Source organism: Varanus komodoensis, unplaced genomic scaffold (genome assembly GCF_004798865.1).
Source record: "Varanus komodoensis strain SLA01 unplaced genomic scaffold, ASM479886v1 scaffold7_3, whole genome shotgun sequence".
In the NCBI taxonomy this organism is placed as follows: domain Eukaryota; kingdom Metazoa; phylum Chordata; class Lepidosauria; order Squamata; family Varanidae; genus Varanus; species Varanus komodoensis.
This window is the reverse complement of record NW_025336480.1, coordinates 8,943,364-9,066,763: the sequence shown is the minus strand read 5'-3', so window position 1 is coordinate 9,066,763 and position 123,400 is coordinate 8,943,364. Positions and strand designations below refer to the sequence as shown.

Here is a 123,400-nt window from a genome sequence, read left to right as displayed (position 1 = left end):
CCTCGCCTCCCACCAGCCACCCTGAGTAGGATTGCCGAGACAGGCTGGACTCAAAGACCAGCCATCCTGAGCCTCCCCCTCAGCCAGTGGGTGAGCTTGTGCACAGGTCCATAAGTCTCTGTGTGTGGCCCTGGCCCCCTTGCCAAAACTGAGCGTGATCCCCAGGACCAAAAAGCTTCACACCCTCTTCGACCTGTGGGGCCACCACATCCTCACTTGCCGTTTAACAGACACGGAATCATAGACTTGTAGAAAAGTAGTGCTGGAAAGAAGCGGAGGGCCGCTGGGTCCAGGCCGCTGCTCAGTGCAGGACTGCATCCCTGTCAGATGGCTGTCCAGCTGCATCTGGACTGCCTCCAGTGTGGGAAAGCCCATGACTCCCCCAGGTACTTGGTCCCATTGTCTCACTGCTCTAACAGCGGGGAATTTTCCCTTGATATCTAGCCAAAATCTGGCTTCCTGTAATTTGAGCCCATTATTCTGTTTCCTACACTCTGGAATGATAGGAAAGAGATCCTGCCCTTCCTCTTTGTGACAGCCTCCAAGTATGATAGAGTGCTATCATATCTCCCCTCAGTTTTCTCTTCTCAAGGCCAAATATGGCTGGTTCTTTTGACCTCTCCTCATAGGACTTTGTTTCCAGCCCCTGGATCATCCTTGTTGCCCTCCTCTGAACCCTTTCCAGCTTGTCTGCATCTTCTTCAACTGGACCCAGTACTCCAGAGAGAGCTAACCAGTTCTGAATAAAGGGGAACTAGTAATTCATGCGATTTGGAGGGGATACTTCTATTTCTGCTGCGTAGAAAAGCATTTGTGCTTTTTGCAGGCACATCACATTGTTGACTCATATTCAACTTGTGATCTACAAAAATTTCCAAGTTCCTTCTCACTTGCAGTATGATACATTTGGTTTCATTTTCCTAGGTGCAGAACTTGGCATTTGCCCTTATTGAATTTCATTTTGTTGTTTTCAGCCCAGTTCTCCAGCTTATAAGGCTTACCCTGTATCTTCTTTCTGTCTTCCAGGACATTAGCTATCCCATCCAGTTTTGTGTCATCTGGAAATCTGATAATCATCCCCTGCATTTGCCCATCCATATCATTAACAAAATGTTGAAGAGCACCGGGCCCAGGACTGAACCCTGCAGTGCTTCACTCGTTGCCTCCTCCCAGTTTGAGAAGGTGCCACTGATGTATATTCTTCCAGTCCACTTCTGTTGTCAATTGTGGATCCACCACCTGAGAGCGGTTCCATCTAGCCCACTTTTAGCTAGCTTGCTAAGGATATCTTGGGACACTCTGTCAAGAGCTTTGCTGAAGACAAGATAGATGATGTTCTCAGCATTCCCATGCTCCACCAGGGAAGTTACCCAAACAAAAACAAGAACAACAAAAAGAAATCAGATTAATTTGGCAGGATTTGTTCTTGACAAGTCCATGTTGGCTTCAAAACTGACTGCTTTATTATCTTCCTCAAAATTTTCCCAGGGAAAATGGGTCAGACTGACTAGTCTGTAGTTCCCAGAGTATAGAAGGAAAGACAGAATGCAGAAGAGGAGGAAAGAGGACAAGAAGCACAGTCATCGGCTGGTTGCTACATATTTAGGTTGCATTGTCACCCAGGTGGCCTGCAGGAAACAATCCTGGGAAGAGAGGTGCCAGAAGCAAAAATAATATAGCCAGCCGATACAACTTCATTGTCTTGCCCTGTCTTCTGTAGTAGTCATGTGGAACCTCCACCTATGTTATAATATATTTAGAATATATATTTAACTTGTTTTTGCAATTTGTATTTTGGATTTTTAATGGTATTTTATTGTACTTTCTGTATATGAACTGCTGTAAAGAACTCACAATTGGGCAGGGAAAATGAAATAAATAGAATAAGACAAAGCCGTTGTCAGGCAACTTCATCAACTGTGCAATACTGCCTGCTGTATCCAGCAGCACGTGTAAATTACATTGTTCTAGCATAAACTACGCTAGTGCAACACCAATAGCATTAACTGGTGCACCATGTCCTGGAAGTGTGTGCCCTCATTAATGCTATTGCATTATAGTAGTTTACACTAGCACAATGTAAATTACCTTAGCAATCGTGTCCTGTTGTGTACTGCCCCAGATTTGTGTCAGGTCATCTGAAATATCACAATATATTATTTTTCTGACTTAATGCATTTCTTCATCACTTTTCAAGACTACCGTCTTGCCATATATCAGAGTAACCTAGGGTCTTTATTTTTATGAGATGCAGACTGAGAAGAGCTGAGAGAAGATTAAAATGCAAGAGGGCCATTGCTATAACAACATAGCTTGAAGCCTCCTGAATAGGCATTCTGTGCTTCAGTTCATGAAGGCTAAAGTCTGAGTACAAAAAACAGATATTTAAGAAACCCTGCCACAATGTATGATAAATATTCTCAGAAGTAAACTATCAAGGATTGCCTTGTTTCAAGTAGAGCTAAGGATGCCAACTGGATGGTTTTTAAAGGATTTGCAAAAGGTTTTTTTGGTAGCATGCCTTATTCTCCTGCCCCTCTTCTATTCATTGGATGATCTGAAAGGCCTATATAGGAAACTATTTTTCTAATAATAGAAATGTGGTAGTTCAAAATGGATCAAGACAACATGAAGCTAATAACCAATTTTTAGCATCTGATCAATGACCATGTTCCATATCAGATTCCACTGATTATTTCCTGCTGCATTAGCTTAATTTTTCAACTATGAAAATTACACTTTTTTAAATATACCCCATCATTCTAAATTACGCTTGTATAATAACTGCAAATCTAAATCATCGCAGTTGCAGTGCAGAAAGAAAAGTGCACACTTGTACCGATAGCCAGGGGGCTGTAAATATATCCTTCCATTGTCCATTTCCTTTGCCTTGCAAGCAGTACTTTAACTCTCCAGAGATAAAGTTAAGTGAAGTTTGGTGTTCTGGGGTTTGCCACTTTACAGCTGAGTGCAATAAGAGCTCTTTCAGAAAATGCATTCAGCCGGAAACTTTGAGTGAAGAAACTATAACAAATGTTGCTATACTTGATGGATGTCACCTTAAAGGGGATTTTTTGGAGCACATTATTTTTCTTATTAAACAGGAAAGTAGGATTGGTTGTTTTCCCACGCATGGTGGAAGTTAGTATCTTATTTATACTAATATTATGAAAGAAATAATAAAAGAAAATAATACATTATGGATCCAGCTGGAGAATTATACTCATTTCATCCATATGGAAAAAATAACACTGTTTTACAATACTCGTAATCATTTTTAATGACTTGATTATTTTTTCTGCTTCTATAGGGACACTGCTAGTTCAGTGTACTTTCATAATGGCATGTCCAGAGCTAGTAGGCCACTGCCTACCCTCTTTCTGACATAGCACTTTTGTTTGGATTAAAGTCTGTCTAATTTAGATTGGTGAGATGCCTTCAGGTTGTGTGTTCTCTCTCTCTCTCTCTCTCTCTCTCTCTCTCACACACACACACACACACACTCGCTTTGTGTGCATGCATGTGCATTTGTGAATACATAACACGCACAGAGTCATGCATAATAGAACTACATCACTTTGTCATCTTCTATGTCAATTACCCTTTAGCCTGAATCCATACTGATAACAAACCTAGAATCTTTTCCCAAAACACAATGCAATGTTTATGTGTACATTTTATTTATTTTTTTTATTTTCCAATTTATATCCTGCCTTTTTCCTACAAAGGGCTCAAGGCAGCTTATATCATTCTCCTCCATCTTAAAGCAAATGCCAGAAGACAGCTAGAAGACAGCTCCTACCCTGGTAAAATGCCAGCTTCTTGTTCTGTGACTCACTTGGGTTTAAAAAAGAAGGATCTCAAAATAATGGTTTGAAATGAGTTTCATCTGATCAAGGTTAATCTACACTGTACTGTTCACATCTTAAAGAAAATGATAGTTTTCGGTAACAGATTTTTTTAAGCAAACCTTGCTTTATTTTCTAAACGTTTTACTCATTGCCCCCTTGTAACGAAAGGTAGCAGTGGGAATACGTGGTACAGAGATAGTCTTGCTGGAGAAGTAGCAAGATTGCTTTCATTTAGAAAAATGTGAGGAGGCGCCGTCCTAGGCTTCTTGAGAGGAAATCAAAAACGAGTTTTTTAAGAACAGGAGAAGAGCAGCAATGGGTCAGTGTAATAATGATCCATCTAGTCCAGCATTTTCACAGTGGCCAACCAACTGCCGCTTGGAAATGCTGTAGCCACACATGAATGCAACTGGTATGTATAGTTGTCCTGGCTCTGATACTGCAGGTCTCACACGCCACACATCTTTTAGGGTGCAGTGTTTGAAGAGAAACATGAGCCCTCAAACTCGGAGGGTTGCAGTCACTCAGTGCATAGCAAGAGGAGCCAGGAGGCAACCTCCTGCTCTGCATTTTCGCTAAGCAGACACTGTTGGCTGTCTGGAAGGGAGATGGAAAGAAGGGCGTTGGAGCAACTTCAGGACACCTTGCATCCTGGCCACTCCAGTGTCTCCCCATCCCCAACCCCTCAAAACTCTCCCTCTAAGGCCCCTCCAAGGTTGCTTTCCAACCTCAGAGAGCAGGCAGTGCAATTCTTTCCAAACCAGTTGTGAAGAGGAGAGGAAGGGCCGGCAGAGGTCCTGTTCCCCATTCCAAGATGAGATCGCTGCCTCTGAATCTGCTGGGAATCTATGCCCCCCACCAAGACATTTTTCCGTGTGGCACTATGACAAAAACATTCAGATCACCAAAGCAGTTTCTCTGGATGGGAGTAGCGGCTGCTTTCCTTCTGGCAAAAACAAAAGCTACTGTTCCATGCCTGGCTCTGCTTTTATTGTGTCTGTTGTCCTGGGAGCCTAGGCTACAGCGTGACTCATTCACTTAATAAACAAGTAAACAAATAATTTTCGGCAACAGCTGCTCCTGCCATTGCATCCAAGCCTGCAGCCCCTCAAGACCCAGCAGCCTCTAACTCTGCCAGGCGGCAGCAGCAGTGCTGGAAGCACCAGCCATACAACCCAGGGCGGTTTGCCAGGCGGGGCAAGAAGTTCCACCTGGAAGCAAAAGCAGAGTTGCAAGATCAAGAGCAGCAACACCTGCAAGAGGTTCTTTTCTCTTCTTGCACCACCGAGCTGCATACATTTATGTGCACCAGATGATATAGCAACTATTTCCATAACATTGTGCAATCAGTATCTTGATTAATCTCTGAGCTCTGTGTGCTGTCTCAAACCTTATGGCTGACTTCCAATCTTATAACTCAAATGAAGGAACACTGTGAATTTGCCTTGGGTATGGGTAATGGGCTCTTTGTTTGAAAAAAGGTGATGGCTGTCAGTCTGGACTGCAGTGCCAAAGCATCACTACCAATCAACAGAGGAAATGGCTAAAAAGCCTTTACTTTTAGAATTTGGGTGGCAAACGGAATCAGTTTGGGTTACAAACAGAAAACAAAGCTGGGTTTGTATTAAACTCACGCCTTTCAAGAACAGGTGGAGGTAATCTGTGCTTTAAAAGGGGAGCAGACTGGCACATTGAGATAAGCCTATGGCAGGGTTTCAGAGGAAAGGAGAACGGGAAACAAATATTGATCAAAGTACTTGGGAAGCAAAAGACAGAAGACTTGGGTATGGGAAATAGGATGCCAGGCTCATGTCAACAAATACCAGTTTTTGTTGTAGTGACAAAAATAAAAATGGATGGCTAAATGTGAACCTCCAACAAAACTTTCATTAGACTATATTGACCCAGACTATAGGCAGTAAAACTACACTGCAAGCAGGCGAAGGACATTCTTTAAAGCCCCAACGCCACGAGGCTGCTGCCCTTCCCTCCCACAGAAAATCCATGAATGAGGCAGGTCGAAGCTGTGTCTGGAGGCAGCGCTGGGGTGTGTTCAAAGTCGTTGTGATGGATTGCACCAGGAAGACTGCATTAGTGGTGGCTTTTGCCCAGGCAAGATGGAATAATTACCGTATTGTCACTGTATTCGGCTTTTAGGTTCGAGCTGGTTATAAATGCAATCAGTCAGATTATATTGCCTGAAAGAAGTTTCTAATTAAGCTGTCTCTTTGCCAGATCTCCCCTATTTTGTTTCATGTCTGGAGAGTTTTCAAAGGTGCCCTGGCTCCTCTTTTCATCATCTCTGTTTTATTCTGGACATTCTCATCATATTGCTGTGCCCTGAGTCAACGAGAAAGTTGCCTTTAAAACACCAGTAATGAAGGGGAGGACGACTGCCAGTGGAAAAACTGTTGCTCAAAAAAGCTGCAGACACTGAACATTTTATACATTGCCATTCTCCACAAACCACACAAGATAATCACTTCTCAACAAGCCTGCATCTTTCTCTAAGCAGAGGGGGAATATGGGTAGAGCTGAAAAAGCAGTGTAAATTTCAAACAGCACCTTACCAGCTACCCAGCCTACCTCAAACTTGTGCCCTTCCAATTTGTTAAGCTAAAATTTCCATGCAACCCAGTTCACATCTGAATTGCATTAGACTGGAGAAGCCTTCATTTTCCCAATATACAAGGAAATGCCTCTTCTTCACTTCAGGGAAACGTAAAGGACTAAGTTGAGAATTAACTGTCTGTTAATTCAAAACACAAATGGACTGGGCCTAAACTAAGTTAGTTGAACTTTGTCAGTACTGAAATAAATTGACATGTTAGTCATGACTTAGCTTAAGTCCCGTGGATTTCAGTGGGAACTAGGTTTAACTAGATGATATTACAGTCCTATGCACTCGGGAGTAAATCCAGTGGAGTCCCATGGCACCTGTGCACGGGGTTACCACCTGAGTCTAGGTCCAACCCTATGTTTCTGAATTAATTTAAGCTCTTGATGGTGTGAGCTCAGTTTCCCGCTTTGCACCTTCCAAATAAAAGAATGTTCTTTGCACACGGTGGGCATGTCATGAGCGGGGCCGGCTGGAGCTGGGGGTCAGACTAGATGGTCCGTGAGGCCTCTTCTGACTCACTACGTTTCTAAAAGCTCTTTATTCTCCAGTGTAGATCCAGTAAAGCATAACCAACAAAGAAGGTGTATCTGAGCATGCACAGAATGATTTGCTGAACCCAGACTAGAAACTATTTCCTATAACTCTCCTTTTGAGTAACTCTGGGCCTCACCGCTCTGAGAGGGCCCTTTTGGAGGCAGGCCAGCCTCTTAGCTGTTTGCCACCCTCTGGCTGGCCAGCCGTTCTCTCTTGATACTGCACCATGAGGTCAAGGATCGTGCCAGGCTCCTGTCCACACTCCTCCAGGCAGTTGCAGACTCTCTCTGTTCCCAGGGTCTGCCTGAGCACCTGGAGAGGGTGGCCTTGAGATAAGCCCTCCCACCTCTTCCATCCCGGTACCTGGAGGCCTCGTTTCCCAGGGCTCTTCCTCATTCTCAGCGGAAGAGTGCGTGTCTCCCAGGACCTGAAACATGTGCCAAGAAACAAGTGCCTCTTTCATGCCCAGCACTTAATAGACATTTGCAAATTGTATGGAAACATCCTCAGATAAAGCACTATGAAAACAATGTAATGGACAGAAAAGAAGGTAGCTCTATATTTCATACCTGTGTTTGACCAAGTTCTTAGGATTACCTTATTTTAGAAAATGCTCACCTCCCCCACCCCCAACCCCCTATCTCTGTTTTTAAAATAAAGGATTTTTTTGTTTAGACTTCCTTGCAAGGCTGACTTTCCTGTCTCTGCCTTTACTGGAAACTGAGGGATTTTCCATTCCATAAACATAGTAATGTATTTCCTCTGCATAACTTTCAGTGCACAGTAATTCCATGATTCCTGTTAATTACAGTTACAAGTGCCAGTAAATTACGTATCTGTAGAACTTACCAGGCAATGTTCACAAGGCGGCCATCATGCCCTGTACTTTGCTGGACGAAAGAAGCCTCAGCACATGCTATTTTTTATTACCTTTCTGTTGAGAAAGTATACATGGAGAATTCACTGTTCTTCACAGGAATTCTATTCTCCTTTTCCCCTCATTGCCTTGAGCCCTGACAAGTCAAAAAACCAGCATTCGCAAGGGGCTGCTGGAGCATTTGGTCCCCTCTGTTCAAGCAGTGGAAACTGGTATCTGAGCCTGTGCTGAGATCATGTGCAAGAAGGGCCTGAGAGCAATATGGCATACAGATCACAGGTCAGGTGTCCTGCTCCAAAGAACAACTGGAAATAAACAAAGCAGGCAAGAAGGATGGATATGCTTGTTTTCTCCCTTCTGCAGATATAAGATGCATTTTGTTAGATCCCTTTGTAGATATATGAATTAGTCTGTGGTTGTGCGAGTCTCTGCTTCTGTGCCAGATGCATATTTGGGAAGAGGCAATCACCGAATTTAGTTAATATGAGCTGCTGAAAACATAGATCTAAGCAGTCCTAACCCACAGTTCTAACATCCCAACATTGACCTGATGTGCAAGAGAAAACCCTGCAAATTGAAATTCGCTGGCTGGGACTTCAGACATTCATGGACACCTGCATTCCTATCAAGGAGCATGTGAGACTCTGCTTGTTTGCACCATGCCTGGGCTGGCCCTGCCCTGAGACAACATGCTGCTCTGTCTCGGGCGTCGGAGTGAGCCTCCACGTCCGCCACTCGCCCACCACAGGTAGGCCACAGTGCCCACTGCCTGCTTGCTGGCCAGCACCTGCCAAGATGAAAACCTGGCACCGTCTGTGGCTTCTGGCAAGTGACAGCTCCTTGGACCGAGAGTCAGAGGCTGTTGGCTACCTCTTTGGCAGCTTCAGCCCCAGCATAGAGAAAGATGCTGCCAGCAACAGCGCCTGAATGAAACTTTCAAAAGCAGCAGCCTGCTGGCTAAGTCAAGGTTTTCCAGCAACAGCCATGTTGCCATGGCTTACCGGAGCTTTCCGTGCCCTTTTTCCTTGCAGCAGCGCACATGCTTTCTCCAGCAGCAAATGCGGTGATGGAGAGCAGCCTCCATCCTTCCGGCTCTCCCCGAAATACCTCTCAGGGCAAGCCAAAAGCCACGTGGGAGAAGGCGGTCCTCTCTCGGGCCAGGCAATAGGGGAGCAGTACCCAAGGGCAGTACCAGCCGGCAGGGGAGGCTGATGACAACATGGGGGTAAGTGATGGCAATACATTGGCGGCGGCAGTGGGAGGGATGGGCCTCAACTACCTGGTGAGGGAGGGAGGGAGGGAGGGAGGGGAGGAGGGCCTGTGGCGTGGCTGCACGACAAAGCCGATTGTTTCATCTCCACCCGCAGCACCAAATCAGAAGGAACGGGCAAGCAGAGGATAGTGCCTGCGCATAGTGTAAGCGCATGCACGTAGTGTAAGCGCACGCACATTCAGGCAACCTGTGAGGTGCTGCATCTGCTGCCACTTCCACGGGGAGCCAAGGCACCCCCACTTCCACGCTTGCTGATGACTCACTGCAATGGTGGCAGCTTGTCTGCTGAACAATCTGTTTGTAGCAGGCAGAGGCGTTAGGTGTGTCCACCCACCCATGATGGTCCTCACCCATTAACCAGCTAGCCAAGCCAGGATGTGCTCCTCCTGGCAGGGAAGACCAGATCTGCCAGTTTCACTTTCTCCAGCATCCTTTTTTTTTTTTTTTTAAGTCTCAAGGTCTTTCCTTCTCAGATAGGAAGAAATTTGAGCAATATGGTAAATTCTTCTAAAAATGAACTCAAATGAAATTCACAACCCTCTGCACTAGCCAAATTCAAAAAGTACAGCCATTCCCAGCAGGGAGAGGATTGTGATGTACCTGTCAAAAATTAAAATCATGTCAGAAGAAAGGAAATGGCCACCCCAGTTAGGTAATAGCACAGTTACATACACAAACCAAACCTGTAAGAGTTAAGCACCCAAAGCCTTGGGCCTCAGTCTGACACTCTTCCCCACAAACAATTTTGAAAGCTTTTTGTCCCAAATTTTGAGAATTATGCAAATTGTGGAAAATTCTTATCAAAACCAAACAGAAATGGAATCATCACCGTATCTACCATATCACCACCTACCATAATCAGCATAGTTTTAAAGTTTGCTTCCTTGACATTTTGAGGATCATCCATAGAAAAGCTGGAAGCATGTGGTGGGGCAAACCACAACAAAATTTCTAGTTCTGGATTGTTTTGAGCGTTCAGTTAATTTTATTCAGTGTGGGGGTTGGATGGTCTTCTGGATTTACAGCACAATCCTATGCATGTTTACTTGGCACTTACAACTGTGTTTAAGAGAAATACTCTTGGGTAAGTGTGCATAGAATTGCAGCCTAAACTGCCTTCCCAGGGTTTTCTAGGAGTCTGGTGGGTGATTCATTTTTGCCACTACAGGTGTCTTTTAGGGAAGTATACTTGTTCTGTGTTTAATTTGTGTATAAATGATTTGACTGTGGTCATTTCTTTTACTGATTTTCATTTACCCATACTGGCATGATCCAAAATCTCACTCCTGTTATTTGCAGATCATTGTGTTCCTCTGTCCTTATCAGTCAGTTTGAACTACATGCATTTAGAAGTTATTGTATGGTCTATTTGTTGACCATTATTTTTAGTAAAACAAACATGAGTTGTTCTTTCAGATGTGAGATGCAGAGTGAGATGTGTTTCTTTGATCAAGTAGCTTATTAGAGGGTAAGCTTATAGAGCAAGTGAGATAGTTTAGATATTTAGGCATTATTTTCCATACTTACCTTTCTGAGGGAGCTCATAGACCATCTGTCATTCTGCCTGCATCAAGCAGTGCTAAAGCTACAACTTCTACTAAACCTTATTCTGGCTGTTCCCCACCAGTTTAATGCTAACATCCTGTCTCTACACCAGTTTAGATTTAGGGTTTTGACCTTGTTATGTAACATTATTCTCAAAACTTTGTTTTCTGTTTTGGTATGCTGATTTCAGCTGCTTTATGTCTGGAGTCTAGTTCTTCTCTTAAATACAGAGCATAGTCCCCAGCATTCAGATCCTGTTTAAAGTTTGGTTTTGCTAATATATTTTCAGGCTCTTTGTTCCTTTTTCAGAACAAAGGAAAAAGTTATGGTCAATACTTTTTAACAAATTACAATTATTAGGTCTCTCTGTAAATATTTTTGTCAGATGAAACTGATTCTTAATCTTTGCCTTATATATATTCAATGCAGTATATTTGCATTGTACTGTTACCCATTAAATCTGCTCCCCAATAAAACTTGGTTTGCCCTTTAATCTAATTCAGGTTTCTGTCAGATATTTGGATAATCTTGTGTAACATCCTTTAGTCCCTGGGAGACAGTCACAAAGTCATAGGATCTGATGGATCTCCCTTGTGGTAAGGGACACCTTACTCATGTTTCATGTTCCCTCCTGAGGCTGTAGAAAGGTCTGATCTTCTGGGGGCTAAAAGTATTTCCTCTCCACTTTATTTCCCACCCATTCTTTTGTAGCTGCTCTTTGTTTTTCAAAGGTATTCCCCAGCGATGTGTTCAAGTCCTTTACTCAAGCCTTTACTTTTGAGCCCAAGTCAAGTCTCAAGTCATTGCAATAAATTTTCAACTGGAGTCTCAAATCTCTTGTCAAATCTCAAGAGCCAACCTTAACAGAAGTGATGGTGATGGGATGTGTGCATGGGGGGTGGGGGTGGGAGAGTACCCCCCCCCCCCGTTCCCATCTGCATTTCTCTACATATTGAAGTCCTTTACCTCAGCCATGATTTGTTGAAACAAAGCTGTGCTGTTATTCAAATTTCTCAAGACTGCAATTTAGAAAAATGATGTTCTTGAGATGATTGGCCCCCAGCCTGGCACTGTTATTCAAATTTATCCCCTCACAACATTATCACCCTCACAACAGTCTTGTAAGGTAGTGAGAAGGGGTCAGTATCCCAGGAGCACAAATTTGTGGGTGAGCAGAGATTTCAACTGCTGTAGCCTAATGCTAATCATACTGGCAAAAGTTGTTTTGTTTTGTTTTTTGAGGGGTGTTGAATCAGTGTGGATAAACAAATGCTGTTTTCCAGGTCAGCATTGTGTGATACCATTTATACCAGCATTTATAGGTGCTGATGCTGGAGGGATTCAAGCAGTGTTCTTTGATATTGGAGTGTTACAAGCCTAATTTTTTTGTATTTTTATATTTAATGGTAATTTATTATGTACTATTGTATTTCAATGTATTTTATCATGTTGTAAGCCGCCCCGAGGTTTCGGCAAGGGGCGGCATAGAAATGTTATAATAATAATAATAATAATAATGATGATGATGATGATGATGATGATGATGAAGGTACAGTGGTCAGAGTATTGGCCTAGGATCTGGGCGATCCAGGTTCCAGTTTCCACTTAGCAGTAAAGTTGACCAGCTGACTTTGGGCCAGTCACTGATTCTTGGCCTAACTGACCCTGTCTTCTGTTGTGAAGACAAGATGCAGAGGGTGGTGGATTTTATGTCTCCTTAGATACTTTGCAGGGAAAAGGTGGGATGGAAATATGTACATATAACATCCTTTCTTCAATTGGAAAATATTGGAAGATACAGTTTATCAAACAGATAAATGCAGGAGGAATCATGAACTGTTGAGATGGGCATACAATCAGTTATAGGTATAAATATATAGACTACCCAAAGGGGAAAATTAACATTAGCAACTATAATAATAAAAATGATCATAAATAAAACCTATTCGAGCTAATGTCAACAGACTTGACATTAAGGCTATTAATATCTTAAAGTCCTTGTAGCAAGAGAGTTGTGGCAAGAACAATTGCACTAGTTCCAAAATAAATTATAGAAATTCTTCAAACGAATCCAGGTTGAACAGAATGTGGGGTAGAGCCAGACCACAGAATAGCATCAAAACTATTGTTTTATTTTTGAAAGCAAACATGGAAATCCACACTTGCCACCATTTGAAGCATGCAACATGTTGGAGAAAAACTGCGATGTTGATCCAGTGCTTTGTTTCTGAAGGAAAGAGAGAGAAACACGCACACACCAGGGACCGAGCGAGGTCATATGCCCCAGAAAAGCGTGTGGGACCCGCTGCTGTTACTTGGGGGCAAATGAGCAGCCCTGTCTCTGCTTATTAGCACGCTGCGCTGGGTACAGGAAACAAGCTGTCAAAGCTCTTAAGTCTCAGTACAGAGGAGCTAAGAGGGAAACGCGAAAGGAATGGTGGCATGCGCCCTACGTCTCCTCTCTTCACCTCCATCCAAAGTAATAAAACAAGGGTTGAGAGGAGTCCCGTGAAATTAAGTGCAGAGAAATCCAATGATGCGCAACCCACGTGTGAATAAGCCAGTGCTGGGAATCGAGGGGGGGGGGGGGCACAGTCGGCGGGGCTCCCTGCCTTTTGTTTCAGCCCCCTTCAGAGTTCCACATTTGCCCACGACGGGGCTGGGGGGGGGGCGCTGGGGATGGAGCTTGAGGGTTTTCTTAAGTCCCTCTTCAAAGCAGCAGAGTGCTTAAAAGGGGCGCGCACGCGTAACTTTGCGCGGAGAAGAAGCCGGCCGCATCTGTGGGACGGCGAGGACGGAGCCCTCCATCCACGGAGGCTCGCCGAGCACAAGGGTCAGGAAGGAGCTGGACGCGCGCCCGCCCCGAGCGCGAAGGGGCCCGCCTCTCTCTCCGCGGCGCTGCCGCCCCCCTCCCCTCGCCAGCGCGGAGAACGGAGAGACGTCAGGCCGGACCGGAGATTAGCAGGCGCTTTAAGTGGATTAGAAAGCGGCAGTGCCGGAGAGAAGCGAGCGGAGGCGCGAGAGCAGCAGGCGCCACTGCCCGGCTCAGCCTCCCTGCCGGCTCGCCCGCTCCCCTGGCCGGACTGCGCGCCCCGCCATGCCCCAGACCGTGGTGCTGAGCGGCCCGTCGCCGTGGGGCTTCCGGCTGGTCGGAGGCAAAGACTTCAGCACGCCACTGACGATTTCCAGGGTAAGTCTGCAGAGGAACCGCGTCTCCTCCGCCGCCCCCCCCCCGCCCCGCTTGCCAGGATGGATGGATGGATGTATGGATGGATGGCGGCGTCAGCTGCGCCCCCGGCGGCGGGGCGAAAACTGGCCGCTCCAGGCGCACCGGCTCGGGCAGAGCGGGCTGGCGCTGGCGCACGGGCGCCAAGCGAAATGCGGACCCCTGCGTGCCCTTCTCTCTTAATGGGGCTTTCCGTGGAGGCAGCTCTGAAGCAGAAGACAGGGAGGGTGGTGGGGAAAACAGGCCACGCGCTTTGCGCCCCCCGCACGTGCACGCTTCGCCGTGTGTGAGGCGACCTGGAAGGCCCCCCGCGGCGGGCAGGCGAGCGAAGGGGCGAACAAAGAGGGCGCGGAGCGACTGGCGCGGCTCTGCCCGCGCAGGCACTTGTTGCGTGCGCGCGTCGCGGCGCTGCCCCTGCTGCGAACGGCCGGCGCAGATGCCGCTGCGAGTCCCGAAGCAGGAGGGCTGCTCGGTAAACCGCCACTCGAAGCGCAGCGAGCCTGTGCAAGATCCTTATTTGTCCAGCTGCTCTGGTTTCCAGTGGGTTTCAAAACTCGGGACTCTCTTTTCTTCCTCTCCGGATGCCACAGTGATGGGAGAAGGAGTGCACTGGGTGTGCTCTTAGCTGGGATCGGCATGAGCTAAACTGGGTAGCTACTTACATTTTGGAACCCAGCCTGGAAACGAGAATCTTTTAAAAACAGAGAAGCCGAGCTGCTGAGTGATTTGGAACGAAGGGTTATAGTTTAACCGCGCTCTTGTTTCTTTTTAACTAGCCTGCTGGGCCCAGTGAAGTCTGTTCAAGGGAGGCAAATGAAAAGTTTGTGCGAAGTGGGCTGGGGGTGGGGGGCTGAGCTTGCCCGCCAGTGAATGCATTCTTGTCGGTGCAGAGCGGAGACCCGCCAGTCTTTGGAGCATCCTGGATATTTTTTTTCTTACCTTCTTCATGTTCCCTCCGCTCAGCCAGTGTTTTGGAGAACTGCAGTAATAAGGCAAACTGTGGACCACATTATGATCAGCAGGAAATCTGAAATAATGGAATTATCCTAGGGAGCACTTTGATCTCGAACAGGCTGATCCGTGCATGTTTACTTGGAAGTACTTTCCCCTGAAAACAGTGGGACTTAACTGTTAAGCAAATAGGTTTAGGGTTGGGCAGTTAGTCTAAACTTTCAGAATGTTTACCAGGCTAGGGCAAGCAAACTGCTTGGCCTGTAGGCACGTTTGGCAATTGGAGGAACCAACCTGGGCAGAACTACAAAAGAGCTACCATGGGCTAGGAGACGAGGAATGATCAACCTACCCCAGAGACTCAGCACGAGGCAAAGGTGGGTTCTGAGCCCCAGCACCATAAATGACCCAGCCTAGTTTTCAGCGTCAACAGAAGCTCACTTCACAGTAATCCAGCTGCCTGAAAAACAAAGTTTTGATGGTGGTATTGCATTTAAAGTGGAACGGATGCGGCATCTTAGCGAGTGCTGAGAAGGTTGATGTCTGAACCCTACATTGTCCATTCCTGTCCTGTGCTTGGCACAGAACTCAGTCCTGCTTCTGAGAATAAGTTCAGGTTTTCGCTGGATAGAAACAGTGTCATCCTTTTTCAGGGTGGTATAAGAAACACCTATAGTTCATTGATTGATTGATTGATGTGCCTGTTGGCTACATTTTATTTCCAGAAGGACTTCAGAGAAAGTACAGCTTCGTTGTGGTGAAAACTTAAAATGGGTGGGGATTCACTCATTTTAACTAGACCAAATGCAATAAACAACATGCAAGCGAAGGTAGCTGTACTGGCCACTAAAAATAAACTACAATAAATAGTGTACTACTTTTATGAGGCCAAGCAAAAGATCTGCAAAATGTGTGAGCTTTTGAGCCCCTCCTCAGTAGGTCTCTTAATCTGGTGTCCCCACCATCCTCAAGCAAGATGTCCCCAAGAGCAGAGGGAGGCGGGGGGGGGGGGGGCGGCGGCTGACTTGTTGGTGGAGTCGTGGTATCTGCATGATCAGAGCCCCAGGATGAAATGTGGGGAGGATGGGACAGGAGGCATTCATGCTTGGTTCTAACAGGCTGTGTGAGGCTGACAGGTTGAATGTGGAATTCCCCCTAAGGTTGCTAGGAACGTGAGAGAAGAAAACGTTTGCATTTTGGAAATATAAAAGCCAGCTATTTTTGCCACCATGAAAACAGCACGGACAGCATGCTCCTGATCCTGCATGGCAGAGACATCTTCCCCTTTTGTTCTGTTTGCCTGGCACAAGGCCTCACATGAGTGACATTGGCACAAGGCACTCTTGAGCTATCAGTTGTATTTGACCAGGAATTTTTTAGTATTCCACCCCTGAAGCCTTCTTTCATACCTGATATGAAAGGCTGTTGCATTAGGTTTAGGATCTCTGGATATCCTTTGCTTTGGTAAGGGCATTCCTCGTTTCCTTTGAAAATTGTGAAAAATGGCCTGTCTTTGAGAGAAGGTATATCTTCAGATTCTCAAGATATGGATGTAGGTACACTTGTGTTTCATTAACTGAGTGAATATTCCATCGGGCCATAGTGGGTAAAGGAACTGAGCCAGCTGCTTCCAAGAGGCAGCTGGCAATATCTCCTTCTCTCTGGGAATTTTTGAAAAGCTTACTTGAAAAGATGCAGTTTCCTGTAACGAAGAGAGCACATATTTAGATAGTACAGAACATATGTGATTCCCCCTGCTCCATTAAACCATACCTTGGCTGCAGTCCTAAGCACACTTACTCGGAAAGAAAATTGCATTGAACAAAGTTAGACTTACTCCTATGTAAACATGCTTGGCATCTGGATGTAAATGTCAAATGCAAATATTTTCAGCCTTTCAAATTTGATATGTAGAAATAGAGAGTCATGTCAATTTGTGGGCTTACTTTCCCCTTTTCATTCACACCTATGCCAGTATGCACACAGAAGCTGCTTTCAATTTATTTATTTATTTATTTATGCTATTTGCATACCACCAAGCAGCTGAAGTTCTCTGAAGAACATCAGTTAATAAATGGAATACAACATATAATCAAGATTACATGAAAAATGTACAACCACATATTAACACCCTCTCATACCACTATGCCTGCTAAGCGACAGCTGGCAATACTCCCATCCCACTCCCATGTTCTGTTTGGAGTTGGTATATGCCTTGGCAAAAAGGACGGTCTTAGACATTTCCTGTCCCCAGAAGCACTCATGCTTTGAACACGGGGTTCAGAGTTATCATAGCAACTAGCCCTTGATAGTCCTTTGTACCCTGAACTGAACTGTTACGATGTTACAGAAGCAAGGTAGTCAGAGGTGTCCAAGGTATGGCTTCATTTTACTAAAAGGACCATGTGCCAATTCCTGAACATGCTGACTTGAAGAACCTGGGAAAGTTCAGAGGTGAGGGAACAACATAATACAAAAGAGAATTCTGAGTATTGGCCAGTTCAGTTAGGATTGAGGATCCAGTAAGAAGAAAATCATAGTGCATGAAGCGTTGTCCTCAAGAAGATTTGCTCCTGTTAGGCATCTCACACAATCAGAAATGTGACTGCACAGTGTTGGGATGAAGGCGTCCACATGATCGGACCAACCCAGTTGGGGCTAAGACCTCCACAAAGGTCTAGAGAACAGGTTATTGTCCAAGTCTCAGCACTTTGGAAAGGCTTGACCCATCCTGTCAATCAGTTGATCATCAGGACTGTCAGCCCTCTTAAACCACCCAAATTCTTAGGATCCTACAAGAAAAATTTCCTCTGCAATTTAGTAAGATGTCAAACCCTGTATATTGGGGCAGCTTTCTGGTTTCTCTTTGTTTCTTTCTCCAGAGTGATGAGAGGAGCCTGGACATTTCTTGACAACTTTTCATGGGTTGTGGTAACCTGCAACTTAGTAGTTCCATCTTTTTCTGGCCTTACCTTTCTAACTTTTATTTTTATCAGTTTTTGCAAACTGATAAAAATGAGTGCTTTGCCATGCAAAACAAAGCTTTTTTTTTAAATGGTGAAAAGCTTTAAAACTATATTAAGAACTACCTTTTTTCCCTCCCCTTAGCAGGAGAAAGGAAAAGAGTACAGTGATCTCACCTGATGAAAAGCAATTGTTTTAGCATTTCTTATTCACCTGGAAACACAGAGAAAGTGACCTGTGGCAACCTGGACAGCAACCTTCCAGTATGACACTAGAGTCTGCCTGCAGAAACACTTCTGAAATCTGATGTTTACTCATTGAGTTCAGGGATAGGAAACAGGCCTGAATTAGGCACTTTGCATGCCAGAGACTTGTTAATACAAAGCTCATGTTGCTGTGATTTAACCCAAGAGTTGTTAGTGGGTGCTGCATTTTTTTTCCCAAATAGGTCCTTTCAAAAACATCTTCCAAGATTATGACCATTTTAGTCTTCAACAAAAAAATCAACTCTGCATCCTCCTTTATCAAGAAAACAGTCTTCTTAAAAGCTATTATCTGACTGCAATTCCATAAACACTTACCTGGGAGTAAATCCTACTGAACACAGTGGTTCATATAGAACCAAATAATGGCCCACAGACAGTGTGGAAATGTAATTAATTTCAGTGATAAATAATCCTGCAATAAACGTTTTTACCCATGTCTTCTTTAGGTCACACTGAAGAATTGATTTGCAAAAAAGTTAAAGGAGGATCTACATTTCAAATACTGAGAGCAAAGGGATCTGGTTGATGAGTGAATTAGATAATCAAGTGATTTAAATGCTGCTATAAAACCATATCGTAAAAGTTTCTCTTTTGACTTCTCCATGTACTAGTTAAAAATATTTGTGTGTATTCTGCCATTAAAAATACCAAACATTGGTTACATAAATTAATGAGCAAACATGATGCTTTCCTGCTTTCACTAGTCCATTTTGAGTATTTTGCGATTTGGCATGTTGGAGTGCTTGACCTTTTCCCCTTTCTTTTTTTCATAGCAAACGTTTTTGAAGTTTGGCTCTCCCAGGGTGCAATCCTGTGCACATTTGGGCAGAAAGAATTCCTACAGTTCCCAGCATGCCCCAGCCAGTGTGCCCAATAGAATTGCATTTCAGTATCTTGAAGAGCTGAGGCCTTGCTTTTCTCTTTGAAGTAAAATGGATAACTTTGTTTATACCACTTGTATAGCCGTTTGTCTTTGGGATAGGTATACATAACGGTTCATAAACCTGTCACAGACATTGCAAGGAGAAACAGCTGTTAAAAGGTGTTTTCCCACACAGGGCAATGGCAGTCACAGCAAAAATTGTAGGGAAAAAAGGATAAAGAGAGCAAAACTTGCAACTTCTCAAAATAATTATATGTGTAAAATTGAGTCAAAATATATTTAGCCACAAGCCTCTATATAGTCTCCTTAATTTGGGCAGTTTCCCATTGTTTTATAGGAGGATTTTAATAAAACAGATATTGTAGTAGCAAGTAAGAAACATGTGACGAGGTACTGATGAGGAGTGCATAAAATAATGCAGACATCTGTTAAACATGCACATAATAGATATGCCCAGAGGGGAAACAGTTGGTCTCTAGGCATCTCAACACATTCTGTTTATTTTAGAAACTCTGCTAACCCGTTCTCCTTGCCACACATTGGCCTTCTCTTGAAGGCATATAGCTCATTTCAAGAAGTGTTTGGGTTTTAGTCTCTACTTAGCAATGACACTCACTGGGCGATTTTGTATCTTTCATAGACTCAGCCTAACCCACCTCACAGGGTTGCTATTGTGAGAAAGGAGAACCTTGTAATCTGCTTGGTTTCCTTGCAACAGGAAGAAAGACAGAGCATAAAGGTGGTGGTGGTGATGGTAGTGGTAGTTCACCTTGCACCATGGGAAGAAGTTCAGAAGTATTTGCTGATTCATTTAACAATGGTTTGTTGTATAGAAACCATGGTTAGTGTTAACTATGGTTTATTGAAGTAGGTGGAAAGCTGGCTTATTCCAATAAATCATAGTCAAAACAACAACCTGCCCCATTTCAGACGTGGGGGCTTCACACGCAATGAGAATGCATGCAGTGACGCATGCAGCTACTGTGAGGGTGGCTAAGCAACCCAGGGAACACTTCATTGTTTAGCATTTCATCCTTAAACAAATCTTTTTGGGTTTTGATTGGACACAACACTAAGTGTGCAATCTTATCACCCTTGCGGAAGATGCTCATATTTTTCCAATGTAAGGTATGAGGTATAGCAGTGGCAATTTCTACTCTCACCATGCTTTTCACTCTATATTATATCTAGACAGATGTTTTGGGCCATATTGATTTAGAGCTGCAGTGAAGAGGGGTAAAGAAGGCCAGGGTACTGTTTTGAAATGGTACAACTATGAGCCCCCAGCTTCCTCATCTCCCCACCTCTGATGTACTCTTTTTTCCACCTGTAAGACCTAATCCTGCACTGGTTGCAAGGAGTCAAGGCAGGGGCTTGGCCTTCACTCCAATCCTATGTTCTCCCAGGCATCCTTAGGAGACTCTACCATAGTTCCTTAAACAGCAAGTATCTCTGGTTTGTTTAGCTGCTCCTGATTGCAGTTGGAATGACTGAGTAACATGTACCAGCAAACCCTCAATTGCCATTGCATGCCAAGTGAGGCACCACCAAACCCATCTTTTCCTCCTGGCCATGATGCATGGAGAAGAGGTGGGGAAACACCCAGCCCTAAGTTCATGCAGCTACAACAAAACTGGGGTTTAGGATTCTAAACACAGCCTGAACAACTGAGCTGAAGAAGTGAGCCATCTTCAATGGTCTACTTAATGCTGTCATAAGCTGCATGTGCTTAATGGGATACAGTTTTTGACCAAAGGGGCACGGCCATATTAGTGTTATTTCCTCCACTCCACACAGTTGGCTCGTGATGAATTCATGAATTGGCTGGAATGGCTCAGTTTTGAGTTTTTACTGGATAGTTTTATAAACTATCCTTAGCTTCTACACTTAATGGTACTTTTTACTACTGGAAACTAGAATAGTGTTGAGTTTGTGCCTAATTTGAATTATTCTAATTAATCGGCCCTACTGACCATCCCGGATAGGAAAGGAGGTGAAAGGGATGATTCCAGTTGTTGTATTCATTCGAGGCATGACCTTGGTAGAAACTTGACAAAATACACCTCACATAAACAAACCACTTTCAGTCTTTGTTAGGCTGGACAAAACAAAATGAAACAAAAAGTTCAACTTAATGAAGGGGATTTACAGCACTTCTGCAATGTTAATGTATGACATCAATATTTTTCAATCTAATTTTGAACAATGACAAAGTTACTTTGGAAGTACATGCAAACATCAAAGAGCATACTTTAAACCTATATCTTAAGGCATCTGATCTATTTATCAAGTTCACAATATCTTTTTGACATTTTAAATAGCAAAACAATTTAAAGCAGAAAGCCCCAAATCTGATATCTGGAACAAAATAGGAACTGGACGAAGTTCCCAATTCACAACAGGCATAATTTGTAAGACATAATGTCCTTATCATTAGTCGATTTATGAGCTTTTACAGCAATCAGTTGAGCTACAGTGTTTATAGTTACTTAATTAAGGATCTTTGTCACACTAGCCTTTTTGTTGTGCAAAAGAACTAAGAAGAGTTCAAGGGTAATTATGGAAATTGTGCTAAGAGGTAAAAGACTAATATGATAACTTGGTTCACATGTTAACCCAGGTCTGTAGTACTAATCCATGGTCAACCCTTGGTTTGTTGTCCAGCCAAAGACTGTCTGGCAAAGTATCAAATGCACCATAGGGAAATTCCTACCATGGTGATGTCATTTTGCTTGTATTGTATTCCCAGATGTTGTTCAGACAGGAAGGACAAGGAAATGCAGGGCAGCTGCATTTGATGGAAGCCGCGCAGGTCCTGTAACGGTTCTAGGTCCGGAGAGCCCCCAGCTCAGTCTCCGTTCATGCAGTCTCCTTGATTTCCATGCCAAGCGGGGCAAGGAGGCTTCTCCTTCTCCTCACTGAATGCAGAAGCCGACTGAGCTGCTGTTGCAAGAACAGATCTTTCTCTCAGCTTTGTTTCCATGCTTTTACTCACCAAGCACAGGAGCCCACGTTTGTTCCCAGTGGTGGAAAAATTCTTTCATTAAACAGTGACACAAAAGGATAAGCTAAACGTTGTGGCCCTTTACCTTTTCTCAGCTCATGAGATAATCTTGCTCTCCTTGGCTGGCAACAGGCTGGCATTCATACTTAGGAAGATACAATTTTGCTCCAGGCTCTTGCACTCTCTGGACAGAATAGTATATTGTGAATGTGCAGGAAATTTATCCATCACCAGGGAACAGAACTGATCATTCCATACACCAGCAGCTGGAAGCAAGCTTTCACAAAGCCAGTAAGTGATTTCTGGTTTCATAGATTCTTGGGTAGAAGAAAAGTTGCGGGTGGTACTTTCAGAAGGCTGGAGAGGTGGTGCACTAAAATATCACACCCCTCACTTTTCCTTAACTGAGCTAGCACAATTTATTGGAAAGGTTTGTGCACTTAATAGGCAATATAACTTTACTACAATATAACTTTGCTACACTAGCAGAAGCTGTCATACCGTCCAATAGAAATATCATCCTTACAGATACTAAGAAAGTATTATTTATTCAAAACTCTATATTCTGTGGGAAGAGAGAAGGAGGTTTTTTTTTAAAGTACACGAATGAATGAATGCCTAAAACTATCATATAGGTCATATCACCATTGAAGTCCAGCTGATTTAAGCAGGTGTGACATGAATAGATGTTACGGAAGACAGAGAGTGGAATCAGAGATAGACCTGGAAGACTGAAGATGTGTACGAGAGAAAGGGATGATTAGAACTGAACAGAAAAGGAATAGAGGACATACTGGATGTTGCAGTCCAGGACTAATTAGCATACCTGCATGAACTCATCCTTGCTGCTCCCTGCCCTGCCAGCCGCTCTTGCTGTAATAACCGGATTTGTTGAGTCTACGACAGAAGCGTTTGCCATAAATGAGCACAGGGCAGTTCTTGGATTTCCCTTTCTTCTCCACAGTTAACTGCATTAATTTTAGACTACTCTTTGTCCATTCACATCCCATCTATTGGACCCATTTGAAATGAAGATGGCTGTTTTTAGTTTTTGAAATTACACTAATTCTTGCTTCAGCATTGGCTCTGTGACTTTTAGAAAGAGAGTCTTAACTCTTCTTAATTGCTTTAATAGGGTTCCCCAAGATGAAGATAAGGCACATAAGATGCACATTATGCTTAATAAGGATATATCTATCAGTAAATTCTTCTGAAACAGTTTCATTACAGAAAAATGTGCATTAATAGTATAATACTTTTTAAAATTTGCACTGGGTTTTTTATTGCTGAGACTAAGCAATAACAATTAGTATTCCAATTCAGATTTGAACTGTTTTACTGAATTTCTGTTTTAGCCTTATAACGTAACTAGTGCTTGGCATGGGGAAATGGGTCTACTACACCATTTAATGCTGCCTACACTTTCTCTGAGAAAAGTACAGTGTTACTCTTTGAACACTGCTGTGACAGGAGTGAAATCCGTTATTTCCCACTAATACTGAGTACCTAAAGGCCCTGATTTACAAGGACACTAACTGCAATCCATTGTATATCTGTGAACTTTATATTGTACCCTGCAGAGCTCTTTGAGTAGTCTGAGCTGTGCCCCACCAGTATGTTTAATTGCTAACATAAACCAAAGCTTGCGCAATGTAAATAGTGCTTGCTACAGCACAAGAAAAAGATGGCAATTTGCCCCTGACATTTGGCATCATTGCTGAAACTTTGCTGCAAAACCCGGCTCTGTCAAGCACTAGTTCAGCTGTGCAAGAGTTGGTTTACCCAAGTGTGACATCATTAGCACTAGAGAGGGGCACAGCTGGACACTGTACAGATCCACCTTCTGCCACTGTATCCATCTGTGTGTGTAAATATCCCTGAGGACTCACAAAGCAAGGTGCTGTCAGGTATTGAATTGCATCCCTTACATGTAACTGAGTTTTGCAGTGCTGTTGTCCACAGGAAGTCCTAGATCCTTCTTCACTTCTGCTGGCATGTTTAGATTTCTTTAGCAAAAGTCCATGCCTTTTCCATGCAAGAGTTCAAGGAATCTCTATTAGGGAAAGCCATTTGGTCAGCACAGGAAATGGGTTGCTGCTTCAGGTCTTTCAAGCTCATATTTGCATAATCATATCTAACATTTCTGCAGTGGTTTCTGGAATGGCTGGTAATGATGGGAATTGCAATCTACCACATTTAGAGGACAAGGGGGGGAGTTGCTCTATGCTACATGATATAAAATGTAAATCTCTATTTTGATATCACTACCTTATTCCCTTGTGCAGCAGTCTAGCTGTAGTCATTACACAAACCCATAAAAATACGGAGTTAGACTAGATAATGCATGACATCCCTTTCTGAACTGCAGTGCTGTGATAAAAGCAGAAATGAGGGTGCCATTGTCTCTGAAACGCTGCTGCTTTACTCGGCTCTCTGTAAAACACAATAGAAAGCTTCCAAGTTTGGAAAATTTTCTAGTCTAGACAAAACAAATAACAAAGCAGAGCACTCAAGGTCCCTGTACTGAGTCATTCTATTCAATATTAGAAGCCCTCCTTTGCAGGACCGCAGTAGTTTTCCTTCCCACAACTCTCCATCCCAATTATATTCCCATAATTGTCAAAGCAGCATATTTGTTTCTTTCCAACACAACTTATGGTGATGTTAGGTGATTGTGGTTCATAAGTCAGTGGTATTTACAATCTATTAAAAAGTGACTCTTCTGTTTTCTTTTAATATAATCCTGTTGTTGAATCTTGTTAACATAGAATGCTTACTTTAATCATTTCTGTCTTAAGGGAATGTAACTTACTAGTTAGGACCATTCATAGCTTAATAAAACTTTCTAATAATGGAACAGTTCTGTCTTTCTGATCTTCTAAACAAAAACATGTTCCTACATGGATTTTCCTATATATATTTTAACAAATCAGTCCTCTGGAAGTCAGCAGTATGCATTTCTTCAGCTTCCCCCTGAGCCTTGAAAGGAACAAGCATATAAAAGATTTAATGCAAAACAATGTAATGAACTGCAAGACAACTACAAGATTGTGTCAGCTGGCACAGTTATTTAACTTCTGGATGAAAAAGTGATTCAGTACACACTTCTGGACTTCTTATGCCTTTAACATTAAAAAAAAGAAATATTCTATAAACAATACAGAGATGCCTGTTAAGTGCATGTGGCCGCTCGCTCTTGCTGCACATGGGAAAATCTAAAACACCCTCATAGACTCCATCTGTAATGCGTTAGAGTTGGAACTGTGATTTGCCTCTCCCCTAACAGTCCAGAGAAGTTGTTTCTGGGTTATCATTAGAAAATGGGCCTGTAACTTGTACAATGGGGACCACAGAGGAGCAGCATTAATGAATGAAAATTTCCTATTTCCTCTACCAAGCTTCACCTCCTACTAGCTCACCAGGCCTGTCTCCTGCCCCACTGCGGCAATTCCAAAGCTGCATGGCTTGCTCCACTGGCAGCGTTCTCTACTTTAGAACCAATCTGCCAAAGAGATCTTAAGCCCTTTGCCTTGTATTTAAGGAACCTGAATAATAATAAAAAAAGTTTGCCTTATATTTGGTTTTGGAAGGAATGTGCAACTTTGAGTGGTCCAGGGGGTAATTTGCCCTTCATCAGGTCCCTAGTTTTGAGCTTTGCACATTTGTATTTAGTACAAATGCTACATGTGCCCATAGTTGGCTCCCATAGAAGTTATGGTGGCTTAGTGAAGACAAATTGAGCTTGAGAACAAATCAAACTTGTCCTTTGTACCTCTGCAGCAGTTTGCCACCAAAATACAAACTGCTGAGATACACACAATAACTGACCTTTGAGGAAGCATGGAAGCCCTCTTGGGAGGGGACACCACCTGTATTTTGTGGGCCATGTATTGGCCCCACCTGGCTTGACCACAGGTGGGAATTGCTAGATGGGATTATAGCTGTGTAGAGCAGATCTACAGTGATAATGTACACTAAACTTTAGCAGCTAAAGCAAACTCACATGCTGAGTGAATGCTGGCTTTGTAACCAAAACAAGTCTGTGGGGAGCAGGGGAGAATATGCTTAGAAAACCCTAGAATGCAAGAGAAGGTCTACCAGAATCAACATAATAATTCCTTGGGAAATAAACCAAAAGGAGCAACTTCTCTAGCAAAAATGCTCAGTGAATACAGAATTCTGACTGTCTGTTGTGAGTGGGTGGTTGGGAAACTGGGAGCAGGGGCAAGGAATGCAGTCTCCTGGAAGAAGGCACAGCTGTTCGGAAAACTGAACAGGAGCACCCTGCTTTGTTGAGAGTCCCACTTGTTCAATATTTGCCATTTATTTCATGCTTATAACCTCAGGACTAGCCTCACAGAGTGGTCCAGGGTTGTCTCCTGAAAACATCCAGTGCTCCATATATTTTTAGGACAGAATTTTTATTCTCTGCCCAGCTAAATTCCATTGAGTCTTAATTTCTAGGCTGCTATTATTACACTTCACATGTATAATCTCAGTAAAATATATCTTTATAAGACAACATATATTAAGCTATAACTGGTGGCACCTGTAGGTTAGCATTCATGAGTGGGTATTCTGTCAGGGATATTAACAATTCTTCCCATAGTGTATAACAGATTCAGAAAGGTACAGAGAGAAAGACAGACATCTGTTGGAGGACAGATAGAAGGGGTTGCTTATCTAAGGCTTTTTTTTGTAATTTCATTATGGATTTGAACCATGAACTTCCTTGCACACTCTCAGCAAGATCAACTCTATCAGCTAATACTATTATGATATAGTATTACAGTGTATTAGGCCAGGAGAAAAAAAAAGCCAGTTCCAGAGGAGATATCCCATCAGATTCTGAGAGCTCATCAACAGCTTCATAAAATTCCACTGACCCACACTTTTGTTTGTTTAGTCAGCTGTTTTAAATGGCAAACTTCTTTCTATTCATTGGCAGAAAGTAGTGTATAGATAGATATGACTGAGAAAGATGACAGATCCTATTCAGTAAGCATGTTCTTGTATGAATATAAGTATTGTTTATTTAAAGAGGCGATTCATCTCAAGAAATGAGATCATAGTCAATGCAATAAACATTATCTTCTAATGTAGCAGCTGTGATTAACTAACATATCAGAAAGTGCTCTCATTAGATAATGCCTTACTGGTTTTACCTTTTTACAGCATCTGTGGAAGCAGCAATGAATACTAGATTGAGTGCTGAGGAAATTTGAAGGTAACTATTGGGTAAAAGTTGTATGCCTTTATAGGCCATTGATCTACTTATATTACATCACTATAGATTAATCTTGTAGAGGAAGTGTATTTGTTCTGATACACGTGTAACAACACCCTGTGATTGCAAGGAAAATGTTTTTGTTTTATTTTGCAGTATAGAGGGTTTTTTGTTTTTTAAGTCAAACTACAGATGTTACCAGGATGTGTCATTAGCCTCCCTCAAAGGGAGTTACAAGCTTTGCAAGTTTTTGGCATTAATACAAAAACAGCAGGGGAGAAAGCTATGGAGATTTAATAAACAGCATTATATTTCATGCATGATTAGAAAGTGACAGGTAATTTGAACAGCATTCAGGGAAAGCTGTTATGGAAGATAACACCTCTCCAGGAAGCTATTAGAATAGTTGCTGTAGTGTTGACTGCTTTTTAAATAGTAAAAATAATTTCTCTTTTGTACCTTGATCTCAAGGAACTGATCCCAAGCATGTTACAAAACAGTGAAACTTGGAAATTAAGTTGGGGATTTTCAAAGGTCAAAGATATTTACAGCCTGACCAGCAGTGAACTTTGAGCTAAAGGGCTTGAATTTGTTTGGTTTCTGAGTGAGTTGCCATTTTAACAGTTCTCTAGGATATCATTGTTAAGTTAGCAGAGTGCAAGTTATATTCCCAGAGTGCTCACCAGCAACTAGAATGCCACAAATGCTGAACATCTACATAATCAAGTTGGATCTGCATGCTGAGCAGATGGGATGAGGGCACTTCATCATATCTCTGCCAACGTGTGAGTCTCCTATGGTGAAGCGCTGGCTTCCCCCTCTTCTGTGCCCCTTGTTCAATAAGACTGGGAATGGTGTGTGGGTGGTGGTACAAGATCCTGGTCTGGTGGAAGTTTGTCTGTCAGGTACCAGAAGCTCTGATCACTGAGCAAGCAAAAGGGTTCTCTCAATGCTACTGCCATGGTCTCCCCTGTACCTGAAGAAAGACAGAAGTTCCCTTCCTAAACCATTTGAAGGTTTTCCTATACCAGGTGTGAGCAACCTGTTGCCACTGGATATTTTGGTCTACAGTTCTCATCATCCTTCACCACTGCCTTGAATTAATAGGAGATGGAGGCCAAAATATCTGGAGAACCAGAAGGTAGTTGCCCAGCCTGTTCTGTTCAGTTGAGATGAAAAGAAGCACAGAGATGTAGCAGTTTGGACATTTGATGAGCTACCTTGAAAAAGAGTTGGTGTATCATTTCTGTCCACCTGCTTTTCTCTCTGTGCAGAATACGACCTCTATGAAACCAGTTTTAGAATTCTCTGGAAGCTTTTGAACAGACTTCTCCAAGATTACTGTATTATGACACTGTCGTGCATGCGCGTGCACTCGGATGAGATTCCCAGGCACACACGAGAGATGGATGGCTGTGGTGGGAATGATGGCTCAGACTCAGAGGAGGGGAGTGGGTAGCTGAACCAACTGTGGCTCAGAGTTCTCACTCTGATATTGGAGTTGCTGAGACTAGCGAGGCCCCGGCTGCCCAAACTCTCCCACTGAGCCAGCCCGAGCCAGCCCTAGATCAAACATTTCAAGGACAACCACTGAGCCCCGCTCCCTCCTGTTTGTAGGAAAGAAGCCGGCGGGGAACAGGCTGGGGAGGGGTTCTCGGGAGGAGGACTTGACACCTCAGGAGACATGGAGGCAAGGGCCTGTCAACACACCCACCGGCAAGACCAATTAGGGGTTCAATGGGAAGAGCGTTAGTGCGCCTGCTTCCATAGCACACCTTCCTCCAGAGACCAGCCCCTGAAGGGTTCATAAGCAGAGCTTTGGGTGAAGGGGGGCAGAGCAAGGGGTCAACACTGCACCTGGTGTGTGAATTTCCAGGCTTGTGAATATGTTGACTTCCGTATGGAATAACGACCCTTCCAGTAATTGCTGAATTGCCTGTCTTATTTGGGATGGGGACACCTATCTCATAACACGCTTGCTCTATCCAGAAACCAGCTCTGCAGATAAATATGCCAGTTCCAGAATCTACCTTCTGAGCCCCAAAAATCATAATTTCATTTGAAAATATTGAATTTATAGGTTGCAGTCTTTCTTACATCCTGCTCATAAATTAAGGATGAGAAAGAAATACACAAATTTTCAGAAACCCCATGGCCAGTTTTTAAATAAAAAGGAGGAAGAAAAGGATGTAAGAACCTTAGCTGAAGCAGGGTCTATAAGTATTCTTGCTGTTAACTGTATTAACATGGAAATAAATAATCAGTATCAGTAAATGTGACTTCTAAATCATCACAGGTTGTATCACAGCCTGGATTTCAAGATCGCTGCTCACTTCTAGCCTAAACAATTGTAAATGGTGACCTAATCTGAGGCGTCTGAATATGATACTCTTGTATCAATCTAATATGATGGCATTCTTCACACAGAGAGGTGGGGAGGTTAATGTAGCTGAACTTTACAACCTGTATAAGCTGGCAGTGTTTGGGAGCAACTTCGACCATTCTAGTTGAGTCAGCAATTTTCTTGGTGAAAATATATGCAGTCTGTCTCTGTTCAAAGTACACAGTTCACTCAGAAAAGCTGTAAAGCAGTGTGTTTCTTATAGCTTATTGGGCAGCCCTCCCAGCATTTCCAGTATCTACTTTTTTCCTCATTTCCCACAAACCAAAAAAAGAATAATAGACAAACAGTCATGCAGCTAGGTAACTTTGGACCATGGATTTATTGAACATATGGGGGCCCATTTAGATAGCCGTGCATATTACTTCAATACACACAACTAACATTTTTCTCTTCCCACTGTCCCTAAACCACCATTACATGCCTTGCGTGTGCTTCTACATTCCTGATATATTAGAACACCACCAACAAGCTCTTTGGTCTAAAGCCACCTAATGGTTTGATGCAGGCACCATGTCTGGTGTTTTTACCAGGCCTGGTCTGTATTACATCCTGTTTTAGTTGCTGACTTTAAAAAAATCAAACTCTTTTAAAATGTTGTATTTTGGAAAAAAAAGTTATGATGTTTTTCTTGTCGTGGTCCTCTTCAGGACCTGTTGTGAACCACCCAGAACGTTTCAGCTCTTGGGCATTATTAAAGTTAAATAAATACACAAACCTTTGCGGGGGGAAAGCTTCTGCACACATGCAATTGTGCATTTTAAATGAAATCATCGTGGCTACAAGAATGAAATGGAGCTTCTTTCTGCTGCCCTCCCCACCTGTCCCTCCCTGGGAGGTGGGGGTGGGGGTTGTAGTGCCCTGATCCTTGGTCCCCAAGGCCAGCCCTACCTGCACCTGTAGGCGACTTTGGTCTGCAATGTACATCTCTCTTCCCACAAGATTCTTGAGAAACAAATCAGAGTCCCTCATTATCAAAACACTATAGTTGGTAATGTTCCCCTTCTTTTTCTCATGCAGATTAATCCTGGAAGTAAAGCTGCTCATGCCAGCCTTTGCCCGGGTGATGTCATCCTGTCAATTAATGGTGAGAGCACAGAAAACATGACACACCTGGAAGCACAAAACAAGATCAAAGCTTGTCTGGATCAACTGACACTGTCTGTGAACAGGTAATGCTCTGCGTTTGCCTTTTTGTGCTGACTCACAAGATCTGTGCTTGAGACCTCGCCAGTTGGGCAGAGCACATGCCACGATTGACAGGTGCTCATGACCTGATCCAGGCACAGGCCTTCTCTTTTATTATTCACTGGGACTTAAGCCTAGTTCTTATGGTCTCTTCTGGTGCATAGAAATGACCATTAATAGAAGGGGGCCTTAGCTCTCTTTTCAATTGTTGTTTTCTTTGAAAATATTCCCATGTAGTAAATTCATAAATTATCGTCTATTATCCATGTGTGATACTATGTGAATGCTACCACACAGTAAATTATACCATTCCATTCTTTAACTGGAAATTTAAGAGTGAGAGATCCCAGCATTCTTCTGAGCACGTTTGGAATCTGTCCTCTCCCTGGCCATCCCCAAATCTTAATGCTGAGGAGATGGGGAAATGAACGACAGCTCTCTGCTGTCCCCAGACTTCTGTGCCACCTTCTTCCCTCCTCATGTCAAAGTAAATTTGGCAAAGTGGGAACACAACTACAGGGGAGTCAGAGGACATTAGAAAGCAGACTAGTACAGAGTTCTGGAAAATCAGCCGTTTTGAGATTTTACAGAACTGTGAGAAGTCCCTGAAAAGCTCAGACAAACTCGTCCCTTTCTTAATTTAGAAAAGGTTTTGCTCATCTCTGTAGGGAAGCCATCTCATGGACCACATCAAGAATTATCATGTGAACAGGCCTCCATTATACATCTTCATAACTTTAACCACAGAAAGAGTGACAGAGCAGTTTTTACTACTGCTGAAAATATGTTGCTGTTTCACAGTGTTCTTCGGATGTGTGTTAATGGGTGGCAGACTCAAGAAAACATAGAACCATAGAAACAGCAAATCAGAAGGGGGTTTCTAGGCCATCTAGTCTGCCCCCAGCTCCAGCCAGCTCCACTCATGACTTGCCTACCATGTGCATGTCCAGCCTATCCTTGAAAGTCATAATGTAAACTGTCCTGGTGATATGGTTCACTTTTCTAGAAAAAGGGGTTTAGGTTTAGCATCATAGGGAGAACCATATTGCTGTTGTGAACTGCCCAGAAAGCTTCGACTGCTGGTCAGCATAGAAAACAAACAAACAAACAAAGCCACTAATTTATATAGGAATGGGCATCACTACATGGTAAAATGGTTCTGGCTGGTTGGTTGTTAGCAAAAGCATATTTTAAAGTCAATGGATGGGTAAAATTGTTAATGTGGAAAAATGACGAAAACTCATGTTTTGCAATGTCTTTGCTTCATCATTCAAAGAAGCTTCAAATTAGAAAAATGCATTCATACTGTGTAAATTGGTTTTTCTTTCCTTTCCTTTCTCCCCTCTGTGGAATCAAGTCTATGTCTAAAGATGCTGAAGCCAACCATAAATTATTTTTGTAGCCCTGCCAAAATGAGTTATCTTCACAAGACTAATAGTATATTTAATAGCTTCAAATACATTTACAAGATTTTCCAATCTGCATTTTCATATACAAAGTACTACCACTTGCTGTGTATATTTCATCTTGAAACTGTTTAGACTATTTGAAATCTTGAAAACAGTGTGGAACCTAAGTTATTGCTTGCAATATATCAAAACCCATCACTTTTTCCCTAGTGCACTAGATCTTTTATAGCATAGATTCCCATAGAAGAAACATAATTAATGTCAAAGTTAGGTCCATTAAACTGTTCACCATCCTTTTATTGAATCTAATTTCTGTCTTTGATTCTGACTAGTGTGTACTTCAGAGAAACTGTGAATACCACCTAAAAACTTAGCGTCTTGCTTCTTCCTCAGAAATAGACTTGAGATTTAACCTCTTCCTGGACTGCATTCTTAGAGATCTTTTGACATTGGAGACAAATTCCATTATAATACTATTTGTGTATACTTAATGGAATGCAGGAAACATCCTTCTGCAAAGCTTCATTGCATGTAAACCAAAAGTACATCAAAGCAAATTGGAATCAAAGCAAAAGTACATCAAAGCAAACGGCCCGACCCATGAACGTGGACACACTCTGGACCTGGTTTTCTCGACGGGGCAGGAAGAGGGTGGTCTGAGGGTGAGGAATTTATGCTTGACTCCCCTGTCATGGTCAGATCACTTCCTAGTGAGGTTTGTGCTCGAGAGCGACATCTCCCTCTGTAAGGGTGCAGACCCGATTGTGTGGGTCCGCCCCCGGAGCCGGATGGATCCGGAAGGATTCCTGAAGGCTCTGGGGGAGTTTCCGGCTGACAAGACGGGTGCTCCTGTCGAGGCTCTGGTTGAACTGTGGAATGGGGAGATGACCAGGGCTGTAGACACGATTGCTCCTAAGCGTCCTCTCCCACCGGGCAGAGCCCGCTCTTCCCCTTGGTACACTCCAGAATTGAGGGCAATGAAGCAGGTTGGGAGACGGCTAGAGCGTAGGTGGAGGAAATCACGTGATGAATCTGACCGAACACACTTAAGAGCCCACTATCGGGCCTATGCTGTGGCGGTGAGGGCGGCGAAAAAGAGACACTTCTCCGCTTCCATTGCCTCCTCACAATGCCGTCCGGCGGAGCTCTTTCGAGTGGTGCAAGGCCTGGTTCACCCAGGGCCAAAGGAAGAGCTGATTCCACCCTCAAAGGCCCGCTGTGACGACTTTGCCGAGCATTTTAGGGAGAAAATCGCTCAGATTCGTCACGAGCTGGATTCCACTATTGATTCAGAGGTTTTAAGGGAGACACCAACGCTGCCGTCTGGTCCAGAATTATTGGATGAATTTCAGTTATTGCGGCCCGATGATGTGGACAAGGTGCTTGGACGAGTACGTCCTACCACTTGCCTTCTGGACCCTTGCCCGTCTTGGTTAATAAAGGATTCCAAGCACGGGATTGGAACCTGGATCTTGGAAGTGGTTAACGCTTCTCTGAGGGAGGGTCGGGTGCCTGCCCCTTTAAAGGAGGCGGTAGTCCGACCGGTCCTGAAGAAGGCGTCACTGGATCCAGGGATGGCCGCTAACTATAGACCAGTGGCCAACATCCCGTTTCTGGGCAAGATGTTAGAGCGAGTGGTGGCGGGACAACTCCAAGCACTCTTGGATGAAACTGATTATCTGGACCCATTTCAGTCCGGCTTCAGACCCGGGTACGGTACTGAATCTGCCTTGGTCGCCCTGTATGATGACCTGTGCAGGGAGAAGGACAGGGGGAGTGCGTCCCTGTTGGTTCTCCTGGACCTCTCAGCGGCTTTCGATACCATCGACCATGGTATCCTTCTGGATAGGCTGGCGGGATTGGGGGTCGGAGGCACCGCTTTGCGGTGGTTCCGCTCCTATCTCAACGACCGATTCCAGAAGGTGGTGTTGGGGGACTATGGCTCTGCGCCATGGCAGCTTTGCCATGGGGTACCGCAGGGTTCCATTTTGTCCCCTTTACTGTTCAATATCTACATGAAACCGCTGGGAGAGGTCATCAGGAGGTGTGGGCTGCGGACCCATCAGTATGCTGATGATACCCAGCTCTACCTCTCGTTTTCCACCAATCCAGGTGAGGCAGTGGCTGTGCTGAACCGGTGCCTGGCCGAGGTAATGGGCTGGATGAGGGCCAATAAACTGAAGCTCAATCCAGACAAGACGGAGGTCCTGTTGGTTGGCGGTTCGGGCTTCGGAGAAGGTGACCTGAACCTTGTCCTGAATGGGGTTGCACTCCCTCCTAGGGACAAGGTCCGCAGCTTGGGAGTGCTCCTCGACCCGGAGCTTTCACTTGAAGCTCAGGTGACAACAGCGGCGAGGAGCGCTTTCCTCCAGCTTCGGCTGATTCATCAGCTGCGCCCCTACCTGGAGTACGACTGCCTTGCAACAGTGACTCATGCGCTGGTGACTTCCCGTCTTGACTTCTGTAACGCGCTCTACGTGGGGCTACCCTTGAAGACGGTCCGGATACTTCAATTGGTTCAGAATAGAGCTGCCAGGCTGCTGACGGGGACTGGACGTTATGTTCACATGACGCCAGTTCTCCGTCAGCTTCACTGGCTCCCCATTGAAGTCCGGGCCCAATTCAAGGTGTTGGTAATGACCTATAAAGCCCTAAACGGCTTGGGTCCTGGTTACCTGAAGGAGCGCTTACATCCATATTTGCCCAGTCGCCCCCTGAGATCGGCGGGAGAGGCCCTTCTCCGGGAGCCCTCCGTGAGAGAAATTAGGAGGGTGGTTACTCGGAGAAGGGCTTTCTCAGCGGTGGCGCCTAAGTTATGGAATGCGCTCCCCAGAGAGGTCCGCCTGGCGCCGTCGTTATTTGTTTTTCGGCGCCAGGCTAAGACCTTTTTATTTAAGCAACATTTTAAATGCTAAATACAATTGAATTTTATCTGGCCAGGGCGGCTTATTTTATAATGTGAGTTTTAATCAAGATTATTTTATATGGATTTTAACTTGTTTTATCTATGTTGTAAGCCGCCCCGAGGCTTCGGCGAATGGGGCGGCATAAAAATGTTTTAATAAATAAATAAATAAATAAATAAATGCTTATACCTCCATGCATGGAATAATAGTTCATATGAAATCCCAAAGGATCCTACCATATCCATTTTTGTCAAGTGGAAATTCCCCATCACCAGCTTGGATAGGATGGGAAACTGAACAAACCATATAAAGAAAGCAATAGAAAATTAATTTGACCCAATTTTGCATTTAACAGTCCAACCCAAGTTTTCACCCTATTTTTGGAAGCTAAGATCACACACACCTTTGGTTACGTTTGACAGCTTACCTTTGGACAGCTGTTAAATGAACCGAAGAGGAGGAGGAGGAGGAGGAGGAGGAGGAGGAGGAGGAGGGAAATAAACTTACATGTAACCTTTATGGAACGATGTCCAGGATGGAGACCTGCTGGAATGTATCAGGAGGCAATCCCTGCACATTGGCCACCCAAGGCCCTTCATTCCTGCACATGTTGCAAAAGTTTGATAATTTTTCTTTTTAAATGGAAACATTTCTGAAAATTAGGAGGAGGGTGTAAAAAAATGTTCTCCAGCCATGGTGGCCCCTCCCAGGCGCTACTGGGACACATTGAACAAACCATTAATCAAAACAATGATCTTGATCATCAGAAAAAAATGGTGAAGTGGAAAAAAAAACCCGCAGTGACCCCAGAATAGCTAATGGTGGGGAGGAAACTTGATCCTCTCTCAGGTAGCCCCTGGGATACCTGCCCACAGGAAGACTGAGGAGAGAGGAATGGGATTGAATGACCAGCCACCCGTGTTGAGCTTAATTGTCTATTAGATGCATCATGAGTTGTTTGCACAACAACCAAGCCATGGTAGCTTATTGCCAATGTTGATTTGCATGATGTGCAAATGTACCCATTGCCTGTGAACAGCACGAAAAGTGAAAAGTTGGGTTTCACTTAAAAATACGTACGATGAAAATTTAGCACTTCTCTTGTGTTGATCTCAAATCTTTAATTCTGCAGCGCTCCAAACTGTTGGAGACTCTATCAATATACAACTTCTCCACAACTCTTTACTGTTAGACTGGGCTGCCTCTCTTAAGGATTCAACTACTGTCCAGAACACACAAACATTTAGAAGATGCAAGGGATTTTGGTCCGTTTACTTCTCCATATGTCAGGCCACTAGTGCACTTATGGATGTTCTATGTAAGTTAAATGGCTCATAAGAATTGAACTCTGAAATATATCTCCCTTTGAAATGTTAAAACTGCATTTTTTAAAAAAAGAAATGTTTCTCTTAATAGAAAAGTTTTTCATTCTGTGCAGTAGGCAAAGTAGTTACAGTTACACATTCATTAGGTCTTTTTTTAGCCTGGACCAAATTACACATCTGGGTGACATGGCTTTTATATTTCTCAACTCAGCCCTAAGCATTCTGCTGAGTTCCAAGTCATTCTGTCTGGCCAATAAAAGTTAGTCACTGCTCAAGTCCAATCCAGACCTATTTTGTCACTGAAAATGAGTCATGCTTTCAGAGCAGCTTTCTCAAAAGAATAAAGCCAATTTAATCAGGAAACTAGCCTTGTGATAATTAATCTAGACCTCCCATGTTCAGTTCCTATAATCTCAACATGCTGTACACCCACTCTATTTGTTTATTTATATAAATAAATATGCAGATTGTTGCACCGTGGTGCCTGGAGATCAGAGGCTCAGGAGGCATTCTAATTCCCTTTCAGAAAATCTCAGAGTTCACTGAATGTTTTCTATGTTGCGCAACATGATTTTACATTTACATTGAGCTGACTTTAGTTTGCTAGATACTTAAAAAGGATAAGACTGTTCTGAAATACTGGAGTCGCACTTCATGCCATCTACCCAGAGAACTTTTGTTACTGGGCAGATCACAATGACAAGGATATGGTTGTGTTGTGATGATGATTGAAGCATCTGTCTTCCTAAACACACAGGAGCATCTCCAGAGTGATTTTCAGGGTTTAGTATTGTTTTCCAAGCAAACCTTGAGCGCTGCATGAACACATATTCTACAGCCTATAGGCTGCATGCCACTGCCTTAGGAACATTCACTAAACTGTCCTTTACATTCAATAATCCCAAGGATTGTTTTGGAAAGATTGCTGCTTACGTTTCAATATTATTGTCCTAAATAATTTAACAGAAATCTATTTTATTTCACAGAAGCCACAATTGTGATTGTGATTGCTTCTTAGTTGCAAATCTTTTTGATGTCAGACCTTTAGAGATTTTCGGTTATTCAAGATGCAATCCTATGCAAGTTTAGACAGGAGAACAGTCTGAAACTTTCAGCTATGCTGTCTATGACTTGCATAGGTTTGTGCTCTAAGTATGGGGATATTCTTGTTATGATGCATTGGTTTTTCTTCTTAATTGCAGAAGGATGATGTGATGTGTGTTTTTGTTTTTATAAAAGGTCAGTACTGTAGGTCAAATTCTCAGCTGGCATGTATTGGGATAACATTTTTACTGATTGCATACCTGGCCCTTAGGTCTGGATTCAAGCTAAAAGTCTTAAAAAAAAAAAAAGAACAACACTCAGAGACAGAGAGGCTGGTCATTCCGCACTACATTCATTCCTGTAGTTTTCAAACAACTGTGCTTTCACACACATGTATTCCTATCAGTGAATTATGTGACTGCTTTCCTGTTTGTGTCCTTGTTTTCTCCATAGTTTCCACCAGTCTGAAACAGGAAAAATGAGAAATATAACACAGATCGAAGTATTTTTTTTAAAAGCACTTTTACTATTTTCCATTTACTGGAAGTTAAGAAAAGTGTGTGTGGAGGAGGTGCCTCTGAAGGCTGATTGAAATAGCTAAGTTGTTTATTATTTTGTTTCTCCTTATATCTGCTGAGTGAGTCCGCATGGAATCTGGTGCTGCTTATTCTTGGCCAAATAAGGTTCCGCGGATACCCAGCTATAGTCAGGTGATTAACGCTCATGTCAAGAGACAGGACATGTCTCAATGAAGATCCTTCATCCTCTGGCAATTGTTTTTCCATCTACTACGCTTTATTCAATGAATTACTCCCATTATATAATCCAAGAAGTTTTTCCCCCTTTCACATTATGCTTAGCCAATGCTCTTTCACTCCCACTGGAAAGTTCAGCTGGAAAAGTACAGTGACAAAATATTTCCACATTGAGCTTTTAAAAAGGCTGGGTTAGACACTAGCATCATTGTTGTAATTTCAGAAGTGTGCTCTCAGTTATTTTGTTAGATGTCTATGGAATAGCTTTCTTTTTATTTATTCACATATCTTTAATCTTCAGCCCAATCAGGATATGCAGAGATAAGCACAATGAATACATATGCAAACAAGAAGACCCAGTAAGATTAATTAACAGCACATCAGAGCGAGTGTCAGTATAAAACAGTTTTAAGATTAATACATTCATGAAGGACAAGGGGGTCGACCACTAATTACGGCTATATATTACCTCTGACACTGGAGGCAGTATGCATTTGTATGCTACTTGCTGATTGTGTCCAAGCCATGAGTAAGAAAGAAGTATATGAGCAAGAGGAGCTCATGTCATTTGCGTCCTACTCATAGTTTCCCACAGCAGCTGGTTGGCCACTATGTGAACTGAAACTATGCGAATGGAAAATTAGATTCAGCATAGCTTTTCTGGAGTTGTTATTTTCCTAAATACAAATCGTCTAGGAAAATAAAATGATATAAATAAAAGATACCAGCTTGGCACCAGGTAAGCCCTCCTGGGGAAAAGATTGCTTAATCACATCAGCACAACTGAAAAGGCTGATCCCGTTCTCTTCATGCTTGGCGGTAGTGGTGAGAACATGGATCTCTGAGGATGATACTTGGGTAGGTTCCAAGCTGTTTGGGGCTTCAGGTTAAAATAACATTTTTAATTGCTTATGTTTTATATCTTGGTTACCTTTTTTATTTTGTAGTGTTTGGAATGGCATATTACTATAAGCAATAAACACGTTGTTGTTGTTGTTGTGGGTAGTAAGTTATGACTGGGGCAGCCTGCCATTACATAGAATAAGGCTGCTGCTTCAGGCAGGTGATTCTGGGTATGATGAAAGGGCAGCTAATAATAATTTACTTAATTGTTGTATTTTTACCACTAGGAAGTTGGAAAAGCATGTGTGGAATTCTCTGTTTCAGCTGTCAAACCAGCTTTCACAAACCCTGTTTTGACAGCTATTCTATTTATTTATTTATTTATTTTATTTGTTTAAAAGCCCATTAGCATCATGCTCTCTGAATGGCCATTCCAGTATAAAATCATCAAATAGCATTACTAAAATAATGCAATTAAAATATCACAATAAATAAGCAGAATAAAAACATAATTAAATAATTAAATAAAAATTAAAACATACGTTAATATAGTTTGAAACCTGTGCATTGATGCAAATAGCCTAGGTGGCGCCAGAGGTGTGCCAGAAAAGGAAAGCTTTTGCCAGGTGCCTGAAACTCAGTAAGATACATGGGTGTCTGGTAAATCTCTGGCAGTAGAATGTTCCACATTTGGGATGCCACCACAGAAAAGCCCTCCTTCTTACAGTCTCCCCATTAACCTCCTTGGGGAGAGGAACCCGTAGGAGAGCCCCAGTCAAAGATCTTAAACAACAGACAGGAATATAGTGAGCAAGGTGCTGCCTAAGATACTGTGGGCCCAAGCAGGTTAGGGTTTTATATGTTGTAGTTGAAACCCTGAATTTGGCCTGGACAGGAACAGGCCACCAGTGCAGCCAACAGAGGACAGGTGTGCTATGTTCCTGAGAACTTTGTTAGCGGCTGTGCTATCCTGTTCCGGATCATCTGAGGAGTCCAGACCATCTTCAAGGGAAGTCCCCTGTATCGTGCATTACAGTAGCCCAGTCTGGAGGTTACCAGTGCATGAATGACCATGGCAAGACTACCCTCATCCAAATAGGAGTATAGTTGGTAAATCAGCTAAAACTGCTAAGAAGTGCTCCTGGCAACTGCATCCACCTGACCAGCCAGGGAGACCTTGGGGTCCAGGAGCACCCCCAGACAATGAACCTTGTCCATTAGGGAGAGTGCAATCCCACCCAGGATAGGTTTAGAATATCTCCGTTGAAAATAGGGTGGAGTGGAGATATGGACATTCTTTTCAGGGTGCTTCAGGGACACCTTTGGAATGCTGCCAATGACTGCACTCCAAAAAACCTGTAATTTTCACAAAGAATTGCAAAACAAAAAAGTCTTTAAAAATGTCCATACTACACTTGTGCCAGTATGGACATTATAAGTCATTCCACGCAGGTTACAGGTAAGATTACTTTCCCCTTTGGCTACATCTGACAGCTGTCAAAAGACAACCTGCCTACTGTAACCAAACGTCAAGGTGATCTTAGCTTGTGAGAATGGAATGACAGCCCAGGGTGGGTACCTTCTGGACATTGCCCACCAAAGCCTCCTATTTCCACACTCATGCAACTGCGGACATCTCCAGCTGTACATGTGCAAGTAAGCATTTATCAAAAATGTATTTTAAAAACATTTGTGAACATTAGGGAGACAAACAATTAAAAAATGTTTAGCAACCAGAGGCAACCTTTCAAAGGTGCCACTGGGACACCTTGAAGGGACTGTCCATAGCTGTAAAAACAGGGATCACAAACCTGGCTTGACAGGTGGATTTCACAATCACCAGGGGAAAAAATAAGTTTACAGTGAGAATAAGCTGTGGGTGAGCTTGAAATGGCTTTCAAAGATAGCAGGGAGGGAAGAGACAACTTGGTCCTCTCTCCATATTCTATGAGATACCCATGGGCTGGCAAACCCTGGTGGGCCCAGTTGTCTGTCAGATGCACTGTGGTTTGCTGACTAGACAATGAACCCACCTTGGCTTATTGCTAGGTGAGTTGTGTGCACACATCCACTGACTCTGACTAATAAGGATAGAAATTGGAGACTCCTCATGAACGCCACTACTGTGTTGCATGGTTAAGATTGAAACAGTAGCCCATTTGTTCAGATACAGCGGAATGGTATAGCAGAATGGCCAGCAGAAAATCATGACCATCTCCAAACATGGCCAGTGTAGGGAAGTGATTCATTTCTGGTCACTGAGGTAATCCATTAGGAATTGTCTGGATAGTTCTGTGAATGGCCACAGATGTTAGAGCTAAGAGCCTTCTGAACCATGGGCAGGAAGTCAAGGGGGTACAGTAAGATTAGTAGACATTGTCCATTTTATGTGAAAGTAAGTGGTTCGACTTTGTTTACCAGAGTAATTTATCCTATAAATCAGTGTATGTGCTTGAGATGGGCTTCCTTTATTACCCTGTTGTGTCCAAAGGGAACCAAAATGACATGTTTATAGCAGATATTAAAGGAAAAGCTTCTGCTAACTTTTAATGTGGTTCTCCCTGAATTATGGTTCACAGAGACGTGGTGTAATCATATTTGTTGTTTTGCTGTTCATAATTCATTTAGGAGACATAAAAATTCTTTTTGTTATAATTCTCCTTGCCTGTCAGTTTTGTTGACATATGAAGCTATTTTTCTCAGCAAAGCAAACTATTCAAACCCAGTAAAGAATGCATGATTTAAGATAGAGAATGAAACAATGTGAGTTCTGAAATTGGCCAAGCTTTCTATAGTCTGAAGTGCTCTGAAGGGCACATCAGCTACAGGATAACAAGGTGTAGTGTGTCTAGAACAATTACAGGGTGTGAGTCCCGGGAATTTGCATGGGGATAGCTGGAAAGAATGTGGCATTGTGCAACGTGCCCTTGCCAGACGACCTCCTTGCAGAAAGGAAGGGTCAGAACTTAGGGACCAATCCCATTTCATGGCACTTTAAATCCACAGGCAGGATTTGTTTACATATGCATTTTGTCTGCAGTGTATCTGGGTATGAGAAAACTCCTTTGGCAGTGATGTCTATATATGTTAGCTTACACTGACTATGGAAAGTGTTACTATACATGGCAATGTCAAATTCCCATAGAGGAAGCCACTGAAAAAGTTAATCAGAAAACTTTCCTTTTGCAGCTCTTCCATAAGCCTTGGTTGCTAATCACATATCTGACCATTCACAATAAGTATAATAGTCAGCAGCCATTTCCCATGAACAGGGATACAGAATTATTTTCCCACCAGAGGCCAGATTGTCTGCCCCCGCCATCTGTGTAGACCAGCTGTGTAAGATGGAGGCCGTGCATGTGACTCCGAACTACAGATGCGCCCATTCTTTTCCTTGGGCTGCTGAAATGGACAGAAAGAATCTCAGTGCCTAGTCCCACTGATGTGCAGTTGCCAACAGGCCCAGTACAGTTTGGCCTGATGGTGGAATAGAATTAAGCTGAAGTAATGCATTTCTCTGGTGATTCAGATGTGTCTGGTCGGAAGAATTTTCATGGTTGTTCTCCAGAGAGTGCCTCCTTGTTTTCTTTTTCACTGCTGTGAATCAAGAATAACTTTACCAAGAGCTTTATAATAAAATTGAGATCAGGATTTGGCTCACTACTGCTTTTTTCAAGCTATTCTATGGCCAAGAAAAAAAAAATCAGAAGCACTGTCCTTTTCTCTGTTGTCTCATCGAATCAGTTTGTTTTCTAAATAATTTGTGTTGTATTTGATAAGGAGAAAATGTGTCAGCTAAATTTCATTAACCACAATTTGAAATACGTTTATGTGAATTTCTTGTTGATCACATTGGACTTACAGGTCTATACATTTGTGGTGAAGAATAGGGTCAGAAAATCAGTGCAGCATAAAATAATTGGTGCATTGTCTGATTCTGTCCCATGTGGCTTATTTACTGATACAAAATTCTATCGAACATCTTTTCTGCTTTACTGAGGATAGGTAACAATAAACTATATATGTGGAATAGCAAACATGAAACTTTGGATTTCTCATTTGCAGGGCAGAAAGCAAGGTTTGGTCCCCTAACATTTTAGAAGATGGAAAAGCACAAGCTTACCGAGTCAGTGTAGAACCAGAACCACAGGTACGTGACCCTTCCACTCTATACCGTTTCTGCTATTTCATATGAAAACATCACCGCCTTCCCAATATACATCTTCAGTGGATACTGCCCATTAGTGCCATAGTGGTGCCACTCAGTCCATTGCAGAAGTCAGATCCACTACTTGCACCACAGAAAATACAGAAATTCTAGTGGCCTGGCCTTTTACAGAAACTGGCATGTCTGCTTGATTCTGATTGCTCTTGGAAGCACCAGCTTCCCACCACACTATCAGCGGGCACCACTGGCCCACAAGGAGAGGATATTGCTCAGTGAAAAACAGGCTGTTTGTAACATTTCTGCAGTATAGAAAATGTTTTGTCATTTGTATTTTAGATATCTTTACAACAGCATGGGTGCTCGGCATGGGTCTGTGGGTGTCATGACACCCATGTACAAGTCTAATGCTGCCTGTCAAAGGGTCTCCAGTGTGGTGCCCATATGCATCTCCCTTTTACTTTATTAGTTTCCATTTTTAAATGTATGTATATGGATTGATACGACATTTGTACTCTTTAATAAGCTTATAGATGAGCTTCTACAAAACTGGACCAACTATCCAAATAAGTATCATTTATATGTCACCCATTCATACATCAAAAGTGTTATAAGGTACCCAGTCTTTTGAATTAAAGGTGTTTCTTCGTCATGGCCTCTGTGATCACACATATGGGATGCTGTGCCTGTGCAGTGCCTTTGGCCAGAATATTACAAGCTAACAGTTTATTTTGGCGGGAAAGCTCCACTCCCCCTCCCCCACAGCCTATAAAGAGCAGAGCGTCCGCCATTTTGTTCAGTCTTTGCGATCGCCATTCGCTGTGCCTCGTGCCACTTTCGACTATCACTTTGATCGTTACTCGTAGCCTATTTTTCCTTCCTTTTACTCCCAGTTTTATCTCCCTGATAGTTCTTGTTAGCTCTAGTTATTTCTACAGTTCTTCTTAGCTCTAGATATTCTGCAGTTCTACCGTTCTACCATTCTATTTTCTTCTTCTAAAAAAAACCAAAAAAACCAAAAATATATTCTTACCCTCTGCACTGTCTCCCTTTTTCTTCTTCTTCTTGCGATTGCGCAGCGATCGGCCTTCCGCAAATGTGCAGAATGCGGGTCGAAGATGTCACCATCTGACCTGCACGACCTATGCCTCCTCTGCTTGGGGGAGGGGCATAGGACCGACAAGTGCTCCCACTGCCTGGCCTCCTCCAAGCAGGCCAGGAAAAATTGGGAGAACCACCTCCGGAGGCTCCTGTGGGATCGGGCTCTTATGCAGTCTGACCCACTGGTCGCCGCTCCGAAGCCTGGCCCTGCTACGGTGGTCCCGCCCTCCCGCCTGTCGGACGAGGGTGCCTCTACTTTGAGGGCCCCACCAGCTTCTCCCAAAAAGAAAAGTGAGAAGCTCAAGCACGCCGATGCCAACAAATCGGCCAAAAAGGCCAGGAAAGAGAAGCCTTCTAAACTGGCCCGAAAGTCGAAGGATCCGGACCAACCTCGACACCGTGTCTCGGGTTCGATGGCAGTGTCGGTACCGGCGCCAACCACCGTACCGACCCCACCCAAGCCGGCACTCCAGGCAGCCATGAGGGTCACCCCTCAAGGGTCTCCCTGTCGTGTGGCTGACCTCCTGGCCGAACCGCTTCCATCTCTCCAGCGGAGGTCGATCTCTGACGGAGAAATTCAGGACTCTCCCCCCAGGGCTAGATCACCAACGCCTGTGCCCATGGCCACACTGGAGGCGGATGTGGTCGAATCCCCGCCCAGGGCCCGCCAGGGAGCAGCGATCTGAGCAGCGATCCGAGCGATTCGAGGACTGGCGTCGCTCCTACTACCCATCTTGGGGTGAGCCATACTCCACTGGGTTCTATCCCACGCCAAGGGATCGGTCCCCACCACGCTCTCGTGATCACCCGCTGCCGCTGGATCCAAGATGCACGTCCCCGGTGCCCCGGGATGAAAGCAGCCGGTCCGCTTCGCCAGTGGAGTCTTCTTCTTCGGCCCCTCCTTACTACGGCGTGGACTCCGATGACTCAGACGTCGATTCTATCTCTCCCGATGTCGCGGTGACCTCCCAGGGCCCCGCATCACCGGACGAGTCGCACATTTCTTTTGCGGAGCTGATGTCCAGGCTCGTCCAATCCCTGGACATCGACGCCGTCCAGTGGCCAGGACCGTCTACGGATAAAATCTATGACATCATCCGCGGGGAGTAGTCCACCTCCATCGTCCTGCCCTTGATCACCACCCTACGGCAGGCGATGACCCAGCCCTGGGACTTGCCCTCTCACCCTCACCCAACATCGCGGAGGTACAAAGCCATGTACCAGGTTCGGGAGGAGGACGTACCATTTCTTCTCCGACACCCCAAGCCGAACTCTGTCGTGGTGGAGTCCTCCCAGGGAAGAGAGGCAAGGGGTCACACCGCGTCGGCAGATAAGGAGGGCCGCAAGATCGACTCCCTGGCCAGGAGGGTCTACGCAGCTTCAGGCTTGGGGCTGCGTATCTCAAACTACAAGGCGACGTTGGCGAGATACCAGTATTTTATAATGCAACGCCTCCACAACATCGTCTCGGCCCTCCCAGACCAACAAGGCAAATTGGCCAAAGTCTTAATTAAGTTAGTGATGCACATCGCGGTGCAACAGTTGTCCACAGCCAGGCACCATGTGGACACTAACTTGAGGGCATTGGTCGGTGCCGTTTCTCTTCGCAGGCATGCGTGGCTGAGGAGCGCCAACTTCCCCGAAGAGACCAAGCAGCGCATCGAGGAAATGCCCTTCGACGGGTCCGGGCTTTTCCATTCACAAACGGACCATAAACTTTAAAAACTTCATGAGTCCCACATGACGGCCCGACAAATGGAGCTCCAGTCGCTTCCGAGGCGTAAGTGGCCATGGAACCATCCGCCCTACAGACAGCCTTATCATCCCAGGCAACAGCCTCAGCACAGGCAACAGCAACAGCAACAGCAACAGCAGCAGCGCCGTCGACAACAGCCCCAGCAACGCTACTAGCAGGGCCATCGCCGATATGATGACAGGAGGCAGCGTTGACGGGACTGGCGAACCATTCCTCTACCCTATCCTATACCCACCCCCCTCTCATCTGGGGACCGGCTGCGAAGCCAACTCCCCATTTGGGAGTCCATCACATCTGATGGATGGGTATTATCTATCATACAGCACGGCTGTAGGATAGAATTCGACACCATTCCTCCATCGAGTCCGATTCGGTTTACATCTTGCTCACCAGTACTGCTCGAAGAAATACAACAACTTCTTCATAAAGGAGCGATTCGACAAGTAACTCAATATGACGGACTTCACGGATTCTATTCTAGATACTTTACAGTTCCCAAACAGGACGGTGGCCTACGTCCGATTTTAGACTTACGTGGTCTGAATCGATTCATTGTGACGAGGAAGTTTCGAATGACCACCCTCCAAAATATTTTGCTGCTGCTTAAGAAAGAGGATTGGTTCGCCTTGTTGGACTTGAAGGACGCCTATTTTCATATTGCAATCCATCCCAAATATAGACGTTTCCTTCGCTTTGCTGTTGCCTCCAATTTCTACGAATTCGTGGTTCTACCTTTCGGTTTGGCTACTGCTCCGAGAGTGTTTACTAAATGCATGGCCCCTGTCTGTGCTTATCTACGCCTCCAAGGCATACAAGTTTATCCTTACCTTGATGACTGGCTCCTAGTCTCAAGGTCCAGGGAAGCGCTCCTCACCTCTATCCATATTACCTGCGCCTTATTGGACGACCTGGGCCTTTGCATTAATACTGAGAAATCTTCTCTCCTTCCGGTACAGAAGCTTACGTTCATCAGAGCCCACTTGGATTCGACGCTGGAAAAGGCGTTCCTCCCTCGGGACAGACAACTGACTCTCGCTCGCCATGTTCATCGAATGCGACGAGACAGATCGGTTCCGGCGAAGTCCATCCAGAGGCTTCTAGGACATATGGCTTCCGCCGTTGCAGTGGTGCCACACGCCAGACTGCAACTCCGTCCTTTGCAGCTATTTTTCAACAAAGTGTTCCACCCACAGAGGGATCCACCGTCGAAACTCCTTCGAGTCCCATTCTTGGTCCTCCATTCGCTAATATGGTGGTCGATCCCGACCAGTCTGACTGTTGGGGTCCCCTTCAGGTCCCGAGGCCCATCGATTACAGTCGGTACCGACGCGTCTCTTCTAGGTTAGGGAGCGATATGCTCCGGCCTGTATACTCAAGGCACGTGGACTCGTCAAGAATCCATGAAGCATATCAACTTCGTGGAATTTTTGGCCATGTTCAAAGCCCTACAGTCTTTCGAAGATGTTCTTCAACATCAGGTTGTTCAGATAACATCGGACAACATAGCCACCGTTTTTTATCTGAACAAGCAAGGCGGGATGAAGCTCCAACCCTGGCCAGACTTTCTATGCAGATCTTACCAACTGGCCAATATTGACTTGCCCACTACCCCTCTAGGCCATTCGACTAGGGCTGTGGCTGCCTCATCGGCCTTCGCATCGGGAATACCGATGGACGATGTATGCAGAGCTGCTACTTGGGCGAATCCTTGCACTTTCGCCAAACATTACCGCGTAGACGTCCGTGCTCGACAAGATTGTTCCTTCGGCAGAGCCGTTCTTTCATCTGTTCTTCGTTGATGACACCTTCCCTCCTCCATTATGGTAAGCTTGTTAATCTACCCATATGTGTGATGCACAGAGGCCACAACGAAAAAAAGCAGGTTGCTTACCTGTAACTGATGTTCTTCGAGTGGCCATCTGTGCAGTCACACAACCCACCTGCCGGCCCCGCTCGGTGTCAGTGAGTGGACCTCTGTCGTTTTTGAATGTTATCATTGTTTCTTGTTACCGATATTCATTGTTCTCTTGGTACCAATACTGTTCATGGTAGAACTCATTTACAAATCACTTTTTTTCCACATGAGGATGCCCATTCAGTCATCAAAGACTGAACAAAATGGCGGACGCTCTGCTCCTTATAGGCTGTGGGGGAAGGGGAGCGGAGCTTTCCTGTCAAAATAAACTGTTAGCTTGTAATCTTCCGGCCAAAGGCACTGCGCAGGCACAGCACCCATATGTGTGACTGCACAGATGGCCACTCGAAGAACATCAGTTACAGGTAAGCAACCTGCTTTTTCTCTTCTGCTTTTGCAATATCAGTCTTTTGGTTGTGAAAGGGGTGCAAGAAATCAATTTCCCTTACACTTGTCAATGTCCATGAAGCAAAAGAGTCTGTACAAATGTTATCTATGCAATGATCTTTTCCCCAAAAGAAGCAATTAATGGACATTGCCAAAACATATGTTTAAAAGAAGCATTAGGCATCGTATCAGCAACAATAAGCTAAATTTATTTATTTATTTATTTATTTATTAAAACATTTGTATGCCGCCCCATTCGCCGAAGCCTCGGGGCGGCTCACATCATTAAATTAGATAATAACTTATTAAATAGACTTGGTAGTATCCAGTAGACACAAAACCACACTTTTTGCTGAATGAGAAACAGGCTTTACATCCAAAGACGTGACAGGAAGATGCCAAAGCAGCAATCCACTGACTAGACATTTGAGAAGCAGGTGATACTCAACCTCTTCAAGATGGGGCTGCACTCCCCCTGAAGAACAAGGTTCATAGAGTGGATCCAGAACTGTCCCTTGAGGCACAAGGGCTCGCTGGCATGGAGCACCTTTTCCCTGCTCAGGCTGATTTATCAGCTTCATCCCTATCTGGACAGATGGAGCCTAGCTCTGGTAATGTCTTGTTTGGATTACTGCAATATGCTGTATGTGGGGCTGCCTTGGAACGTGGTCCAGAGATTTCAACTGATTCAAAACAGGGCAGAAAGATTGTTAATGGGACCTGGCTTAAGAGAACATAATTCACCAGTCCTTTTCCAGCTACACTGACTGCCAGTTGAAGTCCAGGCCTGATTCTAAGCACTAGTACATCCAAAGCCCTAAATGGCTTGGATCCAGGTTATCTGAAGGAACTGCCTGGATCCTGAGATCATCCCTGGGGTCTTTCTCTGGAAGCCCCCTCCAAAGGAAGTAAGGGGGGATGGCCACCAGCAGAAGAACCTTTTAAATTGTGGCACTTCAGCTAAAAAAGAGCACACCTGGTGCCTACTCAGTATTCTTTTCAGCACCAGGTAACCCCTTTTTATTTTTCTAGTATTTTAACAGTTAACTTTTTATCTTTTGTCTTATTATTTCATTTTAAACAGTACTACTGCTATACATCTGTGCAGATTTGGTTGCAATTGCTATGGTTTTACTGCCTTAATTCTTTTTTCTCTTTCTCATTTGTGCGTTTTGTTAAAAGAGAGAGAGCCTCATTTTATTGGGTGATATAAAAATTGAATGAATGAATGCTCCTTTCTCTGTTACTCCCTGTGAGCCATTCCTTATTAAGCCATCTTCTGTCTGTTATAGTTATCTGGATATTAACAATGTGAGTCATGCTTATGTTGTACATTGAGTGGCTCTAAGAAGAACTCATCTTCCTTATACCAGGGATTAAAAAGATGCACTAGAAATACCTGCAAGCTTCCGCTGTACAGTTATGTTACAGGTCTTACCTTGAAGAACGTTGTTTCTCGGTTACAGTTGGAGAGCTACCATTGTGCAGTGACTAAGAGAATGAACTATAAAGCAGACAATCACTTAAAAGAGCTACTCTTTGTTCAGTGGCAGTACTATCATCCCTGTACTATTGGCAGTACAGGGATGATAGTACCAATATACCTGGCAGGGATTAAACTTTCTAAAGCACATAATGCTATTTCACTTCTTGCACTATCTGTTTTATAAACTCTCTTTAAACAGCCACCCCCAGGGCAGAGCTGCTTTTTGTTTTTTAAAATAGAGCCCATGCCACTGAAGAAAGGAATTCGTTAGAATAAATCCTCCCATGCTTTGTCTCTTATAGAATTTTAGTCAAAATATAACCATATGGTGCTAATAAAAGAATGGGATGTTTGCTTTCTTGACCACTTGCATACTGCCGGAGTCGACAGCTTGCTGGCATGGCAGATATTGGAAACTCATGTTTCAGACTGTGAGGTCAGATTCTGCTCTTGTTAATTGACAGTAGTTGCTGTGTTCTGGTCATTAGGGGAAAAGAGAAAAAAGGGTTGCGACAAAATGGACATTGGCAGCTTTGTGGAAATTCATGAGGCAGAAAGTCGAACAGGGGAGCAAGGGGTTTCAAAACACACTGCAGAGCCTTTCACAGTAAGGTCACTGGTTCATTTCCAGTCCAGAATAACAGTGATCAAAGGTTTCTGGTGAATTCAGTGTTAAGTTTCTGTGGTCAAATAAACCTGCCATTGGAATCTGGCACTTAGTTAGCAGATGCTCTTAATTGCAGCTTTATCAGGAAGGCCCTGAGGTCGAAAACCAGGGCATGAAGCTTGCCCTATTTACATAAAGCCTGTATCACTCTGCACTCCTGGGAATATAAACAGTTAACCTTTGTTAAGCCAGTCATACCACCCACATAAATCATAAATTTAGAGTCCTTTCATTTGCCCTTTTGAAGTCCTAAATGACAGTAATTACAGCATTAATGCCATTCTACTGGTCTAATATACCATTTGCCCTTAAAGGAAGCACAAGGAATTATGAAATCTAACATTAGTTATTCTTTAATGCATGGAGCTCCAGCCTTTAGCTTTACACAGACAAAGGAGGAATAATGTCTAATTTTGAGACATCACATTATAGCATATTTTCAATCTTGATATTGTTAAAGTAGTTGTTAATCAAAGCATGAGTTATAAATGAGTAATGACGTTTTTAAAATAAATGGCAGGTTAGGAGACGCCACAACACTTAAAAAAACCAAATTCCTGCTTCACTCATGAAAATTGAGCAAGTCTAATTATCCTTCCATTTCATAGGAAAACAAGCACTTACAATACTACATCAGGAGGCTTATTTACTCTAACATCTGTTTCACTCGGCTTTGCTAACTAATTGGTTGCATATGTAGTGAGCGTATTTTTAAAAGCAGGGCTTTAACATACAGCCAGTTTTAAACCATTTCTCATAGCACTTTAGGGCTGATTTACTTTACCATCTGGAAGCTTGGTGGGTGCTTGAAACTGCTGTGCATAGTTGGTTTCTTTCAGCTCACTATGATCAGCTTGTTCTGTGTGGTTGCTGCACACACAGGAAGGACCGTGTTTTTTGCACATGGCAAAGCCATCCTAAATAGGGGTAAGGAAGAATGGAAGTGTGCTCAAGGGAGGTTTCCATGCTCAGTGGTATCAGCAGCATGCAATCAGCTCATGGTGAGCAAAGTCCTGCTCATCACCAGCAAGCTCAGGTGGTTGCCATGTGCCCATGAAGCGAAGTGGGTAGGCTCTGGCCCAAGATTGTTTCTGCAGCTGTTTTCCTCTTCACTTATTTTGATCCAAAAACTAATAGCTTATTTGACTTCACAGTAGTTCCCAGTGACAGTAGGACATTCATGATTTCAGTTAATTTGGAGTAGGGCCTAAAGATTTAGTTTTGCCATCCACAGCTGAATATCTGAAGACATATTTTATTTATTTATTTATTTAAAACATTTCTATGCCGCCCCATCGCAGTAAGCCTCGGGGCGGCTCACAACATCAAAAAAGTCATCCATACATTAAAACCCCCAATACAATAAACCCCCCAGTACCATAAAACCTCAATAAAACATTTAATGCAAATCACCATGGGCAGTAATGAGTCTTTACTTTAGAAACATTTATTTTCTAACTAGTGTGCACACCCTAGGAAGGATAAAACACCTTGAAGTTTCTGGATAGGCAGCACAATTATCTTTGTTAAAAGCAAACAGTAAAAGTACAATTTGAAAAGAAGAGTCACCCCAACAGCTTAACAATTACACTCAAACCAGTGGTGTCTCCACCAATCAGCAACAAACATAGAGTTGACCACTGAAGACATAAAGGTTGCAATCCTATATGCACTTAACCTGGGATTAAATCCCATTTAACTCTGTGGAACTTACTTTTGGGTAGACATGTATACATGTCATTGTGTGTCTTAACAGAATCTGGCATGTGTTCCTCCCCTGAGGTGTTGCTGTCTCAGTAATAGCTCCACCACTCTTTAGTGGTTCCGCCAGCAAGTCACCAACAGTGGAACCACAACACCAGTGGTGTGTTCCATGGATGGTCTGGAATGTCTGCAAATTCTAGATAACAGATCATCATGTTATAGCATTGTGCCCTAAATATTTGATCCAAATTCTTGGAATGATCTGCTGAGCTGGTGATTCCTTTGAAGGATCAGCTTCAGGCCTTAGTTCAAGTTCAAGTTCTGGACTATTAAAAGTGTGGTGATCCTTAACATCAATCTAGATTTAGATGCATAGTTTTATTTCTATAATATGACAGGAAGAGTGGTGTCCCAAAAACAGAAATTTTCAGCAAAGTATACTATGGGAGGTGCCATATAGTAAACTCTAAAACATCCTGCATTATTTTTCTAGTAACTCGCCCCATCTAAAACCTAAGCATGCAGCTAGTGTAATAAATTTCCCACTCCACTGGCTAAAAAAAAGCATTCAAAAACGTTAAAAGATTTGTTAATTTTATTCTTAACAAGTTTCAGACATATGCTCAAAAGTTTTCCTGGCTTGATTAACATTTTAGTTTGCTTCCAAAGCGAATGGTTGGCTAATGATACAACAAACAGTATTCTTTAAGGTAACAGTATTGTTCCTTGATAGATGGAACCTATCTTTCCTGGTAATGTGATACTCATCAGTGTTTGAGGCAAGGACAACAAGATAGCTATAAGTTGGAGCCTTTGGGTGGCAAATGGAAAGACAGAATCAGTATCAGTAGAAAGAATGCTAAGTTGGAATTGCCTGAAAATCTATGGCAGGAGCAGCTGGTGGTCTGCCTACTGTAGCAGTCTATTCACTTTCAGTATGTTCTGTTTGTATTTTTGTAAACAAATTTGAAATTGCAAGGACAACCTACCAGAGCTTCCGCATTCAAAGAAGGCTAACTCTTTGAGGTTCTTACCACTTTGGGAATGAAATAACACACACTGCCATTTGTTTGAATTGACATCAGCTGTCCTAAAACCTTATGAGCTGATGGAATTTTCTATGCTACAGTGATCTTTCATTTTCATAGGAAAGATAAAAGTTGGAAAAAATCCATGGTATTAGTAATAAATATTCATCGGCACTATAAGATATTAAGCAAAAGCAGCATTTGGTGCATAAAATTCCCAAGTGAATTTAATGAAGCGACTCACAAAATGGGAAAGTAGTCTTCACACTATTGAGAAAACAAAGAATGAGTTAACACCGTGGAACAATGTTAGATTCCCAATCACACGGGAACTACAGGCTTGTCTGAGGGCTGATTTAATGGTAGAAACATGCAGAAGCCTTACAGCTACTGTTATTCAAATCAACCATGAATGGAAGGAATTTGTACAGAGTTCTCCCATCCCCCACTGTTCGGCTGGCATTACTATTTTAGAGAGAACTAATTCCTGCAGATCAAATTGCTAGAGTAAAAAATGGCATCAAAAAACCCTTGATAAATGTTTGCAGTTTCCTAAAAGTGGCAAATCACATTAAATATTATGCTTCTTGTCCAAGAAGGGAGAATAATACTGTGACCAGTGTAAAATACTGAGAAAAACATTATTTTCTAATGTTCATTATTGGACTGGCAAGACTACTTAATTACAATGGTTCAGTTTAATGTGTTGCCACTAGTGGAAAAAACTTAATTTGATCTCAATCATTCTTGCATCAGAGCATGTATTTTAATATTCAGCATGGAACATTTCATTTTTATGAGCTCATATCACAAAGCAGGATGTCACAGAATTAATAAAACAAAAGATTCCAGCAGCAGATTCTAGAATCTTCCTTGCACATTTGGGGAAGAGGTCTTGGGATTATGAGTTAAGCTGTAGAAATACCTTGAAAGAGGGAAATACCCATCCTGATAGTTCAGAATGCTCTCTGCCTTAGCGATCCTCTTCTACCATCACAAGGAAGGGGGAAAGGGCAAAGTTGGTGGTGGAAGCAGCAGCAGTAGCACACAGCAGGGAACCCCAATTTGGAAATTTAGAAACTGCACCGAACATTTAGAAACTCGATTAGGCACACTACAAAATGGCTCCCTTGAAGAGAGGGGCCAGTCTCACTCTGGCCTGACTTGTCAAAATCACTAATGTTATATTGGTGGGAAGAAGTAGTGGTATCAGAAGTTAGGAAGAAGAGGATAATAGCAAGACCAGAGGTAAAAACCTGAAGGCTAAGAAAGGGAGAAATAGTGAGATAAAGAGGTGAGTGGTGGGGAGGGCAAATAGTGAAGCTAGAACTAGGAAGGAGGAAGGAATACCATGGTAATGGATGAGGAGAGGAGAAAGAGCAAATACAGGAACTAAAAAGGGAGAGAAAGAAGAAGGCTAGTGATGATAGGGAGTGAAATAGTGAAGAACAGGATGGTGAAGAAAAATGGCAAGGGTAGAAGCAGAGAAAGGGAGCAAGAAAGAGGGTGTAGAGGGGAATGGTCTGCAAACAGAGAAGATTGAGAGGGCAAAGAAACAACTTCTCTTTCTCTCTGCTGCACAGCTGACCAGCAGCGGGGTCAGGAGCAAGGAGGAAAATTTGAAGCTGAAACCTTTTCCAAGTATTGTGTGTTAAAAATAAATGCTTGAGAAGAGCAGGGACTGAAAGTCTTTTGGGCACTTGGATGGTGACCCAGTGGCATCACTGATTTGACACATCAGCCCAAACTACTGGAGGAGTTCTTCATTCCAGGGTAATGAAGATAGGATAGATGACTTTTATGCATGTTGGATTTTCAGTTAGAAAACTCTAGTATGTTACATAGCTTAGCCATTTACTAATTTCCTACATGGTGGTTGTATAATGTTTTCTCTTAAATCAGACATCTTAATCTCAAATAACCACTGTATTAGGAAATCTAATGTTTAAATTAGGAAAGACATATTTTCAGCAAGGATGTCTATGTAGTCAATGCATGTAATCTGAGAATTTAGGTCTTAGTGCAGGAAAGCACTGAAATGCATACAGATCCATGAATTAGCTTCAGAGATGGATTGAGTTGTCTGTCTCCTTGCAGAGTATTTAATGGTTTTCCATAAAAATGGTTGTTCCTTAGTATTCCGTTCACTGATGCTGAGGATGCCATTCATTGGCGCCAAGTTCAGACCCTGACAAATACTGGTATAATGAAGAAAGCTTCACCTGATTAAGTTTTCTATTCCATTCTAATAGGTTGGAACAGTGTGAGCTTGGAAGCAGCACATGCCAACGGGTTCACTAGATTGTGTTGCCTATGGTGCCACAGCATGTGGTACAAAATAGAAAACAGGAGTGTCTGTAATTCAGATGTATACATAATTAGATGTTCATTTCTAGAACTGAGGAATTGGAAGTTATCATTATGTGTGAACGAGGACATATTTCCCCAGAATAAGTAACCTGGATCAACAGATCTAAAAGCTGGCACATGTCAAACTCAGTAGTGTGCTTAAGTCACTGTTGATAAGTTGTTTGTTTATTTATTGTATTTGTATGCTGCCCAATAGCTTGGGAGCTCTCTGGATGGCTCACAAGAAAACAAGACCAGCAACATAACATAGCCGTAATAAAATAAGAGCTATAACGTCTAAAACCACATGAAATACAATTAATGTAAGGTACAAAACAGGAAGGTATTATAAGCAACAATAAAACCAGCAGCAAGAATAACAAAATAAAACCATAATACTAAAAGCAAGTACCAAATAATAAAAGCCTTTACTTAGTGGCGAAAACAGAATAATGAGAGTGCCAGTTGCATCTCTTTAGGAAGAGAATTCCAGATAAGGGGTACAATAACAGAGAAAGCCCTTTTTCTTGCCAATTCCCCCCCCCCACTTCATTTGTGGTGTGGGCTCACAAAGAAGGGCCTCTGTTGAAGATCTAAATCATGGGTCCTCAATCTATGGCCTGCGGGCCGGATCTGGCCCGCCATGCCCATTTATGCAGCCTGCCTCCGAGGTTTTGGACTCACTGCGCCTGCGTCCGCCACCACTCACCTTGCCTCCCCTCACTGTGCGCGCCCGCCCCCGCCTCGCCTCGCCTCGCCTGCACGCTCTGCTTTGCCTCGCTTCCCCTCACCGGCCCGCGCGCCCTGCCAGCACCACCTTTCAACTGGCCCCCTGTTGAAAAAGTTTGAGGACCCCTGATCTAAATGGTCTGGAAGGGTTATATAGAGACAGGCTTTCCTTTAAGATATCCCATTTCCAAGCACTGGGGCTTTGTATGTCAGTGTAAGCACTTTAAATCGGGCCCGGGCAATGGCAGGCAGCCAGTGCAGCTGGCAGAGGACTGGCGTGATACGCTCTCTAGGACCCGCCCTTGTTAATAACCACACTGCTCAGTTTTGGATTACTTGAAGTGCCCAAACCGTCTTCAAAGGCAGCCCCACATAGAGCACATTACAGTAATCTAGAGAAGTTACCAGCACATGGGTAACTGTGGCAAGGCTTCACCCGTCCAAGTAGGAACGTAGCTGGAAAATCAGCTGATATGATGGTGCTTGCATCCTTCTTCTGTGGGACCTATAGGGACTGTGTGTGCGTGCATGCGTGTGCGTGCGTGCACATGTGTGTGTATCCAGTTGCAGGAAAATCTATAGGGATGACCAAATAGCTCAAGCTGGATGTAGCCCAAGCTTGTATTACAGCCCTGTATCTCCTGACACATGATGCTGTTTTGTCTGTCCCCTGTCCCCCCCACCTCTGTCCCTCTCTTTATTCTGGAATTTTCATGACCAGCCTTTTCCTGGCTGTTCTTGCTCTTCACTTGTGGTGCATGCCATTATTGGTGTGCCCACCTAACACTATTCTTCCCTTCCTTGCTGGATGGTGGCGGCAAGGGGGGGAGAGCCTTATCTGGGCTCAAAGCCTGCAAAAGGGTCCAGAACTACCAAGACCCTTCAGTTGCTTTCCTGCCTCCCTCCTGCCCCCTCCCCACCCACCCAGGACTTCTCTTTCTGACTTGCAAATGCCCCCTCCTTAAGTTTGTGGCGTCTTCTCATGCTGACTGATAGCCTTCTTTGTCCTCTTAAGCTGAAACACATGTCTACTCAGAAGTCTTCAGTGGCCTTACCTACAGCTAAATCACACTGACTTCAGTGGAGCTAACCCATGAGAAAGTCTGCACAGAAAGGAACTTGCTTTGTACTTCCTTGCTTTGGGTGGAGGGAAAAAAGATGCTGGTTGTTCTGGCTTGAAAGGATAGGAGCAGGCAACACCCTTTCCATGATCAGGGGGAGTAATCTGGGTTTTTTTCTCCTTTTTAAAAATACCTCCACTCTTTTGCTTCTTTGCACCTGCATGTAACTAACGAGGGGGAAAGTCTGCAGAGGAGGAGTCTGTACTTGTTGGAAGGGATGGGGATACTGTTAGTCTCACTGGCTTCACTCTCTCGGGGTTGTGAGGACAAAAGCAAGCAGGGGCATGCGTTCTCGTCCATGATTTTAGAGAAGGGTAAGAAGAGCTGCATTTTTTGCCTGTGTCTACTTCTTTGCACCTGCACAAAGTTAATTGAGCAAATGACAATGACAACAACAGCAAGGGGACCTTAAAGGGCCATTTTCCTGCACACATCTTTCCAACTCTTCTGGACACATGATCAAATAATGGCAAATGTCGTTAGGCTAGCAACATCCGTTAATAGTGATGTGGGAAAATGGCATGAAAACAATAGATTTTCATGGCAAGCTTTTCCATGTGACCTAGGAGTAAAGAATGTGGGATTGGAGACAGCAGCACCATGATGAGATCCTAAAACAATGAGTTTAGGTGTAGATCCAGACTGATACTGTACCCATACAGCCTTAACTATTGCAGGCTTGAAAGTATATCCTCATGTAAAGTTCATATCCTTCATATTGCTGTGATTTACCTCTGGGGTTTGAAGCCTGTGGAAGAGCTAACAATGGCCTCAGTTAATGTCTCTGTCTTTTCCACATAGCAACTTCTTGTGACTAAATCACTCTACAGTCATGTTGTGCCATTTTAATATAGCTCCACTTGTAACCAGGCAACCAATACTGTAGGTAAATAATTCTGATCACAGTGTAATTCTTTGGTTCCTCTTCAGAGAAAATGCTGTCCAAAGTGTAACAAACATTGTCAATTGCTTTTCATGTAGCACTGAATCATTTGGAAAATCCAATTATGTATGGACATAGCTTGTCTATTAATAATACAGAGCAATAATTTGTTTGGAGTCCCAGATGAGAAAAGCTGTTCTCATGGAAGGTTATTCAGCATGACCCTCTGATTACTAGTTAAACAATTCCATATTATTAAGAATAGGATCCAGTGCATTAGGGCTACCAAATGCATAATATTCTGTTTTTAAGCCTGGAGAGCTTTGGTTATTGGATAGTATTGAAATGTAATGAATGTAATGAAAATGAATGAAAGCACAAAGTTGTACTTACATTGATTTATATATCCACGAGCAACCAAATAGCCAATTAAAATAAAATGCTGGGATAGTGTACTTACACAGCCAGGAAACATGCTGAGAAAGGTTTAGTGCATGCAAAGAAAGTTTATTTTTTTAGAAAATGTAAAAGTACAAATTAGAAAATCTAGTAGCTGGGTCGCCTGTAAACTTTAATGGGTCCTTACATGGCCCAACCCTCGAAAAAGAGGCAATGGCCTAATTTGAACATCACAGCAACCCAAAAATTTTAAAAACAAAATAATTTCCACTTGGCCCTGGGAGCAGCTAAATAAACCATGAATTCTCAGTGCCTGATTTGGTTAGTTTCATGTCAAAACAGGAGACTCTTGTTTGCAAGAGCAAGGTTAGACAGGGCTCACCTGGACGCAAGCCCTGGATATTCTGAGCTCTGGTTCAGATGTTCAGGGCTGCCCAAACTGCCATCATCTGCCTTAACACAAGCCTGCTTTTCTCTCAGAACTTAGTAGCCTTGCAGTCACTAGGAAACATTCGGTGAACAGCAAGTTTAGCATGGAGGTGCTTGCTGGAGAGGAAACGTCCACCTTCCACGGACTGCTCATTAATTTTATTAAGTCCAGAGCGCAATACTACTTAAAAGGACCACTGCCATTCTGCTTTCTTGGAGTGTGCTTGACTCTGTAAAGACCTGCCTACTGGATTGCTAGTCGGCATTTGCATCGGTGCCCTGTGGCTCTGTAGGCATGGAGGCCCCGACAAGGAAAAGAGCAGGTACAGTGGCCAGAAGCCTTCCCCATCTGCTGCTTCCTCCAAGCTGCTCCAGGCCCTTACCTTGTGAGAAAACAGGACTTGCCTTGGCTGCCCAAAGGTATATGGATTTGGGGCAAATTAAATTAGGAGCGTGCACTTTACCTTGGGTTGCCAAAGGCTGCCTGGAGATTCTTGGTTCTGCAGTCATCTTCCTGGAACATGCCTGCTTTTTGTATGATTCATGAAGGCAGATTTTGATCAGTGCACAGTCTTCACTGGTATCAGGGGTTCGCACCAGGCTATAAGATGGTAGATTATAATAAGAGGATAGGAGCTTCTTGTACCTTTCTGTTCAAATGCCACAATGCCTTGTGGTTCCTCACGAATTTACTGTGGTTTAATAGGCTTTCACAGTCTGGAGTCCATTGTGCAGAAAGTGATTTGAATTATGTTGCTTTTGTGTAACTGTGTAACTGGGGAAAAATAATAAAGGTACAGGAGCCTTAATAATCTTTGTTGTGTCTGATGCCTTTGAAGTGGATGGCTTTTTGCTCATGTGTGCTTCTCCTGCGGCTGCTTCACTTGAATTGTTCTGTTTAAACTTTTTTTCCCTGAACTCATATGTCAGTCTTTGCCCTATTCATAATCCCCTTTTACAAACGGAGAGTTCATAAGAGACAGGGTCCTTTGCACAGAGACTTATACACACAATCTTCAGACCTTGAAGCATCAAAATTTATATTTGTGGCATCATGTGGAAAAAATATGAGCAATTATTTAATTATTTCAGTTGTACATGGTGATTGTATTTTCACTGCCAGGGGCAGTGAGGGAGGAAGAGACAGTTGTGGGATTTTCTGACTCAGAAACTAAAACAATTTGACTGGCTTTAAGTATTATTATGCACCTTGTAGTGATGGGGCATTTATTGTTCCACCTCAGCCAGCAAAATACCTTGGTGCCAGATATATAAAGACCTGTTGCATGGAAAAGCTGGCTGAAATGGCATGAGATTATGTGGTCTAGGGAAGCAACTGAGGGTACAGGATATTTCTGAACAGGAATACATGAGAAGCCATGGTGAAGTCCTACCATTATGGATCTGTTGTGCCATCTGGACTCAGTTCAGGAGTTCCTGCAGGGTATGGTTAGTTTTCTGAAACCACAGAGAAAATCCACAGTCTATTTTAAGGTTCCCCAACTTCCCCAGTCATCCAGACCTGCCACGCCATTTTCCCATTGCTGATATGCAAACACCATAGAGTCTCCTGAGAAGAGCCCCAATGGAAGTGGCCACTTCTAGCATTTGATCTCTACTGCCCTTGGCTCCCTAGCAACAAATGTGTCATTCCTCTCCATAATTCCATTGGCTGAGCAACGTGTCCATCTCCCTGTTTACTTTTGGAAATAGGGAGGCAGCACAAAGGTACATGGAGAGGAAGGGGGGAATCACAGCAAAACTGTTTATTTTCCTTTAAGGAAAATCTTAGTAGTAGCTGGAGCAGGTGGGCAACATGCAGGGGGAAGGGGGACTTGCTGCAGGACTGCAGCGGATTGGGCAGAAGGAGGCTGCTGTGGTCCATAGGCAAGAACAGGGAACGGATGGGGCTGCTGGACGCGAGGTTAGGAGGACAAAGTGGGCAGTGCAGAAACCATGCAAAAGCCCATGTCTCATTGAAGGTGCCATTCAGCCACTTGCTGTCCCCAGACACTTCATCCTCCCACCAGCCTTTGTGCCTGGAAGATGAAAGGAAAGTGTGAGTGCATGGTAGGAAGGTCTTAAGCAAGCACAGGGTCCTGCTAAAACCCTTCTACATTTTTATGCAGTTTTAAAAATAAACCCAATCAAAACCCATTCAAAGCCCCAAGCATTCCTTAACTCCTTATAAACTTGTGAAAATGTGTTTTACTTACTTAGGTCACAGAGTCTATTAAATGCTTCAGCCATACATATTGTGAAAGATTGCATCCTAAGCTTGATAAGCTGCTTCCTAAGTTAGTAGGGCCATATTGCAGTTTTCTTTGTAAGAATTTTAGTGTTAAAGAAAATAGGAGGCTGAATGCTAACAGAGCATTATTGTTATTTAAACACTGCAGAATAGCCATTCTTCTTTCTAGATTTGTCTAAACAAAGAACAAAGTGCTGGGCAATGAACAGATGAGGAAAAGACTTGTCATTAGTGGAACAAGACAAATGCTGTTTGACTGTTGGGAGGAAAAAGAGAAACTTACCAAAAAGGAGAAATTTTCATGGACTCTTTCAACTTTTTGAAGAAAATGAAACAAAACAGAATATCTTGAAATATTTAGAAGGAAGGAGATGATATTGAAAAAAACTACAACCTAGTTTTGGTTGCTCCATTCAGTGCAATTGTGTTCTGTTGGAATGGAGAAGTCAGGCTACAGAGCTTTCCCTTCTATTGGAAGACAACACCTCTATTGTTAAGGCTTTGATGGATAAGACAGCTAAAGCTGAATTATATGTTCAGCTGGGCCAAATACTTTCTTGAAAGTTTTTCTTTTTCTTTTCCCCCTTAATAGTTCTTCCTTTGGGTATGATTGCTTAGAGCACAAATGAACCCACAGAAACACTGTAGTGGACAATGTTCCACTTACTTGAAAACATGCCAGACCTTATTCCTCAAGCACCCAAGATGTCAAGAGCCCAACACATGTGTGTTCCATTTTATTGTATGTTAACATTTGCTGGAAATGCTCACATCTGAAGAAGCATCAAGTACAAAAATTTGGCATGCTGTCAGAAGTGAGTGGTTACAAGAAAACTTTCTAGAAAAAAAGGGTTTTCTAATAATCAACATTAGTTTTATCTATGCCTTGGAAGGCTCTTTTTCATACATACGTTGAACCCTCATGGGCAGCTGTTTAGAATGTAACAGGGAAGAGACCCTTCAAGTCCTGAAATGGCCTTACAGCAGTTCCACTAAGATAAATCTCAGAAATACAAACTAATTTAAAAAAATAGATGGGATTTGCTTGCATGTCTAAAAGTCATAAACTGCTTCAAACAAAGGGCTTGTCATATGGAGCTGTGTTCACATGTTTGCATTTCAAGCAACCACCCATGATATTGCTTAAACATTAGAACAAAGCATCCATTGTGGAGAGTGAGGCACACAAAACTAAACCAAAATGCAGGCAGTACGATGGGTCTGATACAGCAAAACAAATAACCAGCAATAGCACATCCAGTTTATAAACGTTACAGATTTTAAAAATAGAAATTAAGAGAGAAAGGTTTTAAAATATTAAATGTTTTGTATACAAATGAGAGTTAAGCTACAATAGTGCTTATAGGCTGAGACAGAACTAGTCAGAAACAAGGCCAAACCTCAGTGAGACAACATCAATTAACAATCAGCATCTGTATTGAACAGCCAAGTCATGCTGCATTAGACATCATGGCTTGTTTCATCTCTTCCTTTACACGTTGATATCAGGTTCAGCTGATCAGGAAACATTATCACTCTAATCTTGCTCCTTTGAATGTTACATTCAACTACTGGCACAGAGATCTTCACAAAAATTGCTCAGTCAGCATGCTTTTCTCTCATGGGAATGGAACAGCCCTAGCATACAGAAATAGACAAGCTTATTGTCTGTATAAATCATGATTTTCTGCTACATGAGTGAGCTGCAGGTAGGTTCAGTCTCCTGTCCTCTTCCTTTGCATGACAGAAGGAGGTGATCAAAAGCATGCACTTTAAACTAATCCCCGTTCCTCATGATACGCAACCTTAGGGACTGCGTTTTGTTTAAACTTCATTTAATGAAAACAAGTTATGATCAGACTGTGCTTTCAGATCGTGCATATTTTCTGAAATAATACTTCAAACAAACCGTGGTTCCCTACTTCAAAAGTCAGAGTGAACTAATTTAAAACCATTAATTGATGCTTTTAACCTGCTGGTATCCAAAAGAAGGGAGAGGAAGCATGTGATCTTGAGTTTACTGTGGGTCATTCACATATTGCACAACCATGACCAAAGTAACCACATACAGTCTCAGCTATTTCCTATAATAATAATAATATATTCTGAAAATTTGTTAAACAAAAATGTTATTTTGTAGAGCTTTATGTATTATTACAATGATCACAAAGTAAAGATCGTTGTTTGATTCTTTGGAGAATTTGACAAACTAATGCAAGTTTCATTTTCTGTGTTGTATTTTAAAGGCTTTTTAGATATTCTCATGATGGTACAAGCAGCTCTTGTTCATAACAGCTTTTCTATAAGAAAGTACAGTATACCCCATGAAGTCGCAGTTCAGCGTTCGCGGCCTCAGTCTTTTGCGGAATTTTCCTTGGAACCAAACTAATATTGTTCGCGGAAACCCCTGCAGTTTCGGGAGACAGTCCAAACCGATCTCCTTGCGAGCAAGCTGGTACCTTGACATGTGGTCGCTTGCTCACAAGGAGATTCTTTTCTCCGAGTGAGTCCAAATCGATCTCCTTGCAAGCGAGCCTTGCTCGCAAGGAGATCGGTTTGGACTCACTCGGAGAAAACCATCTCTGTGCACACCCGCCCCTGACCCTGCCCCGCCGCGCACATGTGCCCGGCTCGGCCCGCGCCCCCTGCCCACACTGCCTTGGCAGCCCCCACCGCCTTGGTGGCCCACGCCCATCGCCAGCACCTTTCAACTGGCCCCCTGTTCAAAAAGTTTGAGGACCCCTTTTCTAAGGCTTCTGGCAATGAACTTTTACCACATTCAAAATTTGCAGTTTTTCACAATTTGCAGGTGCTCTAGCAACACAACCCCTGCAAGTTTCAGGGGATAACTACATTCAAAGTAGGGCACATTTCAAATTGCCACAACTCATGCCATTAGCTGCAACTGCATAATTACTGGAAACATGAAGTTCTGTTGTGTTGTCATGACCTTCATGCCATATGCCAGTGTGGTGTAGTGGTTGGAGCGCTGGACTAGGATTCGGGAGACCTGGTTTCTGGTCCCTATTCAGCCATGAAGCCCACTGGGGACTTTGGACCAGCCACTCTCAGACTAACCTACCTTGCAGGGTTGTTTGGAAAATAACATTGGAAGCAGGTGGAGAAAAGGTAGCATTCAGGTATAATGAATGAATAAATAAAATGGGGCAGTGGAAAGATTTAATTCCAGCTTCATCCACCTATGGGCAGCGATCTACATGCCTTTGCCATTGATGACTTCTTCCTGGATCAGTCTTTGCCTTGCCCCCTCCATATTCCCTTTTATTCCTGGTGGCAAGCCAAAAGCTATTTTGTGCTGAATTCAGAGCATGTGTGCAGTGTACTTGTGACTACTTTGCTGTATAAGCTAATATGGGTAAGTTCAAGATGGTCTGAACTTTTCTGAGACACTCCCCAGTGACAGCAGTTACCAGAACAGGTAGTCTCTTGGTTGTGTTTAAAGCAGGGATTTTTGCCTCAACGGAAGAAATGATGATGCTATTAAAATCTTTATTTATATAAACAATGCAGCATTCTAAACAGAGATTGAGCTAAACTAGTTTCAGAATGCTTCCACACTGAGGATGTATCTTTACTGCAAGTCTGTCCTGCCAAAGAATCTAGGTTTATGTTAGAACTTCTTCTACAACATTTGCCTGATTTGCTGATATCCTGGCTGCTGATGTGCAACTGTATAGAAATAGGCTGTGCTTTCCTTACAGTTGCATTGCTAAGCAAACAACACACATAAGGCTCTATTGCAGGTTTCAGTTACATGGGTGAAACCGCAGATTGCTGAAAAATGTATTTTATAACTTTCACACCAGCCTAAACAGGGAAATCCCAATATCCCAAGTCAAATTCTTCAGCCAAGATTTAACTCAGAGTGTTTATATACTCTTATTATAAAATGTAATCCTGATGCATCTGGCTGGAGTGTTCAAGGTTCTGTGAATGTATTGTGAGGCTGTTTCAGCTAAAAATGTTTTGATGTGGGTATCTGGAGCATTTCAATTCTTCATGGTTTTCTCAATTGACACAGTACTATGGATGGGAAAATGTAAAGAATGAGTAAACCAAGGTACAGATATTCAGGTCTGTCTTGTTATTAGTAGCTTATAAGACACTTCATTGTAGTTTTGATTACTTGGTGCAAGTGCTTTTCAAATATAACACAACTGAAGTGCATTAATCTCAAGAGACAGAAAGGAAGATTCTCTAAACCATATGGAAATGGCTTTTCTTTGCTGATGTTTTCTCTGTTTTGGGGATCAAATGTATATTGTTTTAATTTGGGGTATTTTGTGGTATGTGTGCCTGAGGACAAGCTCGTAAGGTTTTAATTTATCCCTGCAAAGGCATGAGGGGAGTGTGTATCATTTCTGACTTTGTTCACATCACTGTAGCTTTCTTTCTCCAGTTTTGTCTCTCATGAGCACTTTTTGTTCCAGAATGTATACAATTAATTCCCTCATGGCAAGTTAAATTGCACCAATTTTTTCTGAGCTAGGATTTATGTTCTGATTTCGTGCAACCACTATGGAAAATTGCTCTGTAAGAGATTGATGCAATCAAGTTTATCACAGTGCAATCTTTATAAATTCTGTAATTTGTAGTACAGAATGAAAATTGTGACCTAATCCTCTAATAACCAAGTCCATGCCTCCCCTCTCACCCAAATCAGCCTGAAAGCTGTGTGGAAAGGAAAAGAAACAGCCCAGTTTCTGCAAGCGTTAGAGGCCTAGCAGCTCTGTGCTGCCTTCTCTAACTCTCAGCTGCCCTAAGACACCCTTGAAAAGAGATTTGGACTACAACCCCCATCAGTCCAACCCAGCATGTCAGGGTCAAGTGTCCTGGGTATTGTAGTCAAAAATACCTGCAGAATACTATGTTGGAGAATGCTGCCCTAAGGAAAAGAACAAAAATTCCTGAACTGAGGGTAGGGGTTGATTAATGGCTGAGAAGGACATGTGAACACTAGCAACAGGGATGAACTATAGCAGACAGGGAAGGCAAGCAGGAGCGGATCAAGGCTGAAGCCTAAGAAAAGGTGCAAATAAGGCAGCGGGCAGAAGAAAGGGGTTAGGCAGGTGAGAAAAGTTCAGTCGAGTAGCTAGGCTCAAATCCTCACATCTTTGTGGCCTACAAAGAGGAGACTGGAAGGTTTCATTCACAGTTTAGATTATTGCAGTTGAAGTTTACATTTGAATCGTGAATTGTGGTTAATCGTAATCATGGTTTGTTGAAATAAGTCCATTTCATAACCCCTGTGGTTTGAACATGGTTTATTTCAACCAATGTTAGTTAAAATTAACTGTGTTTGGGTTCACACAACAAGCAACTCTGTATTTTATGTCATGTTGTACAAACCTACCCAGTTTGTAAGAACAGCAGACGGGCTGGGTTTGTTCAGGTCAAGTTGCACTGGTAATACACAAGGAACTGACTAATGAACGATATACTGTTAATTTGGTAATCTTACCCGAGTTCAGATTTGCACTATTGCAGCTCTTTAGTCAGAAGAAAACATGACCAGAGAAGAATTTCAGTTGTTTAATGAAAACAAATTAAGTTGTTTATTGATATACTGTGCCTAAAAATCTTTTAGAGATTTATACAGAATATAATATAAAGACTATGTATTATTGTGGATGGTTGGGAAGAACCAGAAAATGCAAAAGGGAGCAATAATTAAAAACAAACAATATAAATTGTTTAAGAATGGCATAAGAATGGCATTAATATTAGGCATTGTAGTTCATGAAACAAAGAAAGAGGACTTGTTGCTCATCCTACTTTCAAAATGTCCAACATGCGCTTGCTAATAAAATAGAAAGAGAGAAAGGGAAATAGAATACATTAAGGAAAGGGAGACCCATTCAAGGAAGAGATAAATTAGATTGATAAAGAAGGGGAGCTCAGAATGTTTCATTCTTATCTCTCTCTTCTAAATCCACACATAATTATCATTGCTCTTGGTTTCAGGCATACATACTAGAAGGAACTTTCTGGCATCTTAGGCTGTTACTTGTCTTTCAGATTTACTTTCCATTATTTTTAAAGGAACTTGCAACTTCCTAATCTCTGATTCTACAAAGAATAAGTGCTCTGTCATGATCTGGTCACTGGCCAAGCTATGTAGGAAAGACACACAGAGCCAAGGCCAGTTCAGGTCAAGCTGCAAAGGCATCATACAAGAGCATAAAAGTCAGGACACAACCAAATCACTTGATTAAAGGTGGTGCAAGCCAGCATAAAAGAAGAAGGGCAAGCAAATCAAAACTGCAGACAAAATGAAGATTGTTCATAGGAGGCAGGCAGGACTAGGGTCCAGGAACAAAGGCACAGAAAAGGACTATGAAGCACAAATTAGGCAAGGGGAGAAAGATTTTTTAACAGCATACGAGGGCAAAGCATGTATCATATTTTTATTTTGTCTGGTTTTTTCCAGCAACAGATCCAATCACCTTGTATTTAATCAGAACAAAGCTTACAAGAAACATATGTAGTCAACTGGTGCACTGTGTGAACAGCCAGGCCCAGCTTTGGCTGAGTCGGAGAACACAGAGTTGGCTAAACACCTTATGCAGGTGGCAGCTATTTTTCATTCATTTTCAGCCAAACTGGCTTCATGCAGCCCTGGCCTTAGCAGTGGAAGGTTCACAGCAGCAGCCTGTGGAACAGGGAGGAGGAATATGTGACTCCCCAGATGAAGTTGGATACTCTGCCATCCTTTACAATCGACTTTTCTAGCTAGATGGCAGTTGCTATCCAGCAATATCTTAAAAGGCCACTATTTCTTCATATCTGCAGTAGACAAGTAAATTCTTGAATCAAGGTAGGATAAAGCTCCTCTTGGATACTTCAGTGAGTAACCAACCCCTTGTCTATTAATGTGAATCTATAACTGAACGAATTGTTGAAGATAAAAAGGTTATATTAAACAAGGCATAGAAAAAGAAAACAAAAGCGCTAAGAAAGCAATAGATAGCAAAGCAGAGAGGTCCTTAAAAGGTTGCTCCACCTGCTAAAGTATATGTGCATCAAATTAGACTTGGGAGGACAGAAAGCCAAGCACTAATTATTATTCTAGATAGTTTTGAAATAGGGACCCTACGGTGAATTCTTTTCGGGAAGGAAAACACGCTCCAAACAGCTTTAAAAGGAGTTCAGGAAAAAATGGCAAGAAGAAGCATACAAACTTGGTGCTGGCACCCTCCAAATCGCATTGTTAATAGTGTAACGAGGAGGAGAGGTGCATGTGCAAATCCCTGACTTAATATCTTCTGAAATACTGAATCCTACAGACTTCCCCAGAGGCAGATAACATTCCAGTTCCGTGTTCTCCATGTCAAATATTTTAAACCACGAATGTATTTTATATCTGTGTTGATTCTATATAAAAAGAGTGTAAAACATGATAACTATTCCATTTTAAGCATGTGTAGGAGAGAAAACTTTGCTATTCTCTCCAACATTCCTTATGATGAGACCTAGATATTAATATTAAAGTTACTTTGCTTGATCCAAATGCTTTGCTTAAAGATAGAGTTAATCAAGAATTCCAGGGATTACTAATTATGTATTTGCTTTGCTCATCCAATTTGGTTGAAGGTCATTGTAAATTCTTTATTCTGATAAAAAGCCATATGCATACTCTGCTTGGATATGTGTTTCAGAACATAGTAACATCCAGATTATATTCTCTTTGTCATTTTTGAAAGTCTGCTGTCCCTCTTTGTTCTTTTTCTGGACCCTTGTCCTGTCTTTTCTGCTGAAATTGTAGGTATACATACATACTCTGCTATGTACTAGCACCTGGCAGGGTACTGAAGTTAAATACTCATAAAAGAGTAGTTATGTTCATAATATTAAACTTGGGTCTGCAGCTAGAGCATTTGCTGTATCTCAATTATAGGAAACATTTCATCTCCTTTAAAAAGTATTAAATAAATATGAGGCAAACCTGAACACTCATAAAGCAGCATTTTTCTATCTCAGTTTAAGACTTTCCATTTTAAGGAAATGAGATATTTTGCTAAGCCCCAATTTAAGAAACTTTCATATTAACAACAAGAAAAAATCTTGAAGTTAAATGGTGCGACTGGAGCCAAAGTTCTTTTCTGGTTATTTGATTTTCCATTGATCAATGTCAAAACACATATTGAATACACTTCAAGCTTTCTTGGGGTTACAGCTACTCTTATGGATACTTTATAGTGGTTGCTTTTTTGGTTAATGTTTGCATAGCAGACAGAATGAGAAAGACTTTGGATCTCCAGAATTGTCTTTTAGAGTGAAGCTATATACTCGTAAGGTTCCCCCCTCCCCCTGTTTTATATTTATTGGTTAGATTTCTATCCCACCATTTCCTTTTTTAAAGAACTCAAAGCAGCTTTCCTCCTCCTCCTCCTCCTCCTCCTCCTCTCTGTCTTACCCTCACAACAACTTGATGAGGTAGCTTGGATGTGTGTTTGTAACTGGCCCAGTGACCTAGTGAGCTCCATGGCCAAGTGGGGACTACAACCCAGGTAGCTTGAGTCCCAGTCCCACACCCTTAACCACTAGTCCACACTGGCACTCGCTGCTGTTCCTTGAAGATCCAGTGAGATGGGTCCAGTCTTGCCTATCTGTGAATGAAGGACTCTGTGTATTGACAGAAGAAACAGGATGCTAATGGAGTTCCCTGCTGGAGGAAGGAAGTGGGAAGGCATTTCTCCCACAGTCCCTAGTATCACCTCACACACAATACCAGAGGGCCTCCAAACCCTCCAAAGCACGCGTGGATCCTCAGAAGGAGAGGGAATCTACAAAATTGCCCCTCTTCTGCCTATAACACCATCCAGTTTGCAGAGTTCACACTGCACTGGACCCAGTATAATCCTATAAATGGCACTGGTCAGGGCGGAATCCTGCACGACTCTCTTCCAAGAACAGAAGAGTCATGGGGTGGACCAAGACTCCTTCTAGCACAGCATACTTTGCGGAGTAGCAAAGCAGCCACCCCTAGGAAACCCATTGGGAAGACCTGAGTGCAGCAGCACCTTCCCAACCATGTCCCCCAGTAATGGGTGTATATAGGCATATGGCCTCTGATACTGGAAGCAGCATATAGCCAGCAGCTAGACGCTATTGTTAGCCTTACTCTGCATGGATTTTTTTCCATTGTGGTTTTAAGCCATCCCAAATGGGTGGCATCCTGAGCAAGTGCAGAGGTCCTTCCTTTTACCAGTCCTGAATCACCCACCAATCAGCTTTCTAGGAAGAAGTATTATGAGGGAGGGAGGGAGGGAAAATGTTTTCCTATCCACTTTTACCACACCATTTATATTTAGTACACTTCTGTGTAATTTATTTTATTTATTTTATTAGCTGCATATCCCGACTTTTTTCTTTCCTTCCTTTAAAGAACTCAAAGAAGTTTACATAATTCTCCTCCTCCTGCTCTTGATCTTACCCCACAACAACAACTCTGTGAGGTAGGTTGGGCTGAGGGTCTGTGATTGGCCCAAAGTCACCCAGTTGGAATGCTCTCTCTCTCTCTCTCTCTCTCTCTCTCTCTCTCTCTCTCTCTCTCCCCCCACTTTTATAAATAGTTAACTCACCTACAAAGAAAACACAGCCTTTATTTGCATAAAATATAGCAATTAAACTGGATTGCTTGAACTGGCCTCTTGAAATTAATAAGTTTTAATGAAAAAGATCACAATTTATATAAACAACTGCAGAAACTGGTGCAGAAAGATACAAGTAAGTAGTCACTATATATTTATTGATATTTAATGCAAATATTGTATAACATAAATGTGAAACAAATACTGCTTTTTATTGTGCAAATTATTTCTGCAAAATTTGGAGTTGTGCAGCTCAATCTGATGCATTTTAACACAGAAGTTAATGGGGTTGGTAGTGAGTACACAGTTGCTGTTATTTACTAATACACTCCATTTATATCCCACCTATCTTCTTCTTGTGAGGAGCCCAAGGCAGCTTACATAGATACACTTTTATTTATCTTAACCCCATTCCCATAGCTCTGGGCGGTTTACAAGAAATTAAAACTATTGATGTATGTATTTTCACAACAATAGCACTGTGAGGTACGTGAGGCTGAAAGTGAGTGACTGGCCCAAAGTCACCCAGAGAGCTTCATGGCCAAGTGCTGGCTAGAACCCAGATCTTTCAGACCCGGGTCCAAAACTCTCCCCACCCCAGTTCAGTGGCTATCAGAACCAAAGGCTTAAAGGAATCGGCTTTTTCAACTTACCCATATATCTGAACCCTTTGCAAGATGTCTTTTTCTAATGGTCAGTTAATTCATTGTTTTATTTCTTTTCTGGAGAAGTTTGTAATACGATGTCAGATGACCTCACTTTTTCTAATAGGAAAGGAAATCGCATGTATACATCCAAATCCAAACAGAAATGAGCATAAGTAATTGTGCCAATTTTTTTTTTTCCTTTTGGGAACCTGCATTTTGAAGCAAGATACTGCTGAACATGTATAAAGCTTGTCGAATGTAGGCCTTAATGAAAAGATTTACTGGAAGGAAATCCAGTAGCTTCAAATGTACCAGGCGATTTAAAATACCTCTTCAGAGATAGCACTTAACTGGGTTTTTGATATACTGACATACTTGCTGCCAGTGTTACTGTTACTATGATATGCATTTACTTTGCCGTCCTTTTGCACTGCTAAAAGCATTATGCACTGTCTTAGTCTCTTAAAAGGTAACAAACAGGGGAAATAGGTATTATCTAAATTTGTGAGCCGCCCCGAGGCTTCGGCAAGGGGTGGCATAGAAATGTTTTAATAAATAAATAAATAAATTTCTATGAGAAATTAGAGAACAATCTAAAGAAGTAGTAAGGAAGCAAAGTGGCGGATCCTCTGTTCACACTGGTAAGAGTAGACATGGGGTGACTGTGACCACCCTTTTAGCTCAATGCATCTATACTTTAATACCCTCCCCCTTCCCCCTTAAAGGATCAGAGATCATGAACTGGTGGTGCCAGCCAGAAAACAAGTGAGGTGTAAAGGGCTAGGCAAGCTAGAACAGACTGGTGATGAAACACCAGTATTTCTTTAATGCAATGTGTGGCCCTCTAGATGCTTTGTCCTCGAATTCCTTGCAGCCACTGCTGAAGGATGCTGTGAAGTGTGGCCTGGGTCAAAACATTTGGAGGGTCTTGAGTTGCCCACCCATGGTTTCAAAACTTCATGTGGTAGTAATATCTCCTGGTGCCCATATGGAAGCCTGCAGGAATATGGCATTCCAAACATCAACTTAAAATCCTTGTTTCAGCAGTTTGTCACACACTTTCTTTTAAGTCCAGGTACTCCAATGTAACCTGAGAATGTTTTTAAGAGGAATAGTTCTATGTGTGAAGTGTGTGAATTCAATAGGGCCTTTAAAAAATAACTAGTTTTTTTATTTTTTGAAAGGTAAAATGTATATACCCCTTGATCTGAAGAAGGCCTTAGCATACTTCATGGTCAGGATTTTCCTTCCTTCCTTCCTTCCTTCCTTCCTTATACTTGTAACCAAGTTTTTAGGGCTAAGCATCATAAAGTGAAGCATAAGGGTCATACTAGGTCATACAGATGTACAACTACTGAGAGGAAAACTACTACCAGTCACCCAAGCCTTTCAAAGTTTACAGGAAAGGCAGAAATGAAGATATATTTAATCAAGGCCTGTTCTGAGGAGGCTAAGGACAAGTCAAGTTGATGATAGTTCCATAACTGTGGAGCTATTACTAAGAAGGCCCTGGACACATAAGCGGTTACTCCAAAGCAGTACTGATTGTAAGGGTAGGACTTTGCAGATGAAGGCAGCCATTAGGGTAACCTCCTGAGCCCAATCAATCTAGTGTACATTTAAGCTAGCATTTTTCCTGACTTCGCTGTGGTGGTGGATGTGTCCAAAATGGTTGCTTTGAATTCTAATCTAAAGAATGAGTTTTTGCTTTAATATAAATAAGAGATTGAGCCACAGTACTTAAATTCATTCACAACAGAGTAAACCATACTGGACATTTGATTCTGTAGTTCTTCAAAATAAGGCTACAACCCACTGAGTCCCCTCCATATCTATAGCAAATCCATAGCAGATGTGGGAGGCACCTGGGGGGCAGAGGTGCAGAGCTGAGGAGAGAAGAGGGCAGGGAAGTTTTATTCTATTAACAGTGTCAGCTCCACTTGCAGAATAAATTTGGATCCCATCCTATCATAGGCCAAAGTCTAGGCACAGAGCTACCACTGATGTTGTCTGTTCCCACAGGACTATGCAGCTATTTTTGGGAAGGGCTTGGCCAGATTGTTGATAGTTTTCTTCTTCAAGATGGGACATGTGGCCAACTGCCTCATTCCTCAAGCCTGGACTCTTTCAAGTACACTGGATGTGGAACAATGGGTGCTAGAGATGTTATCTTTAGCTGCCTGTGAGAAAGCAAAATGTAGAGCATGAAATCTGATAAAGTGCCATGAGACTGCACAGGTCCTTCCTAGATTGCCTCATGTCTTGAGGAGATGAATACTGTCTGTTTGGCAGTGCTTTTTCCCTTCCCACTCCCAAGTCTGTTTCAAGGGTAGGTGTTCAGAAAATCGTAGGTATTTTACCCCCCAATAGCAGACTGAATTTCCTTGAGAAATATCTCACCCTTTAACTCAAGATAAAATTTAAGCAATTTCTCTTGCAGCCTATGTGGAGCGGGAAAAGCTCAGTAAAGCTGCCAAAATCATATTCATAGAATAATAGCGCTGGAAGGGACCAAGAAAGCCATTAAGTCCAAGCCCCTGATGTTGCAGGTCACCAGTTTACACCATCCCATTCATTATTATTCTCTCTCTCTCTCTCTCTCTCTCTCTCTCTCTCTCTCTCTCTCTCACACACACACACACACACACACACACATATATATATATATAGAGAGAGAGAGAGAGTTTATCTATAATCAGTGCTTTTTTGGTCATAGAACGCACCGGAACGGAGTTCCGGCACTTTTTTTCAACAGATTTTCCAAGTTTTAAAAGTAACTTTTGATAATTTGATGTTTGGTCCACATTTGAATCGCCCTGTCAAGTGTAGCAGGTTGGCGGCAAAATCATTAAAATAGTGCATGCGGGCTGCTTGTGTGTCGAATCCGATGCATGCGTACTTCATCCGCGCTGGTTGTGATGGCGCTGCTCAGCTTGTGATTGGTTGTGTGGTCGCACGCTGAGTGCTTACTGTGAACAGCAACCATTATGTTTCATTACACAACTGACGTGTGGGTGTGTGTACAGTGATTGACTGTGTGCGAAAGGTAAATAATTTCATGAGTTCTGGCACCATTTTTCTTACAAAAAAAGTACTGTCTATAATAGATCTATATATTCTTTATACACTCTCCCTATATTATTCTTTTCCCCGTACTTCTACTAATATATACTAGTGTAATCAGGTTGTGGGGATCTGAACTAGAACAGGCTTCAAACTGGCAATCTGTGTCAGCTCCAAGTTTTGAGGATCTTTGGGCAAGACACTGTCCATAGGCACTGTCCCTCGGATTCTCACTGATATCATCACCAACTGTTACTGCTCATGCCCGTTATCATTGTGACCACTTCCTTGTCTGACAGGCAGAGGGAGCCAGTGAGCACGTAGGCAGTGGTCTCTGCTGTTCCTCCTTCTCACTATCCCCCTTACCTGGGCAAGACCAAGGGATGGGAGAACAAGAAGGTTGCAGTGATGAAGAAGAGGAACAAAATCAGGGGGTTCTTTTCAGTGGGCCCCTGCTGGGGTGTAGGTTCTTAGCAGGTGCCTGAGCATGCCTATCAATGACATAAGCCTGCTGCCCATGAAGAAAATGTATGTTCTAGAGAAGGTTTGGTTCCATAGATGGGTTGGTTCTTTTCAGCCACACTTCAGGAAGTGCAACATGTCTGACCAAATGGCTAGAAAGTAGACTTTTCAGCAGTGGACTTGTAACAGTCCTGGAGAGCCTTGGAGGCAGTAAAAAAAGGGAAGTGGAAGCATCCCAGTTCTCCTGATCTTTACGATGCCAGAGGAAGGGCCTGCTCTAATTTCTTTCCATTCAAATTAGCCAAAAATACAGAACCAGATCTGTTTTGTACTAACATCTTTGTCATGGCCTTCACTCTTAAGGCACATGTCTTTGCTATTAGTAGAGGCTGTTTGCCTTTTGTGTACCACAACCAGAGCAGGTTTTGATTGTTTCATACTGTATTATTTATTTATTATTACATCTGTATACCTCAGCTAAGTAGTCCAACAGAACTCTTTCAGCAGGTTACAAATTCTGTACTGCATTTTCTACAACTGTACTGCTGAGTTCGCAGTTATGAGTATTGGTTGGCAATACCATTAAGTTACCTTTTAAAGAAACAGGATATTTTAAAAATTATACAGGGCCTAAAGATAAACGAATCTTATGTTTGCATTATCAAGCATCACAGGGTCAGTATTTAGGCAAGAGGAGGAAAAAAGGGAAACAAGACAGTTGATCAAATCAAAAATGGTAACTCTCCTTTGGAAAGCAAAATACCTGTCAAAGCTTTTACAATTATAAAGACCTTGTATGCTAGCTGACATGACTCAGTAGGAAATACGGTAACAGATCAAGAAGGTTTTCTTCAGGAAAATAAATCTGTATGCAGAGTTTAGAAATTTCAGCAAAGGCTATGTAACCAGTGCTACTGAAGATTATTTTAATACCTGCTTTAATGAGGGGAGCTGTCTAAAGTCTGAAAATAACCTCATTTTTAATAGGAAATTGGTATTTGCCTATCTTGATATCCAAAGCAATTGAAAAACTTACCATTTTGTTGTTGCTGTTGTGTACAAAGCTTTGCATTTGGCCATAATCAGAAACCAGTCAGAAATTTGCAAACTCTTTCCAGCCCACATTTATTTATTTATTTTTCAATTTATATCCTGCCTTTTTCCTACAAAGGGCTCGAGGCAGCTTACATCATTCTCCTCCTCCATCTTATCCCCACAACAACAACCCTGTGAGGTAGGTTGGGCTGAGAGGCTGTGACTGGCCCAAAGTCACCCAGTTGGCTCCATGGCTGAGTGAGGACTAGAACCCAGATCGTCTGAGTCCCAGTCCCATGCTCTTAACCACTGCACCACACTGCCTCCACATCCCTGTTCTCTGAAAAATTACATGGGCAGAGGAAAGGATAGATATACAGATGGAGTTAGGTCAGATGAGAACCACCAAAAGATAGTGATGAGTTTAAAAATCAGGACAATGGTAGCCAAAGACCAAAGGATCCTGGACTCCTCTGATGGAAGAGGCCAAATGAGAGACAGAAACCCACACCTCCAAGTTCTCATAGGCACCCTGCTTTTCCTTATTGCCCTCTTCAGAGTTACTTCCACTGAGCCTGATAGCAAAATTAATACTTTTTAATGTCACTGCTTATGGCAGCTGTTTGTGAGAGGCAAATATCTTTGTGAGATTTATCTATCCATCTACGTATTTATTTTAAGAGTATTTGTAACCCAGCTCTTCAATGTCAGAGTAATTATCTTAAGACCAATAAAACAGTGACAAAACATCTAACAGTAAAAAGTGTATGTGGATTTTAAATAGCCGCTTTAAAGAAGTAGCAATTGGGTGATTTCACCCAGCTTGCTGCTGCACACTGTTGTTCATTACAGGTGGCTGCTTCTGATGGACTCCTTGAAAGTCACAGTAATTTCAGCTCAGTTCCAAACTAAATCAGCAGAAATGTGATCCCAATTTCTTTTAAAAACTCTTTCTTTCTTTTAATCAGTATTTCAGCTCTTAAAAAGTGTCACAGTGAGGAGGGCATGCTCCAAAAAAACAGCTGTGTGACACTTTTGCCAGACATGATATAAAATTGCTAGCCACATCTGCCTGGAGGAATTACTGCTTTTCTGTCTGCCAAGGCTTTGCTTTTTGATGTTCAAATGATCCAGCCATACAAAAAACATCCCTGGGAAAACAGGTAGTTTTAACAAGGATAGCAGTTCTTTATAGATAAATATGTCAGAAATGGCATATTTGAGCTGCAGTCAAAAGAATTTCAACATCCTGATGCTAACTCATCCCATCAGTAAAGTTTTATATCCTCTAGAAAGCTTGGAGACAATACTTCAGTGCAGATTTAGAAATCATTTTGTTTAATACTAAGTGGTTTACAAAATGCCTAGGATAAAATGTCACTCTGGAGAATATGACTCTCTGTGTTATTAAAACAAAAAGGAGACAAAAGGAAGCTAAAGAAACATGTAGGATGTCAAGGGATGCTTTCTTCATCATCCCGCCAAGGAGATGTAGAGGATTCTTAGACTAACTGGGATTGCTGAGCAGCTATAAAATAGAAAATAAAAGCAACAATTTCCCCTAGCTGGCTCTGCCTTATTTTTGTGCGTGCATTGTGTTGTGTTTCCGTATGCTGGGATTTCTTTGGGGCAAGATGCTCTCAGTGCACCTTTTTCCTGGCTGAAAATTAGCATTTGTGACAAGAAACTATATGTGTAAATTAATCAAATGACATTTCTTCTTTCATACTTATTAAACCACTATAGTTCTAACTGTCCATCCATAGACATAGGTACAAACCTTCCTATAGTGCAGTTTATTATTTCTGACTTATGCTAGAGTTTCTGCATGACAGAAGTGATAGAAGGGAGCTCACCTTCCAGCAGAGGATTCCTTTCTCTCCCATTTTGGGCTTTACTGGGTGGGGTTCAGCAGCAGGTGGCTCACCTCCTGCCAGTGGTCACTCCATGCTAAATCAGAGCCTGGGTTGCAAAGCAAGCCAGGACGACTGTCTTCCTTCCTGCTCACCCTTCCTCGGGCCACCAGTCTGGCCCTGTGGGGCAGGGAATGTGGTGGCCAGCTTCTGCAGCCAGTGAGATCTGGAACAGGAGAGCAGGCATGCCCCAGGTTGGTGAGCACGGACAACTGGCATTTGCCATTGAGATGGGTGGACGGAGGAGAGGAAACCAGAACATTCCGAAAAGGAAGGGGAGAAGTGAGCTGAAGAAGTTCTTTCCGGTCCTTCAGTCAGTTCTGAGGGGATGTAGTTCATGTTGTGCAACAGCACAAGACTGATGCAACTGGACAGCCCTCTGAGTGGGATTATTCAATTTGGAGTCCTGAACTGAGCAGGAGGTCGGACCCAATGGCCTTCTGGTCCCTTCCAGCTCTACTGTTCTGAGATTCTATGGAGTGTCCCACAATAAGACCAGCTAGAATTTAAGATGGAGGAGCCTTCCCGGTGGTCTTGTTAATGACTAAGACACATGCTACAAAAAACTTGAAAACTTACTGCAGTCAAAGCCTAAATTAAATGCAGCACAATTTGAACAAAGAGTGGGAGACATTCAACATTATACATTTCCTGTATACCTCAACCCAAGCCTGTATTTTCATTTTTTTCTCCATTGGTTCTTTATCTAGCAGACTACATAATTTAAAGAAGTTTTGTGAGCAGCTGAGACGAGAGGCTACACACAGACTACTGTTACAGGAGTGACATTTAACAGAAGACGTTGTTTAACTTTGGCAACAGCAAGCTGTGCTACAAAACTTCTGTTTCTTTCTCTGTTTAGGATAATGGGCCTGTTCCAAACAGAAGACCAACAACCTTTTCACCTGGAGGAAGTCCAACAGACAACAAGCAGATATCCAGCTCGCAGTACAATAACCCTGCACGGCTGTACACAAACAACAATGCAGATTCCAGTTTAGCTTCACAAATGAGTGGCCTCCATTTCACATCTTCCCCAAGGTAAGGGAGCCTAACTAGACATCACAGTGGAGATGCTTTTCCAAATAACTGCCACTGGGTCAAGGGGAGGAGAACAGAGACATTAACCATTCATGCTCTCTTTTCCCAATAAAAAACTCCTCACTCTTTTCTTCTCTCTGTCTCATGTGCACCAAAGCTGTCATTCATTTCCTTTGGAAAAACAGTAGCAAAGATGCTGATCTGCCCACATACTGAAGACATACCATGTTACTAGTGCCCCCCAACTTAAAAATCTCAAAAGGACCCACATTTGCAAGTACTTCCATGTATTGCTTAAAAGAAGCAACCTGCTTAACCTGTTATAATAATGGTGCCCTCCATATATTTTGGATTTCAACTCCTACCATTTCTGACCATGCCATGGTGGGAGTAGAAGTCCAGAACATCTGGAGGATATGCAAGTAAGGAAGGCTGTGTTAGAACTGCTAAAGTAGCATGTCAAAACCTCATTCTTAAAGGAAACTTGCCAAAAGATAAGAATCATACTAGATCATTGTGCATATGTTCATATGGGTCCGTGTAGAATTGCAATCAGCATGATAAATTTTCACATTTTAAAAAACCGGCATAGGGAATCTATTTTTAAATGGCAGAAGACATTTTTGTAATAACTGAATAGTCAGGTTTGAAACAAAAACCTACTGGGGACCAACTACAGGAGTGCTGAACACCTAGCACCACACAAACAGCACTTTGTGTGAATCAGGGAAATGGAGAGCTCACAGAGATAAGACAAATCATATGTTTAGCACACACACCACAATTTTCAAGGTGCTAAAGCTCAAATCATACGTGCTGCCAGGTAGAACTGTAGTCTTAGATACTTGATCAAACCAAACAGGACATACATCCCAACTCCAGACCAATAAAAAACATCAACAACAACTCATGAATTAGAATAAGCAAACAGATAAGCTTGTACAATATTGAAAAGCCTAATAATGCAACATTTATCTCTATAGACTAAAATATGCAATTAATATGTTACACAAAGAACATATATTTGAATGTATTGTTTATCATTCAATATCAGAATTAACCAAATGTATCTCAACCATAGGTCAAGTATATAAACAGCCATATCCAAAGACATAGGTATGCATGTGTGCATATCTTTCCAAGCTACTCACATTCACAATGTAAAACACTACAATATCTCAGCTGGTTCAGGCTCATACTTGTGGACATTGCCATGCCAAATATAAGATAAATAAGAGCCTTTCTTCCAAGGCTGTTAAACAGCTGTTAATGCATTGTGTCCATTTTCAGTTTCATCCCAGAACCGAGATCCAAGCACCATACAAAGAGCATTTGCTTTCCTACTTCCACACCACATAACCGCTAGGTGACACTGCCATGTAGCACAGTAGCACAAATAGATAGCAAGGCAATTATACTTCCTTTCACTTTCATGGCTAGACGTTGCTCTTTCTCAGCCGCTTTGTAGCTGATTGGCATGACCCATAAGAGAAATCATTCCCCTGGGTTTGGGTGATGCAACAATCCATCATGGGCACGAACAACCCTAGAAACCATGGATCTGTTATTTGTTACTGAAAAACAAGCCATCCCATGCTGTTTTTGGTTTAGATGAGACCACAGTCCTCCATGGCTACCTGCCTATGGTGGGTTGTAATGTTCCATGTCCAGATCGGAGTGTTACTTCGGGGGTTTTGCTGATGCTGCTGGAATGGTTCTGCGGGTAATGCCCATGACTGTTGGTTTCAGCCCCCAAATTTCAGAGATCACAATCATTTTACCACTCACAAATGAAATAGCAAAATGGGATTTCAGCTCAGCCTTGGATGCAAGTTTGGATTCTTAAGCCTCATATGGTTATAATTTATATTTAGCTTTTTAACATTGTTTGAACCTTGAGGCTTTTCCTAAAATATATATTATGGATAGTTGAGAAAATGTGAACCAATTGAGAAGGAAACTGGATTATATGAGAGTGTTTTAGATTTTTTAGCATGGACACTTGGGACCATGTTTGGCAACAACAGATAGTGGCACCAGTGCCAGATACTTTTCAATGGATGGAAGGCTCCCAAGTCCTTCAGTAATTTAATTTAATGCATTTTTTAAAAAATGATCCATGTGTGGTACAACAACTCATAATGAATTGCAGCAGCTGCCCTGTCAGGAATACAGATATTCATTGGTCACTCTTAAGTCCTGTTGCACGGTAGCAAGTGGAGTGGGGAGTATTCCAGCTTGCCCTCACAGTCTGTGCATTTTTTCTGCATAATAGGTAACGTATGCGCAAAAAACGTAATGCAGGGGAAGGAGGAATGCTTTAAATGAACTCCCAGTAAAATAAACATAGGATTTGTTTATGGGTGAACTGTAATGACCAAATTCAATGTTTAGTGAAACAAAAGTACTAGGAAATGTTAAAAACCTCAGTTTACAAGGGATTGTCTTTCTCTGTTCTTCACTTGCTTCTTCTCTGGTGTGCAGATGTTACTCAGCTTATCTTTTGTATTTTAATAGTGCTGACCCTTCAAGGTCCCTACCAAGAAACAGAAATGGAATTGACATGGACTCAGATGTATACAAAATGCTGCAGGATTATGAAAAGCCCGTTTCAGAACCTAAGCAGTCAGGATCCTTCCGGTATCTACAGGGCATGTTGGAAGCTGGAGAGAATGGTAAAAAAAAAAAAAAATACATGCCAGCTTTTAAGGTGTTTTTAAAGGAATACCGCTTTATCTTAAAATTCAGAGTGACTTAAAGTTTAGCATACTGAAAAATCTGATAGCCACAAATAGAGTCAAATGCAAAGTGGTGGTCAGCAGGGTGCGATGTGGATCAGCTGGGTGAGCATCATGGGTGGGAGAGAGAAGTCAAGTTCATAAAGAAGGCACACGAATGCATTGGGACTTTTAGTGGGTTCCACTGAAAACTGCATGGTGCACGGGAGGAGGACCTTAAGTGCTGGAGAAGGCAATGTATCTCTGTCTGTCTGTCTGTCTGTCTGTCTGTCTTTTGGTCTCTGCCAGAGCCAAGAGTGCAGCTCTACTCCCAGTCTTCCAGCTAACTGCAAAATAGCTAGGAAATAGCATCATTCCAGGAAAACATGGCAGCTCCTTGTGGAGTGCTCAACCTCTGAGCTCTGAATTGGACTGCTTGCCCCCCAGCCACAATGGTGTGGAAGTAATTGTGCCAGCTGCTCACTGGGTTGGGAACATGACCTTGGAGAGGAGCAAAGGGAGCGATTCCAATGGGAGGAGAGGGCAAGAGATTGGAGAAACCAGGATATGAGCTATCCTGAGGCCTCTCCAGGGCCCCTGCCCCCTCGTTCCCCCTCCAAAGCACTCCAGGTAATCAGGCAAAAACCTCTGTAGGTGAGAAGATGGGAAGTCAGTTTTCCCACTCTGCATAAGATAATGGTAACTCTCCAGGTAGGATATGGGATTATGCCCTAACAGTCTTAAAACAAAAATGAAGGGTTAAAAAGCCTGGGAAAATAAGGAGGTCTGCCACAAAAAAAGAGTACAGCGTAGGCACCAGGCCATCCCATTTTCTAACACATGTGCAGGTGTGTTAAAGACAAAATGTTTAAGAACAAGATCTCTAATTTGAATGGTTCTTAGAGCTAATTTATTCCGCTTTAAAAGTACTCCTTTTCACCTTGTTAAATCATGGTGGATGGATCCACTCTTTGTGCACCACACTACTATTAATAACCTGCATCCATCATTTTCTTTGCATGCAAGTTTGGCTAAGGGCATGACAGCAACTCCACGCTACTCCCTTTGAAAACTGGGGAAATGATTCCCGAATCTGTACCTTGTGAAGGCTTGAGGGAGGCATGGAGGCGCTGACTGGTCCACAGTGCCTCGTGTGGGCGGTGACATCTTGTTCCACGCTCACTGTGCACACTGGTCACCACTCCGCAGCTCCATGCCTCTGTGGTTCATCCCCGCCGAGTCCCCATGTGTTTGGTACCCTGCGACATCAGTTGATGGGGCTTCCCTTCGGCAACTCAGCAGTGTCATTGTCTTCCATGCCATGAACCACCTTGCTTACCACCACCAGAACTTGTAATCGCAACAGTGGAAAAATGGAGCCAGACGCAAGAGATACATTCCTTTCTTCTCCTGCTGATCTTTGCAGTCAATATTTCACAGCTAGTTTTTTGTTTGTTTGTTTTTTTGTTCTGCTGGGCTGGAATACTGGTGAATGTACATACACCTTGAAAACAGGGCCTACGTCAAATACGTACATTTATTTAGATTTTGCTCCCCCTGTGCCTTTTTGTCACTGCTGCCACTACAGCACTAAACTGTAAGAAAATATGCCACAAGTCTAGTTATATACAAGGAATTCCAAAAGGTGCTGGACTGGTTGAAAATAATATCTTGCTTGTAATATGGTGGGAGAGAACTTTTCTGGTATGATACAACATGCAGTGTTTGCACTTAAATGGACCGATTTTAGTTCGTTTTTCTCCAATTGATTTTTATTTCAGTTGCTTCAAAACCAAACTTTCTGTTCTCTCAGCACTCTTATACAAAGTCTGTGAAGCACTAGGGTATAATCTCTAAAATGTTAAGAATCTCCTTTTAAGTTGGTGTTACACTGAAAAAAGGCATCTACAGAATAATTTGTCTAAGAAGTTCTAGGGTTTTTTTCCTTTTCTTTTTAATAATCAGTAACAATTTAATAATTGTATCACTGATAAAATGTATTTCCTGCAGGGTTTCCAACAGGATTTGTAAAGAAATGTAAGAGTTACCTCAGTAGGTGCCCCTCAACCATGAAAGATGAGCCCTCAAACCACAAAGCAGGAAAAGAATGATTGGGATTGTTCAGTCTTTTTTTAAACAAAGTTATGTAGCTGCCTAGTTAAGGGACATAAATTTGAGAGGCAGGGACTTGCAGAAACAAAGGAGAAAAACAGCCATGAATGCAGTTCATTCCTGCACAACTTCTGAATCTCTCTCTCTACTTTCCCCTAAATGTTGTAAATGGCTATTTTGAAGGGTTTTCAATCAGAGCTTCTGAGCATATATCAGTTTAATAGGTGCATTTATTTGGTCCTTTAGTTTCCCTTTCCCTTAAAACAGGTAATGATACCTCTGTTCTATTTCTCTTCTTTTTCTCCTAAATCTATCCATTTCCACCCTTGCCACCAAAACTGAGCTTTCTTGGCTACATTGCCTTGTAATTTCCGGCACAGCTATCTTCATAGTGTAACCTCCCACTTTTTATTTGAAAAACACTCATCTCCCCAGTTCTCATCTCTCTTTATCTCTTGTTTGTTAAACTTATTTGAACACGTGTACTGCGCCACGTGCTAGCAGGTGGGGATAATAAGCAAGCCATCTTTCTCTTCTGTATCTTTTGAGAATAACAATCATTAAAACTAAGTCTGTATTTTGGACTCTGCGTGCTAGAGTAGTCTGTGAGTAACTATTTCACCAATTCGGTATGGAGGTTGTTCATCCATCAGTTATGTGCATATCACACTTCTGATTAAAATCCCCCTCATATGTCAGTCATAACATGTGCATATCTGCAAGTTGTGTGTGTCTGTGAAATGAGGTGGCAAGGCAACACAAGGCTTAGGCATGCATGTAAATGCACATACGTGAATATTACAGGATGCTTTAATATCTCATATTTAAAGTTTGTTGTTTCTGTTCCCTCCTGCCTCAATTGGTTCCAAATGCACATGAAATAAAACCTAACCCCCAAAAAGAATAAACCTCCAACATGCTGTCTTACGTTACAGATCCTCAACAGTCTTCCTGAGCCATGACATGCAATAAAGCATATAAATCTCCCCAGCTAATAAAAGTGCACTTAGCAGTGCTGTTGCTGGGCTTTATTTCCCTTGCTCAGCAAGAGGTCTAAGCTTTTTCATGTGTATCACACTAAGTTGTTTCATACATGGCTTAACAAGACTTTCTTACCACGATTCCTTCTTTCTCCATCAGTTCTTTAACATCAGCATTTCACAAAAGGTCAAGTTCAAGTTCTAATCCATTTAATCAGATCCATTTCACATGCGGCTTCGATGTGGATTGTCATGCCACCGTTTTTCAAATAAATATGCTCTTATCACATGGAACCTTCTGACCTAACACTTCTGTCATCACATTTACAGCCCCTTCCTAGCCATGTTTACTAAGAAATAAATAAAGAAGCATCAGTGCCACTTTAGAACTTCTTCATTTATCCTATGGCAAGGGAGATGGAAATTTATCTGAGAGGGCTATCCCACGATAACGCTTTCAGCCTACCTTTCCCTATAGAGTTTCAGAGTAAATTATTTCACTAGATAAGTTATTTTCATATTAGGAACATTCTATAGGCCTTAAATAGATAACTCCAATGAATTGTCTTACATTCTTCCCAGGTGAAAAACATGACCGACTGACTAGTCCAAGACATGTTAAAACTTCTGTATCTAAACTGGGTGGATCCATATCTGGCTTACAGATGCTCCCTCAGTGTACCAGATGTGGCAATGGAATTGTGTAAGTACTTGAAACTCCCCCAAGAAACTCCCCAATGTTTAATGTACTCTTTGGAAAAACTAAGCAATGAACATGCCATCTGCTTCACGGTAAAATTTTGCCAAAATTGTTTACAATAAAGCAGTATTACACACAGGGCAAAAATACCAGAGTAGAATGGCTGAACATTTTCAAGGCTTTGTTATTAATCTGTGTTGTTGTCTTGATCCAAAGCTTTGGTCATTCTGACGTGCACAGGGCCCACCATGACAGAAGGAAGCTCACTATTGTATCTCAAGTAGCACTTCACACACAGCTTTTGATTCCAAGGCAGATGAAGCTGCGAAATGTGGCTGGGGCCCACAGGCATTGCCCCGGAAGAGAGGTGTTCCTACCTGAAATACAAGTGCAAGAGCAAGGGAAAGTGGGTTGCTCTCTGTGAAGCCAATGCTAAATTACACTTTAAGGCAGATTATTTACTGTAGAAGGAGAAGCAGCATGGATTGTGCAGGGGAAATGGGGTGGGAGCAGGTGCAGCTCTCTCTTCCATGGGATGCACGAAAGGCAGGCCACTAACACAACATGCAGTCAATATTTGTAACCTAACTGTTTCCATTACTAATCTTATCTTCTTTCCTGCACTCTGATAGTGGCACAATAGTGAAAGCCCGTGACAAGCTCTACCATCCAGAATGTTTCATGTGTGATGACTGCGGACTCAACCTGAAGCAAAGAGGTTACTTCTTCATTGAGGAACAGCTGTACTGTGAAACGCATGCCAAGGAAAGGGTTAAGCCACCAGAAGGATATGATGTGGTAGCTGTTTATCCCAATGCAAAAGTTGAACTTGTCTAAATAGATACTCTTATTTCCCAGAGAGGTCAAAAGGTGGTACACCCACCCACAGCCCAGTCTCTGTTTTAGAGTATGGCTGCAATCAGTTCCGATTAGTGAAGTCTCAAGTAAAATGCCTTTTCAGAGATAAAACCGTTTACACTTGGATCTCAAGGGGATAGTGCTGAAAGCCTCTGAAAAGTTTTTTTTTTTCCTTTTGACACTTTGCTTTTGAGTTGCTGTGTTACTGGTTGGCTTTGGGATTTTTTGTTTTGTATTTTTTTTCTACAGATATTTTCAGTTGGGGCCCACTCCAAAACCTATGTAAATATGGATGCTTTCTAAAAACATAGTTTCATATAAAGTCAGTATTCTTTTATTCTGTCTCATTTTAAAATATAAAGAGGACTGTTTAAAAGCTCAAAGGAAATAAGGCACTTTAAGAAATGAAACTGACATTTTAAAGCATTGCATTTTTTTCTTTTGTCAGTAATATAGATATGCTATAAATATTGCTTTGTGGAATTCAGGTGATAGGGCATGGAGACCACATTTAATGCAATTTTAAATCTATATCTGGATAGAGGAATTTTTACAGTAAACCTGAGGAAATGAGTCCTAAGAACTCAAGTAAAACCTTTATTTTTTATAACTGTTGCCTTTTTGCTACATTTCTATACAGTACTTAGGAAAATAACCCCTGCTTGTAATTTTCAAACATTATTATATATTCTAACTGAGAACAAATATTAGCATTGTGTCATCTTGCTGATGCATAGCAGCACTAGGCCTCATTCCCAAAGACCTGCCCTCTTTGCTTTCCTAAAGCAAATGTTTTTGGAAGCCCCGGGGATAGTCCCTCCTTTGCTGATAGCAATGAGCAGGTTGGTGAAGCTTTGGAACCTGTGCTGTCCCTCAGGTCATGTCTGGCATCCTCTTGCGTTTAGAGCAGGAGGTGCCTAATGTCGGCTCCATTGTGGCACAGAAGTACAAGCTTAGTTTACTGTAAGTGCGTAAACCACTTTAACTGCCCTGAATGTATTCTTACAGCAAAGAATTTGTTATATCACAGAATTCTTACATAGGACATGTGGATTTATTTTCCTTTTGTCTGAGATAGCATGATTTATCTTACAGATATTCTCTCATATTAAACCTTCCAGACACCTACATTTCTTTTACTTTTTTTATTCTTGTCTTTGGACAAAAAGGGTTCTACACTCCAGCACTAAACACATTGCTGAAATATATTTCCAGATACAGTGAAGTTGACTTAGGGTGCTTCCAGTTTGAGGGTTCTCTCTCAGTTGCATAGCTATTCCTTCTTTCCCACCTTAACGGATATTTTGTAGTTGTTGTTTTTTTTTAATGGAAGAAGCTGTGGGAAAACATGAGATTGTTGCAAATGGATGGCAACATCTGGACCCCCCACAAATTTCCATGAATGAGGCGGAATGATTACATGGTAAAGTTTTTATCTGGAAGTGACCCTAGAGTATTCAGCTATGTACAGAATACTGAAATTCAGCCTAGGATGAATAAGAAAAAAATCATTCTTTCCAGATACATTTTGGGACAAGCCATCTGACTTAAATTCCGTTGACATGTATGACCTTTCCAGGCAATCATGATATAGCACAACAATTGCACACTTGTTATTTGTCAATTTTAAGTTGTTATGATGAACCAGAATAGTTCTTTCCTTTAGAGGAATTATGTCATTGCCAGTCATGATTAATTATGCAATTGCCAAAGAACACTGCAGCTTGTGAATTAAAGGGTATGACTGAGATCTTAACAGCAGTCAACACCTGACGTCAAGTATAAACAATCAGATGTGAAGTGCATTCTTCAGAGGTTTAAATGCTCAGTGAGACTCAGAAACAGTCATTGCCTTGGATAGCTAAGCTTCTAAGTCTGAATTGTAAAGGGAAAGAAATAAACTTTATATATTTAAACATTCAGGCCTCAATTTCATGTTGTCAAGAGGTCCTACAAGTTAGAAGCAGGATTACAGCAGACGAAATGTGGCAGCTCTCTAGAAGCAAAGAGCCATTGGCATGTTTAGTATGGCACTAACAAAGAACTAACTCCACTTCAGTGGCAAACTCTTAACACATTGTGACGATAGCACACCATAACTACTAGGCAGCTGAAATACTAATATTTATTTATTAGATTCCCACCCCATTAGCTGCACAGCTCCCTGGGTGGGTTTCAAACAATAAATACAAAAGCTTTCCATCAAGTTAGGTGGCAGGGATCTTAGGACTTCCTAAGAAGAAAGAGGCTCTTTCTATGACACAGCTTCAGAAAATATTCTGCTTGGACCTTTTAAATGAGAACTTTTTTCTCTTTTTTACATACTCACGTGTGAATCGCCCCCCCCCTCCTGCCGTCAATTGGTAGGGTTAAAACACAAGATGCTTTGATTTTCAGAGATGCATGCAGTGGTCAAAACATGCATCATCTTCCACAAGGTTGTTCTTCCTCAAAAAAGAGATCCTGCTTGTCATCCAGAGTTGTTATTACTGCATATATTAAAAATAAGGTACAGAGCAAACCAAAATTGGGAAGGGAGGATTGGAACATGGATCTGCCATAACTGGATCTGGGGTCAGGAACCTCTTTCAGGCAGGGTTGAATCCAACTTCAGAGAAACTTTTGGGGCATATTCCAGAAGTGGACAGGCCAAAGGCAAAGAGAATGAGGTTAACAGACAAAAGGTCTGAAGCCAAAAATACAAAACCTCCCACTATATTATACTTTCATTCCCTTGCTGCTGGTAATGAAGTGAAGGAGGAGCATTTTAGCCTTTTAGAATGGGGAAAAACTGTAAAACCTCTGGACAATCGGTCTGGGAAAGGGCAGGGGGCATTTGAGGGCTCTCAAAGGGTCAGGTCGGAGCCTAGAAGGTCTGGGTTTGGCCTCTGGGCCTGATGTTGCCCATAACTATGCTAGTCGATCAAAGCATAGTCTAGCCCATGGGTCCTCAAACTACAGCCCGCGGGCTGGATCCAGCCCACCATGCCCATTTACCCGGCCCACCTCAGAGGTTCTGGACTTGCCACACACACACGCACACCAAGCTGGCAGCTTGCTCAGAGATTGTTTTGGACTCGCTCAGAGAAAACGATCTCCATGCAAGCAAGCTGCTGCCTCGCCGTGCACGCTCACCGCCTGTGCCCACCCCCATCTCACCTCACCGCGTGCATGTGCCCCCCCACCCCCGGCCTGTGCCCCCCGCTGGCACTGCCTTGTCGGCCCATGCCCCAGCACCTTTCAACTGGCCCCCGTTGAAAAAGTTTGAGGACCCCTGGTCTAGCTGATTATAACACCTAGTAGCTTCACATTATCCATTACAAGCACATCTTCCATCAGATCATGAAATGCATCTACACCCCAGTTCAGAACTGTTACCTGTATACTTCAGAATTTTAATGTAAAAAAGTCACTTTGCCCCTAGATTTTCTGGCTTAGGTTTTTGCAGGTAGAATCATATCAGTACCTGAATGTGTTGGGATTGAGGTTTCCTTTCCGCTGGGCCATGAAGCTTACAGGGTGGCTTTGGGCCAGTCACTCCCTCGCAGCCTAATCTACCTCACAGGGTTGTTGTTCTGAGGATAAAATGGAAAGAGCCTTGTAAGCCCCCTGGGTTCCTTTCCAGAAGAAGGAACCACCGGATATAAAGGCAAATAATAATCCACTAAGAACCTATAAATGATTGCAGTTTATGCATAAAATGTTGTTTCTGTTACTGGCTCCTAGTAGATAGCATGTTTCTTTGCCATGGCTACTCGCATACATGTCAATTTGGTCAAGGACCTATGCATGATAGCACAGTTTTTGTGGATTTCTGTTTACATCTTATTGGGGAATTCTTATTACAAGCATAAGGTTTTACAAACTTTACCATTTCTGATCCAAAAGAGACGCATAATACAGTTTACCTTGAAAGAGAGCTGATCATTCTTGTCTTCTAGCAATTCCAATAAGTTTTTAGTAAGTTTTTATTCTTGAAGTAGTATCCAATATTAGTCCAACCTTAGTTTCCTGCAGTAGGTTTATTTTAACTCTTACTCCTTTTAGTGGGCTTACTTGTAAGTAGGAATAAGATTGGAAACTAGCTTGTTAAACAGTAGTTACAAGAGCTGCAAGTTATTATATACAAATATCTTGAAAACAACAAAGTTCTCTTTACTCTGTATAACTAGGATTTTTGCCTGTAGCCAGGCATATTTCCATCACACTGCAGGCTGTTTGTTCAGGATCCTTTGGGCAAGCTTCTTGAAACATTTCCTTGTCCTATTTTCTGTCAGGGCAGTATTGAAAATACAATTTTACAGGCATTGGTGGGAGGCCATATACCTTGAAAATATCTTTTGAATGTCAATATAGAAATGGCAAGCATTGTTTTAAATCCAATAGAAGATTCAATCATTTAGTTTCTTTTTCAGCAATGCTCTATCCCCTCCCTCCCTCCTGGAAGATTCTTTCTTAAAAGAATTCATAGCAAGGCCCCATCCAATGAGACACAAGTCTATGTTTCTTTATATATGTATCAACTATGCGGACCCTAATTCCTACTTTTCCTTCTTACATATCTTAATTTTCTTTCAAAGCGACAAAGCATATTGTATATGCTTTTGACATACATTCTTGCTTTTCCAATATTTGCTGTAATAGCATGAGACCTAAAGGCCCTGTATTCATGCTGAGTAACAATAATCACATAGTATCTTGACACTAAATGGGAAACTGAAAGGAAGAGAAGCTTGGAAACAAATGAGTCCAGTTACTTCTGGATTGAAGAGTGGATCACAAACTTCATGTAACCAGCATTTTCTCCTATGAGTCCACACAACCATAGACCACTGTGCTTTATGTCTCCTAATCAGCTTCTTTTCTAAAAGCATTTTTTTTACCCTGAAACTGTGAACTATGTTAGTCTGATTGGTTACAATAATCCTAAAACTAGTGACATGTTTTGGAAATACATAAATGGTTCCATTATTCCCAAGTCCTGACATTATAAATCACATATAACTGCTTATGCAGGTACTCATTAGTGATATTTTTCAGATATTATGCAAATGGCAACAATGGCAAGGGAACAAAATGTTTTTGCCAAGTTGTTAGTAATCAGAGTTTCCACTAACACATCACCAGGTTATTTGCTTTCATGAGATGACAATTTCCCTGTTTTTCCTAAAGTATTTAGAATAGAGCCACCTTATACAATGATATTCATAGCACATTGTGTTTGCTTTTTCCTGGCTGTATTCCTTGCCCTATACAGAAATTTTCTTGTAACTGCTTATTAAAACCAGAATTCCACATTGCACATCTCTAACCAGTATAATAAAATAAGCTTTTTGAGTACTGTGGAGTGCTTCCTTCTTCAGTCAAGAGCAGAAAAAAAGAAAAATGGTGTGTTTATATTCACTCTTTGTGATATTCTAGGTATTATTGCAAGGGGATGCATGGCAATCATATTTCACACCGTGCTTGCAACTGGACAGGAAGTGCCAACTTGGGGAATATAGTCACACATTCCAGGTGACAACCTACTGATATAATGTCGCTGAGAAAGCACTCTGTGTATATGAGGGAAGATTTTAGGATATGTGAAATATGAGAGCAATACTCGTAACTGCAGATGTTTTGTGCTATAAACTGGTAGTCTGGAAAAGCTCTTAAAATGGGTTATATATTGAGCTTGTGAAGCTGCACTGATAACTAAAGGATGATCTGATGGCTATAGCAGTTGTGCACCACAGAAGGCTTCCAGATGCAATGCATGGCCACTATCACATCCCCTTTCGTGTTCTTGTTTTACAATAAGCACCTCATGCACTGCTTCTGCAAGCGTCTCTGCTTGCTACACACATGCACACACCAACACAGTTCAAATACTGGTTACAGTCAACTTTATGTTAGCGATGAGGCCAAATTGCATGGTTTGGAAAATCTCAGACAGATCTGCACTGGCAACATTCAAATGGTAGACCCTGTCCTCTGATGCAAAATATGATGCACATTGCATGCTGATTCTGTACATCATTTACTGCATGACTAAATAGTAAATACAAACAAATTGCTGAGCAGATGGTTTGTTAATTCTGTGGCTCTTTTAATAAGAAACCTGAACTTTTCACATAGTATTTGTTGTCATGTGAAGGTCAGAGGTCAGGAACGTCCTTCTGCCTGAAAGCCAAATTCCATTCCAGAGAAGCTCTTGGGGCCCCATCCCAGTTGCGGGTGGGTTAAAGGCTAAAGAAGGGGGGCCAAAAACGTAGAAGGTGCCCGGATATTTTAGTTTGAAGCTCTTATCACCAGTCATGAAACCCAGAGGTATTTCAGCTTTTTGGAATGGAGGGGCAAATGCATAAAAGCTGGGAAACCACCAAAGTATTTGGGAGAAAAGGGGCAAGTCCAGGGGAGTGGTGTACGGTCACCTTAGAGGATTGGCTGGATTGGGACTGCAGGAAAGCTGGACTTGGACCCAGAGATCAGCCCCTCTGTATGGAATGCAGAAGATAATGCCATGGCACGTTCTCGCCAGTGTAGGCTTCAACATTACATGACTGGAGACAGCAGCACAACAAGTTCATCAGCCTTGCATGTGAAAACAAACTTTGATTTAATGAGCAGCCTAATATAATAAGCCCCTGTTCCAAGCACTGGAATAAGTTCCTAAAGTCCAGATAGCAACTGGCAGTGAAGAGCAGGGAATGAAGAGCAAGCCCGGCTGTTGGTCCTCTTTTTACAATGCCAGAACTTTTCCCAAGGCCTGGTACAGGCTGGTGAGTGGAGCCAAGAGAAAGTTCTAGCTTGCTTTTTCCTGTTCCACTGGGAATGCACATGCCATTGTTCGCTTCAGAGCAATTATCTGATGCAACTAATAAGCTTTCAAAGCAGATCAGCTGAACTTGGCACATCACTGCTACTGCTGGGTTAGCCTCGAGAACAGTCTCGCTTCCATTTGGGACTTTTTCCAGTGTTTCTTTTTTCTTTTGCTTTTGTTCCCAGGACCTTGAGGTAAGTGACATCATCCATGCTTTTGTTCTGTGCTTTTGCACTACCCTAACCACAGCGCTCTTCTGCAAAAGCTGGGTAAATTATTGCAGCAGCTTGTTGATGGCAGGATGTGCTTTACATAAAATGGGCTGCATTTCTTGGAGGCCCTGCTACTGCTTCAGGTTTGGCCGACTCTGTTGCGCTGCCTCCGGCTGTGTCACCACCAATTACTATCTACTATCGTAGTTTCTGACTCTGGGGAATGTGGGACAACTTCCTACGGCAGCCTGGTGGGCAAGGCGCCAAAAAAAGGAAGAGGGCACAAAGGGTCAGACTGTACTGCATCTCCCTGGAAAGGGAATACAGAAAGCTGAACCCGAAAGGATTGCTAGTTTCCATTTGGCCTCACAGTCAGGCTGCTCCTGCAGAGGCCTGGAGGCTTCTCGATTGTCAGGCTGAATACCCATTTTAGCAGCCTAGTGCAGAGTTACTGCATTTCACTTCCCAAAATCTGGACAGCCAAATTGGCAAGTTCTGCAAGAAGGATACTAAGTGTGCAAGTGTGATTCTTTTGTGGGAAATGAAGGTTGTGTTTACAAATAACATGGAATGCATCTGCAGGCAAGTCAACGGAGCATAAACTGTCGGCAAGTAATGAAGTATGAATTTGGGTTTAGAGGTGACGTGGGGCAGATTAAACTAGATTACCCTTTAAAGTGATTTGAGGTGCATTTCAGGGTGGAAATCCAAACCAGCCACATACAGAAAGTGACCAGATAGGGCTTGTTTCTTCTCCTGTAGAAGAAGAAAAGATGTTTTCCTGTCCATCCATTTGTTCATCAGAGTCATAGTGCTAAGACCATTGACACCTGGACACCTGAAAATTGGCAGGCATACTAAGGGGGCCTCAGAGAGTGCATTTCAGGTTTATTTTGGTTTTTAAGATATATTAATTTTAATTAATTTAATGTGTCCATGGGACTGAAACCTACAGTAACTCCTTCAGTCACCAGGGGAATGCTTCCCTAGTATGAAACGAGGGGAGAGCAGTAGATCGGAAGAGCGGTGAAACAGTAGATCAAGGCACAATGACACAGCTGCCCTCGGCCTACTGCTGTGCCGCCTCCACTGTCTTACAGGACAGTAATTGAGTGGTCAGGCCATTTCTTCAGAGGACCACAGTGCTCACCAAGGCAGGGACTGTGCTGGGGTGGCCACAGTGGCATCCAGCTGCAACATCTGCATATGTTTTCTTCAAGGCTTTGCTTTCTCTCTCCGAGGACTATGCCTGCCTGTGCAGAGTGCATTTGCAAATTACTAAGAAAAATAAAACTGCCTATTGCCAATAACAAATATTCTGAGAATGGATGTTCCTACATGGAGAATTACTGACACTAAAAATTCACAAAGGATGGTTTTGAGAATTTGAGGAAAGACATTTCTTTCTGGCTCTGATTCACTGATTGTTGCTATGGCTTTGTTGTTGGTGCTGCCAGTAATGTAGTCAAAAGATTGCATGATAGTTCTCCTTTCCCTCCCTCTTCAAAATTCTCCCTCTTACCATAAAATTAAAAGCTTTAAAATGAAAACTTTAAATTAATAAAATGGCAAAGGCTGTGTGCTAATGGAGAGCCTGCAGCATTCCAAGTACCATTCGCTATTCTTTTCCACTTGGAGGCAAGCGGCCGGACATGACTCTGTCCATCTCATGCTGCTTATGATCTTTCAGGGACATCTGTTTGGCCACCGTGGGGGACGAGTGCCCCACTGGAAGGGCCCTTGGTCTGACCAGGGCAGACAGTTCGTGTGTTCTTATGAATGATAGTCTTGGCACCTGGGGTTGCTTTGGACATGCGTTTGCCACATGCAAAGCTTAGTGCCATCCTTTGGACGAAAAATTCTGGCTTGAGATGTGAACAAAGGGAAGAGATTCTTCCAATGAAGACATGAGCAGAACAAATCAATGGACCCTAAGAATAATTATAGCATCCAAAAACAAAGGTGCATATATATTCGCTAATACTCAAATCCTGAAGTCCTTTACTTCATGTAAATGTAATGTATGCACACCCATGTATCAAGCAAAGGTATAATATGCAATATGCACAACAATACTTTGAAAGACAAAATACCTCTACTTAACAATAGTGAAAAATGCAGTGCTGTTACAAGTTAGACAAAATATGTCTCTGTTTGACAAAGCTGAACTATGTTAGGCTGCCTCAAACCCTATGTGTAACCATAATGAACAATGTCTGTAGGTTGTCACAGACTGTACCAAATATGAGGAAAGATCAGGAATTTAATTTTGTTTCTGTTCTTCTTCAGAATGGCACACCCATTGTCTTGTTTTCATTATCTGTGATAAGTGGCAGCCAGATTGTTGTTCCTGCTTGCCAGATTCCTTGTTACAAGTAAAACATAAGGGCAATAAAATGCTTCACTGGCCTGCAGTAAACTGTTAGAAGGTTTATTTATGCTCTCTGCTTTACCTGGTATCTTCAAAAATACAAAGGTACTTCAGCAAAACCTACTTGCCAAAGCCTGTGCTGATCCAGGGGGATTATAGTCTAAATTTCCTGACATAGCAAAATGATAAACCAGCCATTATAATTCATCACTAATTGCAATCACATAGCACTTTTTGATATCATAAGGAATTATCTTACCGAAACTATTCAAGCTAACCAGAGAAACAAAAGATCATGCAATCCATCACTGTTCATGAAAAAAAAAATGCCACCAGGCAGAATTATATAGTAAAATCAAGATCAGCTTCCATTGCAGTTGAATGGTGTTTAAAAAGAGAAAGTAAACTGTTTCTGATCACAGCTACAGGTATTTACACCAATGTAATAGAATATCTCATTGAGGGGAAAAGGAGTCTATTGATATTATGGGACACTCAGTGATATCAAAGCCAAGATAAATTTAAGATAAATATTTACAGAAAGACAGCCAGACCCAATTTGTCATTAAAATCCACAGGTGATGATGAAATTTGTGGATCCAAAATAGCAACTACTCCAAGGAAATATATTGGAATTTTTATCAGTAGACTCAACAAAACTGTACACACAAATGCTAGCTTCACTGACATAGACTATGACGTCCAAAAATAGCATATTCAGACAGTTCATGCAACAAGTAATTTTTATATCCAAATAAATGGAATTGATCCATGCAAAGATTTTTGTAGCTTCAGCAGTCTGACTGAACACAATAAAATATCGACATCCATAAAATTTCAAGTGCCTATAAGGATTTTTGGAAGCATTAAAATGATGGAATGTTCTAGACTGCTGTATTATCCTTTCCATACAAAATAATGGAAAAACATATATTTGTAAATCATTCTGCTAGATTTAGTATTTTTATTATCAGTTACCCTGATTCAACTCATGTTATGTTTGGAAAGATAATTACATGTGACTTGCTGTGACTGGAGATGAATGGGAATGTGCATTCCATTGGAAGCAGTGCAGATGGGATGGTGCATAAGGGCCATATGTCTCTGGTGCGCTGTTGAGTGAACTAAAATAGACATGCTCAGTTCTTGAGGTGCTATGTATGCAGAAGCCGGCTTACATGAGCAGTTCTTAGCTGGATCAGTGCATTTGTTTTCGCTGGAATCAGAAAAGCATTATTTTTGCATGCCTTAAAGAATGTGTTTCCATTTTTTGTGGTAATAAAGAACAAGAGGCATCCAGATGTGATTAGCTAGCTTCTGTTTCTTGCCCATCTTGTCATGACCGAAATCAGCGTTCTGAAAACCACAAACACAAGCTGGAAAGGGTGGAGGACAGGACATTGTGCAGAGAAGCTATTAACAAGATAGGTGGTCCAAAGAGTATAAACAAGTACAAATCATGCTGGGTCACGCATAGCAAAGAGCATCTGGAACTTGGAAATGTTGGTTCTTGCTCTTTCTTAACATTTTAGACATGTTTCTCCAAAGAGTCTTACACACCTGCCAGTCATTTAGCTGGAGTTTGGTTCCTGCTCACAGTGAGTTGGAACAGAAGAGCCTGTGTTTCCTAGCACACCAGGAAACAATGAGATAACCCTCAGAGTCTGTTATGCAAGCACAGTTTTCATTCTCTGCAACTTCAGCAGCCCCATCTTCTGTGCTCTTTGGATTTATGCACAGAGAAGTTTAAGAGCACAGTTTGATGCACATGCAGACAGAAATTTCTAAGACTCCCAGCATTTACCAGCTAGCCATGGCTGGTGTGTAATTATGCATGATCTAATGTTCAAGGAATGCTACAACAACCACTTGTGATGGGGTAATCTGCATCTGCTCCCCTTGGACTCCAGGAGTCATTGAATCACTCCCATTGCATAAGGATTTCTATTCTAGCTGAGGGATTTAGAATGACAATGTCTACTTATTACAATTATGCAGCTTCCTTTGCATTGTATCAAAAATCATTGTGGCTGTGTTCCTCCAAAGCAGAAGAAATTGATGATCAAATCCTTGTTTGGTTGGGAACCAAGAACCAATCATAGCAAAAATATTGCATATGCAAAGTGGTTTCCCTTCCTGACTTTCAGAAGGTCTTAGAAGATGCATTATTGTGCCTAATGGAGCTGGCTGCCATTTATATCCTTTGAAAAGGACAAAATAAATTCCCATATTGAATGCAGTGTATCCATTGTTGCAGAATGTGAGTTATCCTACCTGGCAGATCTCAGTCTGCCTGTTCATCTGATATGGAGACTGAAGAAGTTGCCAGTTAACATTGAAGAAAAGTGATAGATGTGGATGCTGTGTCTTCTCCCTAGTGATTATGGCCCATCAGCCTCTTCCTTTGCTTTATGTAGAATAGAGAAGCTGTCAGATTCGACTGCAGCACTAGTGACATAATAGGCATGCTATCTGCAGATGTTGTGGGTTTTTCTGAAGAATATTTTCCTTTGACCGCATCTGTAAAAACGCTGCTCAAAAAGCATGAAGTCACCCTTGCTCAGTCACTGGAGCACATCATATATTCACAACCAATCTTCGATGATAACATGTTCTAAATTTAAACCTGAAATGCAAGCATTAAATGGAGAGGCTTTTATTATGGGCCTCCATACCACGTTCAATGTAACCCACTGTGCAAACCCAAAAAGAAATAGACTTGGAAAGCACAGGCAGATGAACCAAAGAAATGGAGCTTTTAAAATTAAGCAGCTTGTGTTGTACAACATTCTGTTTCTTTCAGCTTAATAAAGAATTTGTAATGACTTCCATCCAGGACTCTTCTGCTTTATAAAAGGTGAGGAAAGTGCTTTTTTGGCATCCCATAGAGCACTGGATTTCAATCTGGGCTATTTTAGCTGCTCACACTAACGAGCCATCTCACTGATTATCCTTGTTGCCCTGTTCCTGTGACTGACTAATAAACCAACAAGATTTGTTTTAAAACCTAGGTTGTGACGTTTATTGTGACGTTATGACTATTGAGAGATGTCAGCCGGCACTATAAAGGGTCCCGCATGCTATTATGTGCAGATGTCAGGAGTTAAACAAGACCACCGTGCATTGGCTCCTGACCATGGAAATGCCTGATTTGTAGCTTAAATCCAACATCATGCTGGTGGGAGACCATTAGCACAATGGAACTGTCTCCTCCTGGCTGAGGCCCTCTGTGTCACCAAAGACTGGTGGATTTCCCAGATTCCGAGGGCACTGGTGAATTCCTCCCTCCAGTTCTCCTGACAGACACGTCAGTGGAACATCAGAAATGGATCCATGTCTGTATTTTTTTCCTTTGATTGGCTACTGTGGAAGGTATAGGAAGGTGGTACAAGCTTGGATCTCAGTCCTGGCTGGAATCCTGACACGAACATTTTCTGTATACAACACCACACATTATCAACTCAGCTCCAACATATTCAGAATAATTTCAGCTATGTGTATTTCACAGTCCACATGACATGATTTCTATCGTTGCCAACAATGTCTTTAAAACTTAGAATCACAGAAGAGATGGAAACAATTGAAATAATACAATCCATTCATGTGAGCCTGGGTTAATTGTCAAGTTGCCCATCCCCTCTTCTAGAATAGTTGTATATTATACTTAGTGGTATAAAGTTTGGCACACAGAAACCTTGCCTCTACTTTGTACTTAGGTTCTGGGCCCACTTCCTCTTCTTCGAGTCGCACCAGTTTGCCTTCTAGGAAATGAGCATTCTGTGACCCAGCAAACAGCAGCCATTTTGTGAAAGTGAGCACAATGCTCTCAAACTTCCATATGTGCCCAGAAATCCAAAATAGTTGGGCCAGCCTGCTTTAACATGGGAGGGAGTGCCTGGGAGAGATGCAGTTGCATGACCAAATGAAGAGGTGAAATGTGACAATATTCCCATACTAAAATAGACCAAATGACATGGTGGAGTTTGGTGCCACTGAAAATTGGACTCCCAAGTGGTTACAGGTATACTAGGCTTGTGGTTTAGCTTATGAGCACCCAGATTGTGTTTAAAATTTTCCATTCCTCCTACATTTAACAGGTTCATAGAGAGGCAGCATGAACCTCTGCAGACAGCAAGTACAGGAACTTACCTGAGAGGAAGCCAGTGAGCATGATTCGGAAACAATGCTCACCACTAAATGACACAGCACAGAGGTGCTTAGAAGTATGTAGGGAGAGAGGAAGTACACACACACACACACACACACAAACATGTATCTCAAAATAAATAAATAGCAGTTGCATTTTAAAATAAATCTGAGTCACTGAGTGAAAGTCCCAGTTAAAAAGCAAACAGGCCAAAGAAGGCCAGCAACAGCCCAAACCTCCTCCATGCTTTCATCTGTTCCGACTGTCAATGGCCATCCCTCAGTAGCCCTCTATAGGTCTTCAATCCAGTTAAGTTCCATCTCTTGCAACTGTGGGTCAACCAGTGGCCCACAGAGTGGGGTGGAACCATTGCTCAATACCAGAGCACAGGCTTTGCATGAAATTGGTTACCAGTTCAGTCCCTGACATCCCCAGGTAGGGCCTGGGAAGTTCCTTGTCTGAAACCCTGGAAAGCTGCTGTCTGTCAGTGGAAATCAAACCTTCCTCAACTGGACACCCTCCAGTGTCATGCTGCCTGGGGATGATGGGAACTGTAGTTTAACACACCTGAAAGGCAACAGGTGAGGAGGCCTTGCATAGCTATTTCTGATGGTCCAGTGGTCTGCATCCATAGAAGGCAATTTCCTGCTATCTTATCCCAAGCTATCCCTTCTCCTCTGGGATGCTTGCAGCTCTTCTGGAATAGTCAGTCTTGGAGCTCCATCTTCACTGTCCTGCGTTCCAGTCTTGGACCTGCACTGTTCTGTGTTCCATGCAAGAGCTGTGAATAATCCAAGCAGCAATGCCCACAAGACTCCAGGCAGATCTCCACTCCCAGGCTTACCCTGGCCACCCATCCTCCGTGTGGATGGGGTTTTCAGGAGCCTTCTCCATAACCAGCATGGGGTCTACAGGAATGCAGGAAACAATCCAGAGCAGAAAGACTTGCTAATGCAAATACAGTGGGGAGTAACTCTCATGGGCCGTCTCTCACTGAGACCTTTTAACCCACTACTTCTGCTTCCCAATCATTTATCTTGGGAAAAATCTTTAGTCACGTTTTTCCTTTCTTTTACCCATTCCACTACGCAACCTTTATGTACACTGTACAGAGGAACAAAGCAGAACGATGAGACTACATTAAGGGAGAATCGTGCTCCTCGTGTTGCCAAAAAGATTACCTCATTTTTCCTGCCCAAATAACCTGGAGAAAGTGGTTGGAAAACACAGAAGGGAAACTAGATGTCATCTACAGTACCTGTAAAATACTGTGAATGAGGAATGGCAAGTGCACAATAAGGGACTTGTCCAGAAAAGCTCATAATAAGATACTCTCTTGCTATCTGTCGTGTTGTGTACATATTTATATTTTTCTATACAATGAATTATGCAGAGCAACGTCAGAGCAGTCCAAACCATGGACTGGACTCATAGCATTCCCTCTGCAAAGACACTGAGATCCAGCACAGGTTCCCACTGGAGCAAGAGGAGGAGGCCATTCGCACTGACTGAAGCTCTGCACACATTCTCCACCACTGCTCTAACTCTTGCCCAATCTGCTGGAGCACAGGGGGAAGGTTTCAGCCCAAGGCCAATTTCAATCTCAGAGAAGCTTTTGGGGCCCAGATGCCAGTGCTGGCTAGGATAAAGAACACCAGAGGATTTTACTGCCAGCTCTTACTACTGGCAGCTCTTGGTGCCAATAGCTAAGTCATAGAGGAGGCATTTCAACCTTTCAGAATAAGGAAAAAGCTGCACAGAAGCTGGAAAACTACCAACAAGCAGCAGTTGCTGGGCAGGGGAAGGGAGCATGGCCCTTTGCAGAAACCCAGAGGGCCATGTGGGGCCCAGTTTGGCTCATGGGCCTGAATTTCAACCCCCCTGCTCTGGAGAAGGAAGCGTGTGAGAAAATTGCTTCCATTCTTCTTTCAGCAGGAACATCTAATGAATGGAACTCCACTCACAAGAACTCCTGATCCTACCCTATAGGATAAATGCCCATTCTCTTTTCACAGACTTTCTAATTTGACCACTGGATATTCCTAACTCTTTGTCCATGTAAAGAAACAAGCATTTTGTTTTCCAGTGGGTACCCTTGAACAGATAACGGATTATGCAGGAGAATCTCCACTCATCTTCTTGAACATGATGGAGGAAGGGAATGCAATGGCACAGTTAAGCCATGTGGCATCAATTCTTACTGAAGGTTTGGAAAATACTGAATTCAGAGACGCTCCTGAACAGTGGATATCCTTACATACAGACTCTGAACCACAAGCAGCTCCCCTTTACATTCTCTTGGCAAAAGGAACAAAGTTACGTTGTTGTTGTTCTTTGCAAGCTCTTCCAAGATGATCTGAAGTATTTATTTAGCAAGAACATATTCCATTTTTGGCAATATCTTTCCTACCAAATACACTGAAGTACATTCTATGCACATTTTACATCAGGGGAATTTTACATACCAGCAGGAACGGAATAGCAAATGGGATCACGGAAATTAATTAAATGTTCATATAGTTACTTTATTGGCCTTCAAAGGTCATTTGTCAGTACTTTTTAAAGATCTAAAGAAGCTACGTTTGCAACCCCAGCCTAGTGTTCTCATCAGATAACACAAAGAAGTTTTTAATAATAATTTTTCACCTAAGTTATCTGTTGTTGATATTGTACCACACCCCCCAATGAAAGCAATAGATACTGCAGAAAGGAAACCATCATGGGTCCATTAACGCATTCTTTCTTACCCCTTTTGGATCTGCAAGCCATGCTTTATCAAAAAAGGAGCTTGCTTTTTCCTGCTCCCTCCCCCTTCACTCCATAACTTGACATCCCCGTGTGCTTTTAAGTATCCTTGAAATGGATCCATATAGCTCAAAAGGATTCTGGAACTGTAGCTCAGAGGCAGGGCGCCTGCTTGGCATGTGAAGTCCAAGTCTCAATTCCTGGCAACTCCAGCAGAGAAAGAAAAATTCCAGCCCAGCTTTTTTGAGAACCATTGATGGTCACTGACCAACTGGCTTCACAGCAGTCCTTTGTAGGTGATAAGCCACCATAGATTATTGTGTCCCATGAACCCAGACGGATTGCTGCAGGGTCTCTTGTTCCGGGGTAACCAGCCACCTTTACAGCCCATATGTCCCATATCTTGGCACACTTCCCCAAGCCGCTTAGAGTCTCTGTGAAAAGTGCAAAAGGTGTACTACCCCAAGAAGAGTCCAAATAAATAAATTAGAAATATTAAAAAGAAACAGAAAAAGGAAACAATAGGAGTCTCACTACAGAGGGGACATAACTCGACCACCCTGGTCTGCCCTTTGACAGTTGTCAAGAAAGAAAAACCCCTATTTGGAGCTGCTTTGGGTCAAAGTCATGAGTTTGTATCTACTGGTGGGTACCCTCACCAGGCATTCCCTATTTCTTCACTTGAAGAATCAAAGGACTCCACAGTTATGCAAGTATGGCTAAAATAATAATAATTCTTAAAGATAACTAAAATATTTGTACACATTCTAGCTGGAAAGAAGGCCAAACACTTACAGCCCCTTTTAATGTGCTATTAGGCTGTCACTGGCTGTCAAAACAAAGATCATACAAACTGGCTGGCAAGCTGGAAATTATGGATTCCAGAAGAAAAAGGGATAAGGGGACAAAAAGCCATGGCAAGCAAAAAGGGCTCACCATCATAGCAGGGAACGCAAAGTCAGGACCAGCTGCCTGTAAGTGCCAGATGGGCACGTGTGGAACTGGCAGTGGCCCAGGTGAGATTGGCAATGGCAGCAAGTGGTTTTTGCGGCTCATTGGCTGGATCTGGCACATCCATGATGGGGTCAGTTGCCCAGGATCAGAGCAACTGTAACAGCTATCCATCGTGGCTAGAGTAACCCTGAGAATGAGCTGTGTGTTATCAGGGTGGCTTGTTGCACACAAACAAGGCATCCTGCAAGAAGCACTCCAGGTTTGCGTGACAACCCCTGGTGACGTTTCAGCCATGAGGGTTGTCATTTGTGCAAAGCCAGTCTTTGTCACCACTCTGGTTTTGGTGCACCTACTTTGCTGTCCTTTTCTAGCACTTCTCATTTGCACAGATGGGTTCCTCTTTTCTCTAAACAGTATTTTTTGTCAGGTTCAAGAGCCTCTCTGCATGAGGCATTTATTGTGCTCTCATGGTTCCTCATTCATAGAAGTTTACGGGACCTCTTCACAATCTCGTTGTCCTCCAGAGCCTCTTCCGTGTTTTCCAGCCTTTTCAGGAGGTTCTTTTACATCAAATAAAATTATTTATTTATTTAAAACTTTTATATCCTGTCACCACATGCCTCAGCATCTCAGGATGGCTTACAAACATAGAATTAAAAACAATAAAACAGTTAACAAATTCAATAAGATTATATAAAAACAAAAAAGTGACTGTTAATGATAAAATTAATTTTTAAAATAGCCATTAAATAAAAAGGTTTTAACCTGGCACCGAAAAGAATATAGACTCGGCATCAGGTGCACATATCCAAGGAGTACATTCCATAATCTGGGTGCCACCGCAGAGAAGGCCCTGCTCCGGGTAGTTGTTCTTTTTATCTCCTTTAAAGAGGGCTCCCGGAGCAAAGCCTCTCCCGCAGATCTTAAGGGGCGTGAGGGTATGTAAGGGAAGAGGTGCTTCTTCAGGTATCCTGGTCCCAAGCTGCTCAGGGCGTTATAGGTTAAAACCAGCACCTTGAATTGGGCCCAGATTTCAACTGGGAGCCAGTGGAGCTGATAGAGGACCAGTGTTATGTGAGAGTAATGGCCTGATATTAAATCTGATATTAAATTGTAAGTCACAACATAATGGAACAAAAGCTGTTTGTATTGCTGCAAACTTGCTATACTGCAGCTATACCACACTGCTGCCAATAGAAGAGAAATACAAACCAGAGGGAGGGGGGCTTGTGCAAAGGACACGGTTTTTCTCCCACAATAAAAATGGAAAAAGAACCCTAACATGGAGAGACCCCATCTTAATTTCATACAAATGAGTTTATATGCAGTCTTGCCTTGACAATTTCCTTGGACATTACTTACTCTACTTCCAGCTTCGATAGTGGAAAGACCTGAAGAAAACAACAAAGTACTTGTGAAAGAATGCATTTTTTTTTTTTTAATGACCCCATTTGTGTACTCCTGAAGCTTGGGGCTGGGGGGAGGAAGTGTCAAATGAAAAAGGATTGTGATGAAAGAGCAGAGGGGAGTGGGTTGAGGGGACAGAGTAGGCTCTGTTGCACTGGGAAACTTGGGGGAGCCCGTGGGAGGACTGAGGGGAAGAAGCAGCCATGGTAAGTCGAAGTGTTTCTCAGGAGTGCTAGGGATTTTTCAGAAAACAGCCAACACATTGTGACTCATTTGCGGGGCGGCATTGCATGACTTGCCTAGTGCCGAAAATACTGAGCTGGACGAGCCTGGGTTCTGACTTGGAATCAGAGAGAGTCCTGTGTTCCTCACAGGCCCTTTGGCTGTTTAATCACGCGGCAGCCGCCATATTTGCTATGCTCGCTATTGGCTATACTATGTAATGCTGGGCAGGCATATTTGGTCCGGTTCAGTTCTGCTTTGTTGCACACAAACGAGGGGTGTGTTTGTGTGTGTGTGTGTGGGGGGGGGGTCAACATACCTTGCAGGCCAATCAGCATGATAGACAATAGCAAAGACAGCTTCCCTTTTAGTGGTCTCCTGTGATTATCCTAACTCAGCTTTGTATATGACTGCAGAAGGCAATGCTGTATGAAGATGCCAACTTCACCCAACCCAGGACCCAGGTACCTCTTTTTCCTTGCACTAGCAGCAAAGTATCCTTGACTAGTAACCCCTTTGCACAATGCCAATCCATGGCTTGGTGCTGTGGAATATAACCTTGTGCTCAACAAGCATTCCCTCTTCCTCCTCCTCCTTTCTTTGCAATATGCAAGAGGTCCTGGATTTGGCCAGAGTTGGCTGTATTTCCTGGGAGGAAGTCAGAAGTGCCCGAGAACAACACTCCCTGCTTCTGGGTGGAAGGAGGCTCTCTTTGGCCACTGCCTGAGAAAGCTCAGTGGAAAGGCTTTGTCTGATAAAATTTTGGTTTATTTGGAAGGCAGAGTTTGTGAGAGACTGTGGAGTACGCTACACTAACTTTGCAATGCTTCCCTCACATGTGCATTGACTTACTTGCTATGGAAGCCAAGTTTGCCATTATCTCTGAAGCTTCAAACCAGCATTCTGAATTAGTTCACGCCATAGTTTGCAATCCTAGGTTGGAGAGACCTGTCGGGATATAATGAGTCAGAAGCATGCAAACAGAGAAGCTGAAAGAATCGGTAAACAAAAGGCCCATTCCTGTTGTACCAATCTATGTCTGAACAGAGACGATCCATCTTTTGGCATGCCAGTTCTCAGTGATTTGCTTTGCTTGTGCTTTTGAGGATCTTGTTCCCTCTTTTTCCGGCTGAAGAATGGACTCACAGCACAGCTGATGTGTGTTTACACAATGACACAAAAACAAGCCATGACTAACTTAACTCCCATTGATTTCAGTGGGTATTCTATGCATGATTAAATCTGGATCCAACCTATTGTGCACAATTTTTAAATTACTACTTAAGACTCAGCACAGATGTCAACTTCTTAATCAAAAAAGAAAAAGATTAAACAGGAAAGGTTTATAAGATCAAAGAGAGTCCATTTCCATAATGAATACCGATATATTACCCATAAAAGAGCTAGCTCTGTGAGGTGTTCTTTACTTCTGAGGACATGGCAAACATGGCATGAAGAAGGGTAGCCCATGTGACCATTAGCCCAAAATACTGTGTCCAGGCAATTTCTGTGGCGATTATAGGCGTGTGGTTTTACTTTAGCTGGCTGTTTATACTGTTGCTTAGCCCAGCTCACCTGGAGTCAATTGTCACCATTTTAAAACACAACAAAATGGAAGACATGTGTACTAAACAGTTTCCCTATAAAAGGCTGTAACCATGGTACAGAATGGCCCAAAGCAAAACTCCAGCTGTGTAAACTGTTTTAATTCTGGACAAAATATATAGAAATAGTACAACTGAAATTTATTTCCCCCACCCTTTTTCACATATTCCTTCATTTAAACATTTACTTTCCTTAGTTTTGGATTTTCTGAGTTGGGTAGGTCTATAATGTAAATAAATAAAAATGTTTTACAGGGGAATGGTGCTGGGCTGCATTTTGCCCCATGCACATTCACAAAACCACTTATGTTCTTTTTTTTTCCACTAGCTCCACACTTTCCCCAGTCAATTCTATAAGTCAGCAAATTACCTGTTCATCTGGTAGGGCTTTCTCTCCAGGGCTTTTCTATTGCAGAATCTATAAACCCAAAGTACCGCTTTCCAAATCCCCTTCCCAGGAGTAAACATTTTTTTTTAATTCAAACCCAAAACCAAGATGACATAATGGGACTGGACTGATTTCAAGGACTTCTACCATTAAACTTACGCACAATCTGCCTAATCTATGCCTGGAGCATAGGAAAGCAGCAATCTCCCCCCTCCCCACCCCCACATTGGAATAAGAACAGGCCTTAACTATAGACATTCGTAATCCAAAGCATTTATACTACAGAGTTTTCTATGTAGGGGTTAGGTTTAGTCTTTGAAAATCAAGATGTAGACGTCTTTTATTAATTAGACCATGGTGCTTGTGGGGAGGGATCTTGGAGCCAATTTGATTGCATTCCCATTAATCATTAAAAGTTTCCTTCATAACAAGCCTGAGGTTTGAGTTCCATCTCTTTCCTCTCTTCCTGACTTCTTTTGTTTAAAATTGTTTAACTTTTCTTTGGCTATTGGATGGCTGCCACCTCATAGCCCTAAAGAGAGCTTGACTATTTCATTTCCGTTAAAATAAATGACTGGTGCCATCCTGAGTTAACAGATAATATGAAAGATAACTTAAGGAGTGGCTGAGCTCCGAGATAATGCAAAGGGACCCTCTTTCCTTTCTTTCTTTGGTTGCCTTTTTGTGTCAAAATAGCCACTGGGAGTAAACATAAAAATGGACTCAATCGTTATGGAATACACCCAAGGTTCCTGCAACGTTTCCTTTGTAACAGACATCACAAAGATTGCGTATTTAGACAATTTAAAAGGCCAGAATGGATGGATGGGGCACACTGGGAGTTGAAGGGGTTTTTTCTGAGTTAACATGAATAGGATTGTCCCCTTAGAGACCAGCCTCAGCCCAAACCCCTGTGATGGGTGCTTCCATGCGAGATATTTACTCTAATATTACCTCTTTTTATATGGCATTTACAAGACATAAGATTAAACTGATGATCTCCTATGTTTTCCTCAAACTGCTTTCATTTCTTTTGAGAGCTCTTTTTTAAAGTGAAACTGCAACGCAACTTATGCAGATGGGCGTTGCCATGACACTATTCTTCCATCATTCTCGTAAGACTTTCATATGTGTCCTGATGCTCAGACAGTTGAGCCCCATTGCCACACTTTCTCTTTGTCACTCCTTCACTACCACCTTTCTAGTTAATACCATTTTAGCTGTGTGTTCTTTTGTATGCTAATTATTTTTATTATTACATTTATATTCCACCTCTTAATTTTTGAAAGGAAGCCAAGGCAGCTTCTTTCTTTCCCTCTTCTTTCCATTTTATCCGCACAGCAGTCCTTTGAGGTGAGGTGGGGTGAGGTGAGGTTGCAAGTGTGGACTGGCCCAAAGTCCAGTTAGCCTCATGGACACGTGGGGACTAGAAGCCAGATCTCCTGAGTTCCAAGCCATTGGTTTTAAAATCTGCCCTAAACACATCAGACTTAACATACATACACAAACACTTACACCTTTTCTGGCCAATACCATTTTAGGCAGCATGTTTCTTTTTAAACTGATTTAAAAATGTGTGTACTGAACACATTTTTCTCACACACGTATATACACAGGCCTTTGTAGACCTAATCTTTGTTCTGAAGGTTTTCAAAGCAGAAGGCCATGCTGTGATGCTTATGTATACAACGCCCTCTTCATCAATAGGGTGTGTGCACATTCTCCATGAAGCATGATAAATATGCACAATGGGTGGTTCTTACGCACATTAAACATTAAATTAACATTACCTTCAACACACACCTACTGACTGGATTGTCAGAATATGGCAACCAAACTTTGACGTTAATTAGATTTTCTGTTGTATGAATCTATTCATAGTTACCAGTGGTTTGCTGTAGGGTTTATTTGACCCACGATGGATCATCTGAACCCATATGACACAACCCATCATGAATCAAGTCCAACAACAAGAGAGTCACTTGGTAAGAGTAGCAAAATCACTTTGCTACACTGGTCAAGCAGTTCGCTACTGAGCACAGCTGACAGTTGCCCCTGAAGTGTCCAAGTGACTCCCCACCACAGCTACCTGTTTTGGGCCAGTGCTGCTGAGCACCATTGACAGCAGCTCCTAAAACGCCCAAGAGGAACTTGGGGGCAGCTGCCACAGGCTTGCTTCACTGCCTTCCATGGAAATTGATACTGTACATGAGTTGGGAAGGCTCACGTTTGCAGCTTGGGGTGGAGATTGCCCTGCACATTGCCCCAGTCAAGGCTGAAAGTTGATCCTATTGCTCCTGAAAGACGCCAAATTTACTGTTTCCAAAACTGCACAAACAAATTTTCTCATGGTATAGTTGCCACTTCCTTGAAGGCTTGTCATCACGGTTTTACATGATGGATGTTCAAAGCAAGTGTGATGGCAGGCTTTGGCAAGCATTGCCACGGGATGCTAGTTGTGCCACTGCTGTTGATTCAGATTCTGAAGGGGAGTATTTCAGTGGAATAGAGGAACAGGACTTTGCATCTCGAGGTCTTGAGAAGTAACGGTGGGGAGGAAGCAGAGGTGATTAGCTCAAGGGCAGATGCAGTGGCTGGCCACACTGACCCTGCAAACAGTGTGGAGGCACAGGAAGTGGGAGGGGCTGCTGAGACTGAAGAGCCCTCAAGTGGAGATCAGTCCCTCCCCTAGGAGTTGGCCCCTGTGGCCACACAGCAGAAGAGGCGGGAGGCCCAATTAGATGAAAGGGTGTAGAAAAGAGTTGTGCTTGCTTCCACAGAGCCCCTCTCCAAGGATTGGGACACACATGTGCTCATAAGGAGAGTTTTGGGAAGTAATCACTAGACTGGATTCAACAAACCACTTTGGGTATGCTCAGAGACTTCTCTGGATTTTTTCCAGTTGGAAACAATCAAGAGCATTTTGCAGAGAAGCAGCCAGTGATTGTCAGAGGGAGGAAATGCAGCTTGCAACAATGGCATTCTGATGACTTTGGAGTAATCAGCAAGGCCTCCTCAGATGATCTCAGTGGTCAGCTGAGTGTGTTTGTGTGGGAAAGCACTCTGCTAAATATACTGGTCTTGAGTTCTTTAGGTCTTCCTTTAAAGATGGCTTGGTAGCTTTCAGGAAGCCAATGCCCTTTTAAAAGCACAGATTTTATGCAAACTTAACTGGACATCCCAGTGAGACCATCGCCGCTGCATTCAGTTGCAGCATCAGTTTCTGAACCAGGTACAAGGGTAGCTTCACATGTTGAAAGTCAGCTGCAATTCTGCAATAGTGTACAGTAGAAGAGCAAGGACTGGATAGTACTAATAACCACAGTCCAGACTGTGGTTATTGCACACTGTCAGATGCAATTTTTTTTTGTTTCTGCAAATGCCAACTAGAGTTTTAGGAGCTAGATTGAAAGGGTATAGAAACATAGAAACAGAGCGAGTCAGAAGGGGCCTCCCCAGCCATTTAGTCTGACCCCCAGCTCCAGCCAGCTCCACTCACGACATGTCCACCATGTGCATGTCAGGCCTATCTTTGAACACCCTCACCGATGGGGCCTCAACCACCTCCCGTGGAAGCCCATTCCACACCCTCGGGGTCCTAACTGTCAGGAGGTACTTCCTGGCATCCAAATTGAACCTTGGCTCCCTGAACTTTGCTCCATTGGAGTGCGCCCTGCCTTTCTCTGCAGGGGAGAACAGGTCTCTACCCATCTCCGCGTGACATCCCCTCACATACCTGTATGTCGCCAACAGATCCCCTCTGAGTCTCCTCTTCTCCAGGCTGAAGAGACCCAGTTCCCTCAGCCTCGTCTCATACGGCATCCCCTGCAAACCGGCCACCAACCTTGTGGCCCTACGCTGCACTGACTCTAACCTGGCTATATCCTTTCTGTAATGAGGGGCCCAAAACTGAGAACAATACTCCAGTTGCAGGTGCACCAGAGTCATATAGAGTGGTAGTAATACCTCTCTCGATCTAGAAGCCACACTTCTGGCTATGCAACCAAGAGTGTCGTTCGCCCTCTTGACCACCGCGTCACACTGCTGACTCATGCCTAGCCTCATATGTCTCTTCCTACTTTAGCCTCTTTCCTTCCACTATTAACCATGCCTATTCCACACTGAGCTATTATTTTAAAAAAATAGAGAGCACTCTTGCATATTTAGACAGTCATAAGTCCTACAACTACTAGCATTCCCTGGCTATGCTTATGGGAGGAATTTGTATATCAAGATCAGTCTGGTATCCCATAATAACTGGTACACTGAGCTCCAGCAACATAAGTAGTGATGTACTTGCCTCCAGTGCAGTTGAGTAGGTCTTTTCCTGTAACTGTCACTGAAGTCGGATTTTGTCGGGTTTCATGAGTTCCAGTCATGTATGCTCAGCATCTCTGGAATGAAGCCCACTGTGCTTTTGTCAGGTTTTCGTAAGTACACAATGATTCATACATCCCATAGAGCTCCCAATCAGCATTCAGGATTAAAAGGACAATTAACCTTTGCTGCACATGTAGTCCTCAGCTGCAAAAGCCAAGGTCTTTTGAAAATAATTACAAGGTCACTTGGCACTGAGATCAGTTCACACACTGTTCCATTATCTTGATAAGAACTGGATGAAAGACATTCAGATAAGGCTGGAATGAAGCGCTTAACTGTCTGTGATTTTTATTAAACTGGACTGTTCCATCCCATTCCATTTATATTACATCATAACGATGCTTTGGAGTGGGCTTTGCAGACACTCCAAGTTTATCAAGTGTTGGATTCACAAGGTGGTTTTGGCTTTTGAAGAGTCTGTTCTAATAAAAAAAGAATGAAATCATCCCAAATTTACCTCAGCTTCCCTTACTACCTCCACACAACTGGCCAAGAAACTAAGGGATCTCTCTTACAGCAGCCTTTTATTAGCACTATTACAGCAAATGCTTTCATACACAGGGTGTGAGCCTATGCACACTTACTTGGGAGTAAGACCCATTGAACACAGTGATGCTTTTATCAGAGTAAACATGGCTACATTGCTCTATTCTTGTTTATTCAGAGGTAAACCCTGTTCTTTACTCATGGGGCTTATTTCCAAGTAAGTGCATGAAGGATGGTAACTAATATCTGATGTTTAGGTGGAATGGGGGAGTGCAGTTGGGTCAAACTTTAAAACAAGTTTGTTTTATAGGCTCCAAACTTTAAAACAAAGGCTGGCAATTTGCAGTCCTTCCAAAAGTTTTGCCTACAGCTCTCATCATAGGCTATGCTTGCAAGGGTAGAGCTGATGAAAATTGTAAGCCAATACATTAGGAGGGCTACAAGTTCCCACTGACTCCTGCTCACATTTCTGAATTGTGTGTTACATTCCCAAGACTATTTTTCCACCAATGCAAAGAAATTTCCTGTAAATTTGCCTCACAGATGCAAGAAGGGTCAGTAGTAGTTGTTTCTTCCCCTCTCTAGTTGGTCCAGGAGGCTAATATTAACCCAACCAAGCTGAATAATAACCTGTATACTAAAATATGAGTCAAATTCCAAGAAGTGGTGTGAATTAAGCTGAAGCAAAGAAGCAAAAACAACGACGATATAAGTATACCTTATCAGTCAGTCATGTTATTTTGAGTACTTCCCAAACATTCCAGAATTCTGAGAAGATCTAGAGACAGTGTTTATTGGGATCCAATTTCCTTTAGAGAAGAGTATCCCAGGAGATTAGCATCATTAACCTGTCTTGTGGACTACTATTAGGACAGAATATGAAGAAACAGAATAGTTTCCTATAAGCAATGGCATCAGACAAAGGTTTATTTTATCTCTTTATCTGTTCAATCTGTACTCGGCACATATTCTAATAAAAGGATTAGGATCAGGGGAAGCAGGAGTTCAAATTGGCAGGAGATGCATCAATAGTTTAGGATATGCAGGTGATACCATATTACCAGCAGAAAGCAGCAGCAAATTGGAACTACTCCTGAGTAAAGTGAAAGAAGAAAGCACAAAAGCAGGATGCAGGTAACATCAAGGGAAAAAAGTAATAACCTCAGAAGTATTATACAGCATTAATGTTGACAATGAAGAAATGGAATTGAAATTGTGAAAAAAAATTACATGCTTTGTCTCAATTAATTCAAACGAAGATTGCAGTGAAGAAATTAAAAGACTAAGGCTTGGAAGGGCAGCAATGAAGGAACTAGAAATTATCATCAAGGTATAAGGACGTTTTACTGGAGAACAAGATTAAGAGCGTCCACATTACCGAATTCCTTGCCACTATATAGGAGTATGATGGAAAGAAAAATGTGTTTGAAACATGGAGGAAAGCTTGATGACAGATAAGCAAGCAAATGGGCCCTAGATTCAATCAAATCAGAACTTTCCCTGGAAGCAAAAATGACAAAATTGACGCTGTTGAATGTTGGCCACATCGTAAGAAGGCAAGACTTCCTGGAGAAGACAATAAAGGAAGGGAAACTTACTTCATTCCCTTTTCCCCCCGGAAATTTCACTACTGGAAGAAAGGAGAGAGAAAAAAACTCCACTTCTGGAAACCAACATGCCCTTTCAGGTACTATGATAATCACAGGGTTCAAAACCACAAAATAAAATTCCTTGGTCTCCCTTCCTGATCATGTCAAAATTATATAAGTAAAACGCAGTGTCTCTGCTTCTAAATCAACATCAGTTAATCTGATTCTAGCCTAACTTTCCTTACACTAGGAAAGGTTTCTTTGCAGGCCTGGCATCCAGGGTAGGCCTGGCAGAGGTCTGCTGAGGGTCATACCCCTAGTAGGGGCCCAGTGAGAAGAGGTCCCTTCTCCTCACCTTTGCAGGTTGCTTGTTCACCTGGCTCTTGCTCTGGCCCACACAATGGTAATGATAAGGACCAGTACATGGCTTGGCCTACTTGGCTCACTGCCTGTTAAGCAAACAAGTGGTAGCAGAGATCAGCAAGGGGATGAGGAGCATGAATAGCTAGTGGCAAGGGAGGTGAGATGAGGGAGGGAGACCATTGAGGGTGGCTTGGCCAAGGTCTGTCCAAAACCTAGAACTTGTCCTGTTTCTGCCCAGAATTTCTCTGCCGGAGGGGTACTTTGAAAGAAGGGCTCTCCCTCATGAAATCACAAATAAGCATGTGAGATATAGATCAATCTTGAAAAGAGAAAGGAGACTGCACATTTTTCTTAGTAGTCTGTTTATGTGGCAGGGAGGGTTCTGTCTAATAGGAGCATACTTTTAAAGGGATATGTTATTCACCAGAACCAGAAATAATATTTTTTCTAGAGGATTATTTTTGTAGCTCTTTGTTCTCTAGGCAGTGCCATCAACTAGATGTTTTGGGTGGGATGGCTCCATCTCAGGAGTATGTGTAGGGTATCGTTCAGAATTACAAGACTGTTGGTTAGATATTTGAAAGGGGGAAAATAGTTCAAATATTCTTGTCATAAAACAGTTTAAAGGCATTCTTGCCATTTGAGACTATCTCTGCTACCCTGACAGGATTCCTTTATGTTCCAGATCTAGTAGGAGCTAGGCACCCCCTGGTGGTTATTTGGCATTAACTGAAACCGAAATATCACTCTTCAGGATTCATACTGTGGTTAGGGAATAAAAGTGGAACTGTATTTTGGACATGTGCACAGTCATTGAAATATTCCAGTTTTAATAAAAAATATAACAGAGTCCTGCACCTAACATATTTCTGATGGCATAAGGGTTTTTGGACTAGAGATCACTTCCTTAAATGTAGGAAGTGATTGTTGGTACAGAATCTGGGTGTGACAGTTAAGCAGGTTTCAAACAGCATCTGGGTAATTGCTTTTGGCATGCGTTCCCAAGGCTTGCTGTTCAGGACTTGTAGGAGCAGGATGTGTTTTGGAATGTAGGCCAATTCCAGATGAGATAAGAGAAGCTGAGGTGCTTATCTCAAGGCCAGACTCCCCAGGTGGGTAGACAGTTTCTGGGAATAACCATGATGTACAGCTGACATCAGCGCAGGTGGGCAGCCCGATTAGAAGATTGGCATGCAGAAAGGAGGGGTGCTTGTTTTCAAAAGGCCCCTCCTAACAGGATGAGGCCCAAACACACTCATGCAGAGGGTTCCTAGATGTAAATACTAGATTGGGTTGAACAAGCTGCTCTGTGCATGTTCAGAGATTCATTCTGGGTATTGTGCTTCTGGAAAATGTTTTGGTCAATAAAGAACATTTTGCAAGAAAGGTTTGTGACTTGAATGTGCACAGGAAGAAAACCCAGCTCATGACCAGAGACAGAAATGGTCTACAAATGCTAGCCAGCCTTTGCTGGGATGTGCCAGGAATTGTAGGCATTTTTCTAAGGGTGCATAGATTGCATTTTTGGTGCAGCATCTGAGGGTGGCTTGAAATGGCTTTTCAGTGCCGCACTGCCAGCTCAACTGGTTGCAATGACTGCATATCTCTGTGTGGAATTTTCTCACAAACAGCTTCCTATGGAACGGGGTGCCTATCTGTATTTTGACAATTGACAACACAGCCTCATGCAGTGTTAATAGTAGTTAAAGGTCTGAGCTTGTGCCACTGTATGCATGACATGATAGGCAGACAGATGGACAGATCTATAAAGAAGCTCCAAAGCAGGGGTGTCCAAACTTTTGCTCTCTCTGGGCCACAATGGAAGAAGAAACATTGTCTTGGGCTGCACAACTAAATGCACAAACACTAATGGAAGCTGATACAAAAAAAGAGGACTGTGCATAATTTTCGTTATATCCTCCACCACCACAGATCAGCAGAAAAAGTCCTCACATAATAATCCTAATTATGCAACACCCAGTCAGAGAGACTTTTAAAATTGTCAAGCATAAAATAGGGCAACATAAAACTAGTGGGATATTTGACATTGTGTTTGAGAAACTAATGCATCAATATCTGGTTTGATGGAAGTAGTTGAAATTCTCAGTGAGTTCTCAAGGTGCTCATCAGATATTTTGGTTCTAATTTTACTCTTAGTTACTCACAAATGTAGGTGCTGCTAAAAAGTGAAGACATGAATTGTGGAGCAAGGGATATTTGTCTCTGGGAAGATAGGATCTATAAAAGTCCATGATCAATTATCCTTTAATCTGAATGTCAGATTGCAGCTCTATGCATTGCATTTGAAAATTGGCAGGTAGCATATTTAAGTCAAATGAAAATGGAGTCGCAAATATACCAAAATAATGCTTATTTTCCCAGAAATTTTGAAATCTGTTTTCAAATTCTTGTATCAAGTCGAAAAGCAAGGCTGCATATTTTTCATTGATCACAGGATGGTGTTTTCGCCAACATGTCAAAATGTATAAAATTGTTTGCATCAGTAGGTTGGAATATTATTGATAATAGCTGCATTTCACTCACCAAGTCACCATGAGCACATGTAACATCTAATGGTGTCAATTTGTCTGTGCTTGGAAGATATCACACTGGAACCCGCACTCCACTGTAAAACTGAAGCCATGAATGCATACAAATAACAAGAGCATATGTATATTTATTTTATATAACATTGTGACACGATGGTGTCGTCTACAAAGTTCATGCTCGTGAACTGCGCAATTGAGTTACCAAAAAAAGAAAAATTGCAAAAAATCTCAATGTTTTAAGTAAGGTTACAATTTTGTGTTTATAGCCATCCTGGGCCACATGTGGCCCGTGGGCCATGGGTTGGACACCCTTGCTCTAAAGAAACAGTCTATAGAAGCAATCTAAACAAAATTTCTTTGATTATGTGGATATGGAAATACAAACTAATGAAAATGTACACTGAGATACAAACAACCTCCTTCCCCACAATCTCTCTGTTTGAATATTTGTGTCTATGTAGGACGAATGGATGGTTATATTTGTTGCAGGTTTGTGGGGTTTATGCAGGAGAAGTTAACAGAGCCTGTTGGCAGCAAATATTTCTTAATGATCAGCAGGCCTCACTTCAGGACTAGGGAAATTTCAGGTAGATTGGCCCAGGAAGACCAGGAGAGGGTCAAAAGCAGAGATATGATCAACCAATATATTTGCAAGTAAAGTACAATATTACACAACAAAATGAGCTTCCAGTGATCTCCTTCCAAAGTATGTGTCATACATTGAACTTGTACGCTTGGAGAAGTACATGAAATAAAATGAAACTTCCCAGAAAATACCAAACAGCATTATCTCAAAGTAGATCACGCTGAGTGCAATACCTGAGCTTCTTTCACAATTATCCCCATCTGCTCTGGGAGATGAACATAAATTCAAAGACACAAACACACACATACAACTGTAAACTGCAGTGCATCTGATTTCCAAATAAATACTTCCTACAAAGAAACTTAGCATGAGTTGGTGTACCATTTTCCACTGATGTGTGTATTTTTACATACCTTCTTGACATTCTCTGAACAAGGGGCTGTTTTGCACTCTTTTATTGTCCAGAATGAAATCAGCAGATTTTGGAATACAGAACATTGCCCTAAGGACACAATCCTATGCATGTTTAGACAGAAAAGTGTCCTACAGCTCCAAATATTAAATACAGTTGTTTGCTGACAATATCATTATGATACAGCAACAGTCTATTCATAAATTTAATCTTTGTTATATGTTCCCAGAACACTTGACAAAGCCCTGAACAGAACTTGAGTAAAGATAATTCTTTTTAAAATCTTAAAGGAATCAAAGTGAGGAAGTAGAAGACAAAATGATCTGGGACAGATCTTCATATTGTCACCTCCCTCAGCTTTCTCCTGAGCTTCACTTGCATGTCCTGAATTCAGAATTGCACACAATTTGAAATGTGAAGAAGCAACAAGTTTCTCTTGATTTATTTAAATAGGCTAGTAAGACCTCTGATTCCTTGAGTATGTGTGTAATTAGGAAAGTTGCACCATCTAGGAAATTTCCATCAATCAAGGCTCTGTTTTTCCAATACTGAATAAGAAGTTTATAAGGCAAGGAATCCCTTTTAATGACAATACATTTCTTGGTTGATTTTTCTTATACTGTCTTCATGTATAAAGGGCCTTGTGGTATTTGGAACTGCACTGTGGGGCTCTTATAGGGCAATTCTATACATCTCTATGCAGACATATAAAGTGTAATTCCAACCCCTTTCAAATGGCTGTCCAAGGGCAGTTAGGTCAGGTCATGAGTGTCCTCTGCCAGCAGAAAAAAGTCATGGGTAGGAGACATTCCAGAAGCTCATAATACACCCTTGGAAAGCTCTACAGGTGTAAATCTGCCACCAGTGGCATTCTAGTCACCAGTAAATGGTCTTCCCGGAGGCAGGATGGGACAGAGTTGACCTTGGATCCAGTGCCTCCATCACCCCATGAGGCCACAGGATCCAGCTCCACACGTATGTCATCATAGGCCCTCCCATTGTACCCAACAAGAAAAAAAAAATGTTAAAATGAAGTGCCCCCTCCCCACACACACAAATTGCGGTTAGGAATGCACATGTCTGGCATTTAGAACGTGTCTTTTTAAAATGGGAACCTCCTAAGTCTTCACATCATTCTCCTCCAAACTAGGCTATTTGATAATTCCAGTTTTAGATGAGCATCTTGCAACTTCTTCAGGTCTTAGGCAATGTTATTCAATCTTTTCAGTACAAAATTGCCACAAACTATGCTCAGCTTGCGTATTATGTAGATGAGCTGTTACAAAACAACATGACTCTTCTGTGATCCTTCTTTCCAAGGAAAAAGCAAACCCACGTAAGTACTCACCACTTAGGAAAATGGAGTATACATAACAATGGGTAAGTTTGCACATGATAGTAAGTCCCCTGAGAATAAGTCATGGTGAGTAGATGGCTTGTCCGTAACGCTGGATAGATTATTAAGCTACAATACACTTCAAAAGGAGCTGCTTGCCTTCCAGATACCTTGAGACATTCAGGATCTTTTGCTAGGGTCTAATGCATGTTGCCAGAAAGAACATGGCCTAGCCTTACATTCAAACAGACACACATGACATTTGGAAAGCGAAAGTAAAGTTTATTCAGAAGGAAATATAGAGGAAACAAACTATTCCTCCATCTCACTCTCTCTTTATACAGAATGGAAGAACCTTCTGCCTAATAAGCTTATAGACGGAAAGAAGCCAACAGGGGAAAAGAAGTTGTTCAAGGCTTCTACCTCTCTGTCAGTTGTCCTGCAAAGAGACTCTCAAAAGTAGTCCCTTTCATAGGCAGGAGGGGTGCAAGCAGACCCATTCCCAGCTGGCTGCCAGGTCTGTGTTCAGAACTTGATTACTTCCCTGGTTCTTGTATTCTGTTCTGACCTGCTTCTCTGGGAATGGGAAGCTTATACTAGTTACTTGATGGGTGCTTGACTGTTCTTGATGACCTTAGTTGCTCTTTGTCCCTGTTCGCTACATGACTATGTCTGGTTTCCATTGGGAAAGGGCATGCTCTTTGTTTCAGGTTTGCTGACTGCTATTGGTGGAATGATTTCCAGGTGTCCATGTTCTTTTGCTCACCTTCTGGTGACCTACTGCACCAGTTGAGGACAATGATAGCTGTTCCTTGAAGGACTGTTTTACCTAATTTCTGTAAGGAAAGTATCTTCAGGTTACGCAGGATCTTTCTTTCTTCCACAAGAATTCTAACATTCATCCTTCATTCCTTATCTTCTTTACACTGGCTACCCCAAGTCATTGGGTCACTCCTCCTGAAATCAAGCTTACCCAGCATGCCTCATGGCTTGTGAGCATGTTCTTATTGCACTTGGCCTACAAATATTATTGATATTAATTATATATGTGCTATGCCTCCCAGTTCAGTAGGCTAAAGAGATTTAAGTTTCTGGGCCCTTCAGAATCCAGAAACATATTCACAAACTGTTAAATACATATTTTAAGAATCCTATGCAAATATGTATGAGTGCATGAATTATCAAAGAACTCAAGCATAAAATCACTGACCTTCTTACTAAAATATTCAACATGTCCATAAAATTAGTACTTGTACCAGAGGATTGGAGAATGGCCAATGTAACACCAATTTTTAAAAAGGGATCTAGGGGAATCCAGGAAATTACGGGCCAGTTAGCTTAACATCTGTTCTGGGTAAGCTGCTTGAAAGCACTATTAAAGATAAAAACAGTAAGCACATAGAGGGACAAGTTGTGCTTAAACCACAGAGACGCAGCATGGCTTCTGCGAGGGAAAGTCTTGTCTCTTGGAGTTCTTTGAGTGTGTCAATAGGCATATGTGGACAGGGGCAAGGCTGTACCCTTTGTATATCTCCTGAGCAACCTAAGCAGTCATGGACTAAAAGGGGCAGTCCTCTTATGGATTACAACTGATTAAAGAACAGAAGACAGATGATGGGAATGAACGATAATTTTCCCCAATGGAGAGATGTTACCACTAGAGTCCCTCAGAGTTCTGTATTAGGACCAATGCTTTTCAAACTATTCCTAAATGACCTGGAATTAGGAATTAGTACTGTGGTGGCCAAGTTTGCTGATGACACTAAACGTTTTAGGCTCGTTAAAACTAAAAGGGACTGTGAAGTAATCTAAAAGGATCTCTCCAAGCTGGGAGAATGGCCAACAAAATGGCAAATGAAGTTCAGTATAAGCAAGTGCCGAGTAATGCATGTTGGGACAAACAATGCCAACTTCAAGTACACACTAATAGGAGCTGAACTAGCAGTGACTGAGTAAGAAAGAAATCTTGGGATGGTGGTAGACAGCTTGATGAAAATGTCAGCCCAGTGCTTAGTTGCTGTGAAGAAGACAAATTCCAAGCTAGGTGTCATTAGGAATAGACTAGAAAACAGTACTGCCAAAATTTTACTTCTCTTATTTGAATCCTTGGTACAACCACGCTTGGAATATTGTGTTCAGTTCCAGTGACCTTACCTGAAAAAGAACATTGTTGAGCTGGAAAAGGTGCAGAGAAGGCCACAAAGATGGTCAAGGGGCTGGAGCAGCTCCCCTATGAGGACCTGCTATGACAATTGGGACTGTTCTGCTTCGAAAGAAGGTAAGGGGAGACATGATAGAGGTGTTTAAAACAACGCATGGAGAAAGTAGAAAGGGAGACATTGTTCTCCCTCTCCCATGAGTAGGGATGACTCTGCTCAAACCTGGGTACATCCCGTGAAGCTGAATGGTGGGAGGTTTAGGACAGATAAAAGGAAGAATTTCTTCACATGGCATATAATTAAACTGTAGAATTTGCTGCCATGGGAAGTGGAAATGGCCATCAATCTGGGTGGTTTTTAAAAGGGTTTGGACATATTCAAGCCACTGAGGAGGCTATCAGTGGCGAATAGCCTTGCTGGTTGTGTGCTTCCTTTCTGCAGGTGGTGTGCCTGCTTACCGCAGTTGCTGGCAGCTAGGCAAGTGAAAGTCTCGCAGTCATCCTGCTTGTGTGATCCTGTGGGCAGCTAGTTTGCCACTGTGTATATGGAGTACTGGACTAGATCGACCCTTGGTCAGAGCCAGCGTGGCTTTTCCCATGTTCTTATAACTGTAAAAATGCCTGCCTGCCACTGAGCCCAGCAGAGTTACATCCTACTCTTATGAATGTATTTGCCTATTTCATCTTCTACTTTGGTATCTTCCTTGCTAGAAATTTAAAAAAAGACTGCTTTATATTTTTATTTATTCATTTAAAACTTTTGCATGCCGTCCCTTATGCCTTGGCATCTCAGGATGGCTCGCAATCCATAAAATTGTAATACAATAAAATCACATGTATAAACAACATAATTCAATAAAAATTTACATAAAGGACAAAATCAAAGCGACTGTTCGACACAATTAAAATATTAATTTTTAAAATAGCGATTAAATATCTTGACCTGGCACCGAAAAGGATATAAACTTGGTGCCAGGCACACCTTTCCAGGGAGCGCATTCCATAATCTGGGCACCACCACAGAGAAGGCCCTGCTCCAGGTAGTTGTTCTTTTTATCTCCTTTAAAGAGGACTCCTGGAGCAAAGCCTCTCCCGCAGATCTTAAGGGGCGTGAGGGTATGTAAGGGAAGAGGTGCTTCTTCAGGTATCCTGGTCTCAAGCCGTTCAGGGCTTTATAGGTTAAAACCAGCACCTTGAATTGGGCCCAGACTTCAACTGGAAGCCACTGTAGCTGGTAGAGGACCGGCATTATGTGAGAATAACGACCAGTCCCTGTCACCAACCTGGCAGCTCTGTTCTGTACCAGCTGAGGTATCCAGACTGTCTTCAAGGGCAGCCCCACATAGAGCGCATTACAATAATCCAACCGGGAGGTTACCAGAGCATGACTCACTGCTGCTAGGCAGTGCTTGTCCAGGTAAGGGCGCAGCTGGTGGATCAGTCGAAGTTGTAGGAAAGCACACCTTGCCACCGCTACCACCTGGGATTCCAGTGACAGCTCTGGGTCAAGGAGCACTCCCAAGCTGTGGAGCCTGTCCTTTAGAGGGAGTGCTACCCCATCCAGGACAAGGTCAAAGTCACTTACCTGAAACCGCAATCCGCCCACCAACAGGACTTCTGTCTTATCTGGATTGAGGCTCAGTTTATTGGTCCTCATCCAGCCCATTACCTCCGCCAGGCACCGGTTCAGCACAGCCACGGCCTCACCTGGAGTAGATGTAAATGAGAGGCAGGGCTGGGTTGACACTGCAGCCCAAACCTCCTAATGACCTCTCCCAGCAGTTTCATGTAGATGTTAAAAAGCATGGGGGACAAAATAAAGCCCTGTGGAACCCCATGGCACAACTGCCACGATGCAGAGCTATAGTTCCCCAGCGCCACCTTCTGGAGTCGGCCAGCCAGGTAGGAGTGGAACCACTGCCAATTAGAGCCTCCTACTCCTAACCCAGCCAGCCTATCCAGAAGGATACCATTCTGATATCTGAAAAGTCACTGAAAAGTCCAGGAGACCCAACAGGGACGCACTCCCCCTGTCCCTCTCCCTGCACAGGTCATCATATAGGGCGACCAAGTCAGATTCAG

The 123,400-nt window shown here is 42.5% G+C and overlaps 1 protein-coding gene across 1 annotated transcript; it reads left to right on the top strand.

The window, feature by feature from the left end:
- The first annotated feature begins 13,631 nt into the window (after positions 1 to 13,631).
- PDLIM4 (PDZ and LIM domain 4) lies at positions 13,632 to 88,522 on the top strand. Its single transcript, XM_044454399.1, has 7 exons — positions 13,632 to 13,890; positions 30,643 to 30,794; positions 43,158 to 43,242; positions 79,059 to 79,237; positions 81,755 to 81,912; positions 85,629 to 85,749; positions 86,379 to 88,522. The coding sequence occupies exons 1-7, from the start codon at positions 13,798 to 13,800 to the stop codon at positions 86,581 to 86,583; spliced, it is 993 nt and encodes a 330-aa protein (XP_044310334.1). The 5' UTR covers positions 13,632 to 13,797; the 3' UTR covers positions 86,584 to 88,522.
- The last annotated feature ends 34,878 nt before the right edge of the window (positions 88,523 to 123,400 follow it).

Coding starts and splice junctions, on each gene's coding strand:
- PDLIM4 (XM_044454399.1), top strand. CDS start 13,798: ATGCCCCAGACCGTGGTGCTGAGCGGCCCGTCGCCGTGGGGCTTCCGG. Junction 30,795..43,157: donor CTGACACTGTCTGTGAACAG/GTAATGCTCTGC, acceptor TCTCATTTGCAG/GGCAGAAAGCAAGGTTTGGT. Junction 81,913..85,628: donor GTTGGAAGCTGGAGAGAATG/GTAAAAAAAAAA, acceptor CATTCTTCCCAG/GTGAAAAACATGACCGACTG.